The following is a 144,179-nucleotide window of genomic DNA, read 5'->3' on the forward strand; positions in this document are numbered from 1 at the left end:
GTGTTTTAGATTCACTTTGTCTAAATCTGACTGCAGTGCTGTAAAGCAGACACTGTATACTGAGCAAGGTAATTAGTACAGGGGTGATACAGGAGGAAGATCAATCCTCTGAGGTTGTTTTACTCTGAAAATATTCAGGCCATGTTTTAGTTGTCTCCCCTTTCTTCAACACTTTCCATTTGGATCTGATCCAGCACACCACAGGAGAGCAGCGGACACAAATGATTGTGAAGAAGCAATGGACATTTAATGACAGGTCTCAGATAGTGGTGCAATAGACAAAGTTGAGCAAAGACTGTTCTTTTTAAGGAAAACCAGATTTTTTCATGTTTCATCTGAGATGTTGTCTTTGTTTCATAGAAGTTTTATTGAATCTGTGATGTCTTTTTGTATCGCTGCCTGGTTCGGTAACATGACTGTGACGAATAAGAATCGGCTGGGACTTGTGATAAAAACTGCTTGCAAAATTTCAGGGTGCTGGCAAGACAAAAATGTGCTTAGGAAGGCTCATTCTATTGTTAAACCATCCACCTCACAGTGAGTTTGATTTGTTGCCCTCTGGCAGCCACTGGCAGTACCTGTGAGGAAGACAAAAGACTCCAGGTTTCCTTTATCCCCACTGCAACCCATCTCCTTGATGGCAAATAACTGTCTTGTGGCTTATTATTATTATTATTATTATTATTATTATTCGTAGTAGTAGTGGTAGTAGTACTTATTACTCAACAAATATCCCTACAAGTCAGCCTTCTGAATACATTAAATGTCTATGTTACTTTGAAATATCTCTTACTTATTTTCCTTCCTTCCTTTGATTATAGAAGTGTGGCTGTATGAGATCAGTGATCATGTCTTCTGTAGCCCAGGTGTTAAAGAGGCAAGGCATAGAAAGGCTGTTTCTTGTTAGTAGTTATAAGTATATATGTTTAGTTTAGTCATTAGTATTATGGAACATGTTATTGTCTTATTCTATAGTGTGGACTGAACTCAATCTGCAGGACTGGGAAAAATTAAAGACAGTTTCCCTTTCAACACTCTGCTGCAGAAGACTCAGATAACAGAGATTTAATATGTTGGTAGAAATTCTTCATTTTTAGAGGAATAAAATAAAAGTAAAGAAAAAACAAAGTCACCTGTTGTACTTAAAAATATTTAATAAAATGTATTTCCTTAATATAAAGTTATTCATTTTCTTTAGAAAAATGAAAAAAAGCAACATTTTCACTTTCTGTTTTTGTTTGAGCTCCAACTCCAACAGACACTGATTAATGAAGTACGAGAACATAATATTTTTTTTCATCTAACTGTGACAAGATTAAAGATTAAAGAAGATTAAATTGAAAACAGTCTAAAGAACACATTTATCAACTGAAAATAGTAAGCGTCTAAATGTCACATTTACACAAGCACAAGAATGAACACTTCTTCTATATTAAAGAAAGGCCTAAAATAATATTGGACCTTGTAAAATAAAAACACAAGAAAGAATTACACTTACATTAAATCCATCATTGCCTCTGCATATCTTTAGCTGTAGCAGGTGAGATCAGGTACACTCACTGGTCTTAGTGTGATGCAGATTTAGTAAAAGTCAAAGTAATCTAACCAGATGCTAAAACAACACTGCAGATCAAGAAGATTTCAATAAAGCAAACTTCATCTCTCACTGACCTTACAATGAGGCACATCAGTGAAAATGAAACATGAAGGTTGCAGCTGTTTTCCTTTCTGTGAAAAAGAAACTCTCTCATTCCATATAAATTCGAGAGAAATTAGTGAGAAGTGACACATGATCATCTCTGTATTTGTAATTAAATGCAGCATCTTTAAAACTCAGTTGTGTATCATTGGTATTTACATTGAAGCTCTCTTCCTGTCTGGTTTATGGATCTGGTTGGAAAGCTGAAACCTTAGCCAGCCATTAATATCATGTTTCTTTTATTTCTGAAGTTTCACTTAAGTGTCAGACTGAAATGTGATACTGATGTTCTCAATTGGAAAGTAATTGATAAAACAACATTTACCCTGTTAAACTCCATAAAAACATGTTTGTTTGTTTGTTTGTTTGTTTGTTTTTTTTAAAAATTATTTGTTCCTCATATTCATTAATTATTAAATTTAAGATTTGAAGAAAAAAACTGCGCAGCTGTTTTATCAGAGCTGAGAGACCGAGGTAAATATTTTCTTAATTATCATCAGTGAGTTTCAGAATCCATTTTAAAAGGTTGTGGTTTGTTCTTCCAGTTGCTTGACGGTCTCCCCTTTGAATTTATTAAATACCAGACGAATCAAACAAGAGCTGCAAAAATGATCATCTCCAAAAATGGTTTGATATGACATCTGCTACACTTAAATTAACGAACCCTAATCTCAGTCGATTAAAGGTTGAAAATGGTCACTGGCTGTAAACACTGTGCAGGACATCAGTTTCACGCCTTTGGCATTACATAAAACTGCATCAACCATTTCAAAATAATGTAAATAAAAATTAAAAAGTAGACATGTGCCCACCTGATGGTCTTTAAAACTAAAATCTCTCTCACATCATCTAAAACTATTTGCAGTACTTATTATTTTTTTGTACCACAGTCGAAGACAAGCCTCTGTGAGTCAGGCTTATCTCTTCTCCTTAGATTTATTCTGTTGCACACCCAAAGTTCAAAGGTCCAGGATGAAGCTGGGAGGCATATCAAAATATTTAGGGTATGATTGTAAAACCAAAATTTTTCTTTGATAAAGTCAAGCATCTGAAAATGATGAGAACAGAATTAAAAAAATATACAAACAAATTAATGTCTCAGTGTCCTTGCTCCTCAGTGCACACATGAGTTATTAATGGCACTAAGTCACTGATTTGAAGGTCTTATTCAGAAGTTTTGTTTTTAACTTATGAAGGTTTGTGCTTTACTGAGCAGAGAGCCAACACTCAGGAGGGTTCAGGGCTGAAGCAGAGCTGCTGGGGTCTGCTTGGGTGGTGTCAGAGTTTACCTTTGCCATGGGCTGAAGTTCAGTGATAGTGTTAATGAGATGAAAAGAGATTGTTTGAAAACATATATTCATTACGAATGGAAAATAAATTGTGCAGTTTAGAATAAACTGCAATAGTCACATGTGTGTTTCATTGTCTCTACGTCGCTGCTCCAAGGAATCGAGTCCAGAAAAAAAATATTATAATCACCAGGAATAACATAAACAAAATGAACTGCAAAGTGAAGGGAAAAAGTCATTTACGTCTTCTGCACATCTTCTTACACAGCATGAAGCATCCTGCTGCTGCTGCAAACACAATAGCTTTAATCACCCATCGTAAAATAGCCTTAATGATGGCTCCTGAAAATCCTGAAACACAAAGAAACAGCGTCAGTTTAAATGTCTTTTGGCCCAAACCTCATCACAACTCTGAACTGGATCATGTTTCCCCAAAATGATTATATAATGAATTAATTTATAATGCTTTTATATAATGCTTTTATATAATTTGCTTTATGGCTTCATTGGAAGAGGTTTAATGTCACGCAACTAAACTTAGAATGGAGATGGAAGAGAAATTAAAATGAATTTTGAAAGATATCAGTGATTACTTACATAACTGAAATCAAGCATGTTTTCTGTTGCATACTGTGGAGTAAAGGTCATATAATATTGGCTTCTGCCTATGTATTTAAACAGGTATGGAGGTTCAGACTCAAGCTGCCTCTCCTTTACTTATCTTTAAGATGGCACACAGACCAAATCCAGCACTTTTATCTTCTGTTTTTTTCCTGCTTGTCACTTTTGCTCCTTAATAACCTGGCATTAAACAGCTGCATTTAACCTGAAAGCTAACATGTTAGCTAACATTAAATGGCACCATGTTGATGTTGAAATCCGACAATTAGGAAAGTATGGGAGTGAGTGTAACAAGAGGTGCTTATATTTTAGAAATGTTTACTAGATAATATGTTTGTAAAAAAAAAATTAACAATTTATCCTTTTGCTATAACATCAGGATGTGGATTGATCAAATGTTCAGCACTACAGCTGCTCATATTTAGATAGTAATCAGTTTCATTGTATTTTTTAACTCTGTAAAAGTAAATTAAACACCTTAAACACATTAAACTCATAATTTTGGTTTATTGAATGGGTGGTTACTTCCACTTGGCTTTGAATAGCTTATTTTCCCTTGATGAATTAAATCATCATTTAAAAACAACATTTGTTTTTACTCTGGCTTTTACTTATTTTACTCAATTTTTACTTTTTTACTTTTACTCAATCCTAAATACTTTTTCACAGCACTGTATTTTTGCAAACACGTTCAGGAGTCCAGACCAAAATTACCTTACCTTTATGAGTCCTCAAAGGTCTGAGACTTATTGTCGTCTCTTCAGCATCACTGACTTCACATGTGTAGAATCCCTCCTGATCTGCAGATATGTCCTGTAGTGTGAGGCTGCCTGACTCTGAAAGCTTCTTCACATGTTGCTTCCATTTCTCTGAGACTGTGTAGTTGGTGACAGTCCCATTCAGGATGACCTCCTTGTTGTTGAATCTCCAAATGAGATTTGAGAGTTGAATGTTTGATGGTCTGCATGGGATTGTGTTCTCATGCTCAAGAACATCTTGAGAAGCTGAAATATTACAAAAGCACACAAAAAACTATATTATAGAGGAACAAATACATAACAGCTCCATTTAAACTAATTTATGACAGCATACTATCAAATGATGCTGATTTTGCTGTATAGATGAATTACCAACTAATTATGGGTCCCACTGCAAAAGAGATTTTAATCAAAAGGTATTGGTTATTATCAGAGTAATAAACTTAATGGTATAATATGAGTTGTAGGACTGTTGTCCTGATCCAGTAGATTTGGCTGAAGGGATGTAGGATCAGGCTATAGCAGGGGTGGGCAACTCCAGGCCTTGAGGGCCGGTGTCCTGCAGGTTTTAGATGTGTCCTTGATCCAACACAGCTGATTCAAATGGCTAAATGACCTCCTCAACATGCCTTATAGTTCTCCAGAGGCCTGGTAATGAACTAATCCTTTGATTCAGGTGTGTTGACCCAGGGTGAGATCTAAAACTTGCAGGACACCGGCCCTCGAGGCCTGGAATTGCCTTTCAACAACTTCATCCATGTTATTGCTGGTCACCCAATTTTCTCTCTAATTGATAAACTGATTAATTATTACAATTTCAACTATTTTCATTGACTAAAATGCATGTCATTTTCATCTGCATCTTGTTGGATGATCTTATATCTCTTTAACTGAAAATCTGAATCTGTAAAATAATCAATAGCTATTGCTGATGTAGAATGGAAATTCTATATGTACTGAATTAAAACTTACATTTCTGGTTAAAGCATTAGTTACTTTCATCACTGCTTACACATTTTAAGAAGAGTTACACTCTTCCTGTTTCTGCGAGTGCTGACGGCGCAGCTGAAATTCAGATCATGATCACTGCCTGAAAGGATCAGAGAGCTGCTGATGTTGTAAAGCTGCTGTTCAGTCTGGTTGACTGTGGTGGTGTTCTTGAAAGTCAGACTGGATGGAGGGCCGGTGGACCAGGTGAGTTCAGGCTTTGGATAGATCCCCTCTGACCTGCAGGTGATCCCGTTTTCTACCCGCTCAAAGTCGACTTTATGGACTGGAGCTTCAAGAAAATAAAATAAATGTTTTTTTTGCTCACTTTTTGGAGGGATTTGGACTATAGCAGTTTAAAAGGGAGAGACAGGTATTTGTTAGTTGTCCAAAAATAATTAGAATTTAATTTTTTGAGCTATAATGATGGGCAACCTACTTTGAATCAACTATTGGAAGCAGAACGTGTTTGTATATTGAGACTAGTTAATGGATACAAATTCTAATACATATTGCATTTCATGTATCACCAGAAACAAAATTCGCACAAAGCTTCTTGGCATAAATGTATACATATTGCTGACAAATATTTGGCATAAAGATAAAATAGACAAATATGTATAACAACTCAAAACTGAATTACTGAATAAATGTATCGTTTTTGACTGATACCATCTATCTTTAGGTTGATAAATGACTCCTTGTTTCCATTGATGGTGCTGGTGTAGCACTTGTATCTGCCCTCATCCTGAACCTTCACTCCTGTCAGCAGGACTGAAGCGTTTCCTCTGGAGATCTGGTCCTTGAAGGTTGATGCTCTGCCTCTGAAGCGCTGGGCTGAGTTTTCTGGCTGGTCTTGGTTGTGGAAGAATGAGTGAACAGGAAGATTTCCTGCTGACACCTGATGCCAGTGGATGACTACATCAGCACCCTCATAGCTGCATGGCAATGTGCAGTTCTCCATATAAACACAGGACACTTCAGTATCTGAAACAACCAGAAGATAGACATCAAAAAAGTTCAGCTTACTAGAAGTCACTTTTTGTCTATCTATGAAATACCAAATCCACCTCAAAGCACAATATAGATACTTCTGATGAATGCATATGTAAAAGCATTACTTTTTAATTTTTAAACCTGAGAAATGACCAAATACTATGGTAAATGTACACAAATAATTTTATTCACGATACACTACATTAGTAATAAAATAATAATAATTATTATTATTAAGCCCTAAAAATTATGTTAGATAAAACATTGTACTCTGCATATTCAAACTTTGGACCATGTAAATTGGAAAAAATGGAGCAGAAAATAAAAAAACTAATGATTTGAAATTGGGGTGACCCAAGTCTGATCTTTGATTAGTAGTAAATTGTTTTATGTGTAATGCAGTTTGGGTCCAGGTCACCCCTGTAATTTAAATTTTAAATCTCATTAGGTTTTTCCTAAATAAAAAAAATAAATAATAAAAGCCTTGAAAGGGAAAAATATGCACATATTTAACTAATGGTTATCTGGATAGTCCATGTTTTTGTACATCTTGTCATATTTGCTCAAGCAAACATGACAGTTGAACAGAACATTATCCTGTAATTGAAATATATATCATTCAGAAATAGTCGCCAGCAGTAACTCATTTGGATGATAAGAGAGGCCAGTGAAAATTTCAGGCTTTTCTCAACATAAATAAACGCAGACAACCAAGGATAGAGGAACGTTTTACAACCAGATTTTTTCACGGACATGGTATATGAACACAACATGGCTATGTGGTTGCTTCATAAGGAATACAATCTTTTTGTGTGTTTTGTGCTGTTCCGATCCAGTCTATGCGCAGGACAAGGGGACATCTGGACCACAGGTGTGAGTGACTTAAAGCTGTTTTCACCAAAAACACTTGAGTCAAGTAAAGCATATTTACACTGTGTCAGGAAACCTTTGAAACCTTTAAGCCGCTTCACATTCTGATCGCTGCAACGCTACACTCATGATGACCACAGAGTCTGAACGATGTTTGTCCACACTCAAGCAAATCAAGACATTTCTCAGAGATACCATGACACAGGACATCGAATGCACTAAGAACACTGTCAATTCAGCCACATTGGAGGATTTTCATGCATAAAAAGGTCATGCCACAGTATCTCAATGGGATTCAAGTCAGCACTTCGACTAGGCCACTCCAAAGTTTGTTTTTGTTTTTCTTAAAGCATCCAGAGTAGGACTTGCTGGTGTATTCTGGATGTTCTGTTGCAGAACTGAGTGCACTCCAGCTCATGAACAGATGGACAGATGTTGTCCTTCAGGATGTTTTGCTAGACAGCAGACTTATAAATAGCAAAACAGCCCCAGACCATCACACTACCACTCCAGATTTTACTGCTGATATGATGTTACGCCACATGTAAAGAGACAGACACCTTCCAAAATCTTCAACTTTTGTCCTGTCAGTCCACAACACATTTTCCCAAAAGTCTTGGGGATAATAAACATATTTTTTGACAATTATGAGAAGAGCCTTTGTGTTCTGTTTGGTCAGCTTTGGTTTTCTCCCATGGATATTATTTTGAAAAGTCTCTATTTTAATGTCAAATCAAAAACTCTGACCTTAGCTAATTTTGGTAGGACAGTCACAGATAGGAAGCTTCACCATTTGCAGATTTTTGCCATTTGTAAATAATGGCTCTCCCTGTCATGTAATGGAGCCCCAAAGCCTTAGATATGATTTTCTCACCCTTTCCAGACTGATGGATGTCAGTGACTTTGCTTCTCAGCTGTTTCTTTCATAGCATGATGTGTTGTTTTTTGAGATTGTGCAGCCTGCTTCCCTTTGTCAGACAGGTTCTATGTAAGTGATTTCTTGATTCAGCAGATCTGCCAGTAATCAGGCCTCAGTGTGTTTAGTGAAACCAAACTCAGCTTTCCAAAAAATGTGGTTAATCACACTTAATTAATAATTTAAGTTTCAAATTTTCAGTTCAAAATAATTCATATTCATTTCGTACTAAGCTTCTGTGCTGCCATAAAAAAGACATAAAAAAAGATTTTTAGAGAGAGTTAGCCTAACACAGCAGAGGATGCTACAGAAAGGGTTGGTGAAACAGGAAATAAGAAAAAAAAGTAACTTATTTGTAGTGCTAATAACAGCAAATCTAAATTACATCTGGTACAATAGTATCTATGGCCTTATTGTTACTACTTTAATTTACACGATTATGATTAATGACGAACAAACATACCTAATGCATACATATGTCCATGTGTTAAAGGATCAAGACTGAGACACAATAACATATTTTAAATACACATAAACATGAAAATGAAAAAAAGACATCTTTGAGATAAGAAGACAAAACACCGTGAAGTATGTTGTCAGATAGTGACAGCTGGCTGTCCCACAGGCTCTACGCCCAGCTGTTTGCTGACTCGTCAACAGGAAAATATTCTAAAGTTTTAGTTTGGCGGTATGCAAGAATCCATCCTAACAGGTTCTCTCACCGTCCTGTAAAGGTCTTTAAAGTTTAGGAACAGATTCGGTTCACAATAACCATGTAAACCACAATTCATTAGGATATGTTACAGTCTCAGCTTGACTCCTGTTACCGTACAGAAAGTTGTAAATACTTCAGTTTTCTTTTAATTATACACTTATCTTTGTGTATGTTTAATTAAATTAAAACTCACTATTGTGCAGTCAAACAATGTTTAACCCATATTCCTACTTCACTGAATAATGATCACATTTTAAAAAAAAAGAGGTTTCTCGATGTACCTGTAATCTCTGGGATTTATACCTGAGCTTTCTGCCTTGGAAGCTTCTAAGTTTGACTCAGTCTCTCTCTTCATTAACTCTGATGCTTGGTTTGTAAACATCATAACTGATTTGTATTTAAAATATAATAAGATAAAATGAGCAGTGAATTTTCTACTCACCTCCTCTTACAAAAGTCCACTGAAAAGTCAGGACCACCAAAAACACGACACACTTGATCCCGGCCATTCTCCTGCTGTGTTTCATGGTACGCTATCTGAGTGTTAAAAATGTGAGTAAATACGTCTACATGACATCACATGACATCTGACCCAGCTGGTTTGCTGCAGCTTGGCATATTCACAGTGATTAAAATCACACCCATCATCTGAATGTTTTCAATGCTTTTTGTGACACACCGAGGAGCAAGTTAATCAAAAACTGCTCACAGTATTCATGTACTTAACCTCATGTACTTAACTGCCCAACCAGAAAAAAAAATGTTTGGATGAATAAGAATCAGTGACACTGTCTGAGGTACACAGGCGTAACTTTGTGCTGAACATTGGGGGTCAAGATCTCTGTGTAAATAAATAAATAAATCTGAGTAAAGTCCCAAATGGCTAAACATGCAACCATTTTGCTGGTAATAACTGAAATGAGCGAAGAAAATCAACAACCTATTTCTGCAAGATAATTCATAACTTTATCGAGGAGGAGTGTGTGTGTGTGTGTGTGTGTGTGTGTGTGTGTGTGTGTGTGTGTGTGTGTGTGTGTGTGTGTGTGTGTGTGTGTGGTTGTGTCTAATTATTAGGGGGGGTCATAACCCCCCTAACCCCCTTGGAAATTGCGCGAAATTATCCGGTCATGGTTTACTGAGAGTCTAAATATTTTCTCTGACTGTAGAACTGTGGATGTGATGTTAGCCTCGGACTTGTCCAAGGATCACTTTCCCTGGGGGGAAGAGGACCTGGGTATGTCACATAACCACTATAAGTATACTGGAATTATCTCTTAACAACTAAAGATGGATGAATACATAAAAGTTTAAGTAAGACTGTCACCTTCTGATATTTCATATTGTCAGGGTGTGCGTGGAGGAGAGGACGACATGACCCAAACGCTGGACTCACGGTGCAGGATAATGGTGTCTGTTATGCCGAGCAGATGAGTTGAACATAAGATGACTGGCTGACTGAACACACGGGATAAACAGCATCAGTGACACAACAATGACCAGGATGAAACTGAGGAGTTAAATACACCGGCTGAATAATGACTGATTGGAGACAGGTGAGTGAACAGCTGAACATAATTGATCTGATGATACATGGAAGTAACATGAACAGAACAACAGGAAATGAGAACGAGTGACAAAATAAACTGAACCTGAACAAACTGAAAACACTGGGTCACTGACCCAGGAACCCTGACACATATTACATACATTTCTTTTGTTGGGCCCAAAACTGGACTTCATTAGTAAATAAGTGATGTCACAGTGGCTACATCTACTGTTAGTCAACAGTTGTTATCCAGAATTCATGGAATCAGATGGAGTTGGATGCTAGTCGGGTGAGCATTTTTGCATAGCAGTTATTGTCAAACAGGAGATTTTAGATAATTTCAGCATGCATTAGCAGAATACTGCTGGACAGACATGGCATGTCACAGACCCTGCCTCTAAACTCTGTCAACCCCTTTCTTTTCATTTTCGAGCACAAAGCTACTTTCATGCCTAGTAGTGTATTTTATGAACCAAATTGCACTGTTTTAGCCATAATTGGACCCTAAACCCTGGCAAGATGTATTTATTTATGCAAAGGAAAAGACAAAAAATCAAGAACCACATACTGAAAATAAATTGGAGCAAATAGGAATGAGGCTCTATGCTTCATCGTGTGATAAAATAGCAACTCAACTCATATACAGGCAAGAGTTACTGTTCTCTCATGTTTACTTCAGTTTTGTCTGATATCAGGCTACTTTTGTCTTTTTTTATACTTTTATTAGACAATCCTAAAACCATGCTAAAAAACACCCAACAAAAACAAACAACCTGAATCTCTCCTTGGGGTAACTCAGTCCATCTTCCACAGACTAAATTCCAGCATGTTTTACAATGCTGCTTCTACCTCTTGGTTTCCCCACTTCAAAATGTTATTAAAGGCAAAGGGCGATACAAAACAAAACCAAAAAGGGATGAACTAAAGCTAGGGCACAAGGAGACACAGGAAAACCACAAGGAAACACACACAACACTTTGAGATGATGCGACACGGAACAGATGGAGACTGACACAAATACACAGAAGGTAATGAGAGACATGGGAGCACAAGGGGAACACAGCTGAGGACAAGATGACAAGACAGGGAGGACACGAAAGTGAATATACTGACACAAGACGTACCTTCAACGTAACACAGGAAGTATGACAGACACACACAAGCACAGGCCACCCGTGGGACCAGGGCAGGCAGAGAGACACAGACATGACTCGAGCTTTATAACATAGAAAACGTGGACATAAAACATGACAGATTAACAGACGAAGACTTAACATGGCGAACAGGAAACTTAACACGGGGGGGATGGCACAAAGGAGTCATAGGGAAAAAAGAACTGTAACTAGGCAACCTAGGAGCTAACAAAGACTAAATGAACCAAAACATAAACAATGAATATCAAAATACAATGAAACACAAAAACACTGGATCACACAACCCAGAACCATGACATTTAGTCTGTTACTGTTACTGTCTCGGAGATACTGTAACCCATGTCATTTCCTCAGGGATTAATAAAGTAATCTGATTATGATACGACTGAGGAGTCAAGCGCAGGTCACAGTGAAAAGTTCAGAAAATTTAATGAACAGAACTAGATTTTTTTAGAAAAGGTGACATAAATCTGATTCAAATTTTAAAATGCCACGTGGCTAGGGAAAATAAATTATAAGTATTTAATTGCAGTTTTTCTTATTTGTGTTATAGTTTTGTGTCAGAACATTGTGTCAGAATGACAAATGGAGTAATACTGTGATCCTTCCAAGACCAGACAAACTTGTGTTTGAAACATGGAACGCCATCCTCAACACATAAACATGAAGAAATATGCATTTGGAGTCATATGCAGCAGCTATTCTCCACCATGAACTATGTTAAAAACAAACACCGCTCACACCTCACAGACGACAGCATGCAATCCAGCGCAGATGAAAGTGACTTCGTACAGCCCCGATTTGCAGACACTGTGCACAGAGGTTCAGGAGCAGAAGTCCCATTAACCAGGTAAAATACACATTTATGCAGCTATTTTGGAAATATTTATTTTTCATTGTTTAGTGACATAGTGCTTTTTTTCCAATGTAATTTTTAAATTCAGGTCAAGGCTCTGCTACAGGCTCCGAAAGCCCAAAGGCGATATAAGGATGACTGCTCACCACAGTTTTTGTTTGCTACATGGATAATTTAAGTTCAGCTTTTTATTTGTATTTCTTTTTTGTTATTATTTTTTAAGAGTTCAAAATGTGTTCATTAAATAAATACAATTTCATTTTCTCTGTAGCACTTCATGGATTTCATAAGCAACACACTATAGTTGTTTATACAAAGTGTAAAGGTAAAAAAACAACAACAATATATACAGTCGGCCCTGACCCCTGATTTAGCAGCACAAATACATCAATACATTTTACTCTATATTTATTTCCTTGCAACTATAGTTAAAAAAAAAAATAATTAAAACTAAACTAAACTCAAGTTTTTCTTTCCACATTTTCAGCATGTTTCCTTCTTTTTCATCATTCAGTTTGTCAAAGACTCCAAGCAGGAAACAGCAGGGATGGATATTAAAATAAGTAGGTTATATTATAAAATAAACATTCAGTCTGCTCTGAGGAGGAGAGAGAAAAACATGCTGTACTTCAAGAGCCGGAGTCTGCTAGTAAAAAATCTTTGTTTGCAGTGTAGAAAATGTGAAGCATGCTTTCAGTGTTCTTGTTCCTCAGCGACAGTGTTCCCAGTAACAACTCCAAATCACAGATGTGAAGGTTTTCTTCTGTAGTTGTTCATCTGTTAAACTTCCTGCTTTGCTGAGCTGACAGCCAAAATGATTTTAGCTTCCAACTTAATGCTGGTCTGTGTTTACTTCCCTGAGATCACAAAGGAATTGTAACTGTTCCGTTCTTATTCGCTGGGAGACAAAATGTGTTTGCTCTGGAATTCATTGAAATCTTCTGGCCATCATTTATTCCTTTATATCCAGAACAGAGGATAGGGAAGTTTTTTGTTTCCACCTATCTTAACTGTAATTGTTACTTGACAGAGGCAGTTGTTCAAAGGAAGCTGCTTGTTTGGTGTCAGATGTATTGGTTGACCTAACAAAATGGAAATGAAAACATATATTCATTATTGAAAAAACATCACCCGTACAGAGAAAAATAAGTCATCACATCAATCAACATTTTCTTAATTTGATATTCTGTTTAATTCTGCTTTCATTGAGCTCAATGTTTTCATATTCTGAATGTTGTTCAACTTTATTCTGACGGTGAAACTTCTGTTGTTAATTAAAGAGATGATGAAGGCTTTTTGTAAAAAAAAAAAAAAAGGTTTTAATTTTATGATGGCAATTCTGTCCTTTAATATGTTATTTTATATACTGTCATTTGTACAGTGTTGTAATTCATTACGATGCATTGCATGTACTTACTCTTGGTTAGTATGGAGAGCTGAGGAAACATCTGTATTTAGAAAAACAACAATATTAGTACAAACACACAAAATAAAATTTACAAATAAAGGCAGAACTCAGTTTTACCCTATTTTTTACTCCAGCACAGGACTGCTGCTAATGCTGCTAATGCTGCTATAACAAAAAGTCCTCCAATGATCCCTCCTCTGGTGGCTCTCAGCTGGTTTGAATTCGGACTCTGAGAATTGTTATTTGCTGGATCTTTAAAAAAGAAAAAGAAAACCCTCTTCAGTTTCAAGACAGAGACAGTAAGGTAACAACTGTTTGCTTTTCCTGTCACATGCCAGCATGTCCTGAGCAACACAGGACAGGAGGCAAATGTGTGTGCTACCACTGGCTCTAGTATGTTCTTATTTTTAGTTGTTTTTAGTACTTTTTAGTAACTCTAGTTTTGTTCATATAACTTTGTCAGTTTACAGCCCAATATATGTTCCTATCTGAAGCTATGGGCACCACCTGTGTGTAGAGACTTAAGGTCTATGATTGTGAATAAAATCAGTGGAAATTAGTTTCCTCTGAAGTGGGTCCAGTCTCTGGCTTAGAAGCAGGTTGTAGAACTTGGTCATTTGGGAAGGCTCACAGTAGAACTACTACTCCTCTTTACTAAAAAAATGCCTGCTAATATGTTTCAGGCAAATAATGTAGGCCCTGCTGCAGACCCGGGGCATACTGGAGAGATCACATCTGTGGTCTGTTTATTGTGTGTTTTTTCAATTATTATAAATTGGGGTGAAATGACCCAGACTAGTATCATCATATAAATTCGAGACAAATAATTTTACTTGGAGTTAATTAAAACTAATACCAGAATCAAAAGATGGTGAATGGACTTGGACTGCCTGTTGGACAAAAACTGCAAGCGGTGTTAAAGAAAGGGTTTACACTAAATGCAAATTAACCGTCACTTTGTAAAGATATTAATACTAATCATTTTTTCCTTAGACAACATTATTAACAACTTATAATAATTTGAAAAAAATTAAGTTTTCATCTCACTGTAAAACATTCTTATGGTCTCCATGGACCTCAGCTGTACTTTATGTATGTGAAGTATGTTTATCAGATGTGTAAGGTGAAAAGCTGTCTTCTCTGGTCACTGACAGGATGTCCTCTTATATCTTAATTTGCTTCAGACATGAAAGAAAACTGCCTCCTCACACACCTCTTCAAAATCCTCAGACAAACTTCAGATTCAAACCCAGAACCCTCCCACATAAAGTGGAAGTACTACCCACCCCACGACCATAATGCCTTAGTGGGAACAATAAATACTGACTAAAGTTCCTACAAAAAGACCTCAGCAAACAAATATTTACATTTAGATGTATATGAATGGACTAAGCATATTTTAAACATGTAATGAGTGTACAATAATACTAAACTCTCTTCCTCTGGAGTAGATGAGCTCAACCCACTGTCCTGGACTGTATAGATAACATTTACTTGACCACATTGTTGCAGCTTCACCCCTCTGTCTGAAAAATGACTCAAAATTGGACTTTGGAACTAATAAAACTAAAACTGATTAATTATTAAATTGTTTAATATAATTTTTATTTGAATCCAACATGCATCATATTTTGTTAGATCATACTTATTAAATGATATAAAAAATACTATTTGAAGCTGTCATAAAATACTGTTGTAAATGTTTATTGTTAGTATTAATAACTTTGCATCCTTACCTGGTTTAAATAAAGTTGCACTCTTTTTCTTTCTGCCAGTGCTGATGGTGCAGCTGTAGTCCAGATCAGTCTCACTGTCTGAAACGATCAAAGAGCTGCTGATGTTGTAAAGAAGCTGTTCAGTCGGCTGGACTGTGATGTCTTTGGAAGTTATGTTGGATGGAGGACTGGTGGACCAGGTGAGTTCAGGTTTAGGGTAGATGCCCTCTGAGCTGCAGGTGATGATGTTTCCTACCCGCTGAATGTTGACTTTTTGGATCGGAGCTGCAAAAGCAGAAAACAAACATGTTTTATGTTCACGTATTTTACTTTAGAAGTTTTTTGTGCAGGGGAGTGAAACTGATGTTTAAATTGAAATATGATCAATGTTAACAAGAACAAGGATTTCATTTTTTGTATCTGTGTAAGTTCTATGAGGTGTTTTGAATCAGCTTTTTGTGAGCAGCAGATCTTTTCATGCTGTGGAAGCTTTTTTCATTATATGGATCCATGTTCGACAACAGAAAGATTTATTATCATGGTTGCTTTTCCCACACATGTTTGAAGCTACCAGGATAAAAAAGGACAAGCTCTAATAAATATTAAATTTTATGATGCTCGAATGTAAATATGAATATAAATATTTTACTAACTTTTCAGTCTGAATGTTTAAGATTGCACTGTTTAGTGTTATTGGTGATTTGCAGTTTTCATACATATATATCATCTACAGATGGAGTACCACTCAGCCCTGAATAAATAACATCACATCCTCATATTCTGATCACAATCTGAAATAACAACTGTACAAGTACATACAGCATGGTATTCATAGTTTCAAATTCAAATTTCTGTGCATAAAAGTGTAAATAGTCTGGCACAAATTAGCAATAGACATAAACTATAGACAATAGTATGAAATTTTCTAATTAACAAATACCAAAAAACAAAACCAAACAACAGAGAACACAAATTTCTTGAATAATTGCAGTGTGTATGTATTTACAATGTATCTTTAGGTTATACATGATTGTTGGTTTCCTCTGTTAGTTCAACACTGAATTTGTCTCTTACCATCTATCTTTAGGTTGATAAATGACTCCTTGTTTCCATCGATGGTGCTGGTGTAGCACTTGTATTTGCCTTCATCCTGAACCTCCACCTTCGTCAGCTGCAGTGAGGCGTTTCCTGTGGAGATCCGGTCGTTGAACAGTGATGTCCTGCCTCTGAAGCGCTGGTTCTGACGTTCCAGCTGATCTTTGTTGTGGTAGAATGAGTGGACATTAATGTCTCCTGTTGATACCTGAATCCAGTGGATGACTACATCACTGCCACCATAGCTGCACGGTAACATGCAGCTTTCCATGAAAATGCAGGATACCTCAGTATCTGCAACAACAGACAGAGACACATCATCAACGTTTAACACTTCTGGAAGGTAAGAACTAAAAAATGCGCCCTCCTCCACCTTGGAAGTCTGACCACCAACTTAAAAGTTGCAGAATTAAAATCTTTTCTCTCCCTTAAAGCCTCTTAACATTTTTCTGCACCAGGAAACTCTAACCCAATCACGTAGCACCAGTGTGCCATCTTTGATTAAATCATTTTTTTCAAATGTCATCTTTTTTGTGTTGTGCAGAAAACAAGAAAAGTATGTAAAAGTATGTAAATAATATATTCTTTTTTTGCTGGTGATAAAAAAATATGTTTAAATAGGGCCTGTCTTTAAAGTCCACATATCATTAATATCAAAGAAAAGCGGGTCCATTGATTTTTGAACTGTAACAGACTTCATGCTTGAACACTCCAGGAGGACTTTGAGAACAAGGTTAATGGAACAGAAAATAAAGAGAGCACAATTTAACTAAAATACAGCGGTAAAATGAGAAGCTAAAAATGTTGTTTTCAAGTCAATAAGCTGGAGAAATTACACCTCAAACATAAATTTGTCATATATGATTGTTTTATTTCTCATAACATTATGAGAAATAAAATCATTTAAATAAAGTCATGTATGGAAACACAATACAAAAAAAAATCTGTGGAATGAAAAAAAACAACACCGATAGCTGGCTCTATTTCCTGCTCTGGATTACTTACAGGTTACTCACAGATTCTCTGACAGTCCTTTAAAATTCTAAGAGCTAAGAACAGGTTTATTTTATAAACGTAACGTCATTAACTCCTGTGTTTTTTGTAACTAAATATAAATATCAGATGTTTTAAATTAAATGTAAATAAATGTTGCAAATAGAGTTACAGTAAAAGCTGTCTGTATTTAAATTATTCTTTAATTAAAATAATACCTGACGACCTGCCAGTGAGAACATGAGCCATGCAGTCAACACATACCAGTGCTTTGCTTTAATTATAAACTTCACACAGGTACACTGAGGGTTTGTTAAATTTATATTTTATCTTTGTGTGTGTTTGATTAAATTCTCACTGCTGACTGTGAGAACAAACACACTATTGTCAAACATTGTGTAAACCATATCCCTACTTCACTGAATACTGATGATTAAAAAGAAACAAAAAGAGATTTCCCTTACGCACCTACATTGACCCATACACACTTACATTCCTCCTGTATTTGGCTTTCCCAACCACATAACCTTAATTTTTATTTATACTGGAATACGTAATATGTGTAGAGAAGATCTCACTCACCTCCTGTTACATGAGTCCACTGGAAAGTCAGGACCACCAAAAACACAAGACCTTTGATCCCAGCCATGATCCTGCTCCGTTTCATGCTACAATACCTGAGTGCTAGAACGGTGAAGAGCGAAGGTAAAATCTGACCCAGCTGGTTTGGTTGCTTACGGCATTCACTGTGAAAAAATTCACACCCTTCATACCATAAATGTCTAAAATATTTTTCTTGTGACAAACTGAGCCAGTCCACAACAACTCACAGTATTCATGTAAGAAACTGTTCAAAGAGAAAAGCTGTAAAAAAAATAAAAAAAATAAATAAATAAAATGTTTGAGTAAATAAGAATAAAAAAGAACCAAAAAAATGGCATTTTCATTCATATTGTAGAATTGTGGATGTGATGTTAGCCTTGGACTTGGCCTGGGTTCTCTTACTCAGGCAGTGGTGGTCCTAGCCTGTTTGGTGCCCTGGGTGAACACACCCTCTGGTGGATATTGACATATTCTTGTCAGTTTTCTTGATATTTGTTTATAATCACCTCTGTTAATCCTTGATATTTATAATTGAGTGATCAATATATATTAGTGCTATTTCTTAAATGTGTAAACATAATGTATTGTTTGGAGTTTTGTGAAAAGATTTTGTTTATTATTCAAAAATGCTTTGCTTGTAACTGTGTAAACTCTGAATGACGATTCACCCTGATAAAACATGAAACCTTGCCTATGCTTATCAAATGCCTGTGAAGACAAGTTCCTGTGCAAAAAGCAACAGAAAATGCCACTTAAGCAGACGTTTAGTATAGTACGGACAGAATGTTTAGTAAGATATGCATTTGTCAGTTAAGCAATATATTCTGAGAACAGGCGGAGACTGCCTCCGTCTGCTGTGTAACCTACATGCCTATATAACCTGCAATAAAGAAGAGTACTGGGTGTCTCTCCCGAGAGTTCACCCATGTACATATGATTTTTTATATTGTCTCACTGTGTCTCTGTTTTACTTTGGCAGCTTTCTATTTGGGAAATTTTCCCCTGACATTTCTTGGTCCTTCGAGGCCGGATGAGACAGCCTATTTAAAGCAGCTCTCACAGAAAGCACCTCACCAGGTCCCGTTGGTACGAGAAGCCCACGTTGCAACGTTTTACAAGCGGTCCGCACCGTCGGGGGCTGATCAGGTGCATCTGAAGAAACCAGCGCCAAGGTAGGACAGACTACTTTGAGATAATAAAGGTTTGCGCAAAAAAACGAAAACGAAAAATAAGCTCGCCTAAGAAAGGCTGGAAGCACTACGCTCGCTTTAAGGAAGCTGGTAGCGTGAACGCGCGTTAAAACTGTCTGTCTTTTATTGTTTTTTTGGTGGAATAAGTTGATTTCTACAGCACAATAAGGAGGCTGAACTATTCCACTGATTTGTTTACTGTCGGTTGCTGAAGTACTGGTGAATCGAGAAGAAGGTCGTGTTTTATCACATAAAGTTGACACCGCTTTTGAGAATAGCTCAAAAGTAGAAGGGCGTGTCAGCCACCTCTCTCTGTTCTCGTGCCAGCGAAAGCGCCGCAGGTGTGTGTGTGTATTACTAAGCACTCAAAAACACATTGCGTCTAGAAATCGATTCTAGTTTGACACGACTCTCAGTAGACTAGTCCTGTGTGGGCCAAAAAGTCGGATAAACGAAACTGAAAGTCCTGTGTGGGCTCGTTTCATGAGACTCGCCTGTAAGACGGAATTGGCAGTCCTGTGTGGGCTCATTCCGCAGTTTGAATAAAAACGTCCTGTGTGGACCGGGCCCTGTGTGGACCCGCACGTAAACGCTCGCCTGTGTAAGACGGAATAACTTGTCCTGTGTGGGCCCATTCCGCAGCAAAGAAGAGGTTGGTAGCTAGTGGTTTCATTTCACCTTGGGAGTCAGGGATCTCACTCTAAGAGTGAATGGTAAATAAGGAGCGTGTCAACTAAAATAGGATTATAAGTACCGCGTGTGAAGTTTATGTGTTGGTAGTATTAATAACTAAAAAATAAACAAAGAACTATCGAATAAAACAAATCAAAATTAAATATGGGAAATAAATCTACAAAACCCGAATTGACTGCAGATGAACAATGGTTAGAGAAAAAATGCCCTGGTGCAGGAAAGATAAGCGCAAATAGGTGGAGAAATCCCAAAAAAAACAAACTGCACCGCCTGGGAGGGGAACTGTAGCCCTGGCCAAATACAGCAATTAAGTAAATGCCTACACGCAGAGATAGAAAAGACTAGTGGTAAAAAGAAAAACCTGCGCATATTCGAATACGTAAGTTTCTTTGTACCATGGCAGGAGGAAAGTGAGAAGCGTGAAGAGAAAAGAAACAAAAAGCAAAATAAACAAAGCGAAAAGCCACCTACTGAAACCACCAATCCTCCTCCTTGTCAACCACCTCCCTCAGCCCCAAGTCCCCCTGATACTGAGCAACCATACCCCCCAAATCCTTATCCCCCTGTTTCAAAAAATCCCTTTGTGAAACCACAAGACCCTTATGTCTCAGCGAGACAACAACTGGACCTAATGACCCGCGAAGACCCACCGCCATGGCCTCCAGGCCCGTTAGGGCAATTTCCGCTAATTCAGGCGCCAAACCCAGATTACGAAAAAATAGGAGAAACAAAGCAAAAGGAAAACGAGTCTGCCTCTGACTTCCTAGACAGACTACGACCAGTCTTTAGACAAAACTCAGGTCTAGAATATGATGAGGGCGTGAACACCCCTTTTGAACAACAACTAAAAAACGCGTTTCTAAAAGGCCTCCTCCCAAAGGTCCGCGCCCACGTAGATAAACATTGGGTCACTCAAAATACCGGAAGTCTAGCTGATGCTTTACAGCATGCAGAGCATGCAGTAAAGGTACAGAAAAACAAAACAGCACTGCCAGACTATGAGAAACCATTTCATTTGCATGTGGATGGCAGTTCAGGCTATATGAAAGCAGTATCGACCCCAGCAGAGTGGATGACAAAACTACTGGAAAACAAAGAAATAGTTTTGAGCAACCAACTGCCGCGTGATTCTCTCCCAGTCTCTTCCAGGTCCTGCTCACAACACCCACAGCATGCAGGATTGCTGAACGACCCTCGTGGATTCATCAAAGCCACACAAAGAAGGTTGAGCCAATCCAAGACCCACCAACATCTCCTTAAAGTGAGTGATAAGTTTAGACTCTGGTCCTCCCCAACCTCTAGTGTTCGCTCGGTGGGGGGTAGGGTGATCAGTGGCAACACTCGTGATCCCACTCCTCTGGCTGAGGTCTACTCATTAGAGGCTACGGGTGTGTCTGGTGGTCGAGAAGAGGAGAACACTCACAGGAATGGAGATGCTAGACAAAGAACCCAAGATTCCACTGAGGGAGAAAGGAGAGATGGACATAGACGACGTCAATATTGGACAACAGGATGCCAGCTAACAACAGTCACAACCCTGTGCTTCATGTTTGTGTTCTCAGTGTTCCTGACAATAGCCATCGTATACATGAACATGACCTGCACCGATAATCCCTGTGATCCCCACTGCCAGCAGATTTATCGTCAGTACCCAAATGTGACATGCTCAGAACAAAGCGCTGTCCCCAAACAAGATCATCGCACCACGGAAAAAGTGGAACTGACCCGGAAAAAGCGCAGTTTCTGTAGAGAATACTGCTACCGAGTGGCAGGGGCCAGGAAATATGACAACCCATGTAACCAAACTGCAACCCTGAAGAAGACCGAAGATCTATACCTATGCTACCACAAAACCAGTTTTTCCTCTACAGTATGGATCCCACTAAACTCATTCCACATTGGAGGCTATCAAGGTGACAAGTGGAACGAATATGACTGGTACCTGTCAAGCACGGACTGGGACCAAGGCTAGGACACAGTCTTCACCTACACTGGCAACGACTGGACCGTAAGAGCCCTGATCAACAGGCTGATAGCAACTGCCATTACACCAGACCCTGTCTGCCAAAGAGAAACTATGACGTTATTAGAACACACTGACACTGACACAGACACTGATGATAAAGCTGATTCAAATGAAGAGATTGATGCCCTGCGCATAACTGTGATGCAACACCGAGTCGCACTGGACATGATTCTGGCTGAGAAAGGAGGACTCTGTATACTCTTTAACAACACATGCTGTACGTACATTCCAGATAATGTTCACTCTTCCAACATGACCAACGCCTTACGCACGCTGAAACAACTCAGGGACGCTCAGCAACAGGACTATGTCACGAACACTGAAGATTGGCTTACCTGGCTATTGAGTGGTTCCTGGAAATCTCTTTTAATGAAAGGACTGGTTTTTGTAGGAGTTCTTCTACTCCTACTCTGTTGTTTTACTTCTTGTATTTTGCCATGTGCACAATCAATGATTAATAAAGTTGTTGCAGTTCATGTGCAGGCATACCTGACACTGCCCATGGACGAAGATGATGATAATCCCCCTGACACTGAAATGCTGTGATACACCAATGTATGACGTGCTGATTAAAAATGCGCTGCAAGAAATCATGCACAGATAATAAACCAATGGTGTTTTAACTAGTGTGAAAGTTAAACAACAGGAGGGAAATGTGAAAAGATTTTGTTTATTATTCAAAAATGCTTTGCTTGTAACTGTGTAAACTCTGAATGACGACTCACCCTGATAAAACATGAAACCTTGCCTATGCTTATCAAATGCCTGTGAAGACAAGTTCCTGTGCAAAAAGCAACAGAAAATGCCACTTAAGCAGACGTTTAGTATAGTACGGACAGAATGTTTAGTAAGATATGCATTTGTCAGTTAAGCAATATATTCTGAGAACAGGCGGAGACTGCCTCCGTCTGCTGTGTAACCTACATGCCTATATAACCTGCAATAAAGAAGAGTACTGGGTGTCTCTCCCGAGAGTTCACCCATGTACATATGATTTTTTATATTGTCTCACTGTGTCTCTGTTTTACTTTGGCAGCTTTCTATTTGGGAAATTTTCCCCTGACAAGTTTAGTCTGTTACTGTTACTATTTTTAGAATTTCTTCTTGGAGCAACTGTAACCCACATAATTTCCTTAGGGGTTAATAAAGTATTCTGATACTGACTCTGAGTGTTTCAGGATACATGAGCTGCCATTATCCAATGACACATCTTGTCACGATCCTGGGTCTTTGACCCAGCGTTTTGAGTTTTAGTTTATTTTGATGTTTATGGTTTAAGTTCATTTGCTTGTTAGTTCCCCTTGTGTTTTCAACCCCTGTTGAGTCTCTCTTGCCCCTCATGTGTTTCATGTCTGTGTGTCTTATGTTGTCAAGTTCAAGCTGTCATGTCTGCTTCTCATTATGTTTCCTGTTTTATTTTGAAGAGGTCCTGTGTTCCTATGTTCATTATGTTTAGTTTTAATCTTCCTCTGTGATGTCATTGGCTGTGTCCGAATTCAGGGGAAGGATGCTTAAAATGCCATATTTGGAGGCAATGACGTCACAGTGACGCGACGAGGACTGTCCGAATTCAAAGAGCACTCAAAATGTGGCGACAAATGCGTCCTACTTTGCCCTGAATTCTAAGGATGGTCTGATGTATCCTTCATGTCCTACTATATCCCAGGATTCATTGCGGGTCATAGAGGAGATTTGTTTCTGATAACGATGGTGGTCGAAGCAGGAGAGGAAAACACTTTCATATGTAAGTATATGAAAATCTGGTTGTACAAAAGTTAAATTGTTATATCGGTCGTTTTGTTAAGCTTTGGGCATCTGCATAGACATGTTTCTTTTCTTTAAAATAACCGTAAACCAGCTTGTATCGGGGGTCCCGTGATTTTTCATGTATTGCCGCTTACATACAGCTAATTTTGATTTTTTTGAATTGGTGATATGTTGTGGGGAACAAAGACCAAACGGCTTAATTTATTAAAACGAGGAGAAAACGATCACCTCTTCACTGGGGTGAAGAATTGGGCCGCTACGGCGTGGATGTACAAGAATAAATCAATGTACACATCATATTCATATGAGTACGGTCCTATTAGCCCTCATGCTCTACAGCAGCGGTCCCCAACCTTTTTGAGCCGCAGACCGGTTTATGTCAGACACGGAGCCTTTAAGGTATCGCGGATAAATACAACCACATAAAATGATCCGACCAAGACAAAAACTGTGGTATTTTGTAAATATAATAATAAACGTGAATGTACTGTGTAACTGTGTAACTTTATTAGAAGCGTCCTCCTGAAAATGCGCCAATATTGACAGTAACATCCTCCTCTCTGCCGCTTAATGCTCTCTGGTCGCTATGGTAACGTGTAAATATTTCTTTCAAAACAAGACACACAACTACAACAAGGGAAAGACTCAGGGAAACCGAGTTAACGATAAAACCCCTGAAAACCATAAATTTCACACCGGAGCCTTAACTCTGTGGCCCTGTACCAAACGACTCACGGACCGCTGCTGTACAGAACCTGTGATGTCCAGACGGTGTTCCTCTGGTGTTCTGCTGTGAAAACCTTTGGGCTTAGGGATTAACATAGTTGCCATGGTTTCCTTTCTCCTCTTATTTGTTGTGTGTGATCAGGACAATTCTGGAGAGGATGGACCTGCAGGGGAAAGTCACCCCCTTGCAGGCCAGAAGACATGAGATAACTTTAAAAAATACAAAGTACGTATGTGTGTTAACAAGAAGATAATTCTCAAGAACACAAGTTAATAAATGTGCAATTACTAAGAGTTGTTGTGGTGTTTTTATTTGCCTGCTGTCATTTTTGATTTCCTCTGCCTTTAGGATTGCAAGTATCCAGGCTCAGGAGAGGGGGTCAGTGGGAAGCCCACTGCTGCTACTTGGCCCTGGTTTGCCCTCATGGATGAGGTGATAGGACAGATGCCTTCCATTACGCCTCCTGTCCTAATGTCCTCTCTCCCCGAGGACACTCCAGGGCCAAGCGCAGCAGTGGGTGACCAAAACGACAGCGATGACGAAGCGGCTCAGCCACCTACGACAGGGAGAAAGAGGAAAAGAGACAGGGATGATGAGCTGCTAGACCTCATCAGAGAGGACATGAGGCAGCAAAGAGAGGCTGAGGAGAGGAGAGCAGGGAGAGGACGGACAGACTGTTTTCACTTCTAGAAAGATTAGTTCCCAAATGAGTTATGTATTGAGAAATTAATTTATTTGAATATATTTGTTAGATTGTTATATGTGTTGCATTAGTTTAAAGGTTTTATGTTATTAATAAATTGATTCAAACAAACAGTAATTGTCACTGAACTCAATTTGATTTACAGGCATTTGTAACACGTATGAACATAACGCTAACTTTGAACAATATTACTTGGATATTTATTTGATAGCAATAAAGTAAATAACAATAACAATTAAACAAGAATATTTCAAATACACAGTATGTAAAGATGGAAAAACAATATTTACAGTTGTTCACACAGGATTAACCTGAGTGACCTGTTCCTGGACCGTTTCTTGAACAACTGTAATAGATTACAGGAAGTCTCTGGCAGTGTTGCTGAATCTGCCCGAGCAAGATCAGACGTGGATGGTGCTGCAACTGAGACCTGCGGTTTGTCTTTTCTGGTGGGCGAGTGGAGAATCACACAGGGTGGTCTGCAAAGAGAGCTTTAGGATGCTTCCTCCCACTGTCCACTGCATCCTCCATCCACAGGGTTTGCAGGGCTCACTCGTGGCTGCCACACCACTAAGATGTTTACAGAAATATGCAAGCAGGAGATGGTGGATGCTATATTATTAGTATAATACTTGTAACTCTGTGGCAGACAACAGTTTGATAAAGTGCTATGTAAAAAAACAAACAAACAAAAGATTAGATTCTATACGTTTCAAAGATATTTAGTTTATATATTTTATATGATACAGTACATGTGTGAGAATGACCGATGTTGTGGCAAAAAATGATCGTCTGCCAAAAACTGATTTCCGTTTTTTGCCCTAAACTGATTGCTCGTATTTAACCTGCTATGAATAACTTGTTGGTCTATAATACGTGAAACATGTCAAATGTGTCCCTCATTAATGATATCAAGTCACTCTGAGCCACCAGCAACATTCCTGTAACAGGTAGAAGCTGCAATCAGTTTTTGGCAGTGACTTTTATATATCCTTTATTTATCCAGTTAAAAAAAATAATGTTATTGACAATAGAAATTTATTTTTTAAGAGTAATCTGGCCAAGAGGACAGCAGACAGCGCAACAAATATATCAATTGTACCTACATTATAACCAGAGTTATAAAGATACTTGAACAACAGGTAATTATTGTATATATAAAACCCCTTAGTAAACCATGTTCACCGAAGTCTATTTACCAACATACATGAAGGTATTTCACATATTACACTCGGAAACATTGGAAATCAGTTTTGGCAGGCGAACACTTTTTTGGCACAACGCCGGCGATATTTCAATTATCCGTGTAATTAGCTAAGTAATTCCTAAATGCGTGTAAATTAAAGGAAATGATTTTACCTGGATATGATTGTCTCTGATGAGCCTAAGGTACAAAACGTGCGGGCGGCGACGATGAAGTTTTTCTAGCTCCTTGAGAAATAAAATTGTCCAAACAACAGAGCGACATTTCTGGGTCCATTTTAAAGTTTTCGCGCTGTGGCGCTAGCGTCCGGAAAAACACGCAAGTAAGGGCGGAGTTGCAGGCTAGGAGGCTGTCCACAGCCCATCTGTTATGTTGGATACTCATTGTTTGTTCAATAAAGTTTCTATGGAGAAAAAAAGGGGGCTGTCCAAGCCTTCTCACTTCCTGACTACCCGTCCGTCTAAGGACACTGCCTTGTGACGTAGGTAGGTAGTGTCCTTATGAGCATCCTTCCCCTGAATTCGGACACAGCCGTTATGTTCATGTGTGTCAGCTCTTTCCCCATGTGTTCCCACTTCCCTCGTTATCCTCCTGTGTGTATTTGGTCTGTGGATTTCACACAACCCAGTACTCAGATCGTGAATACATAATGGGCTTGGATTTACAACATTATGAATGAAATGTGCTCTATTTGGAAGCAGCATGTCTCCCTCCCCTTTCGACAGGTTGTGTGTGAGACTTTAAATCATAAAACTGTAAATTATAAATTTTCAATTGTTATTGATCCCTTTACCCCGAGTCCTAAAGTGTATATTTATTTTCTTAAATATGGGCAACTGCCCATGTTGCCCCTATCAAAAACCACTACTCTACTCGGGTATTGAAAAGGTAAGTCATAGAAATGCCTTTTTCAGTTTAATGTGGAGCATATTATGACTCGGTATAATTTCTAACCTGCAGGATAAAATTCAGTTTTTAGATTCACCTTTTCTAAATCTGACTGCAGTGCTTTAAAGCAGACACTGTATCCTGAGCAAGGTCAATTGTACAGGTGTGATACAGGAGGAAGAGAATTCCCTCTGAAGTTGTTTTACTCTTTCATAGAAAATATTCAGGCCATGTTTTATTTATAATCTCATTTACTGTAAGATTATTTTCTCAATATATGAAAAAGCGTCACTTCAGCACCTCCTGCTGGAGAAAAAAGTTAAAAGCGATTCATTGTTAGACATTATTCATTTTTATAAAAAATGAACTAAAACTAAAGAAAATATAACCAGTAAGCAAAAAAGGAGATATAATTGATATAATTCTTTTTCATGCTTTTCTGTTTTGAAACATCACAATAAACCACTTGCATAACCAACAATTTACATTATTGTTAAAACTCTTTGAAGAGCAGATCAAAAGAGCTGCATATTGAGTTTATAATTACAAGATGTACAGAGAGACCAGACAATCTAATATGTGTTCACATGAATCACATTACAATGTGACATCCTGCTGTCCAGATGTTTCAGGTTTCTGTACTTGGTTTGTATTTTGCCCAACCCATCCTTTTTTATTCCTTTGCATTAAAATGCTTAGCTGGATAAGTGTTAAACTTATATTAAATAAATATTTTATCTACATCTTGTTTTTAAAAAAGAAAGAAAATAAACAAATAAAAAAAAAAAACTATCAACCAATCTCTTCCTGTTTTGGGGCTCACTCAATTACAAACCCACAGAATCTTCCAACATCTCCACCATCACGGAAAAAAACAAAGAAGAAGAAGAACGTCAAGAACAAGATTGTAGACCTGCACAATAGGATGAGCTACACGCAGATACATGAAATACATTTCAAGTGTAATTTCTATTTCCTTGCACCATAGTTACAAAAAAGAAAAACATAAATAACTACGAGTTTGTTACTAAACTCAAGTTTTTCATTTGCTTTTTGCACAGAAAAATCGAGCTGCCCCTTTTTCCTTCTTCTTTATTGTTCAAGCTTCACAATCCAGGAAACAGCAGGGATGGATATTGAATATGTAGGTTAAATTTTAAAATAAACAGTAAGTTGGTTTTGCAAGTCTGCATGAGGACATGAGAGGGGGAGAGAGAAAATCATGCTGTATGTCATGAGCCGGAGTCTGCTAGTGAAAAAATCTCTTTTTGTGGTGTAGAAAATGGGAAGAACCGAGCCTCACAGTTTGTGTTGTTGGCAGTATGTGTCAGTAACAGCTCAGAATCACTGATTTGTAATTATTCATCTATGGAAGTTCCTGCTTCGTTGTTTGTTGTATGAGAGACAAAATTATTTTAGTTTCCAACTGGTCTGTTTTTGCCTTCCTGAGGTCACAAAGAAACAGGAACCAATCTGTCCTTAGGAGCTGGAAGATAAAATGTTTGCTCTGGAATTCATTAAAAGCTTCTGAAAGCCGTTTATTTCTTTATGTCCAGGGCAGATGTTAGGGAGGTTTTTTGTTTCCACTTGTCTTAATTGGAATTGCTGCCTGACACACTCCCTTCGTTGGGAATTGGCTGGTTGGTGTCAGATGTTGACCTTAAAAACGGCATCAAAAACACATTATATATTAAAAACATATATTTAGCACAGAAAAATATCCTGCTGCAGACCAAAATAAGCCATAACATCAGTCAGCATTTTCTTATTTTGACTTCCTGTTCTACCTTTACAGAACTTTCCGAATCTTGGATCTTCTCAAACTTCAGTCTGGGACAGAAGTTAAATGAGCCTTTTTGTAAAAACTAAAAAAATAAATGTTGTAATTGTATAGTCACAATAGTGCCGTATTATGTCTAACATTAGTTCACATAGTGCATTAAATGCATTTTCTGCACTTTGGTCTGGTCTGACTCCATCAAATTCAAATTTAAAAAAAATAATGCCACAATTCAATTTTACCTTCTGTATTTGCAGTACAGTATCAGGCATGCTAATGCACAGCAAAGAACCGCCACTATGATGACTCCCACGTGGGTTGAATGCTTCAGATTAGGGTCCTTTGGTGCTTTTTGATGTTTAAAAAAACTCTTTAGTTTTATGTCGCTTTAATTTTACATTAAATAGATTTAATTAATTTGCAAACAGGTTTTGACATTTAAACTTATGGTACCTCACCTCCGTTTGTCATCATCATCATAACGCTCTCAGATACTTTCGACTCCTCAGCATCTCTGAGTTCACATGTGTATATCCCCTCATGATTTGCAGTAAGGTTCTGTAATGTGAGGCTGCCTGACTCTGAGACATGCTTCACATGCTGCTCCCACCCTGCATAGACTGTGTAGGAGATGTCAGCTCCACTTCTGGTCACAACGGTCTGACTGTGGTTGAATCTCCAAATGAGGTATGAGAAGGAAGTGTCAGAGGGAGGGCAGGGGATGGTTGTTTGTTTGTCAGTGTTTGACCAAACAAGAATAACTGGAATAATAAAACAGAAACATTGATTAATAAATAAGTAAACACTTTAGATAACTTTGTTATAAGTGTGTTTGTTCCCACACTTATGTTCATAAGTGTGTTTGTTCAAAGTGGGAGAATGACAGATTGGTGATGTGGCGCTTTTCCATTATTCCCTAATCAATGCGATTTGATGCAACTCAAATCAGCTTGGCTCAGCTTTGGTTGTTTTCCTTTACAATTGAGTACCACATCAGTGTGGTTGGGGTCATTATAGCAAGGTGACCTGAAGGTCCTCTGATGTTATTTGTTTGCGACACACAGAAAACAACATCGGAGGCATCAAAGCCCCGGTATACCAGCTTTTGTCAGACTCAGGCTGATGAGAGCCAGAGAAGGCAGCGTGCGGCAGTGTTGGTTTTTGTACAAATTGTTGTGGGGTATCAAAAACAGCATGATTGATTCTTGTGAAGGAGTAGGTCTCGTGACTCATTGAGTGAAACCATTGCTTGGCCAGTCGGTGGCATGCACCTGATGGAAAAACCCTAGAAAATGAGTCAAGTTGAGTCAATCTAAGTAGCTAGTGGTAAAGGGCTAGTAGCTACTTAGATTGACAGACTAAAATTACACATAAATGAGTTTCCTCTGCAGGTAGTCTGGACTCAGCCTTAGAGAGGGAGTGTTGAGCTTGCTAATGTGGGAGGGGCTCAGTTTAGAGCTACTACTTCTTTTCACTGAAAGGATCCAGATAAGGTGATGCAGGCACCTGAATAAGATGCCTGTTGGACCCCTTCAAAGTCAGGTTTTTCAGCCATGTAATGTATTTTAGGCCTGGGGACGGAACAAGTACACACCAAAGAGATTACATCTCCAGGTTGTGTTTATTATGTCTTTATTTCTATAATAACATATTGGATAATATCTACAAAAATATTCTGATTGGTGTAATCTATAAATACAACATCAGTAGTTTTTACTTGAAATTAGAAAACATTAAGTGATGACCAGAACCAAAGTGCTGTTAGATAGACTGAAGTAATAATGTGAACTGAACATTGGATAAAACCTGGTTAACAATATGCAAATGAATTATGACCTTACAAAAATAATAATATTAATATAACGAAGAAGACTTTTTTTTTCTTTTAGAAGAAGATGGTTTGCTTTTTGTAACATTTACCATCATGATCGTTTCTCACATACATTGTTCTTGTGGTCTCCAGGGAGGTGTTAAATATGTTTGAACATTAGGATTGGTTCAAATGTGAAAGGTGAAAAGTTATCTTCTCGCGACGTTAAAAAAACATCCCTTTACATATGAATTTGTTGAAAAGTGAAAGAAGACTACCTCTTCAAACATACATACTGTCACGGTCCTGGGTCGGTTCGACCCAGCATTTTGAGTTCCTTAGGTTTTGGTTTATCTTTGCATTATGGATTAGTTCTTATTCTTTGGTGATACTGTTTTGATTATAATTATATCCTGATTCTTTAGCCGTCCGATGATGATGATGATGATGATGATGATGATGATGATGATTATTATTATTTCTGGTTTAGGTTTTGTTATCTTGTCCTCATGTTTAGTTTAGGTTGCCTGTGCTTTGTCTCCTCTGTCCGTATGTCCCTCTGTCTGTCCATGATGTCTTTATGCTTGCTTATAAGTCTGCGTCTGTGTCTCTGTCTATCGTGTGTTTCCTATTTGATTTTGTAGGTCCGTGTCCTATGTCAGTGCGTTCAGCTTTGTGCTCTCCCTGTCTCGTCAGTGTAACCAGCGTTAGCCGTGTCTCCCAGCTGTTTCCTCTTCGTTCCGTTCACCTCTTGTATTTAGTGTCTGTGGCCAGAGGCCCGTGTGCCTGCTGGTCCTGTTCTGTCACTGCCAGAGGCCCATGCGCCTGGGCCTGCTGGTTCTGTTCTGTCCCTGCCAGAGGCCCGTGCGCCTGCTGGTTCTGTTCTGTCCCTGCCAGAGGCCCGTGCGCCTGGGCCTGCTGGTTCTGTTCTGTCCCTGCCAGAGGCCCGTGTGCCTGCTGGTCCTGCTCTGTGTTTGCCAGAGGCCGGTGTGCCTGCTGGTTCTGTTCCGTCCCTGCCAGAGGCCAGTGTGCCTGCTGGTCCTGATCCGTTCCTGCCAGAGGCCCGTGCGCCTACTGGTTCAGCTCTGTGTTTTCCAGAGGCCCACGCGCCTGCTGGTTCAGCCCTGTGTGTACCAGGGGCCCCGGTGCCCACTGGTTCTGAGACTGTTTTCGCTGGGGGGCCCGAGGAGCCCGTCCAGCCCTCTGCCTCGTCAGCTGGAGGGCCCGAGGAGCCCGTCCAGCCCTCTGCCTCGTCAGCTGGAGGGCCCGAGGAGCCCGTCCAGTTTCCTGCCTCGTCAGCTGGAGGGCCCGGGGAGCCCGTCCAGCTTCCTGCCTCGTCAGCTGGAGGGCCCGGGGAGCCCGTCCAGCCCCAAGACTCGTCAGCTGGAGGTTCAGGAGAACCTAGCCAGCTTCCTGCCTTGTCAGCCGGAGGGCCTGAGGAGCCCGTCCAGCCTTCTGCCTCATCAGCCGGAGGGCCCGAGGAGCCCGTCCAGCCTAATGCTACATCAGCTGGAGGTTCAGGAGAACCTAGCCAGCTTCCTGCCTCATCATCCTCGCCAGCTGCAGCCTCATCCACGGCGTCGCCTGCAGCGTCATCATCCTCGCCAGCTGCAGCCTCGTCCACGGCGTCGCCTGCAGCAGCCTCCTCATCTGCTTCAGCGCCGCCTGCAGCAGCAGCAGCTTCTTCCGCGTCGCCGGCAGCAGCCTCCTCATCAGCTGCATCAGTGTCGCCGGCAGCAGCAGCTGTTTCACCCACGCCGTCGCCTGCAGCGCCACCATCTCCGGCTTCCATGCCGTCGCCTGCAGCGCCATTCTCACCTGGTCCAGCCTCATCGTTTGCTTTGCCTTCGCCTGGTCCAGCTTCAGCTTCACCCACGCCGTCGCCTGGTCCAGCTCCGGCTCCATCCACGCCTGGTCCAGCCTCCTCATCTGCTTCAGCGTCGCCTGCAGCAGCCTCCCATTCGGCTTCAGCTTCGTCTGGTCCAGCCTCTGCCTCGGCCTCGTCTGGTGCTGCAGGGATCACGCCACCTTCAGGTCCCAAACTGCCGCCTCGACATCATCGGTCATTTGTCAGGCTGCTTGTTGGGCATCATCACCACCGTGGCCGGCCTCCGGACTTCCGTAGCTGCCCCCGCCTTCCGCGTGGCCGGCCTCCGGACTTGCTCTGCCGCCGCCGCCGCCATGCGCGCGGTCGGCCCCCAGAACTATTTCTACGCCGCCGCCGTTGCCGTCCGCACGGTCGGCCCCCAGAACTGTTTGCCTGCCGTTGCCGTCCGCACGGCCGCCCCCCGGAACTGTTTGTCCATCGCCGCCGTTGCTGTTCACGCAGCCGGCCTCCGGATCTGCCCCGCTGCCGCTGCCTTTCGCACGGTCAGCCTCCGGAACTGAACTGTTTTGGCCTCCTGCACTGTCGGCCTCCGGATCAGCACCCTGAACTGTTTCTGTATCTGTTTTCCTTGACCATCGGGGTTTTTGGTTTGTTTTTGGACTCTGTCCCTCCGTCCTGGACCCCCGCCGCCCGCCCTGTTTTTGGTCAGGTTTTGTGTTTCTGTTGGGCTGTCTGGGGCCAGCCCTTGAGGGGGGGGGGGGGGGTACTGTCACGGTCCTGGGTCGGTTCGACCCAGCATTTTGAGTTCCTTAGGTTTTGGTTTATCTTTGCATTATGGATTAGTTCTTATTCTTTGGTGATACTGTTTTGATTATAATTATATCCTGATTCTTTAGCCGTCCGATGATGATGATGATGATGATGATGATGATTATTATTATTATTTCTAGTTTAGGTTTTGTTATCTTGTCCTCATGTTTAGTTTAGGTTGCCTGTGCTTTGTCTCCTCTGTCCGTATGTCCCTCTGTCTGTCCATGATGTCTTTATGCTTGCTTATAAGTCTGCGTCTGTGTCTCTGTCTGTTGTGTGCTTCCTGTTTGATTTTGTAGGTCCGTGTCCTATGTCAGTGCGTTCAGCTTTGTGCTCTCCCTGTCTCGTCAGTGTAACCAGCGTTAGCCGTGTCTCCCAGCTGTTTCCTCTTCGTTCCGTTCGCCTCTTGTTTTTAGTGTCTGTGTCTTCCCCTACTCGGTGTCGCGTCGTTAACGTCTGTTCACCCTCGCTTCCTCTGTGTGTTCTGTTCGCCAGCCTGTCAACCTGCCTAGTTATTCTGTTTCCCCAGTTTAGTTAGTGTTTTTCTGTTCTGCTTCTTACCAGCAATAAAGCTGTGTATTTTGAGTTACTTCTGCCTCCGTGAGTCCTGCATTTTGGGTCCTCTCTTCCTGCCTGCCTACACACAGACATGACACATAACCTATGGAGTAACTGCCAGAACTCTCCTGCTGAGAAGTGGAGGTACCAACCACTGCACAAGCATAATACCTCAGTTAGTAGGAACTATTAGTACTAACTGGGTTCAGACAAGAAGGCCCACAATGCAACACAAAACAAGACATAACAAGAAAAAGAAACTTCACACATAGATGTACATGAACAGGATAAGCATATTTGCATGTTGCATTAAACCACACAGATATGCTTTTAAACACGACCTCCATTCTTTTCACTGTAATCAACCAAATTTAGATATGAAAGAAAACGTTTTAAAACCTAAGGTCCAGTTTGCCCAGAATAAAACAAAGACAACACCATCACTGGTTCATCACAAGGTTTGAGAGGTTGGATTTGGTGGGTTTCCTACCCTAAAGACCTCGATCCAGATTCCCGGTGCTGGATTATAAAATTTACTTGACCATGTTGTTGCAGCTTTAACTCACACTCCTCTGGGAAAATAACTCTAAATGGAACTTTTATGACAGGTTAAACTGATGAACTGATTTTTATTTCTAATGTCATTTTAATACGTTTTAGGTTAATTTAACATGCATCACAGTTTATTAGATGATACGTCTTTAATACAAAAAGAAACTAAAAAAAAATAAAAGAATTAAAGATCCTGTACATTCTTACCTGCTTTAAATAAAGTTGCTCTCTTTCTGTTTCTGGGAGTGCTGATTGTGCAGCTGTGGTCCTGATCGGTCTCACTGTCTGAAACAATTAAAGAACTGCTGATGTTGTAAAGAAGCTGTTCAGTCAGCTGGACTGTGATGTTCTTGGATGAAGGGCTGGGGGACCAGGTGAGTTCAGGCTCAGGGTAGATCCCCTCTGAGCTGCAGGTGATGATGTTTCCTACCTGCTGAATGTTGACTTTACGGACAGGAGCTGCAAAAGAAAGAAAGGGAGCAGGTGTTTTGTTCACATATTTTAGGTCTACTTCATTAATTTTAAAACAAATTTGGTGACATATGTTTATACAAAAATATGATCAAGTGTTACAACAACAAAGATTTAATTGTGTTAACCTATTAAAGTTCTGTGAAGTATTTTGAATCAACCTTTAAGTAGAAAATCTCTGTGTACAAAATTATAACTGACTCACATTTTCAGTAAATAAAAATAGAAAAAAAAACGATATCAGAGGAGACAAATTTCTTGAATGAATACATTTTATGTGACTCTTACCATCTATCTTTAGGTTAATAAATGATTCTTGGTTTCCTCTGTCAGTGCTGGTGTAGCACTTGTATTTGCCTTCATCCTGAACCTCCACCTTTGTCAGCTGCAGTGAGGCGTTTCCTGTGGAGATCCGGTCATTGAACAGTGATGTCCTGCCTCTGAAGTGCTGGTTCTGATGTTCCAGCTGATCTTTGTTGTGGTAGAATGAGTGGACAGTAATGTCTCTTGCTGATACCTGTTGCCAGTGGATGACTACATCACTGCCACCATAGCTGCACGGCAACATGCATCTCTCCATGAAAATGCAGGACACCTCAGTATCTGCAACAACAGGTAGAGACACATGATCAAAGTCATGAATCAGAGGTTTTGTGTTTGTGTATTTGAGTTGTTTCTATTTGGGTTTTCCTTCATTACAGAGTTAGAAGTTTGGATTGCTTTAGTTTAATGTGGATGAATTTTGATGTTTTGTTATTGAACTGAGGTTGTTATTTTAAGTATTTATAGAGTTTTGGGTTCCAGTTTATATATTTTACTTTTTTAATTCCAGTTTTGCATCATTGGTTTTTAGTGTTTCAATGTCCGATCCTCTGTCAAGTTTTTTCTGTGACTTTCTGGGTTCACCTATTATTATCATTATTATCATTATTATTATTATTATTATTATTATTACTTTGTGTTTATTTTTTATTGTACTGGATCAAGAGAAGAAAAAGGGAAATAATGAAACACAGGTACTCGACTGGAATGTAGGGGGGGATTGAAGTAAGTTTTAGGATGATGTAATGACGTTTATTTTGGTTTTTTGATAACTTAGATATGGTAGCACTGAGGCAGAAATTGTTATTTTTAAAGAAAGGATTAAAATGAACTGAATTTAGTTTAGAAGATAAAATGCTGTGTTCATAAGAAGTGGTACACCAAACTTAAAGGGAAACTGTGGGAATAAAGGATATGCTTTGGGGAAAAATAGTGAAGATTTTATGAGCAGAAAATGTGCGATTTCTTTTTGACTTTTACAATAAGTTGTTATAATGTAGGCTGTAGAAACAGATATTAAATAGATTTATTTCTAGGGTAGAGGAGAGAGCTTTTATGAGGATGTTAAAAGTGTCACTGACCCAAATGAATAGCATTGAAGATTATATACATAGAAATGATTTTATACACATTGCATTTTGTGCCTTTAAAGGAGTTGTGGCTCAAAAAGTCGTCTCTTGAGGGTTACAAACTTTTGGTTAGCGTTATGATTAGCCAATCTACTGTGAGGATGATATGAGTTATTGAAGGATTGCACACGCTTACAGACATATGGAGTTCATCAAGACACATGACAGTATCCATTCCAGGCCAAAGGCCTTTAAAAATGCATTTGGCATTTAACTGAATAGGAGTTTTGCTTGTAACTAAACTGTGTGACATGTAAAATATTGAGATAACACATGCAGCCCCACATGAGTCTTATTATATAAAATGCAGTTACAGAATAACGAACGCTTGTTGAAGTGACCAAGATTTTTCTTTTTTGCTTTAAACCAGGTCCAAAGGGGGGAAAGCTTATATATTTTGCTTAAGTCTAATAAAGTATAATTAGAATGTACCCTTACATTAAGAGCAGCAAAATGAAATAAAATGTTATATCAAGAACCGAAATAACCCAGGAACTGTGAGTTTTAAAATGAAGTTAGTGTCAACACACAGAAGTTGTTTCTAGGCAGCTTTTAGCTATGATGAAATTTGTTCAGGAGTAATTGATTATATGTTTACACTTAGTTGATTAAAATGGTTGTTTTCCTTTGATCTATTAACAGAATAAGTGTTTATGATGATTTTCTTGTTAGAGGTGACTTTAGGTCAGAGCTACGTGCAGCTGAGGCAGTACAGGACATGGAATAGAGTGAACAACAGGAAACATGTGTGAAACCAGCTCTTTAAGACTGTTAAAATGCTGTAGATTGAGATGAGTGAAGTTTAAGACTGTATATGAACAAAAGTTAGGAGTTCAAAACATAATTAGGTTCATGCTTTTGAATAAAGAGAACAATTGAGGAACAGAGTAAGTTAGCGAGCAGTAGGAGGAAAAGGTGTTTTGTTTCCTTTGCAGGAGGCCTAATGGACCACGAGAGAGGGACCGAGGAAAAACCTAACCTCACCCATGGAGTGTTCTTAGGGGGAATGATAGGTTTGTAGCTTGAACCTATTCGCTGGAACGTTGAAGGCAATGTTATTACACAGCAAGCAAGACACGAAGTAGGCAACATTCTTTATGTTTCACGTGCACGGGAGAGAACTGGACAGGCGCCGTTCCTTCGCTTGACCCCAGTTGCTCTCGTCCGTTCCCCCGTAACACTGCTCTTTTATTGTGGTTACATGAATATGCATAGGTTCATTAACATATGACGTATACCTTGTGTGTGTGTGTGTGTGTGTGTGCGTGCGCGTGTGTGTGTGGGGTTGAGATATGACCCCATGAAGACTCCCCAAAGCTGGTGCCAGGAGTCTAACGGTACATCTAAACAAAAGGCTCTTAGACTCAAACAGATATACGTGTGTTTGCTATACCATATATCAGCAAGAGAAGATACGACCTCTCCTATGCTCCCAGGATGTGGGTTTGAATACCAGAACACCCTGGAATGCACACAAAGCTTGCAGACTATTAAGGATCAAACCTCCTATCACTCTACACCTCTAAGCATATATGGTTAAATATTTCTAAGCATAAATGACAATCACAATACAAATCTAACATTTCCCCCCTTTTGACAATTATGCTAGAAAAGTCCCCAGTTATGATCACCCCATGTCTGACAGTGTCAACGCAAACATTTTATACTCAGCATATGTAAACGTACACAGTTTGACAAATATATTAGCAGTTATCCAATTTCTCATTAATCTCATTCAATGGTAACCTGCATACTACAAGCAAACAAATGAATTGTTAATGGTCAAAAGAGAAATTAACATTTTCAAGAACACTCCAGCTTGGTGGTGCTCCTCCGCAAGACATGTAAATCACACGTCTCTCTGCAGAGTGGTTCAAGTTCTGCAGGGCGTCATAAATGTGTCTTCCAGTTGTTTCCATCACTGTCCATAGGACCAGAGTCCAAATGTATGTAGAATAGACATTCAAACATACCAGTTGAGTTTATTGTTTGTTAACATGGGTCTCAGCTATCGTGAAAGCTGCAGACCTCTTCAGCACTCTAGTTTTATGGCCTCTCTGCCAAACCCCCATCACCTCACTTCAGGCCTCCGTCCTGTGGGGGATATTTATGACTCCTCCATTGTCCATCCTCTGCAGGAAAAACCCTCTGTGGAAAGGGTGCTGGATCCAGTTATCTTACTGCTGTTATGATCCCAGCAGTCTTCAAAGTGTCATCGTATGCACAGTATAGTGACACAGCATTAGGTGATGTTCATAGGAAACTGCTGTCATCACCACCATAGCTTCTGGTTCCTGTGCTTCTCACAGAATCATGATATCATCCTTGAACTCCCCCTGCGCTGTCGATGGAGCTTGGCACGCTCCCCTCATCCTTCAGGTGCCCGTCTGTCGTCCACAATCTCCTCTGTTGGCCTCTGGAAAGCCCCCTTGGCACAGCTCTCATTCCAACGCAGCTTCGTGGTCCTTGCTGTGGTTGTGGAATCTGATCTCCCAATGGGCCTCAAACAGCTCGACCTTTGACCTCAACCCCTGCCCGGACTGTCAGCTATGCCTGGAATGGGTTGCTTCTCACTGGGCCTCAGAAGATTTCTCAGGAGATTCCTTTCAGCAATACTCTGACTGCTGCGCCTGTATTTCCTTGCTAGGAGGAAAAACTCCTATTTCGAAAGCATGTAAAGCATCATCAAACCACATTCTTTAGTTCAGTGAGCTTCATCTATGGACCATCAAAGTCTCATCTGAACATGGATGCACCACTTTGCATAGGTTTAATACCCGCTGACTAACTGTTAATCACACAAAAATCATAAAAACATAGTTTAGAAAACATAAAAAAGATAATAAAAAAGATAATTTCATGTAATTCTGGACCCCTCCTCTTGACGCATGGACACTCCCATGAGTCAACTCATCAAAACCAGATTTCTGTCTTAAAGAAAAAGGTTAGCTAGATCATGTCCCAGGCAACATCAGGGCGTCTCCCCCTCTGGAGCAGCTCTGTAACCCTGCAATAAAAGATGTTAGTGTGTTTTGCACAGTAAGTGTGCTCAACGTCTGGCTCCGCCTGGAGCCATCATACACACCATCATGGCCTGGAAAACAAGATCTGGAAGTGAAATCAAACTCCACACTTATAAACAATTGTATCATAAGTAGCAATAAAGCACTCCGCATCAGCAGGACAAGTATCATGTGCAGGTTTTCTCAAATCAGTAAACTACAATTATCGCCATAATTTGCCTCAGACATGGATCATCCCATGTACTCAGTTAACATTAATGTAATCGGTGACTTCCCTGAAGCAAAGTCACTCCATGTATTTAACACTAGGAGCTCAGTAGTGGCCAGCTAATGAGCCCCATATTCCACAAACACTGCATCTCTTAGTTGCTTTCTCATGTTACTTGTCCGTCTCTGCTGAATCCTCTACATGCACTCTTAGAAAAACAAACATTAGCAACACACATGGACAATCCTGGAGGTCAGGCACAAATTGACAGGGTCCAGAGATGCTATAAAACGACCATAAAGACCATAGCTGTGGACAGAAGTGGCACTAGTTTCAACACAGGGAATGTTTCACATGTTATTCATATCATCAAAGTAACCTTCACATTTCCCCAACAACACAGTGTAACAGCATCACCAACTCATAACCTGTAAACACAGTTTTCTTCACACATGAACCCAGAAATCCTGTAGTAGAAAACATCAACCAGCTATCCTGGTATAAATCACATGATCAAATCACATGAAGAACTGTAATGCTGTAGAAAAGTTAGCGCTGCGCAGGTGTATACACACTTTCTCACAGTCACCTCTGTGAACAACACAAGGTAGTGAATAACACCCCTGACAGATGCACAGACACAGAAAGTGGCATTTAAAAGGTTAAATCATCATGCAACTTCGAATGTTGCTGTCATCTTTCCGCTCCTGTAAAAAGAAACACACATAGATTCATCTGCACCTTTGTCAGGTGGGGGTTAACTTCGCACAGTGATGTCAGTCAGTCTGTCAGCTTCTGTCCGCTTTTACCAGTCAGTCAGTTTTATTTTCTCTCACTCATTCATTCATGCATTCATTCATTCTTTCTTTGCTGATAGTGGAAATTATTGTCGCATTTTCATTTCCACTTCTCAGCAAAATGACGTCATTTCAAAAAGAAAAGAAGAACTTTATATTGGATTATCTCGCTTAATCCTTTTTTGGGTAGGGACCTATTTTCTAATTGTCCCAGATAAGTGACTTTCTCCAGAGCCCATTGTAATCTTTTGGAGAAACTCACTTGCAACAATTTTCTCGACGACGTGTCGTATAGCGCTTCAGTTCTAATCGTGCAGATCTGCTCAAACAGAGATTATCAATAAAACTTTCAGTGCACTGTGAAAGTATCAAAATAAAAAGGCCTCGTTAAGTCATGACACACGCTCCTCATCTCAGGAGGGTAAATCATACCATTAGCATGGTTTATCAAACCATCATACTAATTGGCAGGCTCAACTTCACAACAAAAGAAGAATCATCAGCTAGATTAATTCAAAACCAACCATCAGCCGCACAACACACAACATAAGCCTCATGTCTTAATAGCTATGAATTTTAATCCCCAGGACTGTACGTTTTACTCATTTAGGTCACAAATTTTATTTAGTTTTCCTTTTTCCCCGTCATCATAAAACATGTGACATGTTGTCATGCATTTCGCAAAAGAAGTTTGTTCTTATGTATTCAGAGTTTGGTATTTGGGTGCAGGATTCACTTGCACATCACAACAGGAAACTCAGTGTCTTAGAGTCTCCACTCTTACAAACTCCAACACATCCCATTCACTCGTGCTAGAATTCAATCACCTTTCATTAACCTAAGAACCATCAACTAATTTGCATATCAGTTATTAACCCACTAAGTTGACAGGACAACAGAAATGCATGTTCAAAATATTATCACAAAAATGGAATTTCCCTCATACAGTAAAATATTTTGTGCTGCATCAATCAGGCAGAAAGCATCCCCCAATTTACTATATTACCAACTAAATTTATTGTCTGATCACTGGTTGGTCAACCCAGAATCTTTTTTTCCCACAAAAATTAAACTGTTGTCCTGCAACATAGTTAGTTAACTGTCAGCATTGGATAAATTCAGCATTTGATAACAAGTGTCTGTTAAATTGACACTATTTTAACACTGATGAGAGATAACAAGCTGATTTTCATTGCATGTGTGTTTGTTCTTAGGCAGGTTTAATCAATGTGCCTGTGGAGTTGCATCTCCAGCAGGGCATGTTCTCAAAGCTGCCTTTCCTACACACTTCTCTGCTATTAATTGATCATCATTTTCAACTAATGTACTATGAGTCCACTGATCTTTGCATCACACTAAGTGACTTGGACAAGATGATAAACAGACTCACATGCTTAAGATGGTGTCTAATCTTCATGAGCTCTCTTGTTTGTGTTAGTAGGGTTAATGCATGTTCTGCTTGTGTGTGTGATTTTGTATATGTTTCTTTTTGTAGTGGCTCAGACTCCTTCACAATTTTCCACTTAAGCAGTCAGTTTTCTTTTCCCCAGGTTTGCTAACCCAAATTTTGATTTCCCACATTAAACAACAGCTTTCCTTTGTGTCCTTACTCCCTCTCACTCTGTTGTCCTCTCCCACTTCAACAGTCCAACAGCCGGCAGTTCTTCTTCAGCTTTGTCCTGTGTCCCACTGTTTCTTCTTGCCATTTTACTCCGAAAGTGGCAAATGTCAAACTCCAACAGTCTCCTCATAGGTTCTTTTCAAAAGTTTTCTTCACAGGCACAGTGAAGTTGCAGCTTGCTGGAAACACAGTGTCACTCATCCAATCAGGATGATGGTTTGCTCTTCTTCTCCACTGCTGTTTGTCCACACTGCTGCTGCTTGCTGGGTCTCTTTGCTCAGGACTTTGCTGCTGTCTCTTTATCTGCCATGTTATTGCTCTTTGGAACTGCATTCCTTGTCTTCAGGGAGGAGTGAGAGCTCGCTTGTGAGGATGAGGGACACATGATGCTGTAAATAGCCCAAAACTTGGCCCGAATGTTTCCAATGATGTTAAACTATAATTTCCTTCCGACCGCTGCATATGGGAAATTGATCCGGGTCTGCTCCTCACCTGCAAGTGACACACTGAGACATTTTGATCATTATTCTCATTACTTAACCGACACACAGAACTCTCTCTCTGTTTTTTGTGAACTCTCCTTTCTTAAAAGCAGAAAGTGAGATTGTAGTTGTTCTTGGCTGATAAACACAAAACCTTTTTCCTATGATTATTTTCCATCTACAATGTAGATTTTGTCTCTGTTTTACTCTTTTTTTTTCCTTTACACTAGCTGGTGACCTGCAGAATCACCGCTCTCACAATTTGTGACAATTACTTTTACACAGCGCACACACACACAGCGACGTCAGGCACATTCACACTCACTCTTTTCATCTGCATAAATAAATCATATGGCTGATGATATGTGCCATGGTGATCCATAAGTATGATCACAAGTTTATTTAATTATTTTTCAACCCAACAAAGCAAATAAACAAAAACATGATGCTGATGCTATGAACACTCTACACACATGAGTCAAGATGCAGGAAAACTGCTGCGCATCTGAAAGAACTCACGGAAACACTGCACACTCCAGTTATCATAATTATCATAGTTTTGTTTCCCTCTCTTTGAGTTCTCAGCCAGCTCCCAATCTGATAATGTGTAGCTTGCTCATCAGCTCAGAAGAGACAGCAATGCAACCTCACACAGTGGTTGTGTGCTTTGCCCACAGTGGCAAAGACTTACATTTTCATATTTAACTCAGCTTCTCCATCATGTAGTTTTCAGCTGTTTCACACAGGGTTCAACATATTAGTTGTATTCACAGGTGTGCTCTCTATCTCAACAATGGCTCATAATAAGACGACAGTCTTTCAAACAGGTCAAGTGCCTCTATGCACGTCATTAGTTTAAAATATTTGCCTATTTTACTTCATCTCATATGTCATTGTACTGAATTTGAGCAACCTTAAGCTTAATGCAGGTTACTGTTAACAACTGGTTAAATTAATGGTCTGGAGCACAGGCTGTTGTTGATCAGGGCAATCTAAAGAATCATCTAAACATTTCATGTCAGCAAGGGGTGGGGGAAAGCCATTCACCACAGCATAGCTTGACTGCTGCTGATGTGGGCTGGCCTTCTCCACACGCTCTTCAAGGCTCCTGTGTTTTCTGAAAACTTAATCTCTTCCATTTATAAGCCTGCGATTAACCGCACGGCTCAGGTCCGCGTGAAACCCGCGCGACCGTGCTCGCGTGAACCCGCGCAGCTAAGGAGCCGTCACTTTTTTCTTTTCTTTTCTTTTTTTTTTTTTTTTAAATACTGTGCGCTCCCAGGAGTGAAGTCCAGCATAAAAGTCTGTCACGCTCGGACACACTCTTGGTTGCTTAGGAACCAATGATAACAACAACAACCGTGTCCCAGACCACGCCTGCTCCGCAGTCATTAACACAAACACACTCAACACAACAACAACAACAACACAAAATAGGCCTATAACTTTCCCCAGCCTGCGTGAACCCGCACGGCCGTTGAGCTCCTGGACTCGCGTGTACCCGCGCAGTCACTGAGCTGCACCTGCCTGCGTGAAACCGCACGGCATAGGCCCGCGTGAAACCGCACGGCCGTACAATTAAGGAGCCGTCGCTCTCTTTTTTATAAGCCTGCATGAAACCGCACGGCTAAGGTCCGCGTGCAAGCCGCGCGACCGTGCTCGCGTGAACCCGCGCAGCTACAGTAATCTCTTAGTCGTTCTCTTTGAACTTACTTGGTGTTGCTTAGCGTGTAATATCAGCCTCGGATCCCGCCGATCGTCACTCATCGAAGAGAGAAAACAGACAGCTAATCCACCGGCCCGGTGACAAATTCTCACGTTTCACTGACGTCAGGGTTCTCTCCTCGGTGAATGCCGACTCCAGGGATCCGGCTCGAAGGACCAATTAATGATAGGTTTGTAGCTTGAACCTATTCGCTGGAACGTTGAAGGCAATGTTATTACACAGCAAGCAAGACACGAAGTAGGCAACATTCTTTATGTTTCACGTGCACGGGAGAGAACTGGACAGGCGCCGTTCCTTCGCTTGACCCCAGTTGCTCTCGTCCGTTCCCCCGTAACACTGCTCTTTTATTGTGGTTACATGAATATGCATAGGTTCATTAACATATGACGTATACCTTGTGTGTGTGTGTGTGTGTGTGTGTGTGCGTGCGCGTGTGTGTGTGGGGTTGAGATATGACCCCATGAAGACTCCCCAAAGCTGGTGCCAGGAGTCTAACGGTACATCTAAACAAAAGGCTCTTAGACTCAAACAGATATACGTGTGTTTGCTATACCATATATCAGCAAGAGAAGATACGACCTCTCCTATGCTCCCAGGATGTGGGTTTGAATACCAGAACACCCTGGAATGCACACAAAGCTTGCAGACTATTAAGGATCAAACCTCCTATCACTCTACACCTCTAAGCATATATGGTTAAATATTTCTAAGCATAAATGACAATCACAATACAAATCTAACAGGGAAGCTGGCATTTTATTACTGGATCACCTAGATGTCATGAGGTGGTTGTCTGATTTGCTGAGCCAGAGGACGGCTAGAGAGGGTCAGAGGAATGACATAGATGAAGTGTGGTGACCCTCTTCAAGGGTCACCAAGAGAGGGAGTGTGGGGAATTGAGGTGTTATTTTTCTGCCATTTTTGTTATTTCATTTTACTGTTTCTAGTTTCATTGTTTTGTTGCTGCTATTGCATCATAATCATATAACAAGCATTTGCATTGACGCATTTATTAATAGTGATATTGCATTTAGATGTTTAAACACATTGGCACCCAATTAAGTTTTTATTACAGGTGCAGTTATAACTACTTTAAACTGTTGAGTTGAATCTATAATCTTAAATGTTTATATGCAGACTGCAGGGTGAAAGAGTAACTCTGTGCCAAAATAAGACAGGAAGTTACATGTTTTTTGAAGTTACATGCTTTGCAGGAAGTGAAACCAAAACCAGAGTCTGACTGAAAGTTATTCTGAGGAGCTAGTCGGCAGGTGAAATGGGGTGCGATTGTGGTTAGCACATAGACATACACGTAACCACACACACACACACACACACTTAGTTAGAGGGATCCTTTGTAGGTGAAAGTTTAAGCATGCTTTGCTAGGGTTGCAGTTTTATGTTGGTGTACGTGACTGTTTGATGAAGAAGCAGGTGCACGAGGCGAGAGCTGAGCGGGCTTGCGGGAAACCACCGGGGAGAAGATGGAAGCCAGTGTTCTTTTAATTGTGTCACAAGTTGTCAAATAGAACATTTGTGGTTTCGAAGCTGATGTACTGACGCAATGAGGGGGCGTCACAAAATATACTCTGATGCATATAAAATTGTATTTTGAAGTCTGGGAGATGAGACCTGAGACTGTCGGCGTACAGTGTTCAGCTCCCACGCTGCGTGTTTCATTAAAATCATCGTCCGACTTTACCTTTTGGACCAGTGTGGTTACTTGCATTCCGCCTGTATTTACTTCCCTATATTTTTGAACCTTAACAGTCTGCACCACAAACTGTTAAACTATCAGGAAGCTCTTTCTAAACTTGTTCATCAGGAGCTGTGCGATTCAGATTTAAAAGAAGTTTCCTGAACTTTGACCTGAATCTCAAAATTACAGAAATACATTTGTTGACATATAAATTTATGTTAATGTAATTATTAATTATAATATATTATAATATAATTATCTAGAGTACAAATGAAAATGTATAAATAATAATTTTTAACTAATGAAGAAAAAATGTTTTCAAAACAGGCCCTACCTATAAAATCATATATCATTCATATCAAAGATGAGAGGGTGGATGAATTTTTCAGTTATTACAAAAGAACTCTAACAGACTTCATTCAAGCTTAAACACCTGAAGACCCGAAGTACAAGGTTATGAAAATAGGACACTGCTACCATGAGAGCAGAATTTAACAAAACTACATCTGATAAATGAGAATATATAAATATACACAATAATAATTAATGATGACCACATACCTCAAACAAATTTGTCACATCTGCATGTTTTCAAATCTTTAACGTTATGAGAAATAAAATCATGTATAACGAGAGTAATTGTTATACCTTGTAGTTACATACACTTTGATTTGCTATAATTTATCCCACCAAATGAAGCAGTTATTTTGAGATTCATCCTGACGTGATTTTCTTAAACTTTACAGATAAAGTTAGAGTGGCTATATTTAAATTTGTTTTATTTAAAAAAAGTGTCAGTAAGAACAATTTTGCTTCTGTGCATCCAAACAATGTTTAAACCTTATTCACATTTCACGATCAATAGTATATGACATCTTTGCCTCCACTCCCACACACTGAATGTGTTCAGTTTCATTCCGCCTCCAACCCAGCACCTACAGCAGGGTGCAAAATGCTACCAAGCAGGGCATATACGTGGACTGCTATGACCAAGTGGCCATCAGAGTGTCCAGGAACATCTGTGCAACATATGCCATGGAGGTACAAATGTTACAGCAACCCTGGGGTGGTTAAGGAAGACTGAGCTAAGATCAGCAGGACTAACAGATACAGATGGACAAAATGGTGGCGGCTAACCAACCAGACATAGTAGCAGTGGACAAGCAGAGTAAGACGGCCGTACTGATAGATTTAGAGATACTGAGTGATGGCAGCATCAGGAAGAATGAACATTCTGGCCATTTTGATCATTTTCTAGCTTCATATTATTCATATTATTCTTAGAGTATTCATGTCAAATTTTGTGCTGTGCCTCAGTTTATCGTCAAAGAAAGATAAAAAAAAACAGATTTTTAGAAAGAGCTTCCCTAAGATGTAAACACCATATCCATATACCAGAGGATGCTGCAGAAAGAGTAAAACAGGAAATGAGAAAAAGTAACTTCTTCTTTGTAGTGCTATTACGAAAGGAATTGCAAAATACTATCAATAACAAACATGTCTGATACATAGACTAGTAATATGCATGTTTTAAAGACTTCCAGATTGAGACAAAATAACATAACACAAGACATAAAAATGTTTTTAAAAAAGTCAGGTACAGAAACATGAAAATGAAAAAAGGCATTTGAGGTAATAAGAGACAACACAGCAGCAAACTGAAGTATGTTGTCAGAGATTTCAAACCTCAGAGAGTGACAGCTGTTTGCTGACTCGTCAACGAGAAAATATTCAAAGGTTTCATTTTGGCGAAATGCAGGAATCCATCCTAACAGGTTCTCTTACAATCCTTTAAAGGGCTCTAAAGTTTAAGAACAGATTTACTTCACAATAACCATGTAAACCACAATTCATTAGGATATGTTACAGTCACAGTTTGACTCCTGTTACCGTACAGAAAGTTGTAAATACTTCAGTTTTCCTTTAATTATAAACTCATCTTTGTGTATGTTTAATTAAATCAAACTCACTATTGTGCAGTCAAACATTGTGTGAACCATATTCCTACTTCACTGAATAATGATTACATTTTAAAAAAAGAGGTTTCTCGATGTACCTGTAATCTCTGAGATTTATACCTGAGCTTTTAAGTATGACTCAGTCTCTCTCTTCAGTACCTCCTATATTTGGTTTGTAAACATCATAACTGTGATTTGTATTTCAAATAGATTAAGATAATATGTGCAGTAAAGCTTTTACTCACCTGCTTTTACAAAAGTCCACTGAAATGTCAGGACCACCAAAAACACGACACACTTGATCCCAGCCATTCCTGCTGTGTTTCATGGTACGCTATCTGAGTGTTTAAAAGGTAAGTAAATACGTCTACATGACGTCACATGACATCTGACCCAGCTGGTTTGTGACTTATGCTAGGTTAGTGTACTTAATGCGATAAAATCACACCCTTCATCTGAATGTCTGAAATACTTTTTTGTGACACACTGAGGAACAAGTTAATCATAAACTGCTCACAGTATTCATGTAATTTACTTCTTAACACAGAGTTCAACTGTCCAACCAAAAAATGTTTGAATGAATAAGAATAAAAAGAACAAAAAAATATTTCTATAATATTTCACTGACACTGTCTGAGGTGTCTGGCGGGACTACATGGGGCAGAAAAATGTTTCTGTTGTGGTTTACTCTCAATATTTTCTCTGACTGGATAATTGTGGATGGTAGCTTTGGTCTGGCCTTGGACTTAGCCTGGGTTCTTCTGCCCTGGTGCTGAAGAGGTAAGCTATAGAAATGCCTTTTTCATTTTAATGTGGAGCATGTTACTGACTCAGTATAATGTCTATGAAAAAATTCTGCTTTATATTCCTGTTGAAAGATTTTATTATGTTTATGTTTAGAAGTACATTTTGTTTAAGGTTTTCTAGATGTGTTTGCTCTTTTTACTAGAGAAGTTACGTTGTGCAAGCTTTGTGTGCATTCCAGAGCTCTTTGACTTTCACACCCACATCCTGGGAGCATGAGAGAGGCCGTACCTTCTCTTACTGATTTATGGTATAGGAGGACACCTACTCTGTATCTGTTTTAGTCTAAGAGCCTTTTGTTTAGATGTACCGTTAGACTCCTGGCACCAGCTTTGGGGAGTCTTCACGGGGTCATATCTCAACCCCGCGCACACACACGCACACACACACGGTATACGTCATATGTTAATGAACCTATGCATATTCATGTAACCACAATAAAAGAGCAGTGTTACGGGAGAGTGGTCGAGAGCAACTGAGGTCAAGCGAAGGAACGGCGCCTGTCCAGTTCTCTCCCGTGCACGTTAATTTGTAAAACCTGTCTGAGTGTCATTATTCCATTCTGAGTTGCATTACAGGAAACCTCCTGGCATTTTTTGGTCCTCCGAGCCGGATTAACATAACACTTTTGTGTGATCCTACGGGAAAACCTCATCGAGTCCTGACGTCGTGAGAAGCCCGCGCTGAAGTCTGTCGACAGCTCCTGTCTAGGTACAGGATAAAAGACCAGAGACGTGAATTCGGGTTCTGGCCAGCGTTTTTAGAAGTGGTCCACGACGGTGGGGGTCGATGAGGCGGACCTGAGAAACCGGCAGTGAATCAGCAACCAGGTGAATATTGACACTCTGAGACACGTTGCGTAAAACCGTGTAAGCTCGCCCAGAGAGGCTGGTAGCATTTTAAAATAAAGATAGAGCTCGTCTGGGACTGGTAGCTCCCCCGTAGTGGGTAAAAAAACAATTAAAATAAAGATAGAGCTCGTCTGGGACTGGTAGCTCCCCCGTAGTGGGTAAAGTTAGCGCGCACATAAAGGTATTTATTGTTTTGTTTTTGTGATGATGGAATAAGTTGATTTTACAGCACAATAAGGAGGCTGAACTATTCCATTAATTTGTTTACTGTTGGTCACCCAAGTACTGGTGAAGAGAGAAAAAGGTCGTGTTTTATCACATAAAGATGACACCGCTTTCAAGAATAGCTTGAAAGTAGAAGGCCGTGTCAACTACCTCTCTCGATTCTCGTACCAGAGAAGGTGCTGCAGTTGTGTAGTTGTAAAGGATTAAAATGGGTAACGAAGCTTCAAAACTCACTGCTGACGAGCAGTGGTTAGAGAAAAAATGTCCAGGCGCCGGACAAATTAGTGCATGTAGATGGAGAAATCAAGAGAAAAGAACTAAATGTCCCACATGGGAGGAAAAATGTAGCCCCTCCGCATTGACTAAATTAAAAGAAATCCTCCAAGCAGAAATAAATACTGAAAAGAATCCAAAAAAAAAGAAAACAAAACGTAATTGTCTCCCATTGTGAGAGCGGTGATTCTGCAGGTCACCAGCTAGTGTGGGGACAAAGAAGAAAAAAAAAAAAGAGTAAGAAGGAGAAAAATCTACACTGTAGATGAGAAATATACATAGGGAAAAAGGTTTTGAGTTTATCAGCCAAGAACAACTACAATCTCATTTTCTACCTTTAAGAAAGGAGAGTTCACAAAAAATAGAGAGAGAGTTCTGTGTGTCGGTTAAGCAATGAGAACAATGATCAAAATGTCTCAGTGTGTCACTTGCAGGTGAGGAGCAGACCCGGATCAATTTCCCATATGCAGCAGTCGGAAGGAAATTATAGTTTAACATCATTGGGAACATTCGGGCCAAGTTTTTGGCTAACTTATTTACAGTGCCATGTGTCCCTCATCCTCACAAGCGAGCTCTCACTCCTCCCTGAAGACAAAGAATGCAGTTCCAAGAGCAATAACATGGCAGATGAAGAGACAATAGCAAGTCCTGAGCAAAGAGTCCCAGCAAGCAGCAGCAGTGTGGACAAACAGCATCAGAGAAGAAGAGTAAACCATCATCCTGACTGACTGGATGAAATGGCACTGTGTTTCCAACAAGCTGCAAAGTCACTGTGCCTGTGAAGAAAACTTTTGAAAAGAACCTATGAGGAGACTGTTGGAGTTTGACATTTGCCACCTTTGAAGAAAATGGCAAGAAGAGACAGTGGGACACAGGACAAAGCTGAAGAAGAACTGCCGGCTGTTGGACTGTTGAAGTGGGAGAGGACAACAGAGTGAGAGTAAGTAAGGACACAAAGGAAAGCTGTTGTTTAATGTGGGAAATCAAAATTTGGGTTAGCAAACCTGGGGAAAAGAAAACTGACTGCTTAGGTGGAAAATTGTGAAGGAATCTGAAACACTGCAAAAAGAAACATATACAAAATCACACACACAAGCAGAACATGCATTAACCCTACTAACACAAACACAAGAGAGCTCATGAAGATTAGACAACATCTTAAGCATGTGAGTCTGTTTATCATTTTGTCCAAGTCACTTAGAGTGATGTAAAGATCAGTGGACTCATAGCACATTAGTTTAAAAAAAAAAAAAGATCAAATAATAGCAGAGAAGTGTGTAGGAAAGGCAGCTTTAAGAACATGCCCTGCTGGAGATGCAGCTCCACAGACATTGATTAAAAACCTGCCTAATAACACAAACAGACATGCAATGAAAATCAGCTTGTTATCTCTCATCAGTGTTAAAATAGTGTCAATTTAACAGACACTTGTTATCAAATGCTGACAGTTAACTCTCTAGGTTGCAGGACAACAGTTTAATTTTTGTGGGAAAAAAGATTCTGGTTTGACCAACCAGTGATCAGAAAATAAATTTAGTTGGTAATATAGTAAATTGGGGGATGCTTTCTGCCTGATTGATGCAGCACAAAATATTTTACTGTATGAGGGAAAATTCTATTTTTGTGATAATATTTTGAACATGCATTTCTGTTGTCCTGTCATCTTAGTGGGTTAATAGCTGATATGCAAATTAGTTGATGGTTTTTAGATTAATGAAAGGTGATTGAATTCTAGCACGAGTGAATGGGATGTGTTGGAGTTTGTTAGAGTGGAGACTCTAGAACACTGAGTTTCCTGTTGTGATGTGTGAGTGAATCCTGCACCCAGATACACAACTCTGAATATATAAAAACAAACGTCTTTTGTGAAGTGCATGACATGTCACATGTTTTATGATGACGGGAAAAAGAAAAACTAAATAAAATCTGTGGTCTAAATGAGTAAAAAGTACAGTCCTGGGGATTAAATTCATAGCTAATGAGACATGAGGCTTATGTTGTGTGTTGTGCAGCTGATGGTTGGTTTGGAGTTAATCTAGCTGATGATTTTTCTCTTGTTGTGAAGTTGAGCCTGCCAATTAGTATGATGGTATGATAAACCATGCTAATGGTATGATTTACCCTCCTGAGATGAGGAGTGTGTGTCATGACTTAACGAGGCCTTTTTATTTTGATACTTTCACAGTGCACTGAAAGTTTTGTTTGATGATCTCTGTTTGAAGCAGATCTGCACGATTAGAACAGAAGCGCTATACGACACGTCGTCGAGAAAATTGTTGCAAGTGAGTTTCTCCACATTAAAATGGGCTCTGGAGAAAGTCACTTATCTGGGACAATTAGAGAATAGGTCCCTACCCAAAAAAGGATTAAGCGAGATAATCCAATATAAAGTTCTTCTTTTCTTTTTGAAATGACGTCATTTTGCTGAGAAGTGGAAATAAAAATGCGACGTTAATTTCCACTATCAGCAAAGAAAGAATGAATGAATGAATGCATGAATGAATGAGTGAGAGAAAATAAAACTGACTGACTGGTAAAAGCGGACAGACTGACTGACATCACTGTGCGAAGTTAACCCCCACCTGACAAAGGTGCAGATGAATCTATGTGTGTTTCTTTTTACAGGAGCAGAAAGAGGACAGCAACATTCGAGGTTGCGTGATGATTTAACCTTTTAAATGCCACTTTCTGTGTCTGTGAATCTACCAGGGGTGTTGTTCACGGAGGTAACTGTGAGAAAGTGTGTATACACCTGCGCAGCGCTAACATTTCTACAGCATTACAGTTCTTCATGTGATTTGATCATGTGATTTATACCAGGATAGCTGGTTGAAGTTTTCTACGACAGGATTTCTGGGATCATGTGTGAAGAAAACTGTACATACAGGTTATGAGTTGGTGATGCTGTTACACTGTGTTGTTGGGGAAATGTGAAGGTTACTTTGACGATGTGAATAACATGTAAAACATTCCCTGTGTTGAAACTAGTGCCACTTCTGTCCACAGCTATGGTCTTTATGGTCGTTTTATATCACCTCTGGACCCTGTCAATTTGTACCTGACCACAAGGATTGTCCATGTGTGTTGCTAATGTTTGTTTGTCTAAGAGTGCTTTATTACTCTAACGATACAATTGTTTATAAGTGTGAAGTTTGATTTTACTCCCAGATCTTGTTTTCCAGGCCATGATGGTGTGTATGCAGGCTCCTGGTGGAGCCGGGGTTTTAAGCAAACTTAATATGCAAAACACACTAACATCTTTTATTGCAGGGTTATAGGTCCGGGGTGGTGCTGCTCCAGAGGGGGAGATGCCCTGATGTTGCCTGGGACATGATCTAGCTAATCTTTTTCTTTCAGACAGGAATCTAGGTTGGATGAGTTGACTCATGGGAGTGTCCATGCGTCAAGAGGAGGGGTCCAGAATTACATGAATTACATGAAACTATCTTTTCTATGTTTTCTAAACTATGTTTTTATGATTTTTGTGTGCTTAACAGTTCACCTACGGGTATTAAACCTATGCAAAGTGGTGCATCCGTGTTCGGATGAGGCTTTGATGGTCCATAAATGAAGCTCACTGAACTAAAGAATGTGGTTTGATGATGATTGACATGCTCCCCAAATAGAAGTTTTTCCTCCTAGCAAGGAAATGCAGGTGCAGCAGTTAAAGTATTGCTGAAAGGAATCTCCTGAGAAATCTTCAGAGGCCCAGTGAGAAGCAAGAACCATTCCAAGCAGAGCTGACAGCCCAGGCAGTGGTTGAGGTCAAAGGTCGAGCTGTTTGGGGCCCATCATGAGATCAGATTCCACAGCCACAGCAAGGACCATGAAGCTGCGTTGGAATGAGAGCTGTGCCAAGGGGGCTTTCCAGAGGCCAACAGAGGAGATTGTGGACAACAGACGGGCACCTAAAGGATGAGGGGAGCGTGCCAAGCTCCAACGACAGCGCAGAGGGAGTCCAAGGATGACATCATGATACTGTGAAAAGCACAGGAACCAGAAGCTATGGTGGTGATGACAGCAGTTTCCTATGAACATCATCTAATGCTGTGTCACTGTCCTATGCACATGATGGCACACTGACGACTGCTGGGATCATAACAGCAGTAAGATAACTGGATCCAGCACCCTTTGCACAGAGGGTTTTCCTGCAGAGGATGGACAATGGAGGAGTCACATGTATCCCCCACAGGACAAGGAGGCCTGAAGTGAGGTGATGGGGGTTGGTAGAGGCCATAAAACTCAAGTGTTGACAAGGCCTGCAGCTTTGAAAATAGTTGAGACCCATGTTGACAAACAACAAACTCAACTGGTATGTTTGAATGTCTATTCTACATACATTTGGACTCTGGTCCTATGGACAGTGATGGAAACAACTAGAAGAGACATTTATGACGCCCTGCAGAACTTAAACCACTCTGTAGAGAGACGTGTGATTTACATGTCTTGCAGAGGAGCACCACCAAGCTGGAGTGATCTTGAAAATGTTAATTTCTCTTTTGATCATTAACAATTCATTTGTTTGCTTGCAGGATGCAGTTTACCATTGAATGAGATCAATGAGAAATTGGGTAACTGCTAATACATTTGTGAAACTGTGTACGTTTACAGATATCTACTTATATGCTTAGGGTTTTATAATTAGTTGCAGATAGATAGAAGTTTGATCTTTAGTAGTCTGTGGAGACTCTGGCATTCACACACATACTTACAGTCATCGAACATGACTGATGCTCTGAACACACTTAGACAACTCAGAGATGCACAACAACAAGACTATGTTACAAACACAGAAGACTGGCTCGCGTGGTTGTTAAGCGGCTCTTGGAAGTCCCTGCTGTTTAAAGGACTTGTTTTAGTTGGTGTTCTACTATTGTTATTGTGTCTTTCTACTTCATGCGTCATACCTTGTTTGAAGAACATGGTGTCAAAAATGGTAACTGCTTCAATTAATGCTTACATCACCCTACCACAGAATGAAGAAGATGATAATGAGATAGACATTTGGATATAACATATTCACAAAACCCACTAATTAATGATGTCCTGGCTAAAAATGTTTTACAAGTGGCCATAGACTGATACAGTGTTAGTGAGTTGCTATATATATATATATATATATATATATATATATATATAGGAGAAAAGATCAAACAACAGGAGGGAATGTTGAAAGATTTTATTATGTTTATGTTTAGAAGTACATTTTGTTTAAGGTTTTCTAGATGTGTTTGCTCTTTTTACTAGAGAAGTTACGTTGTGCAAGCTTTGTGTGCATTCCAGAGCTCTTTGACTTTCACACCCACATCCTGGGAGCATGAGAGAGGCCGTACCTTCTCTTACTGATTTATGGTATAGGAGGACACCTACTCTGTATCTGTTTTAGTCTAAGAGCCTTTTGTTTAGATGTACCGTTAGACTCCTGGCACCAGCTTTGGGGAGTCTTCACGGGGTCATATCTCAACCCCGCGCACACACACGCACACACACACGGTATACGTCATATGTTAATGAACCTATGCATATTCATGTAACCACAATAAAAGAGCAGTGTTACGGGAGAGTGGTCGAGAGCAACTGAGGTCAAGCGAAGGAACGGCGCCTGTCCAGTTCTCTCCCGTGCACGTTAATTTGTAAAACCTGTCTGAGTGTCATTATTCCATTCTGAGTTGCATTACAGGAAACCTCCTGGCAATTCCGTTTGTCTAAATCGGACTGCAGTACTTTAAAGCAGACACTGAGAAACTGAGCAAGGTCATTTGTACAGGTGTGACACAGGAGGAAGAGAATTTCCTTTGATAGAAAATATTTGGGCCATGTTTAAGATGTCATATTGTACTGTAAGAGTTTCTTTAAGTATATGATTTTCACATTACATTATTTCAACCATTATTTTGTGGCATCCTCAGTAATGTCAGAGATCTATAGAAGCGTAGAGATGGCACCCAGACAAAAGAAAAAAAAGAGCTATATCACGTTATAATTCATGTTCTTAAAATATAAATATTATATTGTATGAACTTGGTAATTATGTATATTGTAATAACGTGATTTTATGTTATTCAAACGTGAAAAGCATATTGTTAGAGTAATAAACTTCACATTATAACGTCATATAGCTGTATTTTTCTTTTGCCTGGGTGGCAGCTCTTTGCTTGTGTAGAGATCACCTTCTCAGTTTGTGAAAAAGTTTCACTTCAGCATTCCCTGCTGGAGAAAAAACAGGTAACAATGATTTATTGTTAGACATTATTCATTTTTCATTAAAAAAGGAACTAAAACTTAAGAAAATACAAATTGTAAATAAACAAGAAGGATAATCCATTTAAATGTTTTTCATACTTTTCTATTTTGAAGCATCACAGGAAATGTGATGCTTCAAAATCACTGTAAAGGGTCACAGATGACTGATAACATCTTCAAGATTTTGTATAAGCATCATTTCATTTTAAGATTATATCCCTTAAAATAACTTGAGTAAAAAAAAAAAAGATCAAAAAGAGCTGCATATTGGGTGTACAGAGAGAGCAGACAATCTAATGTTATTTCACATAAATCCCATTACAATAAAACAATTTCCTGTCCAGATGTTTCAAGTTTCTTTTCAATATTTTTTATGTTTTTTGCTCATGCAGTTTTTAATTTAATTTTTTTTTGGGAAGAAGACATTTCCTAAAGTACCATCCTCGGTCATTGTTGCTTTGTTCTTTTTTATTTTTGCAGTTTTTCCGCTGGTAAAGAAAAGCAAAAATATTAGTGTCACTTCTGAAAATATTTCATTACATTAATATCCTTCCTGTCAAGGTAATCATTTCTCTCTTTTAAAAAGAAAAAGCAAAAACAAATGACCTTCTCTAGACTCGAGCCCTAGCTCGTACAGACACTGACTTGTGGGGTATCCAAACAGCATTCTTATGGGATAAGTGAAAACACTATTTTCATCCAACTATCAGTTTTGATTGATTGTATTGCCCAACAGTAGTAACAGTAGATTAATCTAAACTGAATAAAATAAGAGTCTAAATGTCACTCAAACATAAGCACTAAGGAGAACACTTATTTTGATGTTAAAAATGTCTAAAATAATAAACTCTGTCAACTAAAAAACACACAAAAAGTCAAGAACTACATTAACAGTCTATCCAGCAACTTTGCACATCTGTTGCTGCAGCAGTCTCTAATTTATATACTAGTTTCATGTTAATAAAGAGAACCAAAATCAATTTAAAAAAAAAATTAAAAAACAAAAACACATTGGTTCTTCCAGCAGCTTGATGGTCTCCCCTCTGAGTTTAGTAAAAACCAGACAAGTCCAACAACAGCTGCAAAACTAACAGTTCCCAAAGGTAGTTTGGTTTAATATTTGCTGCAGTTAAATTAGTTAACCCTTGCCTCAGTCGATCAAGGATCAAAAATGGTTAAAGACAAGAACAGAATTAAAAAAGGAAATTAATGTCTCAGTGTCCTTGGCCTCAGTGCACATATGAGTTATTAATGGCTCCAAGTCACTGATATGAAGGTCGTCTTCAGCAGGTCTACTCAGCAAGGAGTAGGTCTGTTACTCTGTGTTGTGGGGTTGGGTGTTGATACTAGAGTGCAAAATTACTGATAGAAGATGGACAAGAAAAAGTCAAAGCCATCAGGTCCTCAGTTTAGAAAAAAAGAGAAAAGACATCCTGGACAGGGAGGAACGCTGGTTTGAGCGCGGAGTCAAGGAGGCCATTTACATGAAGAGGGAAAGACCATCTCTGAATCAAGGAGAGGGCCTAAGGGTACATCTGTCACCATCTTTCAATGCTGTGATTGCAGCCATTCCCCAACTCTCTGTGAATGGTACTCATGGCCATGGACCAGTGGTCTTTGATCAGTGGTTGTTGATCAATGATCATGAAAATTTGTTTACTACCATAGCCACTTGGCTATGGTAGTAAACAATACACACACACTAAACACTGATGTGGCTTATTGAATCTTTTTGAACTGTGTTCAGCATAATATTAATTAGCCATTAATTGGAAGAGGTGTATTGTTGATTTGTTTGTTATTCTCAATGTATGATGAATTATGATGGCTGTTTGTTATGCATTTGCATACCCCCCCTCTCTCTCTCTCTCTCTCTCTCTCTCTCTATCTATATATATATAGTGACAGTAAGGACCCAAGATATGCAGGCAAAAGGCTGTGATGCGAGTGAGTGTTTATTTACAAAATGCAAGACTATTAACAAAGTAAGGATGGCCAGAACGTAAACTAAGAAAACAAACTGAACTGGGTGAGTGAATTAACTAAGCCTGAAAACAAATAGCAGGGAGAACCATGTGATGAAGAGAAGAGAGACACACAATAACACCAACTAATGCAGACGGACCAACGAGCACAGGCAAACACACAGTATATATACACACAGAAGGACACAGCTGAACCTAATTAGACTGTGAAGACGCAAACAAGAAAACATGAACCTAAGGAACCAAAAACACTAGACATAAGGAAGGCACAGTGAACCAAAACCCTAGGAACTAGAACATAAGATAATAATACAAATACTAATACAAAAGACAAAATGCTGGGTCAAATGACCCAGGACCATGTCATTTATTTTGTATTTTTTGTATTTTATTATTTATTTTTTGTATTCTTCTTCTGCTATCTGTACCTGAGCTGAGGTAACGCACAAATTTCCCTGCCGTGGGATCAATAAAGTTTTATCTTACCTTTGTTATTATTTAGCAATTAATTGGAAGAGCTGTACTGTTGATTTGTCTGCTATTCTCAGTGTATGATGGATTATAATGGCTGTTTGTTATGCATTTGCATACTCTCTCTCTCACTATATAAAATATTTATCTGGCTAAATTCAGTATGGTTCCGACAACAGTTTTCACAATATCATATATTAATGCACAATCCTTAATATCTTTGGTGTGTGTGTGTGTGTGTGTGTGTGTGTGTGTGTGTGTGTGTGTGTGTGTGTGTGTGTGTTTATTCATGAAGGTCGTCTTCAGCAGGTTTTTCACTTATGAAAGTTTGTGCTTTACTGAGCAGAGAGCCGACACTTAGAGAGAGCAGAGGGTTCACTGCGGGGCTGAAGCATCACTGCTGGGAGCAGTCATGGGCTGAAGTTCAGTGTTACTATTAACAAAATGAAAAGAGAGAGTCTGAAAAAATGTATTCATTACCAATGCAAAACAACTTCTATAGTCCAAAATAAATACCACATCCATCTGAATTTGTTTAATCAAATTTTCTGTTTTTCATGTCATGGATGGTGTTGAACGCTGCTTCAGTCTGACACACTATTAAATCATTTTTGACTAAACAGCAGTTTAATTAGACTCATTATAGACATCTGGGGTCTGTTTCAGAAAGCGGGTTTAGAAAACTCAGAGTTAAAAATGATACTCAGGGTTGAGTAACCCCGAACTGTCCAACTCGGAATATTCGGTTTCAGAAAGGCTGATAACAATTAGTTCAATCAACGCGGAGTTGCTTTAACCCCAAGTTAAGTGCGCGCACGAGGATACATAAAGCCCTGATTAGTGGAGCACAGATTAAGCAAGTCACCATGGAGACGGAGGGAAAGAAGGCGCGGTCAATGTATTTTACAGCGCTTGAGGCAGAAATTCTGATGACAGTCACCTTTGCAGTGCTACTCATTCATTTAATAAACTCTTTACCATAATGAATTATTTTGTAGTGAAGTTATTTTCCTACTGATTTTGCCTTCCCTCAGTCTTGGTTGTCTTTGAGAGCATAATGACAATGAAGTGTAAGGTGATTGGTATATGTTTGTTAATTGCCATTTGGTCCCTTGTAAGTTATAAGTGACCTGTATAAACCTCATATTCTATCAGATGGTGATGGTGTACTGCATCTGGTGCAGCCTCCTGTTGAGCCAGACCAACATGCAGTTGTGAGTACTCTTAATACTCCACAGATTATATGAGTTTACAGTAAAACAGCAATGTTGTTAATTTCTTTACTACAGGAAAATAATGAAGAAACATTGACAGCTGTTACAGAGGAGGAAGCAACAGAGACACTTTATGAGGTTTACATCTTACAATGGAAAATATAACAATTGAATAAAATGTGGTACTATAATAAAACCATGGATTTTCTATGTCTCTAACAGAGTGATGATGGAAATGCAGAGGAAGAGGGTTGTTAAGGGAAAATTTCCCAGATAGAAGGCTGCCAAAGTAAAACAGAGACACAGTGAGACAATATAATCGATCACGTGTACACGGGTGAGCGTCGAGAGACAGTCACACAGTACACTTCTTTATTGCAGGTTATATAGGCATGTAGGTTACCCAACAGGCGGAGGCAGTCTCCGCCTGTTCTCAGAATATAGATTGCAAATGCATATCTTGCTAAAGAATAGATTGCTTAACAGACAAATGCATATCTTGCTAAAATGTTCTGTTCATACTATACTAAACATCTGCTTAAGTAGAACTTTCCGTTCCTCTTTACACAGGACCTTGTCTTCACAGGCATATGATAAGCATAGGCAAGGCTTCATGTTTATCAGGGTGAATCGTCATTCAGAGTTTACACAATCACAAGCAAAGCATATTTGAATAATAAACAAAATCTTTTCACAAGGGTCCAGCCACTTCTCCAACAAACCTTTCCTCAGTAAGATGTGCAGCACTGATTTACAACCAACCTAAGTAGGCATGTACTATGAATGCCAATGCAAAGTATTTTCAACTCACCATGTCCAAATTTTGTGCTCAGTGTACATTCACGAAAAATTCGTGAGTCATGAACAGAGCCTGGCCACTTGGCTTCCACATTTGTGATAATGTTGGCAGCATCACATATGATCTTCACAGTGCAGAGGACACAAATTAGCATCCATTACTATAATGAAATAATTTGTTAGTTTGAAATGCTACAGGGAACTATGTACCTGTACATTAATGCTGTGGAAAGACTTCCTGTTCACATAGTGTCCTTCATTAACTGAAGGAGCAATGATTGGAATGTGAGTGCCATCTATACAGCCAACCACGTCTGGGAACCCTGAAAATAAATGTAAAATCTAAGTAGTAGTTCAAGTATCACCACATCATGAATTAAGTTTTGTTCATCCTGATACCTGCAATTTTGTGGAATCCCTCTTTGATAAATCTTGTGGGTCTATGACCGGGGAACACCAAAAACGAGTACAGGGGACGTTTCAGTGCAACTATAAGATTCCTGACTGCCCGACAGACGGTAGCCTTGGAAACGTGCTCAGCGTCACCAATATTATACAGAAAGCTCCCGTTTGCAAAAAAAACGAAGTGCAATACAAATAATATGTACAGAACTGAGAGAATGTCCGCGATGTGTCACATGAGCAATATAAGGCCTGAGGATGTTATTCAAATAAATTATAGATTGTGCTGAAAAACAGTAACGTTCACACAGAAAATCATCAGGAAATGATAAAATGTCCAAACGCGCTCTAATCACTCTCTCCCGGCGGAGAGCTCTGCGGAGAATTTGGGCTTCAACATCTACTGGCTCTTCAAGGAAGGGGCACGCCATGTCTGACACTTCCTACAGTCAGGTTTCCGACAAAGAGGCGGAGACAGTCAGGGTTAGTTGAAGTAAACCTGCTAGGGGGCAGGTTAGCTTCACGGAGTGTGTCGTCATAGTAACTCACTCAGAGTTAATCTAAACTCGCTTTGTGAAACCGAAAACCCAGAGTTTTCGTTAACTCAGGGTATACTTACTCAGAGTTTGCACTAAACCGGCTTTCTGAAACAGGGCCCTGGTTGTGTCTTCATGACCATAACGTTGCTTTCAAACAAGTTTGTTTTTATAGAGTAGCTCAGACAAGATTTACTCACGTGTGTGTTTCGTTGTCTCTGCGTCGTCGTTCTTGTTGCTCTGAGGAATCGAGTCCAGAAAAAAAATCATAATCAGCAGAAATAACAAAAACAAAATGAACTGCAAAGTGAAGGGAAAAGTCATTTACCTCTTTTGTGCTTGTACAGCATGAAGCCAACTGCTGCTACTACTCCTGTAATCACAATGGCTGCAATCACCCCTCCTACAATAGCTCCTGAATTTCATGAAACACAAAGAAACAGAGTCAGTTTAAATTATTTTTGGCCCAAACGTCATCATGACCCTGAATTGGATCATTTTTCTTCAAAATGATTATATATTTTTTAATTTATAAAGCTATTATTTAATTTACTTTGGCTTTAGGCTTTGGCTTGGAGGCCTGAAGTCAAACACATAATTAAACTTAGAATGGAGATGGAAGACCAATTAAAATGAATTTTAAAAGATGTGGTTATTTAAGTATAAAATCAAGCATGTTATCTGTTGCATACTTTGCCTACATATTTAAACAGGTACTTATGTTCAGACTCAAGCTGCCTCTCCTTTACTTATCTTTAAAAGGGTGCACAGACCAAATCCAGCACTTTTATCTTTTATCTTCTATTCTTTGTCACTTTTGTTTCTTAATAACCTGGCATTAAACAGCTGCACTTAACCTAAAAGCTAACAAGTTAGCTAATGTTAAATGGCACCATGTTGATGGTGAAATCCGACAATTAGGAAAGTATGGGACTGAGTGTAACAAGAGGTGCTTATATTTTAGAAATATATAATTTCTACTAGAAAAAAACTTAAAGATGTATTCATTTGCTCTCAAATCACGATGTGGTTTAATTAAATTTTCAGCACTAAAACAGCTTGAATATTAAGACAACGATCAGTTTCATTTTCTTTTTTGACTCAGTAAAAGTAGATTAAACACCTTAAACACAATAAACTGATAAATTTGGTTTAGGAAGCTTTTTTTTCTCTTAATAAATTGAATCATCATTTAAAAACAGCATTTGTTTTTCCTGTTTTTTACTTAATCTTACTCAATCTTGTATTAAAATTTCTTTTAAGATCTGAATAAAAGTCATCAAGTGACCATTTTACAAAAAAACAAGAAAAACATTTTTACAGCACTGAATTTTTGCAAAGTTTTATGGGTCCAGACTAAAGCTAACTTACCATTATGAATCTCCACAGATCTGAGACTTATTGTCATCTCTTCAGCATCAGTGACTTCACATGTGTAGAATCCCTCCTGATCTGCAGGTATATTCTGTAGTGTGAGGCTGCCTGACTCTGAAAGCTTCTTCACATGTTGCTTCCATTTCTCTGAGACTGTGTAGTTGGTGACAGTCCCATTCAGGATGACCTCCTTGAAGTTAAATCTCCAAATGAGATTTGAGAGTTGAATGTTTGATGGTCTGCATGGGATTGTGTTCTCATGCTCAAGAACATCTTGAGAAACTGAAATATTATTACAAAACCACAAAAAATAAAAATTATAGAGGAACAAATACACAACAGCTGTATTTAAACTAATTTATGACAGCATACTATCAAATGATGCTGATTTTGCTGTATAGATGAAGTATCAACTAAATATGGGTCCCATTACAAAAGAGATTTTAATCAAAATGTATTGGTTATTATCAGAGTAATAAATTTAATGGTATAATATGAGTTGTAGGACTGTTGTCCTGATCCAGTAGATTTGGCTGAAGGGATGTAAACAGGTGCAGGATCAGGCTGTAGCATATCTCAGCTCCTCAAGCACCGCATATTTAGCCTTTCAAATAAAAGTAACTTTCAACACCTTCATCCATGTTATTGCTGGTCACCCTATTTTCTGTCTAATTGATAAACTGATTATGTACTATTGAGAGGAGAAATATTTTACTGCTATTATTTGCTGCTATCTCTATAATCATCATTATCATTTCAGTATTAATAGTGATGTTGCTTTCCCAGATGCATTCAGATGTTCAAATATATTGGTATTATATCAGTCTTTATTACAAGTCCAGCAAGAACTACTTTAAACTGTTGAGTTGAATCTATAATTTTAAAGGCTTTTGAATGTTCTTATATTCTTATACTGAAGTCTTCAGTGGGTGAGAAGCTGACTGCAGGCTGACAGGAAGTTATAGGCTTTTGAAGTTGCATGCTCTTGCAGAAGTGAAACTGAAACCAGAGTTTAACTGCAAAGTTAAAGAGAAGTTAAGATCATTACACACAGGATGGCTTGAGCCTGGTTGCTTGAGTTGAGTGTGACATTTAGCCCCAAATGTCACTCATAGTTTAGCTGTATGAGCTCAGGCCTTTTTGTCTGGCTATGACAGAGGTGTGAGGTGAAGCTGGGGTGCAGGAGAGGTCATGACACGTACACAGTACACAGCGCGCACGCGCCCCCGCACGTGCACACACACACACAGATAGACTCATTTAGGTAAGAGTTTATAACTGCAAAGTCGAGGCGTACGTGGTAGTCTGTTACAGGAAGTGCACCTGATGAGGGGAGATAAGGAGGCGAGCGACAACGAAGACGAGCTGAGGGGAAGCACCGACCCGAAGACAATGTTCCTTTTAAAACTATGTTAAAAGTCATTGTGGTTTTGGAGTGACGTATGCTTTGTTGTCCTACCCTATAAGACCGTTGTCTAATGATTGTAAGTTCAGTTCGACGCTGAAATCTGCATAGCGGTCGGGCTCACACATGTGTTCATTAAAATGCCGTCTAAGTACACCAGGCTGGATCTGTGTTATTTTTAGATCCCTCTCTCAATATTTTGAACCTTAACATTTGGGGGCATCGTTCCGGTGAGAGAGAGGGAGTTTTAGTGTAGATGGAGAGATCCAGGGTCCGTGGTGATTGGATGGGCAGATACGAGTCAGTGGTCTGAAGTGAGAGACAAGCCGGCTTAAACAAAGGTAAGGCACATACCTGTTGAATTTCCAAAATGTGCTAGAATTGGATATGACAAAATTGAAGTCTACTCACTGAAAATTACTGGTGAATGTCTGTTTTGAGTTTGCTGAAATTTTTATGAGGTTTACCGGTTGAAGTAATGATAATGAAGTATAAGTGACAGTACTGAGTAATGAGAATGAAAGAATGAAAAGAGAATTAAAGCAGTTGGAGCTGCTAACGTAGAAAGTAGGGAAATTGGTCATTTTTGTGGGTTCAAGTCCCATTGGTTATGCAACCTTTAAGAAGTTTCTCGGAGGTGACGCTCCCTGCTGGATAGAGAAATTTATCCTTCACCTAGCGATGACTAGGGATAGTTTCGGGCAACATTCGAGGAGGACTTGGGAACCTCCAAAACTGTTGAGGGTTGTCCTTAATCTTAATCCTGTTTTGGGTTTAGATTGTTGTTTCAAATTACTCTAAATTCTTCTAGAACGACAGCGGCGTCTGTTAAGAAGCGCATAGCCCGGACGTTGCGATCCCTCCTCGATGTGGACGCGCATCGTTGACCTATCGACGAATAGGGTTAGCTCGGTTTGGCTTGACCGTGGGGTACAGGGCATCCTGAGAAAAGCCAGTGGTTGGACCACTTGACCGTTTGAAACGGTACTTGCGCTTTTTTGGCCAGCAGAAGTTGGACTTCGGGCATGTAACTTTAACTTAAAACTTCGGGGAAGCCTGGGATGTGAAATGCCCAAGAATAGAGCTTCAGGCAGAGTTTGGGTTGGTTCACGCTTTTAAATTAATTTAGGACTAGAAATCTGGACGGAACGGTTGGAGCTGGTCCGGTGAATTGGTCGCAAAAAAGTCAGGGACTTTATCGGTTGGACCGTTATTCTTAAATTTGTCGAAATTCGGTAGGTGTTTAAGAGGCCTAAGAAATCTGTGCAGTTGTAATTATAAAGACGTCTCTCTGTAATATAAGATATGAGATCTATGTATGAGATCAGTCTCTGTGTAAGCAATGCACAGCCGGATGTGCACTGATGGTGTGTGTAAATGCAAATGAGGAGCGGTGACGCGCAGAGAGGGTGGTTTCAGTTTCGAGAGTATTGAGCTTCATAACTATTGTTTGAAAATATTGCTAAATGCCTGTATATAAGAGGTTGGTTTTGCTTATTACGAGAGTATAAATAGAGTGTGAATTCATTAGTGTGGATGTATAGTAATGACTGAATTTTGATAGATGTATATATCTTGAGCCATAAATGCTGGTGTGTTTTGTCTTCAGTTATGTGTGTGGTGAGAAGCCGTGAGGATGATGAGAGGTTTCAGTTTCTTTTTTCTTTTGACTTGCTCTTTCTGATCATGGAAGGCATGTCCAAAATACTCGTATGAAAGCGTATTTCGTGTGATTTTAACTGTGTGAATGCTGTCAGTATTTGATTTGAGTGACTCTGCATGATTTGTCTGAGTGAGTGGAAAATGGAAGTTTGAGAGAAAAGGCAGTGTGTGTGAGACGACTCATGGCGTCTGAAAGAGGTTAGAACATTTAAAAGTGTGTATGAAATAATGGTATGAAATACATTTCTTTTGTGATGAAAAGTAGGATGTTCTAAAGTTTGAAAGTGCTTTTAATTCAAGAAATGCATGAGTGATGGTATGAGAGGTTGAGTGTCTTTTTCTCTCAGTTCAAAAACACTTAAGTATATACACTTGGTTAATTGTTTGGATGGTTGAAAGAGCTCTATTTAAATGTGTGTGAGTGAAAATGAAGGTGTATTGTTTTTAGATCAAGATTTAGTAGAATTACTGATGGTTTGTAGACTGTGAAAGTTAAACGGAGACAGAGTTTGCCTGTTGCCTGCAGAAAGTCTCTGCAGAAGTCTGCACAGACAGGAAATAGTGAACAGGAACTTTGCATGCCCATATATGGGAACTGAGTGTGTAAAGAAAGAACACAGAGAGACAGATGAGTTACCTCTAGACACATAAAGCAAATGAAGCCTTTAAGAAAAGAAATGAATATAATACTAATTGTATGCTTTAGTGTGCCAATACAGGTGGATTTCTCTCAACATTGATCCTTGAGTGCAGCAGCAGAACAATAGATTAACCGAATTGGGAGAATAAGCCAGCCTTTGGCTCGAAATTGTGCAGCTTGACCTCTCACTTTGTCCTTGACCCTGAGAAGAAGTTCAAAGGACAAGTCAATCTCCTGATGAAGACCGACAGAACATCGTGGACTCGAATACAGCAGGCAAACGACAGTGCCACTGATCTATTAACACTGATGACGACTGACGACCAGCAGCAGCATGTAAGAGTAATGCAACATGTACTGTGAAAATACAGGCTGGGCAGTTGAACAGTGGGATAAAGAATTGTGGAAGAGCACTGGACATTGAGTGTCATATTTGCCATGCTTGGAGTAATTTTGGAAGAGAAGACTGGAGAAGAAAAAAGAGAAGAAACAGACTGTGTTTGCTGGAGCTTTGAAGCCCGAACAGGACATTGTGCAGAGAGGGACCAGTGAGAGATGAAGCTGGACGAGTTTGACTGCGAGAATATAGGATATAATTGGATTGAAAATTGAAGCCTGAACTCATGAATTGTTTAGGGATGTCCACCACACCATAACAAAGAGGTAAACATTAGAAAAGGTAAGAATAATGAAAGAAAATAATTGTCATTACCTTGATGAGTAGAGAACACACATACAAATTGTTACATGTGAAATTATTTTTGAAATGAATCAGAAGTGAGATAGTTTGAATTTAAAGCTCAGTGAAAAGAGGCATAAGTTAAATATGAATATATAGGATGCAATGAAGAAACAGCTTACACGTAGTGTACATTAACATAAATACATAGAAATGCAACGAAGAACTCAATGAATTAATTCAATGAAGAAGCAGCTTACACTGTATTAACATGACCGCCTAACGCAAGGAAGAACACGCTGACATACATGACATAATTGATATTTCTGACCAGAGAGAGAGAGGTGGGTCGTTTGACCACTCGTGATAATAATGAAAATGTCTTAGTTGGTTATTTTTAGGAGCAAAGCAGACCCGGACTAACTCTCCAGATCCAGCAGTTGGAAGAAAATTGTAGGTTAACACCAATGGATAAGTTAAGGCAAGTTTCTGGTTGAATTGTTCACAGAATGATGTGTCCATGAACCTGAAAAGTAAGCCCTAACACCTGGCTGAAGACCAGGAGGGCGGTTATTCTAGGTGGGAAATTAAAGTTGGGGTTACTAATTCGGGAAAGAGAAAACTGACTGCTTAACTGGAGAATTGGGAAGGAGTTTGAAAGACTGCGAAGCCATAGATGCAAAATACCACACACAAACAGAAAATGCATTAACCTTACACAAACAAGCTCATGAGGATTAATGAACAGATATTGAATGAACCTGGCTAAGAACACAAGCATATGCAATGAAGATCAGCTTGCTGCTTGTATGAGTGAGAGAATGGTGTGAATGTTTAATATAATAGATGGAAAAAACAAAAGAAAAGTGATTAAAGCAGTTTTAAAAGAGTGACTTAGGAGTGCCTTTGCACTGATTGATAAAAGTAAGTGATTAGTATAGAAAGAAAATGAAAATAATTAAATAATGTGATAAGGTTTAAACATGTATTTCTCTTGTCAAGTTGGCTGTTGAGCTGTCAGCCACTATGCAAATTAGCTGGGGTAAGGAGTGACAAAGACACTTCCTGTGTGTCTGTGTCTCGGAGGCTTTCAGTTCAAGAGAGAGCGGTGGCTGTTGAAGATTATTTGGCGAAATATATAAGGGTAAAGTATCAGGATATTTGATTACGGTGGTCAGGTCTGTTCAGAGGGGCAGATTTGGACAGGAAATTTATAATTTAAGGATGATACGTTGTTGAAATTGGTTTTTATCTTGTGCTGAATGAAAACATGGCAGAGTGATGAAGGGAGACATTGTGCAAACGGTCTTTGATCTTGTGACGAGGTTTTCGGTGTGTTGAACGGGTGAAATTTAAGATTGTTTAAGATTTTTTGGGGCTGTTGTTTTTCATTTTAATAGAGGGAGTTTTGATAAACATGGACATGTCTAAAAGGGCCCATAGTTTTAGTAAGTGCACTCAGAAAAAAACCTGGCAGGTGACTTTGTTTTGTACTTTGATGAGCTAATAATCAGCTCTCTTTTTTCTTTTTTCATTTTTGTTTTAAGCAGGCCTGGAAGAGAGTGAACTGACGGCGCTGACAAAATTACCAAGTACGAAAATCAGGTGGGCTTTATCGATTATAAATGGGCTGAGAAGGAGACCTGATTGGCGGGGAGTCTCTGTTTAATTTTAGGATTGCCGCGAATCAATCCAGTCAAAAGTATAGAGAACTATTTTCCTAAAAAGGAATACGAAATAAAACAAATGATTGAGCTCATTTTGCTGATGTGGAGCATCTGATGACGTGCGCAGAAGGCTGCAGTATCAGCAAAAACATCATGTGTGGATGCAAGTGAGTGAATGCGAGTGATTGGACCAAGGGGGGAAATAAATGAAAGGACAAGTGGGAGACTTAAATCTGGGGATGCTGATTTTGGGATATTGATGTTTGCTTGGAGAAGATTTCTTTTTACTGGGGTTAGGTTATGGGATCACATTATATTGTTGGGAGAATGCTGAATGCTAAAAGGGAAACAGGGTTGGATGAAACTCAAGTTACCATTAACTGAGGTAACACATGATTAATAACTGTTCTGGTTATGTTTATTTTTTGTTATGACATAGACGGGATCAAAAAGGGACAGTTGAGTATGAAATGTAAACTACAGGTTTTGTTTCCAGGAAATTCCAAGGATCCAGACTTCGATGGAGCAGCGAGTTTGAGAAGATTTGACATGATGATTAAATTGATTTTATTCCTTAAACACAGGTTTTCAGGGCTGGAGCAAAATACCGGAGAGGAAGATGGCTGAAGTGTTTGGAGAAATGATATGACTAACCTTTTTTCCCTCTTAATTTCCTAAGCTTGGGTGAAGCATTTTGAGTTTTTTGCCACATGAGATGTGTCAAAAAAAGAGAGGGATTTAAGATTTAATTTGTCTAATTTGAAATGGGTCTTACTAGGATTTTATAACTATTGGGGTTGTTTGATAATCTAGATATAGTAAAACTGAGGATTTGTTAAAAGAGAGGATTAAAATGAACTGAATTCGGTTTAGAAGATAAAATGCTGGTGTTAATCAGAAGTTGTATACCAAACTTAAAGGGAAACTGTGGGAATAACGGATATGCTTTGGGGAGATTAGTGAAGACTTTGAGTAGAAAATGTGTGATTTCTTTTGATTTTTAGGATAAGCTGTTATATTGTAGGCTTTAGAAACAGATAGTAAATAGATTTATTCCTAGGGTAGAGGAGAGCTTTTGATGAGGATGTTAGAAGTGTTACTGACCCAAATGAATAGTATTGAAGATTACATACACAGGAATTATTTCACACACATTGCATTTTGTGCTCATTAAAGAAATGTTGCTCAAGTCAATAACTGAAGGTCAGAAGCTTTGTTTGGCGTTATGTCCAAGCAATTTATTGTGCAAGATGACCTGAGCATTGAAGGCTGCGCACGCTTACAGACATATAGAGTTCATCAACACACAGGACAGTATTGATTTGAGGCCAAGGGCCTGAAATTCCTTTAGCTTTTAACTGAATTTGAGTTGACCCAATAACAAATGACAGAATGAGGAACTGAATAGGAGTTTTGCTTGTAACTAAACTGGGTGACATGTAAAATATTGAGATAACACATGCAGCTCTAAATTAGTCCTCTTATATAAAATGCAGTTACAGAATAACAAATGCTTGTTGAAGTGACTAAGTTTTTGCTTAAAACAGAAGCAAAGGGAGAAAGCTTATATATTTTTGGTTAAGTCCCACATAATAATAAAGTATAAATTAGAGTGTTAAAGTATAAATTAGAATGTACCATTACAATAAGAGCAGCAAAATGAAATAAAATGATATATTAAAACAGGGTAAACACAGGAAATGTGAGTTCTAAAATACAGTTAGAGTTCAGCTTTTAGCTATGATGTAATTTATTTAGGAGCTATTGATAATGTGCTTACACTTAGTGAGTAAAGTGGTTGTGTTTTTTATCCTTTAGTAGAATAAGCAGGTATAATGATTTTCTTGATACATTTTCTTGTAATAGGTGACTTTAGATGAGAGGAACTTGCAGCAGCGACAGTTTTGTGCATAGGATGTTGGTGATCAGATAAGGAACCAACAGGAAGCCTGCAGAGACGTGCAAGCAGTGCTTTAAGAGTTTTACAAATGCTGACGGTTGAATGAGGTATAAAAATAAAAGTCAAAAACCAAATACAAAATTAGGTTCATGTTTTGAGTAATATTAGCTTGAATCAGGTTTGAATGAAGAGAACAAGAGAGGGTCAGAGTGGGAGAAGTGATCCTAAAGTTTATGACGTCAGGGGTGGACAGGGAAGCAGCTGAATGGGCCAAGGAGTGACCCAACATAATGTATTGCGACCTCTGGTGTGCCAGAGGTCGAGAGTGGGAATATTGAGAGGAGAAATATTTTACTGCTATTATTTGCTGCTATCTCTATAATCATCATTATCATTTCAGTATTAATAGTGATGTTGCTTTCCCAGATGCATTCAGATGTTCAAATATATTGGTATTATATCAGTCTTTATTACAAGTCCAGCAAGAACTACTTTAAACTGTTGAGTTGAATCTATAATTTTAAAGGCTTTTGAATGTTCTTATATTCTTATACTGAAGTCTTCAGTGGGTGAGAAGCTGACTGCAGGCTGACAGGAAGTTATAGGCTTTTGAAGTTGCATGCTCTTGCAGAAGTGAAACTGAAACCAGAGTTTAACTGCAAAGTTAAAGAGAAGTTAAGATCATTACACACAGGATGGCTTGAGCCTGGTTGCTTGAGTTGAGTGTGACATTTAGCCCCAAATGTCACTCATAGTTTAGCTGTATGAGCTCAGGCCTTATGTCTGGCTATGACAGAGGTGTGAGGTGAAGCTGGGGTGCAGGAGAGGTCATGACACGTACACAGTACACAGCACGCACGCGCCCCCGCACGTGCACACACACACACAGATAGACTCATTTAGGTAAGAGTTTATAACTGCAAAGTCGAGGCGTACGTGGTAGTCTGTTACAGGAAGTGCACCTGATGAGGGGAGATAAGGAGGCGAGCGACAACGAAGACGAGCTGAGGGGAAGCACCGACCCGAAGACAATGTTCCTTTTAAAACTATGTTAAAAGTCATTGTGGTTTTGGAGTGACGTATGCTTTGTTGTCCTACCCTATAAGACCGTTGTCTAATGATTGTAAGTTCAGTTCGACGCTGAAATCTGCACAGCGGTCGGGCTCACACATGTGTTCATTAAAATGCCGTCTAATCACACCCGGCTGGATCTGTGTTATTTTTAGATCCCTCTCTCAATATTTTGAACCTTAACAGTACTAAGATGCATGTCATTTTCATCTGCATCTTATTGGATGATCTTATTTCTCTTTAACTGAAAATCTGAATCTGTAAAATAACCAATTACTAATGCTGATGTAGAATGGAAATTCTATATGTACTGAATTAAAACTTAAATTTCCACTTAGTTACCTTCATCACTCCTTACATTTGTTTGTAACAGTTAGTTCCATCCTGTTTCTGCGAGTGCTGATGGTGCAGCTGTACTCCACATCCCCATCACTGCTTGAAGGGACCAGAGAGCTGCTGATGTTGTAAAGCTGCTGTTCAGTCTGCTGGACTGTGGTGGTGTTCTTGAATGTAAGATTGGATGGAGGGCTGGTGGCCCAGGTGAGTTCAGGCTTTGGATAGATCCCCTCTGACCTGCAGGTGATCCTTTTTACTGCCAGCTCAATGGTAAGTTTATGGATTGGAGCTTCAAGAGAAGAAAATAAATTGTTTTTTTGGGTTTTTTGCTCACTTTGTGGAGGGATTTGGACTATAGCAGTTTAAAAGGGAGAGACAGGTATTTGTTAGTTGTCCTAAAAATAACAAGAATTTAATTTAAGCTGTAATTATGTGAAAGCTATTTTGAATCAAGAATTGGAAGGAGAACATCTTTCCATTTTGAGACTAGTAAGTAGATACAAACTAATAAATATTGCATTTCATGTTTTTTTTAATGTAAACCTCTTTATTGTTCTCAGTCTGAGCATTTCACATACTCAACAACTATTCAGAGTTTCTGTAGCGTGGGAATACGGTTTACACTTCCTGGTCAGGAAGTTTATCTACCACTAACCTTGAGTAAATACTTTACACCTGTGCCTTCTAATCATTAAAGACACCTGCATATGTAACAGTATATTCACTGGAAAACAAAATTGGCAGAAAGTCACTTTGTGTAAATGTATACATATTGCTTACAAATATTTGGCATAAATATAAAATAGACAAATAAGTATAATAACTTTAAACTGAATTACTGAATAAATGTATTGTTTTTGTCTCATACCATCTATCTTTAGGTTGATAAATGACTCCTTGTTTCCATTGGTGGTGCTGGTGTAGCATCTATATCTGCCCTCATCCTGAACCTTCACTCCTGTCAGCAGGACTGAGGCGTTTCCTCTGGAGATCTGGTCCTTGAAGGTTGATGCTCTGCCTCTGAAGTGCTGGGCTGAGTTTTCTGGCTGGTCTTGGTTTTTGAAGAATGAGTGAACGGAAAGATTTCCTGCTGACACCTGAAACCAGTGGATGACTACATCAGCACCCTCATAGCTGCATGGCAATGTGCAGTTCTTCATATAAACACAGGACACTTCAGTATCTGAAACAACCAGAAGATAGACATCAAAAAAGTTCAGCTTACTAGAAGTTACTTTTTGTCTAGCTATGAAATACCAAATCCACCTCGAAGACAAATAAATGCTTCTGATGAACGTGTATATAAAAGCATTACTTTCTCATTTTTAAGCTTGAGAAATTACCAAATACTTTTTAAAAATGAGCATAATTATTATGTTTATTGATGAGACACTACATGAGTTATAAAATATGAACAGCTCAAACATTCATTTGTCATAAATGTACATGATCCCCTTAAATTATGAGAAATATTGAAATCACTCGGAAGACCAAAGTTACAGATCAGTTATTATACACTGCATATTCAAACTTTGGACGAAAACATTTTACTCAGGTGAGGCAACAAACATTTGATGATTTGAGATTGGAGTGACCGAACACTAATGTTTGATAATTTGTCAAATGTTGTGTGTGTTGCTTGTGTCCAGGTCACCCTGAGATTTTAAATCTTAATGCCTCTTTCCTGGTTAAATAATGATGTGCTGGTATATGTGGTACGTCTTGTCCTTTCTCATATTTGTGACTAACAATTCATTGTTTGCAAGTATTCTGTGTGCTTTATTTTACATTGTTGTGTAATTCAAATATATACCATTCAGAAAAAGTCACTAGTCACTCATTTGGATGATACGCGAGACCAGTCAAAATTTCAGGCTTTTCTAAACATCAACAGAACGCAGACAACCAAGGATAGAGGAAAGATTTACAACTGGATATTTTCAAGGACATGGTGAAGGAACAACAGATGGCTATGTGGTTGTTTCATAAGTAATACAACATAATACAAATACAATACAAATGTTGGCAGCCCTACGACAAGCACAAAAACTTAAGAAATAATGATATAGACTTATAATTTGCACCAATGTGTTTTCTAAATTCTTTCACACACAAACACGCGAAAAGTGAGCGCGAGGGCGCTCGGTGCACTTGCTTACTGCTGCTGCTGTGCTGAAGTCTCACACACAACCTGTCAAAAGGGGAGGGGGCGGGCTGCTTCCTGATAGTGTATATTTCATTTATAATATTGATACTGGAGTACAAAATTAGTGATGGAAGATGAACAAGAAAAGGTCAACGCCATCAGTTTAGAAAAAAACAGAAAAGAAGAGGAGAAACGGGCAAAAGATACAGGTAAGCAGATGTGTCTTTGGATAATGGCAGGTATTATGTATCCTGAAACAAGATAACATTCATTAGTAGGGATTGGGAAAACTTCTGTTTATCTTTGTTAGCCATTTGGCTATGATAGTGAACATTAGACAGACAGTAAACACTGATGTAAATTATTGAATCTTTTGGACTGTGTTCAGCACAATATTACTGGAAGAGCTGTATTGCTGATTTGTCTGCTGTTCTCAGTGTATCATGAATTGTAATGGCTGTTTGTTATCTATTTTCAGTAGCGGTTTTTGATACGGGCGACACGGGCGGTTGCCCGGGGCGGCATAGTGGTGGGGGGCGGCATCACGGGCATCGGCAAAAAAAAACCCAAAAAAAAAAACATTGCTCGTACTCATGCTGCCCCGACATCAGCCAGCGCATTTTGGGAATGTCGTAGGCACCGATCGGTTTTCTATCGCCCATTTGCTGGGAGTAAGGGCGCCCTCCGTTTGCGAGATGCGCCTGCTGCTTGCGGCACAGGGAGGAGAGGGCGGGGCGGAGGGGGATTCTCTGGCTGGCTGGAGCAGCATCTAATAACCAACTCGCAAAATAAAAACAAACCAACAAACACGAAAACACCAGACATCATGATACAGACTTATAATTTGCACCGATGTTTTTTTGAAATTCTATACACGAAAAGTGAGCGCGAGAGCCCTCGGTGCGCCTGCTCGCTGCTGAAATCAAAGTAAACTTTATTGTCATCTCCGCTACATACAGTCCAGCATATAGAGAGACGAGACGAAGAGGCTCCAGTTACAACAGTGCAAGTAAACAAACAATAAATATAAGAAGAGTAAGAAAATAAATATACACTTTAGGACAAGGGGTAAAGGGATCAATAACAATTTAAAATTTAAAATTTACAGTTTGATGATTTAAAGTCTCACACACAACCCGGGAGACATGCTGCTTCCAAATAGAGCACATTTCATTCATAATGTTGTAAATCCAAGCCCATTATGTATTCACGATTTGAATCCTGGGTTGTGCGAAATCCCAGAAATAAACCCTAGGGGGGGCGCCAGAGGGGAGTGTTCGCCCAGGGCACCAAACAGGCTAGGACCGCCACTGTCTATTTGCATACTCTCTCTCGCTATATAAAATATTTATCTGGTGAAATTCAGCATGTTTCCGACAACAGTTTTCACAATATCATACATTAATGTACAATCCTTTCAATCCTTAATATGTTTTATGTGTTTGTGTCTGTACGTAAGTGTGTGGGGGGGGGGGCGTGTCAGAGGGCGGCAGAGTGTTTCATTAAGGGTACCAAACAGGCTAGGACCGCCCCCTGGATGGGGATGACTGTAAACACAGTCTGTTATCAAGGATAGAGGGGTTTTTTTGTTGTTATCAGCTCCAGTCTTGAGACCACGCCTGGCGCCGATATGGTAGCGGCATGAAATGATGGTGGTTTTCCTTTTAGTGCGAACAATTGCATGTCAATTTTGCAGTAGATCTAAATGTCCGTCATTGGTCTCTCAATTTCCCGTTGGAGAGCCGCGAGCTTCTCCGAGATGTTGTCAAATTTGCGCTCAAAGAGCAAAGTCTGAGTACTCCCGAGCCGTGAGCTTCTCCAAGATCTTATCCGTTCTGCGTGCGCACATTTTAAGAAGTCACGACTCGCACCGTCATTTCAATCATAACGGGCAGCCGTGTGGGGTTTTGACCAGCCGATTCCGCTTTCTTTAATCTTCGATAAGCCAGGGCCAAACCAGCTACGATCTGCAAGAACCGCGTTATCATGGTTCTGAAAAGGTAGAGGTCTTCGATCGACACCCCCGCCAGGCACACGACCCTCCAGTTCGTCCAGTCCCTCCCGCACCCAGGCTTCCCGTTGAGAAAAGGGTGTCAGTTGCATTTAGGGACCAGTTGATCAAATCCATATTCCCATTTTAGGTTTTACAGAACAGACCGCGAGACTCTTCCAGGGTAGAAGTAGAAAGCAGATGAGACAAAGACATGAGAAGCCAAGCAGGAAAGATAAGGGAGAGGAAGAGGGAGAAAAGTGCGACCGCCTTCGTCAAGAGCCAAACCAGATAAAAATTAATTTGTTAAATTTATATTATATTGTATAGTATCTGATAGTGGGAACAAACTCACTATCGTGCAGTCAAACATCGTTTAACCCATATTCCTACTTCACTGAATAATGATCGTTTTAAAAAAAGAAAAAGAGGTTTCCTTCTTGTAAGTTTAACTCGGTCTCTCTTTTCATTATCGCTTATATTTGGTTTACAAACCATGTAACTGTGATTTGTATTTCAAATAGATTAAGTTAATATGTGCAGTGAAGCTTTTACTCACCTGCTTTTACAAAAGTCCACTGAAAAGTCAGGACCACCAAAAACACAACACACTTGATCCCGGCCATTATCCTGCTGTGTTTCATGGTACGCTATCTGAGCGTTTAAAATGTGAGTAAATAGGTCTACATGACGTCACATGACATCTGACCCAGCTGGTTTGCTGCTTACAGCATATTAACTGTGACTAAAATCACACCCTTCATCTGAATGTCTTCAATACTTTTTTTTGTGAAAAGCGACAAGTTATCAAAAACTGCTCACAGTATTCATGTAATTAACTTCTTAACACAGAGTTCAACCACACAAAAAACGTTTGGATGAAGGAGAATAAAAAGAACCCAAAAATACTTATAATAATTCATTATATATTATAATACTATAATATTTCACTGACGCTGTCTGAGGTGTCTGGCGGGACTACATGGTACAGAAAAATGTTTCTGTTGTGGTTTACTCTCAATATTTTCTCTGACTGGATAATTGTGGATGGTAGCTTTGGTCTGGCCTTGGACTTAACCTGGGTTCTTCTGCCCTGGTGCTGAAGAGGTAAGCTATAGAAATGCCTTTTTCATTTTAATGTGGAGCATGTTACTGACTCAGTATAATGTCTAGGATACAATTCTGCTTTAGATTCCGTTTGTCTAAATCGGACTGCAGTACTTTAAAGCAGACACTGAGAAACTGAGCAAGGTCATTTGTACAGGTGTGACACAGGAGGAAGAGAATTTCCTTTGATAGAAAATATTTGGGCCATGTTTAAGATGTCATATTGTACTGTAAGAGTTTCTTCAAGTAAATGATTTTCACATTATATTATTTCGACCATCTTCACAGAGTAACGTAAGAGATCATTCTGTCATTTTGTGAAAAAGTTTCACCTCAGCATCCCTTGTTGGAGAAAAACCAGGTAACAACGATTTATTGTTAGACATTATTCATTTTTCATTAAAAAATTAACTAAAACTAAAGAAAATACAAATTGTAGGTAAACAAGAAGGATAATGGATTTAATATTTTTATACTTTTCTATTTTGAAACATCACAAGAAATTTGATGCCAATTTTTAGACTCACAGATGACTGAAAACATTGTCAAGATTTTGTATGAACATCATTTCATTTTAAAATTATATCCCTTAAAATAACTTGAGTTAAAAAAAATTAAGATCAAAAAGAGCTGTGTATTGGGTGTACAGAGAGAGCCGACAATCTAATATGATTTCACATAAATCACACTCAATAAAACAATCTCCTGTCCAGATGTTTCAAGTTTCTTTTCTTTCTCTTTTAATGTTTTTTACTCATAAGGTTTTTACTTTTTTTTTTTAACTGAAGAAGACATTTCCTAAAGTACCATCCTCGGTCATTGTTGCTTGTTCTGTCACGGTCTGCCACGCAGACCGCGGGGATGAGGGAAGTAGGACCCAAAACGCAGGACTCTGCGATGCCACAGTGCACTTTATTTACAGTGAATAGACAGGAAAGTCCAACAATTTACTCAGAGATGCAATTTGCCAATGGTGCTCGTCCCTTGCTCCCAGTGCGTCCCGTGCTGTAGCTCCCCTAGTGTGTGTGCTCCCCAACTCGCTTCTTCGCTCGACTTTCCTGGAGGAAGAAGGACAATCCACAATTAGCCACACACGCTAGCCAAATACCAAGCTCACACGTCTAGCACAGACTATACCAGTCAGGAGTAATAATCCCACGTATACCGTCGCCGCGAGTCCTGGTTAAATACCTCCGTCTAGCCCCAGGAGATGATTAACAACCGCCGATCAGGTAATCACCTGCAGGTGGGCCGAATGACGACAGTCATCAGGTGACACCTTTCCCACGGCGCATACTTCCGTAAACAGCCCCGAGGACAGGGGGGAGAGAGAGAAGCAGACACACGCGCACACACACTCTACATACAAATGTGGACAGAACAGTAGACGACACAGCCCCCACATAATAATACTAATAATAACAATCCCCACTGCTCACGGACCCCCGTGTCCTCTAGAGCCGGGTCCGTGACATGTTCTTTTTTATTTTTGCAGTTTTTGCAGGTAAAGACAAACTCAAAGATTATGTCACTCTTGAAAATACTTAATTACATTAATATCCTTCCTATCAAGGGAATCATTTCTCTCTTTAAAAAAATCTTTAAAAAAAAAAAGCAAAAACACATGATCTTCTCTTTGCTTTGAGCCCTCGCTTGTACAAACACAGATTTGTGGATTAACCAAACAAGATTCTTATGGGACAAGTGAAAACACTGTTTTCATCCAACTATCATTTTTCATTGATTGTATTGCTCAACAGTATTAAGAGTAGATTAATTTAAACTGAATACAGTAAGAGTCTAAATGTCACATAAACACAAGCACAAGAATGAGCACTTATTTTGATGTGAAAATGTCTAAAATAATGAACTGTGTCAATTAAAAAAAACACAAAAAAGTCAAGAATTACATTAACAGTCTATCCAGCAACTTTGCACATCTGTTGCTGCAGCAGTCTCTAATTTTTATACTAGTTTCATGTTAATGAAGAGAACCAAAATCAATCCAAAAAAAAGAGACAAAAACACACTGGTTCTTCCAGCAGCTTATCTGGTTTATTAAAAACCAGACGAGTCAAACAAAAGCTGCAAAAATAATCGACTGCAAAGCAAGTCTGATATAATATTTGCTGCAGTTAAATTTGCTAACAATCACCTCAGCTGATCAAGGATTGAAAATGAGTACATGCAGGCACGTGAAAGGGGGGAGGGGTTGAGCACCTGCGCCTTTCCTGTTGGGTGCCCAAAGTCCCTTTGCCTTTTGTTGTAGTGACGTTTTTAAAATAAAAAAAAAAATAATAATGTGTGTGTGCGTGCGGAGTCCTGTCTGTGCCCCTCAACAATAATATTTAACTATTAATCACAGTTGTGCTAAATAAAATGATCTGGCTTGGCTTGCCAGTCACATGACTACCACTAACCAATGATCGCCCTTGATGGCAGAGCGCGCTGGTTACGAACCAGGAACGTGCTCGGCACGCGCATTTTCTTGCCACCTGAGCGGTGCGGAGCTGTAGGAGAAACACAAATTAACTCAGCGACACAGACTGACAAAATCAGTAAGTAGTTGTAGTCTATAGCACGCAGGAGTATTAGCTTATTATGCACACGTTGGTAAGTTGTCTTAAATAAATAATAATAGTAATAAATAATAGGGGAAGGATTGTGGATCAGCACCATGATGGAAACTTGTGGCCATAGTATATACAGTATTCTGAAGAAGCTCTAAAATGTCATTGTATGTGCGTGATTGTGTTTTATGTGTATAGATTTTTAAAAATTATTACTCATGATATAACACTGTCCCGACATGCCTGGTAAGGACATGAGGAGGAAACAGTAGGAGCTGTGTGAGGCTACTAAAGGCAGTGGATCCCTCAGCAGCTGGATTACAAAGAGCACAGGTAACATACATGTACCAGTTGTTTCAGAGGTATTCAAGTATAAAAATAATAACAAACATAACTGGAATGTTTTGGTTCTATAACATTTTTCTTTTATAACTTTATTATGGATTACGTGCAAGAGTTGTTAAGTGTAGATAATGAAATAACAGATTAATGCAATAGCAAATTGTGCCTTGTTCTCAGATGGACAGCAAATGGAGAGTGTTGACAGGATGGAAGGAGGAAGAGAGGCAAAGAGTGAGTCACAAACAGAGCCTTGTTTATTTCTCAGTTTTGTTGCCTTATGATTCCAAGTGCTGTCTCAGATCAACACATCCCTGCCCTCCAGCACTATCAGCAGCAGGAGCAGCAGGAGCAGCAGCAACCCCTCAACAGCAACATTGCACCCCATCAGGTAAAACATAGGCTAGGTTTGCTCTGCACTGTCGCCACCTGACGACAATGATATAGTATGATGCGATTGCATATTAGATTCTTGATGAATGTGTGCTGTTGTTATTCAGCCGGGTTCTATATGCCCCTTTTTAACTTTGAGCACCCGCCCCTTTAAACATCTCTGCACAGCCCTGGGTACGTGCACGTTTCAGTTTTTAATGGCTCCAAGTCACTGATTTGAAGGTCGTCTTCAGCAGGTTTTTCACTTATGAAAGTTTGTGCTTTACTGATATTGAGAATAGAAATATTTTGCTGCTATTATTTGCTGCTATTTTTATAATCATCATTACCATTTCATGATTGAGGGTGATGTTGCTTTCACAGATGCATTCAGATGTTCAAATATATGGGTATTATATCAGTCTTTATTACAAGTCCAGTTATAACCACTTCGAATTGTTGAGTTGAATCTATAATTTTAAATGCTTTTCTAATGCTTCGATAATCTTAAAGGTTTCTGTGTAGACTGCAGGGACAGGAAGTTACATGTGTTTGAAGTTGCAGGCTTCTGCAGAAGTGAAACTGAAAACCAGAGAGAGTAGATGCACACTCTGTGCACGCACAGACAGACGAGACATACACACACACACTTAGTTAGAGAGATCACTGATAGGGGAAAGTTCAAATTGTTTTGCTTAGGGTTGCTTTTAGACTATATTAGGAGGAGCAAACATATTGGCAGATCTGAGAAGAAAAACCTGTGTTATGAAAATGATTTTAATCTTTTATACATGATTGCATTTGAGCTTATTAAAGAGCTGTGGCTCCTGGTCAAGTGAAGGTCAGAAACTCTTGGCGGGCGTTAATGATCAGCCAATACAAGGTGAGAAGAACAGGAGCTCTGAAAGGAATTGCAATACACCTGCTTACATGACATATGCCTGGAGTTATATCCTTATATCCTTATATCCTTTAGAGCTAAGAGTTAAGTTTGTATCATTCAGCACTTATATCCTTTTAAGTAAGTTTTAAGGTTCATTTATGTTATCATCATTTGAGTGTGACATTTAGGCCAAGAGTCACTCATAGTTCAGCTGTGTATAAGCTCAGGCCTTATGTCTGGCTATGACAGAGGTGTGAGGTGAAGCTGGGGTGCAGGAGAGGTCATGACACGTACACAGTACACAGCACGCACGCGCCCCCGCACGTGCACACACACACAGATAGACTCATTTAGGTAAGAGTTTATAACTGCAAAGTCGGGGCGTACGTGGTAGTCTGTTACAGGAAGTCCACCTGATGTTCGGGGAGATAAGAATGTGCTCATGGTGCGACAGCGAGGATGGAGACAGGAAGCATCTGCCGTCGAGGCGAAGATGATGTTCTATGTTAAAAGTCATTGTGGTTTTGGAGTGACGTATGCTTTGTTTGAGTCTGCCTGGTAACAGGAAGAATGCCAACCCTATAAAACCTTTGTCTAATTGTTGTAAGTTCAGTTCAATTGCTGACTTTGCCCAGCTTGAACTCCGCGCGTGTAATCAATAAATCTTCGCTTTGATCACATCCTCTGGACCAGAGTTGTTATTTGCTTGTGAGCCCTCCGTACTCCTTATCTCCAATTTTTGAACCTTAACACTGAACAGAGAGCCAGAACTCAGCAGAGTTCAGAGGGATCGACGTCTTCACTGCAGTCACAGAACTACACACCGGACTGAAGCAGTGTGTTTACCGGGGCGTGCTTGGATGGTTTCAGAGCTTCCATTTCCCATTAGCTGAAGTTTAGCACTGTCAACAATATAAAAAAAGATTATAATGAATACAGTTTTTCAAACAAAGAGAAATCTTCTACAGTCCAAAATAAACACCACATCAATCTGAATTTGCCTCATCTTACATAATTTCCTTAGAAATTAATAAAGTATTCTGATTTTGATCTGATTTACTGTTTTTCATGTCATGGATGTTATTGGACGATGCTTCAGTCTGACACACTATTAAATCATTTTTGACTAAACAGCAGTTACAGTAGACTGATTACAGACATCTGGTTGTATCTTTATAATCATGATACTGTTTTCAAACAAGTCCATTTTTTTTGGTGTAGTTCATACAAGATTTACTCACGTATCCTTTTTGCTGTCTCTACGTCGTTGTTCTCGATGCTCTGGGGCAGTGATTATGAAAGTGTGTAGCGCAGCCCACAGGTGGGGCGCAGAGTTCTGGCAGGTAGGGGGCATTTTACCTGGCAGAAAAGTCATGCGGAACAAATGTTTAACATTGGATTCACTTTTACGGCGGAAAAAAATAATTCGCGGCAGTTACGTTAATAATATGCACATCTGCTGAAAAGCTGCAGCCGCGTGTACAAGTGAACAGTGGCAATAAAGAAGTGTCCTGAAAAGTGCGAACATGTGTTCGGGTCCGTCGTGCGTCGTTTACAATGGTGCAGAAACCCAGGATCGACCCGATGTTTGCACTTTTCAGTACACTTCGTTATTGCAGATGTCGACTTACCCACGCAGCTGCAGCCTTTCGGCTACAGCCTACACACATCAACAACAACAACAACAGGACCTAGTTCTGTTTAAAACCGGCGAGGTGTGATTGCGGATGGCGCTCAGGTACATCCGCCTCCCCCACAGCCACGCCGCCGACCACGCCCCGCCACTGCTCTGCGGTCAAAAACAAGCTCACTGCAACCACTAAGAGTGAACAGTATTAAACTCTCACTAAATTATTTATTTTTCATCTCTCTTCACAAGTTTCTGGATTTCTTTTTTCATATACTGAACTTTATTTTTTCCATGTCTGGCAATGTTCGCTTGTTTAATAATTGTTTTAAAATAAAGTTGTTTGTTTAAAACAAAGATTACTGAAGGATTCATTGTGAATGGATTTATTATCTAAATAAAGTTGCAGCTTGGCTTTTCTGTCCATCCGTTTTGTTTTGATGGGGTGTGAAAATATTTCTTCCTGCTATGTGGGGAATGATGTAAAAAGTTTGAGAACCACTGCTCTAAGGAATCGGGTCCAGAAAACATCATAATCAGTTGAAATAACTTGAACAAAATGAATTGCAAAGTGACGAAAAAAAGTCATTTACCTCTTCCTCGTCCACACATCTTAACGACCACTGCTGCTAGTAGTTTAAACATAATGGCCACAAACAAAGTTGCTACAATAGCGGCAAAAAATTCTAAAACTGAAAGAAACAGAAAGAGTCATTTAGCTCCAATCTCCCAGGATGGATTTTTTAAAAAATACAGTCCCATAAAAAAAAAAACAAATCAAATAAAAAAAATATAAGTTTCTTTGTCTGTACGTTGTGGTTCTTGTTTCTTTGAGGAATCGAGTCCAGAAAACATCATAATCAATAGAATTTCAAAATAAATTTCAGGAAGTAAAGTGCAATTGTTTACCTTTTTTGTATGTATAAATTATGAAGGCTACTGCTGCTGCTATAATGACACTGACTACAATGACTCTTCTTAAACTAGATCCTGAAGTACCTGAAACAGAAAGAAACAGAGTCAGTTTAAATTTCTTTTGGTTTTAACTTCTTCATGACTCTGAATTAGAGAAGTGGAAAAAAATGAATTTAATTGATGAATTGATGGAAAAAATAAAGGTCCACGTAAAGTGAGACACACAGGGCCAGAGGTTTTATTCAAAATTATTATATAATTTACTTTGTAGTTTCAGAAGAGATTTGAAGTCAGAGAGAAAGGCATGGGAGGGAGAACCGTTTTCCTGACTGCAACAAGAGGGTCTTATATTTTAGAAATATGTACCGGGGGATACAATTTTAATGTTCTGAAGGCTGGTCCGTGATTGAAATGGGCATGTACCGTACTCTTTTGGCCATTACATCAGGATGTATTCTAATTCAGTACAACAGGGCAACTAGATTGTGAACAGAATTTCATTGTGTGTGTGTATATGTGTATATATATATATATATACACATACATATATACATATATATCACAGTGTATTGTATGTATTAAAATTCATTTTAAAATCTTAATCATTTAAGTGTGAGAAAACAAGAAATAGTTTTTCACAGCACTGAATTTTTGCAAACAGTTTCATGCTGTTTCATGCTAACTTACCTTTATGAATCATCACAGATCTGAGACTTATTGTCGTTTCTTCAGCATCACTGACTTCACATGTGTATGTTCCCTCCTGATCTGCAGAAATGTCCTGCAGTGTGAGGCTGCCTGACTCTGAAAGCTTCTTCACATGCTGCTTCCATTTCTCTGAGACTGTGTAGTTGGTGACAGTCCCATTCAGGACGATCTCCTTGAAGTTAAATCTCCAAATGAGATTTGAGATTTGAATGTTTGATGGTCTGCATGGGATTGCGTTCTCAATATCAGTCACATCTTGAGAAGCTGAAATATTATTACAAAAACACACAAAATTTATATTTATTAAAGCACATTATGAAATTTTCCAATCTAAAAATTATGCAGATTTACTGTACATATGAATTATCATTTATCATTTTTCAATGATCTTCAACTCAAAAACTGAATCTGTTTAATAACAAATTTCCACTGAAAGCATTAGTTACATTCATCACTGCTTACACATTTTAAGGAAAGCTACACTCTTCCTGTTTCTGCGAGTGCTGACGGTGCAGATGAAATTCAGATCATGATCACTGCCTGAAAGGATCAGAGAGCTGCTGATGTTGTAAAGCTGCTGTTCAGTCTGCTGGACTGTGGTGGTGTTCTTGAAAGTCAGACTGGATGGAGGGCTGGTGGACCAGGTGAGTTCAGGCTTTGGATAGATCCCCTCTGACCTGCAGGTGATCCCGTTTTCTACCTGGTGAACGTCGACTTTATGGACTGGAGCTTCAAGAAAGGAAAAGAAAATTGTAATCTTTTGCTAATCGCTGGAGGGATTTGGACTATAGCAGATTAAAAGGGAGGGACAGGTATTTGTACAGAATTAAGTAATATAGTGAAATAATATAGTGAATGAACTATTGAAAGCAGAACATCTTTCCATGTTGAGACTAGCAACTGGCTACAAACTCTAATAAATGTTGCATTTCATGTTTTTTGAATATAAATCTCTTTACTGTTCTCAGTTTGAACATTTCACTCAATAACTATTCAGAGTTTCTGTAGTGTGTAAATAAGGTTTACATTTCCTGTTCAGGTATGTGATCTACATATATACAACTACTGTTGACCACTAACCCTGAGTAAATAACTTTACACTCTTGCTTTCTAATCATAACACAGAGTTGCAAATGTAAAACTTTATTCAGTGGAAAACTGAATAGACAAATACGTATAACAACTTTAAACTGAATTACTGAATAAATTTATCGTTTTTGTCTCATACCATCTATCTTTAGCTTGATAAATGACTCCTTGTTTCCATTGATGGTGCTGGTGTAGCATCTATATCTGCCCTCATCCTGAACCTTCACTCCTGTCAGCAGGACTGAGGCGTTTCCTCTGGAGATCTGGTCCTTGAAGGTTGATGCTCTGCCTCTGAAGCGCTGGGCCGAGTTTTCTGGCTGGTCTTGGTTGTGGAAGAATGAGTGAACGGGAAGATTTCCTGCTGACACCTGATGCCAGTGGATGACTACATCAGCACCCTCATAGCTGCATGCCAATGTGCAGTTCTCCATATAAACACAGGACACTTCAGTATCTGAAACAACCAGAAGATAGACATCAAAAAAGTTCAGCTTACTAGAAGTTACTTTTACTATGTCACTAAAGTCACTTTTTTTTCAGCTTCTTTGGTCGACCATGACGAGGTTTGTCCTGAGGGGAACCCGTCCTGTTAAACCTCTGTACAGTCTTGGCTGCTGTGCCGCAGCTCAGTTTCAGGCTGTTGGCAACATGCTTTTGGCCTAGGCCTCTTTATGTAGAGAATCAATTCTTTTTTTCAGATCCTCAGTGAACTCTTTGCTATGATGTGTCAGGTTAAACTTCCAGTGGCCAGTCTGAGAAAGTGTGAGAGCAATTACACCAAATTCAACACCCCTGTCCCCGATTTGCACCTGAGACCTTGTAAACTAACGTGTCACATGACACCAGGGAGGGAAAATGGCTAATTGGGAATAATTTGGTCACTTAGGGGTGTACTCACTTTTGTTACCAGCGGTTTAGACATTAATGGCTGTATGTTGAGTTATTTTGAGTTCACAGGAAATTTGCACTGTTATACAAGCTGTACACTGACTACTATACATTGTATTAAAGTGTCATATCTTCATTGTTATCCCATGAAAAGATAGAATAAAATATTTACAAAAATGTGAAGGGTGTGCTCACTTTTGAGAGATAGTGTATGTTAATTTGCCCAGTTTCTTTCTTATTGTTGAATCAAAAACTCTGACATGAACTGAGATTACTGACGCCTCCTGTTTTTTAATGGGTTCTGTTGTGACCTCCTGGATCTTTGTCTAATATCAAGATTTGCTTGATGAAACATGTAAGTGTGATACGCAAAATACTAGCAAATCAGGAAGGTGGCAAACACTTTTTCACTACTGCATATGCTCTGGTAGAGGACCCAATCTTAAATGATAAAGACTACCCACAGGGCAACTGGGGTGTTCATAAATACATAGTGTAAAGTGGAAATGAGTTTTTCTGTGGAGGATGTCGAATGAAAACAGTTAAGGTAATCAGCCTCAGGACTGATTTCATTTTGATTATTTTCTAGCTCATAATTCATATCATTCTTATTTCTTCTTATTTATATCATACTAAGCTTCAGTGCTGCCCCTCAGTTCGTCTTAAAGCAAAGATTTTTTTTTAAAAGAAGATTTTTTGAAAGAGTTGCAGAGGTGCAGACACCACAACACCAGAGGATGCTACAGAAAGAGTTTAGTGAAACAGGAAATAAGAAGACGGTAACGTATTTGCAGTGCAATTAACAGCAAATTTAAGTTATATCTGGTACAATAGTATCTAATGGTGTTATTGTTACTATTGTTAGATTAATGTAAAGCTAAAGGAATCACAAAGTACTTTTTAATTTTACATGATTTGATTAATGACAAACAAACATACCTGATACATACATCATACATGCATGTTTTAAAGGCTCCAGATTGAGACATAATAACATATTTTAAATAAAGTCATGCAAAGAAACATGAAAATGAAAAAAAAGACATCTCTGGGAAGACACAACACAACACTGTATGTTGTCAGAGATTTCAAATCTCAGACAGTGACAGCTTGTCTGACAGACTCGACTCACAGCTGTTTGCTGACTCGTCAACAAGAAAATATTCCAAGGTTTTATTTTTATGATATGCAGGAATCCATCCTAACAGGTTCTCTTACAATCCTTTAAAGGTCACTAAAGTTTAAGAACAGATTTACTTTCACAATAACCATGCCAACCATATTCATTAGGATATCTTACAGTCACAGTTTAACTCTATTATCTTACAGACAGTTATACATACTAGTTTTCTTTTAATTATAAACTTCACACAATTAAAGTGACTTTTTTTATTTGTATTTTGCTTCTGTGTATGTTTAATTAAATCTCACTAACGTACAGTCAAATATTGTGTAAACCATATTCCTAGTTAAATAATGATGATTAAAAAAAGAAGAAAATGAAAAGCAGGTTTCTCTACACACCAATAATTTCTGAGACTTAGATCTGAGAGTTTTGCCCTGAGAGCTTTGAAGTTTGACTCAGAGTCACTGAGTTGTTTGATTTTCTAAACCACATATCCATGATTTTTACTAGAATATACTGGAATAAGGTGGCATGTGTAGAGAACATCTCACTCACCTCCTCTTGCATGAGTCCACTGGAAAATCAGGACCACCAAAAACACGACACATTTGATCCCAGCCATTATCCTGCTCCGTTTCATGCTACGTTAGTGTTCAAAAAGTAAACACCGATGGTGTAATCTGACCCTGCTTGTTTGGTTGCTAACAGCAGGTTAGCATATTCACTGTGATGTCACACCCTTCATCTCTACTTTTTTGTGACACACTAAGGGAGAGTTAATGAACAACAAGAACCAAAAAAAAGAAATATTTCTATAATATTTCACAGATACTGTCTAAGGCTTGGTGAGTGTTTGGCAGAACGTCATGGTGCAGAAAACAGATATTTTCATTCATATTGTAGAATTGTGGATGTGATGTTAGCCTTAGCCTTGGCCTGGGTTCTCTTGACCAGGTGCTGAAGAGGTAAGTCATAGAAATGCCTTTTTCAGTTTAATGTGGAGCATGTTACTCACTCGGTATAATGTCTAACCTGTAGGATAAAATCCTGTTTTAGATTCCTCTTGTCTAAATCTGACTGCAGTGCTTTATAGCAGACACTGTATACTGAGCAAGGTCATTTCTGCAGGTGTGATATGGAGGAAGAGAATTGCCTCTGAGGTAGTTTTACTCTTTCATTGAAAATAGTCAGGCCATGTTTTAGTTGTCATTTTGTACTGTAAGATTTACATTATTTCAAAACACCTTCACAGACTAATATCAGAGATCATTTTATCAGATTGTAAAAAGATGTTTCACTTTCTCCCTGGTGGTGAACAAAAGGTAACAGGGATTTATTGCTAGACATTCTTTATTTTTTATTTTTAAAAAATGAACTAAAACTAAAGAAAATATAACCAATAAATGACCAAGCAGATATAATCTAATTAGCATCACAGAAATGCCAACATTACACTAAGAATCACTCATGTCTGAAAATCAGTTTGAGATTTTGCATAACGATGATTTAATTTTAAAATTTACATCTCTTTAAGTTACTCGAGTTAAAAATCTTTCAAGAGCAGATCAAAAGAGCTGCATAATGAGTTTATAATTACAAGATGTACATAGAGACTAAGCAATCTAATATTTTTTCAATTCTTTGCATTAACATGCTCAACTAGAGTCCTTTGCGGGTTAAACGCCCCACAAAGATTAGTGTTATACTTTAAAAATTATTAAATAAATATTTTTTCAAAATATTTAACAAAAATATAAAAAAAACTGTAATGACATTTATCTACATCATATCAAATAAATATTGTCTTGTTTAAAAAAATGAAAATAAATAAATAAAACAACAACAAGCACATTTTCTCTTCCTGATTTTGAGCCCAGTCACTTATAAATACTCCTCATCCTAACTCCTTATATGTATAAAGCACACCTGTCCACAGAATCCGCAGAATTTTCCAACATCTCCACCATCATGGGAAAAAACAAAGAGCTGTCAAAGGACATCAAGGACAAGATTGTAGACCTGCACAAGCCTGGAATGAGCTGAAAGACCAGCAGAAAGAAGCTTAGTGAGAAGGTGGCAACTGTTGATGTTTTTATTCAGAAAAGGAAGAAATACAAAATAACCATCAGTCGCTCTCAGTCTGGAGCTCCAGGTAAGATCTTGACTCATAGGGTGAGGATCTTGTTTATGATCTGAAGGCAGCTGGGACCACAGTCACCAAGAACACTACTGGTACCACACTGCACCGTGACTGACTGAAGTGCTGTGCTCATAAGAAACCAACATTTCTCCCGTGGAGAACATCAGAATATTTCAGCTCCACATTTCAGTGCATCAAATGAAAACTCTAATGTGTCATTTGCAAGTTTTCAAAGCCTCGGCATTATGAGAAATGATAAAAGCATTTAAATGATGACATGTAAAGGAAAACTATACAGCCTGAGTTGAGACAGCACAGGAATCATTTTAAATGTGTTTTCTTGTCTTTTGTTTGTTTCTTTGTTTTGGGTTTACAGTGAACTCTATCAGCTGGTTGTAGAACAAGTACTGCTGCCCGGTGTTTGCCACCTGGTTTTCTAAGAAAGCGTGCTTACATGTAGCTGTCATTATGCAAGTGTGTAGGAATGTTTCTGCCTCCGTGTCCACGCACTCTGAACTGAGAGGTTTCACCAATAAGCACCATGAACTCTTCTCTGCTTATTTCACCTCCACTGGTCGTTGAATACCTTCCATTGTTCATCCTGTAATAAGAAATACAGTCACACAGGCCAGAATCAGACCTGTGTCCTATGAACATGCAGACATGGCATCTGTCAGTCTTTCACTCTTTTCACTAAGATTAAATGTTTTAGCTGCTTATGTGTTGGCAACATGTCAGGTTAGATTTTCTTTCCTGATTAGGGATGTCACCAGAAACTTAGGAATTTGCATTAGTAGAACTACACAGTTGGCACACTTCTTACATGAGCATAAGCGTGTCATGTTTGCTATTGCAAACATTTAGCCTATGGAAAAAAAACCGATTCACATCTGTCTCAAACAAAAGAGTAAGGTGTATTTCAGGTTAACATATGAAGGATTATACTTTGGATGTTTTTAATTAAATGAGGCTTACTATGAATTCTTTGAATAGATGTGGATGTCAGCCTGTTAGCTACTAAACTGCAGTAGTTCCTCCCTCAACTACATTTTGGAGTAATTCTGTCTTTGTGTGTTACTGTGTTCGTCTTTTAGAGAATAAATGTGCAGATGTTGCTTCTTGCAGGGACTGCAGAAACAATCTTCAGCTGCTAAATATACACTGAAAAAAATTATTGTTCTTAATATTTTAGTGAAGATGTTTCTTTAATTTTTATTTATCACACATTATAGACACCTAACATTCACTTCAGAGATGGCAGCATTTGAAAAGACAAACAAATAAACCTACGAGTTACTGATGCTCCTCGGGTCTTTCCCTCACCACCTGTTATTTTTGGCTGCCTTTTGCAGACACAGCAGGTGAGATTCTGCCTTAGTGGCAATGTAACAAATGTAATATAACTGAGGCCAGTGTATTGATTCCTCTGTTACCATTAAAGATTCAATATTTGACTCCTCTTCATCACAGAGTGCAGCATTACTTCATGAAAGTTATTGTAAAAATCCATTAAATGTAATATAAATCCACCTTAAGAAGTTCTGTTTGGTTCTTCCAGCAGCTTGATGGTCTCCCCTCTGAGTTTATTAAATACTAGATGAATCAAACAGCTGCAAACATGATCATCTTCAAGTTTGATATGACGTCTGCTGCACTTAAATTAAACTAACCCTCGTCTCAGTAGATTAAGGACTGAAAATGGTTGCTGGCTGTAAACACTGTGCAGGACATCAGTTTCGTACTTTTAAAATTATAAATTATAAATTATGTTTTAACTGCATAAAACATGAAAATACAAATGTAAATAAAAACAACAAGAAAAATAAAGCAGCCATGTGCCCACCTGATGGTCTCAAACTAAACTATCACTAACATCGTGTAAATGCTTATTAGTATTTTTTCGTTTCACAGTAGAAGACATATTTATTAGCTACCAGTTTATACAGGGGGGCAGCAACCTTTAACACTCGAAGAGCCATATGGACCTGGTTTCTACAACAGAGAAAGCCGCAAGTTTTTTGACAAATAAAATGAAGATAACACTGTATATATTGTTTTTTAGTTTTATACTATGTATAAAAAATAGGCTAAAGTCTTGCTTGAGCAAAAACACATTTTAAACATTTAGAACGTTGTAAAAAAACAAACAAACAAAACAAAACATAAAAAGCCGCTAGGTTGAAGGTCTATTTCAAATCAAATAAAGAGCTGAACTTAAAGTATACATGCAGAAAACTAAAATTGTGGCATGCTGTTGTTACAAGAGAAAATTATACATTTGTTGTTCCTCACGTGTTATCGGACGGGATTATTTCAACAAACTTAGGATGTATTGTATTTGTAGGCAAGTTCCTCATTAACTTTACTATATAAAGAGGTAACACCAACATTTCAGGGCCAATAAGTTATTATAAGAAGTGTTTATGCACTAAAAAAACAAACAAAATAAGGGCTAGTGTTTGTCTGAGATTTGGACATCCCAGAGTGCGCTCCTAATGCAGGGGGAACAAATTCTGTTGGGGATACCTACCTTGGCACCGGCATTTGTAACGCATATTTTGAGCTACAAAAACAAAAACAACAACAACAACAAATGTCTACAGCACACTTAAATTATTACTTATTTCCCAAAGCCATAGGGAGCTGCAATGTAAAGGTGAAAGGTCTGCACATGGCTCCAGAGCCACGGGTTGCTGACCCCTGAGTTAATAGCTAAGCTGAACTTATCAACAGTTTTCACAGACAAATCAAAGCCGCCTCTGTGAGCCAGGCTCATTTCTTCTCCTTAGATTTGTTCTGTTGCACACCCGAAGCTCAAGGGTCCAAGCTGAAGCAGGGAGGCATATCAAAATATTTAGGTTATGATTGTAAAATAAAAACTTTTCTTTGATAAAATCAAGCATTAGGATATGACGAAAACAAAATGAAAAAAACAAAGAAGGAAATTAATGTCTCAGTGTTCTTGCTCCTCAGTGCACGTATGAGTTACTATGGCTCCAAGAAACTCATTTGAAGGTTGTCTTTAGCGGGTTTTTCACTTATGAATGTTTGTGCTTTACTAAACAGAGAGTCAACACATTAAGAGAGTTCAGTGCTGAAGCAGAGCTGCTGGGGTCTGCTAGGGTGGTGTCAGGTGTTTCACCATTCATGGTAGACCTTCCCTTTGCCATCGGCACAAGTTCAGTGTTACTGTTAACAAGATAAAAAAAGATAGCTTGAAAACATATCATCATTATGAATGGAAAACAATGTGTGCAGTTCAAAAATAAACAAATAAACACCACATCCATCTGAATGTGCTTCATCTGATTCTCTGTTTTTTATATCATGGATGTTGTTGAACGCTGCTTCAGTCTGACACACTAATAAAATATTTTTGACAAAACAGCAGTTTAATTAAACTCATTATAGACATCTGGTTTGATCTTCAAGACCATAACACTGTTTTCAAACAAGTTTTCATAGTGTAGTTTATAAAACATTTGCTCACATATGCAGAATCACTGTCTGTACTTTGTGGTTCTTGCTGCTCTGAGGGATTGGGGCCTGAAAAAAAATCATACTCAGTAGAAAAAACATAAATTGAACTGCAAAGTGAAGGGAGAAAGTCATTTACCTTTTTTGCGTTTATACAGCATGAAGCCTACTGCTGCTACTACTCCTGTAATCACAATGGCTGCAATCACCCCTCCTAAAATAGCTCCTGAATTACCTGAACCTGAAAGAATCAGAAAAAGTCATTTGGCTCCAACCTCTCTATTAAAAATAGAGTCCAGCATCACATGTGACACAGTTGATGGACCTGAAACCAGTAAGTGCAGCAACATCACTATGCTGACTGCTTCCAGATACATGCTCCCAAGTATGATCCTGGACAAAAAGTAAGGCATACTGCAAAAAATATTCATTCAAATCATTGTCTCGCAAGCTCGCTCCTCATTCTATTGGACTTTTTGAAGTCAAGACTGTCATCAGCCCCTCTGCAATGAAGCTCAAGCTACCACGATCAGTGCGCATCCATCCCATTTCGTGTCTTGAAGGTCAAACTTGTCCCCTCGAGTCCTTGTCCCCGAGGAAAGCTCCTGGCTTCACAGTCTGCTCTGTAAGCAGGAAGTGATCATTGAGGGGAGGGTTTTCATGATTCGAGTGTTCAGTGTTTTTCCATCTTGGGTCTGTTTCTCTTGTGTTCGCCCTTTGGGGCAGAGCCCTGGTTCCACACCTGCATCTCAAAACAAAACAAAACAAAACAAAACAGAGAAATTTCTTGAATAAATATATATTTGTGTTTTTTACCCTTTATCTTTAGGTTAATAAATGATTCTTGGTTTCCTCTGTCAGTGCTGGTGTAGCACTTGTATCTGCCTTCATCCTGAACCTCCACCTTTGTCAGCTGCAGTGAGGCGTTTCCTGTGGAGATCTGGTTGTTGAACAGTGATGTCCTGCCTCTGAAGCGCTCACTCTGGAGTTTGAGCTGGTCTTGGTTATTGTAGAATGAGTGGACATTAAGGTCTCCTGCTGATACCTGAGTCCAGTGGATGATTATATCACTGCCACTATAGCTGCACAGTAACATGCAGCTTTCCATGAAAATGCAGGACACCTCAGTATCTGCAACAACAGGTAGAGACACATCATCAACGTTCAGCCCTCTGATGTTGCAGAATTAAAAACTTTTCTCTCTCTTAATAAAGCTTTTTAACATTTTTCTGCTCCAGTTCAGGAAAATGTAACCCAAATATGCAGCACCGGTGTGGCGACTTTGATTAAATGATTTCCTGATATTCATCAAATCTCATCTTTTTCTGTGCTGTGAAGAGAACTTAAAAACATTAATGACACAATTTTCAAAGCAGGCATGACAACTGTTTTTGATAAATATATACTGATAAATATATCAGCTGCCTTATTTGACCCTAAGCACCTGCTCATCAAGTTATTTATGTTTGTGAGAACATGCCACTGTAAAAGATTGGATTAGGCTGAAAACATAAACATTTCCAGTTTTCTAGTATTGAATGAGTATTGAAGTATAAGTAAAGTGAAACACATACTGTTTCACATTGTCATGAATCTGCAGTTTTGTGTTAGTATATTTGAGTTCCTGTTTGGGTTTCCTTTTATTTTTTAAGTGTAAAGCTGAGATTCTTTGTAGGGTGAATTTTAATCCCTGCTGCAGGTCTTATTATTCTTGTAATGTTAAATCACAGTCTTATTGCATTATGTGAGTTCTAGTTACTTTTGATTATCTATATAGAGTTTAGATGTTTTAAAACTCCAGTCCTAGTTTTGCACCCTTGTTCTTTATTCAACATAATTTAGAAAAACATAAATTTGTCATATGTGCATGTTTTCCAGCCTTTAACATTATAATAAATTAAATCATTTAGATTAATTCACCAATAGAAATAGAAAAAAAAATTGATGAGATGAGAAAAATAACATCGGCGACATAATAAAATGTATTTTGTTGCTGTTGTGTTCATAGGTTTAGGTTACTGACAGCTGGCTGTACTACAAACTATTTCCTGCTCTTTACACTCTGGATTACTTAAAGAATATGTCATGGGCCTGGGTCCCAGAGATCACGTGTTATTTTTGAGTTTAATGAATATTAAGAGTTTTATTCGTCTTTCTTAATCCTTTATGGTTGTTCGTGGTGTGATCTGCTCCTGGTCCCTCGTTTCACCGTGTGTGTTGTTGTGTCAGTTTTGGAAACGTTTGGAGGGAGCAGCACACTGTTAAACACGTGCACCGAGGAGGACTAAACATTACCACACATCACGGAGAGGAATCACGGCATGGGGAATTGGGAGAGCACAAACTGGATTGTTGGCACTGTTTTTCAGTTTTTTCTGTAAAAAAACAAAAAACACACTTTCTCCATTGGAAAAGTCCAGCATTTGGGTTCTCCTTCAGCCAATATGTTTCACTGACCTGTCAGTGAGCACAAACTCACTGCCTACATCCAAACACAGTTTAAACCATCTTCCCATTGTACTGAACCAATCTCATAGTTTGTATACTACGAGTATAATTTGTGAAATTCCCGCCTCCACTCCCACGCACTGAATGTTTTCAGTGTTATTCCGTTTCCAATAATTACATTTCCTGGAAGTTTGGGCGTTTCTTTTTTTCGATGAGAGATAGGAAGTAAGAAACGTGCAGTAAACATGTTTTCCTTAAATGACATTATATATATATATATATATATATATATATATATATATATATATATGTATATATATATATGTATATATATATATATATGTATATATATGTATATATATATATATATATATATATAGGCCTGCTACTATCTATTTGTTGTTAATTAATAAACATATGTTACAGTCACAGTTTGAAGGGACATTTAACCTGACTTGAAATTGTTTTTGTACCATGTTATTTATATTACACTTTTCCTATGATTATAAACTTCACACAGTTACACTGAGGGTTTGTTAAATGTATATTTTATCTTTGTGTATGTTGTTTAATGAAATCCTCACAGCTGACAGTTTGAACAAACTCACTATTGTGCAGTCAAACATTGTTTAAACCATATTCCTGCTTCACTGAATAATGATGATAAAAAATAAAGAGAAAGGTTTCTACCTTTCTGAGATTTACATCTGAGAGTTTTGCCCTGGGAGCTTTTAAGTTTGACTGTATTTGTATTTGGCTTTCTAAACAACATAACATTATTTGCATTTATACTAGAATAAAGTAATAGGTATTGAAAACATCTCACTCACCTCCTCTTGCATGAGTCCACTGGAAAATCAGGACGATCAAAAGCATGACACATTTGATCCCAGCCATTATCCTGCTCATTTTCATGCTACACTACCTGAGCGTTCAAACAGAGTGAACAGCGATGGTGAAATCTGACCCAGCTGGTTTTGTTGCTTACGCCAGCTTAGCGTGTTCACTGTGAAAAACATCACACCCTTCATCTAAATACATTTTTGTGACACACTAAGGAAAAGTTAATCAACAACTGCTCAAAGTGTTCATGTAATTAAACTGTTCAAAGAGGTCAGCTGTCCAAAAAATGTTTAAGAATAAAAGGAACCACAAAAAAAGAAATATTTCTATAATATTTCACACTGTCGAAGGCTTTGTGAGTGTTTGGCAGAACTTCTTGGTACGGAAAACAGACATTTTCATTCATATTGTAGAACTGTGGAGGTGATGTTAGCCTTGGCCTGGGTTCTCTTGACCAGGTGCTGAAGAGGTAAAGCTATAGAAATTCTCTTTTCAGTATAATGGGGAGCATGTTACTGACTCGGTATAATGTCTAACCTGTAGGATAAAATCCTGTTTTAGATTCCTCTTGTCTGACTGCAGTGCTTTAAAGCAGACACTGTATACTAAGCAAGGTCATTTCTGCAGGTGTGATACAGGAGGAAGAGAATCCCCTCTGAGGTTGTTTTACTCTTTCATGGAAAATATTCAGGCCATGATTTAGTTTTCATTTACTGTAAGATTATTTTTATGTAAAAAGTGTCACTTCAGCACCCCCTGCTGGAGTAAAAAAATGTAACAGCGATTTATTGTTAGACATTATTAATTTTTTATAAATGAACTAAAGCTAAAGAAAATAAACCAGTAAGTATTGAAGAAGAAGAATAAATTTAAATGCTTTTCATACTTTTCTATTTTGAAGAATCACAGAAATCTGATGTCAACTGAAATGCTGTGCTCAAACAAAACCAACATTTCTCACGTGGAGAACATCAGTGGATTTACCCTGTTCAGCTCCATAAATACATGGTTTTAATTTGAACAACTGAACTTTAAATTTCAGCTATAATAAATTAGCTGAAGAAAAACAACAACAATTATTATTATTATTATTATTGTTATTGGAATTGGCAGCACGGTGGTTAGCACTGTTGCCGCACAGCAAGAAGGTCCTGAGTTCAATTCCAACATCAGGCCGGGTGTGGAGTGTGGAGTTTGCATGTTTGCGTGGGTTCCCTCCGGGTGCTCCGGCTTCCTCCCACCGTCCAAAGACATGCAGCTTGTGGGGATAGGTTAATTGGATAATCCAAAATTGCCACTAGGTGTGAATGGTTATCTGTCCCTATGTGTTAGACTGGCGACCTGTTCAGGGTGTACCCCGCCTCTCACCCTATGACAGCTGGGATAGGCTCCAGCGCCCCCCGCGACCCTGAAAAGGATAAGCGGAAGCGAATGGATGGATGGATAGTTATTGTGTCTAACTGTATTAAATACCTCTAAATAGCATTCAGTCCAAAAAGCTATCAAAGAAGGGAGGATGGTAATTAATTACAACAGAACTGTATCACATTTAATTTAACTTATTTTTGGCTCATAAACTGCTAATTAGTTCTAAGACCATAATTACTTTCTACATAGCCTGATTTATTAATCTCCCACACTCCGGCTCCTCCTGGAGCGTGGGAGGTTAATATATCAGGAAATAATGAAATGAAAGCATTATGAGAAACGATGTAAAGAAAGACATGTAAAGAAAAACTGTACAGCTGGTTTTACAACAAGAACTGCTGCCTGATGTTTGGCACCTAGTTTTCTAAGAAACATGTAGCTCTCACTACGCAAGTATGTAGGAATGTTTCCGCCTTCGTGCCCACACCGACTGAACCGAGAGGTTTCCTGGTTTGTTAGTTTTCCTACATGTAAACCACATAACTGTGAAGAGATCATCATCATCAGAATGGCGAATCCAGCCATGAAAAGCATCCACATGCACCATCTATAGCTTGGAGAAAGGGTATACGTGTGTGTGGATTTTGGTCATACACTTTCCATCTCCATGCAGAAGAAAAATCCTCAATAGGATTGAGGAATGGAGAATATGGAGGGAGATAAAGAACTAAAACGCGTGGGTGAGCCAGTTACGAACAAGTGCAGCCATACCTGAGCTGCTCTGGGCCATCTGTCTGACCTGGTGGAATGAGTGTGTTGTGTAGGATTTCCAGGAATGTGATCAGATGGGCAGTGTTGTAGGGGCCAAGGGTAGCATGGTGATTCAATGACACTAAGGTTGGTAAAGTTAGTGGTTGCACACCTTGTGATGTTTCCACCACGCTGGCCAGGGACTTCAACAATGGCACGCTGACAACAGAGTTGTGTTCACATTTTGCTGCCACTGTTCATAGTTTTTGCAATACAAGTGTTAAATGTGTTTATTGACTCAGAATGTGTTTAAGGTTTTGAAAAAAAAGAGTGTATGAGTTTTGCAAATTGTGCCTAAGACCCTGAACAGTGTTTAAGGTTTGGCCAAAAGAAGATTTTATTCGACAAATAAGTTTAGGTCACTGAGAATTTGGTTCAGAGGAGGAATTTAGTGTTTTAGGAAGTCAGTAATGCCTCACTCACCTCTTCTTATCCACTAAGAAGTAACAAAGCTCGTCTAACTTAACCTGCCTTCACATAGATGTTTGAAAAACTTTGGTCGGACTAGCTAAGTTAAAGATCTATGGTTATCTCTTACAGGTTTACAGTTTGAAAATCTTAGCTAATCTTCATCACAGCTGTGTTAGTATAAGAAGGTTCTAATATAATCAGTGGTGTTCAAAAAAGTAAAAGCCACCGATAGGAACCCTGTAACCTGCATGAGGTCCTACATTTCTCTAAATTGTTTTTAATTGTTCTAAACTGCTGTAGTTCCTCTCTTGGTCCAATAAACTACATATTGGAGTAAGTCTGTCTTTGTGTGTGTTACTGTGTTCGTCTTTTAGAGAACAAATGTGCAGATACTGCTTCCTGCAGGAACTGCAGAAACCATCTTCAGCTACTAAACATCGACTGAAAAAAATTGTCCTTAATATATTTTAGTCAAGTTGTTTATTTAGTTAAGTTTCTTATGCATTATACACACACATACACACACAAAACATTCATTTTTGAGATGGCAGCATTTGAAAAGACACAAAGAAACCTACGAGTTACTAGTTGCTGCTCCTGTTGTGGAAGTTTCCATTTAATAAAGCTTGCAGACAAACGGTGGGTGGTAGCTAACATCCTTTAATCAAAAAAAGAACAAGAACCCAAGCTTGGTGAGAGAAGCCATTGCTGGGGTAGACGATCAGCAGTGTCTCTCCTGTCCTGGTGACAGTGTATTTTTACTACAATACAGTACAAATCCACCTTAAGATGTTCTGCGTGGTTCTTCCAGCAGCTCGACGGTCTCCCCTCTGTGTTTATTCAAACAACAGCTGCAAACTTGATCTTCTCCGAAGTGCATTTGATATGACATTTGCTGCACTTAAATTAAACGGTTCCTCATCTCAGCCCATTAAGGACTGAAAATAGTTAGTAGCTGTAAACACTGTGCAGGAGGTCAGTTTCATACATTTATATTTATGCTAAACTGCATAAAACAAATCAATCATATGTAAACACAAATAACAAGAAAAAAAAAGGTGGTCTCAAACTAAAGTATCTCTCACATCATCTAAAACTGTCTGCAGTGCTTAATATTATTTTTTCGTTCCACAGTAGAAGAACATGTTTAATAGCTACCAGCTAGTAGCTAAACTCAAGTTTATCAGCAGTTTTTCACAGACAATTAAAAGCTGCCTCTCTGACTGAGACTTCTCTTCTTCTTCGCAAGATTCTTCTTTGTGTGGCACAACCAAAAATCAAAGGTCCAGAAGGAGGCATATCAAAATATTTAGGTTATGATTGTAAAACCAAACCTTTACTTTGATAAAGTCAAGAATCAGGATACGACGAAAACAGAATTAAAAAAAAACAACAACAAAAAAAGTGTCCTTGCTCCTCAGTGCATGTATGAGTAACTAAGTAACTCATTTGAATGTCGTTTTCAGCAGGTTTTTCACTTATGAAAGTTTGTGCTTTACTGAGCAGAGATCCAAAACTCAGGAGGGTTCAGTGCAGGGCTGAAGCAGGGTGCTGCTGGGGTCTGCTTGGGGGATGTCAGATGTTTTACCATTCATGGCAGAGCTTCTATTCTTGTTACTGTTAACAAGATGAAAAGAGACCATTTGAAAACATGTATTTATTATGAATAATAAAAAAAACGTTTGCAGTCCAAAATAAACACCACATCAATCTGAATTTGCTTCATCTGATTTTCTGTTTTCAAGTCATGGATGTTGTTGAACGCTGCTTCAGTCTGACTCACTACAAAAATCCTTTTGACTAGACAGCAGTTTAATTAGATTCATTATAGACATCTGATTGTGTCTTCATGACCATAACACTGTTTTCAAACAAGTCATTTTTATAGAGTAGTTCAGACAAGATTTACTCACATGTGTGTTTCATTGTCTCCACGTTGTTGCTCTGAGGAATCGAGTCCAGAAAAAAAAAATCATGATCAACAGAAATAACATAAACAAACTAAACAGCAAAGTGAAGGGAGAAAGTCATTTACCTCTTTTGCGCTTGTACAGCATGAAGCCTACTGCTGCTACTACTCCTGTAATCACAATGGCTGCAATCACCCCTCCTACAATAGCTCCTGAATTACCTGAAACAGAAGAAACAGAATCACTGAAAATGTCTTTTGGCTCAAACCTCATCATGGCTCTGAATGGGATAAACTATAAGCACAGAGATTTTTCCTGATAAAACTAAATAAATTACACAAAAATTCAAGATGTAGTCAAAATTATACAATTAATCAATTTCTCCTTTTTTTCATTCCAATTACAAACAATGTGAATTTATTATTCATCTATTTTGTGAATCATGGTTTGCAGAGTTAAAATTGATTTCAGCACCTAGTGTGGAACATTATCTGATGTCATTTTAGGATTAAGGTGAATTTAACATCCAGTACATCATATTACAACATTATTGTCTTCACTGCTTACCTGGTTTAGGCAAAGAGGTGGAGGGCAAAGTTACACTCCTCGTGCTACGGCGAGTGCTGATGGTGCAGCTGAAGGTCAGATCAGTTTCACTGTCTGAAGGTGTCACAGAGCTATTGATGTTGTAGAGGTGTTGCTCAGTCTTCTGCATTGCTGTGTTGCACTTGCTGTTCACATTGGATGGAGGACTGGTGGACCAGGTGAGCTCAGGCTCAGGGTAGATGCCCTCTGAGCAACAGGTGAGTGTGTTTCCTTCCCGCTGAATGTCGACTTCATGGACTGGAGCTGCAGAAAAAAGAAAAGGAAGATGGAGTTTATGTTCACATATCTTTATGGGTTCTTATTATAGAATTTATAAAGCAACTACAGTGAAAAAGCTGAAAAGGACACATATAGTCAAGTGTTACCAGTGCTCGATTTTTCTACACTAAATGATGTATTTTAACTGAACTTTCTATGAGCAGGACATCTTTGTCATTATATCGAGTGTTTCATCAAATGATTTATTCTAGTGCTTTTCTTTATTCTCATAAAATCTCTGCACTGCATCAGTAGCTGCATTTACTGTGGAGGTCATTTACTTGCAGATAGATCTAGTTTTTACCAACTTGAATATATAACTGCATGACCTTAAACTTTATTCACAGTCACTACATACATGCATGGTACATGATACTGTTGTTTTTTTAAATTTATATTTTAACTAGAGCTATTTCTGCAAAAATATCTGAATATAAGTAGAAACATTTATACATACACTTGGAGAAAATGATAAAGATTTTTAAAAACTCAGGTTATACCAACTAAAAACATTAATTTTTTTGAATGCATGCATTGTGTGTCTCATACCATCCATTTTTAAATTGATGAATGATTCTTTGACCCCATTATCAGTGCTGGTGTAGCACTTGTATCGCCCTTCATCCTGAACCTTCACCCCTGTCAGCTGCAGTGAGGCGTTTCCTGAGGAGATCTGGTCGCTGAACAGTGACGTCCTGCCTCTGAAGTGCTGGTTCTGCAGTCCAAGCTGGTCACTGCCATCATAGAATGAATGAACAAAACGATTTCCTGCTGATAGCTGGAACCAGTGGATGATGACTGCAGTGCCTCCCTCAGAGCTGCATGGCAGCATGCAGGTCTCCATGAAAACGCAGGACACATCGGTATCTGCAACAACAGCAAGAGACACATGATCAAAAAAGTAAGATCTGCAAATCAAAACATTTTTAGATGCTTTAGAGTGAAAATTGGGCTGTTAAGTAATGTTTTATTGAGAGTGGGATAAACAAATGCATGTATAGAATTAAATGTCAAATCTAGTGGTCGCCCAGAAATAATATAATCCTTCCTGACAGGACTACAGCGTTTTGTCACTGACCCTGAAAACAATCTTAGTATGCCACGTCGACTGTTTTCAATTCCTCATTTGATCATTTCTGAATTATACAAGCCATTGATTGAAGACTCCTTTCTCCTCTCAGCTTGTCTTTTTTTTCCATTAGCTCAGATTTACAGAGGGAGGGACAAAGATACAAAGATGGAGCCAAAGAGAAATGTGCAGTGAATGTGCATCACAGGTGAAGACGATCATGGATGAACCAAACCCAAAGCAAGGAGCAAAAGACAACTATCAAAGTAAAACAGGAAATAGGAAAAGAACACACTTAAAGGAGACTCTGATGGATGAATGAGACAAAACATGGACAACAACATTCAAGGAAAACTCAGAAGGACATTAGAAGGACTTCAGACAAAACAGAGCAACACCAGAGACAAATAAAAATCAAGACAGAAACTGAAAACAGGAAAGTATCTAAAACTAAAAATCATCAGGAGCCCAATAAATTTAAAGATGAAAATACAGTAAATTACAAAGCAAGAATTGTAAACTGCAGACTGAAGACTTTCCCTGTACCACAGGCTAATGTCTCTGCTCTTTCCAGCTGAAAAACAGGAACTTGGTTTCAGTTAAACAGGTTCTCCAACAATCTTCTAGAGTTCTTAAGAACAGATTTAATTTACAGCAGTGATGCCAAAGTCAGCTCATCATTTTAAATGTGTATGTAGTTTGGTTTGTCTGTATAACCATTTTAGTTATTTTACCAAGTGACCTTTGACCTGATTTAGTAAAAATATGAGACGTGTGATAATGTTTTTAGAGTGAGGCATGTAAAGGCAGGGATGTTTTTGTTTGTTTCCTTGTTGGCAGAAGGGTTCATGTTGAGCCGACACATGGAAACATTGCTTTGTTGTGTTGTCCAAAACCGATCTTAGAAAGATTGTGTCCCTGTGACTCCAGAGGAAAACATCTGTCATGACTGAGTGAGGAACAGGGATCAAGACCAGCAACCTTAAAATGGGGATCCCAAAGATCGAGCACCATAAATTCTGTCATTTCACAGTTCCCATAGGGAATAATTCACAATCATTATCACTGGTTCAAATTCATTGTTTAAATATAGGAAGTATGAGAACATGTGTTCATTTCTAAATGAACTTACTGATGTCTCTATTTGAAAAAAATAAAACTTAGACTTTATTTTTTAATCACCATTTTCTACTGAAAACCCATCGATAACTAATTTAATTTCTTTTTGTAACAATAACAGCAGAAATGTAAAGGACGCCCATTTTGAGCCAGAACTCTGAACTTCGATCTAATTAAGGAACTGTTATTAAAAGATGTTTCTGTAAGAGAGTGTAGTCCTCCCTCGACAGACCCAACACCACAGTTCGGATAATGTTTTTCGACTTCTCTAGCGCCTTTAACACAATCCAGCTGAGAGAGAAGTTGGAGGACATGCAGGTGAATGCTCCACTGGTCCACTGGATCAGCGACTACCTGACAGGCAGACCACAGTTTGTGAGGCTGCAGAGTTGTGTGTCAGAGAGTCTGAACAGGAACATAGCAGCACCCAGGGAACTATTCTGTCCCCTTTCCTCTTCACCATCTATACATTCGACTTCAAGTACATCACATAAACTTGTCACCTGAACAAACTCATCAGGAAGGTCGAGTTTCTTCTTGGCATAAAGCTGGCCACCCTGGAGGAGGTGATCGGTGACAGAATGCTGGCAATCACGGACAATGACTCGCATCCCCTCCATAACACACCGGGCAATCTGAAGAGCAGTTTCAGCAACAGGTTCCTTTAACCTCGCTGTCTGAGGTAACGTTACAGGAGGTCGTTCCTTTCTGCTGCTATCAAACTCTTTAAATCATTCACGTGGGTCAGATCCACACATGTGGACCAGAATAATCCCACCTCAATGCACCCTGTCACTTTTGTACACCACGACACACTACTTGTCCTTTTATATTAATATGTATATTTATACCTATATTCATCTATTTATATTTATTTATCATTACTCTATGAGTGTGTGTTGTTTATTGTATATTTGCTGCTATGACAACTGATTTTCCCTCTGGGATTAATAAAGTTTCTCTGATTCTGAAGTGTGACAGCCAACCCTGATCTACCGTTTATTCTCCATTTTCCTGTCACCAGCAGGTTTTAGATGTAGATACAAGCTGATTGTTTAAACAACATTCCCATTTCACTGAGAGTGATAATGATAATGATAACGTTTTCAGGAAAATAAATCACAAACATTATTTGTCATGATCCTGCTCTGTCACCCAACGTTTTGAGTTAATCATTGGCTGTTGTGTTGGCAATTATATTTTCTGCTTAGTTTGTTCCTATTCTTGTCATTTAGATTGCCGAGATTTAGTCTTATTTCATATTTGTTTCTATGATATTATTCTCGGGATGTGCTCTCAGTTGCCTCCTGCCTTGCAGACTGCTGCCTCAGCACAAATAAAGGTTCATTTTCTATTTCTAAGTTCTGTCTTGGAGACATTTGTTGGTGTCTGGTTATGACACTTCTGCCTCTCCTCACACATTGAGCCATTTTGGAGTATCTCTCGTTGCACTTCCTGGTATTTGTTTTCTCAGATTAAAACCAGGTAACGTCTGTTTACACTGGAGTAAGCTAGTGAGTGTAGTGAATGTTTAACTCACCTCCTCCGGTTAAAGTCCACTTAAAAGTCAGGAGCACCAGAAACACTGCACACTTGATCCCAGCCATGATCCTGTTGTTTTATCCGTTTGCAGCTGCATTAATGTTGAAGGAGCGAGTAAAAAGAAAACTCACCCAGCCCGTCTGTCTGTCGGGTAGTGCACATTAACGCACTGAGAATGAGGAAAACGCTAATCAAACTTCGCCTGAATGTTCAAGGTCAGCACCTTATAATAATTAATATTAACAGTTTGTAACTTCACCTGCACTAACGTGCAGAAGAGGCATCTGCTGATCAACGACAAACCGAGTTTCCGAGTGACGAACAAGAAGAAAACATTTAGAGACGAGTCCCTCTCTGTCGAGTACTGCGCAGAGATTACTTTCCTTTTTATTGGGGGTTGTACTTTGTATCGGGTGACGCTTGAAGCCTCACAACCGCACTATCACGTGACTGATTCAGGAAATGATTGCAGTAATCCGGAGTGGACCCACCCTCATTCTGCGGACTTACTATGAGTTTGTTTGCACTCTGGTCAAGCTTTTTTTGGAAGCAGCAAGAAATTTCACCCGTATGGAAACATTTTCAGCTGATGTCACCTAATAAAATATACACATAGTTATAAATTAGTATTAATAGTATTTATATAATTAATGTTAAAAAAAACGTGACAAGACTTTTATCCCTTGTTCTAGTTTCTTTCTTCTAATTTCCGGTGTATTTAAAGGTGAAGTGTTGTTTTGGCTCAACAGTAACACCTGATCTGACATTACAGAGCCCTGCGTGAAAACCAGAGCAGCTCAGGTAACGTTGTGTGGTATGTTTGTATTAAACAACATTAATTTATATTTTAAATGTGAGTAATTGATGAAATTTGTAACTGATATGGCATTATGTGTTTATTTGTTTGTTTGTTTTGTAGTCATCAGTGGCGAATAGTGCAGTGGATGAGGCCTTGGTTATTGAGGATCCCCAACTCATCACTATTGTGGAGGACAAAGTGTTCAGGAAGCTTGTTAAAGCTCTGAGCCCTGCTGATGTTCTCCCCACAGGATAGATGTGCATGTGAGCATTTTACCTCATTTCCTCATATTTGCCATTCCAAGACTGGCAAATTATTTCCTTTAGGCTTTGAAAGCTGTAGTGAAGGACAGATAAGCTATAATGATTCAAACCCAAAGCCACTGTGTCAAAGACATCTGTAGTTAGTTTAACAGCAAATATATGAACCTCTATCAGCACCACTGCAAGGATTATATGCTTTTTGTCATTGCAATATTCTAACTGATGCCATTTTGTTTAAGTTGCTGCAGCAGTGACACTTGAATAAATCACTTTTTGTTCACTGATTTTATAGGAGACACTGACACATGTGTTGGAGCAAACAGGTCAGCCGGCTTAAAGATGATTAAAGAGATGAATACACATATTTGAACAGCACATACCATATGCTCCAACATGTTTATGATCTCAGGGAACCTGCAGGAGCACACTGACATTGTCCCATAAGAACATCTCATCTGAACAGTAAAAAAATTATTTTAGAAAGTCTAAAAAGTGCTGTCCCCATTTAATGATGCCACAGTTGAGCCACTAAATGTCATTCCCCTTCATCATTGCTGCGCCATGCACGAGAGGAGGAAGGAAATGGCCACTGTCCATACTCCAGAGAGTCTGAGGAGACGGTTAAAGGAGAAGCTGTACATTTTACAGTAAATGAGCATCATATCACTGGCAGCACTGCTCGATCCCTGGTTTAAAAACACAGTCTACATTAACTCTGGTAAAGCAGCAGATGATGAGGAGATGCTCACTTCTAAATCTGCTGTTGTTATACAAAACAGCACTGCTTCCTCCTCATCATCATCACAGCTGCACATATTAGAAGCTTCTCAGTCTGTGATTCAAGAAGAAATGGACACATTCTAATTATGTTATTGCCTTTAGTCACTTATAGCCTGTTTATGTTAGGTAGCAAACTGTGCTGCTGGTTGGACACCACAGTCCTGCAGACGAGGACCAACCAGCACTGTAGACTCTCTGTGGGCTCCTCCTGTTTGTCTTTTTACATTTTTATTCCTTTTATTATTCAAACTAAGATCAGATTGGTTATTATTCTGGGTGCTGTGGTGAGCGATGGGTTGGTGAATGAGAGAAGAAGAGTGTCAAACTGCTGCATCTGTAACAAAACACATCCCAACAACAAACGGCACTCAAAACAAACAAACAAACAAAAAAACAGGACAAGGTAAACAAACTTTTGCTGTTGTGTGTCAGAGAGAGAGACATGTGCGAACTTGTAAAAAACCTGCTGGATAACTTAACTTCCTGAACTGAAGAAGCCTCTTGGATAAGATGTAAAACGTAAACAAGTCCAGTCATGCTCGTAAAGAGCTCCTGAGACAAATCAATGCTTTTCTCAGCACTCCAGTGTTTTCTAAAGCAGGTGAAATCATCTGAAAAAGAAGAAACCGCCTGAAGCCCAGCACTGTGGAAAAGTTTTTTTTTTTTTAATGAAATAAAAGTCACAGAAACTCATTGCATCCTTTTTTCCTAATCTTCCCTTTTGATCCTGCTATTGCAGCATAAACACACACACCATATTTAAAAGGTCAGAATTATTTAGAAGTTCACAAAAATCATTAAGTCATAAATTCACACCAAAACCATGGTGTCACTGTAATCACTCTGCCTGTTTTACATTTATTGTCCACTTGATGGCACCTTAGAGCAAATGAAGCATCAGTGCATGAACGCAACAGGTGAATGGGAAGCTTCAGTGCTTCTCGAGGCTTTATCTCAGCACCACTAAAAAACTAATAAAATTAAAAATACTAATAATTCTTCATTTTGTAATATTTAACCAATACTGTCTGAGGATTGGTGAGTGAGTGGCAGAACTCCTTGGATCAGGTGAGGGCGATTTTGGAAAAGAGAGTTAAATGTGAAGCACATTTATTCCTGGTCTTCTATGTCCCAGCACACTGCTGCGTATGAGGAAAACAAATTAGCAGACTTGCTGCGGGTGTATTACTCACTCACCTGACACTGCTCCCTGTAAGCTCCGCCCCCTCTCACCCTCAGCAGATAAGCCGCAATCCACATATTTTACTCAGAGTCTAGGTAGTTTCTTAGACTAGATAGACTCTAGTGGCTGTGGTCCTTTCAGAAAAGACTGACTTAGGTTCCCTTGATCACTGCTGAAAAGCTCAGTTACCAGAACGGCCTCCTGTCTGTGTCTGAGTGCAGAGCAGGTCCTCTCTTGCTCTCTTGCTTCATAGAAAAATAATCATGATTTGCCACAAGTTGTTGCAGCTCTTCGCAAGCAGCTATGAGGAAATCACAAACTTTGCCTCTTTAGGATTGCAGCATCGATTACTGTGCATGTTGTAATGTTGATAAGCGGTGGTTTTATCTCCCCAGTGGACTTCCCGCTCTGCCTGTTTAAATAGCTTAGATAGTAAATTATTATACCCGTTATGTTGTCAGCCATCACAGCTGTTGTAACTTAATATTTAAATGAGTAAGTAATAAATCTTATTATGGGTTGGGTTAACGACATTGGTTTGGGTTTTGAATTCAATGCACGTCTTCAGCTCATTTGTCAATCAGTTCTCTGCTAGTTGGTATTTATATTAATGTCAGCTCTTCTCACAGCGGGTGGTGACTCCACCGTGTCTCCACCATCCAAATCTCCCAGTTTATTTCCCTACAGTGTTTTTGTGGATATTGTTTTTTGTTTGTTTGTTTGTTTTGGCATTTTGGACTTTTTTCAGCCACAATAAAGGTTTACTTTTTGTTCATTGGACTTCTTTCTTCTGTCATTTAGGTCAGTACCTGCACATTATGGGAATAATGGTTGTTTGTTGAAGTTTGATGGGACACACATTCTTATATCTCAAATTTTTACTTAAATTGAACTTTGATCATTTCATAACCTCCAAAACAAAATTATATTTACACTTGACTTAAATAAAGGAAATTTGTAATTGAGACTAAAAAATATTTTTAGTAAAGTCGAACATATTTTACTTTTTTGTTTTGCTAAATACAACCAAATTTGCTATTCAACATCAGGTTATGTGTAGGTGTCACTGTGAGCATGAGAGCCATCACCAGTCTGTAAACAGGGTGGGCACTTATAATAAACTCAGTATTGATGGCTGCATTTACTGCAAGTGCTGTAGTCTCGTATGAGCTCAGTAAGAGTACGAACAACCAAATGGCACTAATACTTCTAAATGCAAACATTAAATTTTATAAAGTCACTACATGAAGGTGTAGACATCCAAAAGGTGCATTAACAATAAACACCATGTGACAGTCCCTAAAAACGTTAGCAGTAAGAAAAGCAAAAATATGTTTTAAACAAATAATAAAACAGTAAAGCGCATTAAATCATAGTCAGGTCTTAAACATTTAATATTTTTGAATGTTTTTACAAAACACTGAAGACATGTGCTGCTTACAACATCCAGAAACACAAACTGTGTTTTTTTAATAAAACAAAAACAAACAACTAAAACTATTGTACAAGTAAACATTTTAATTTATGTGTTATGAAATATAATGAGTGACTTCTTCTTTCTGCTTGATTATTTTGTATCATTTTATCGAGTAGATGAGGTAGAGGAGGAACCATACGCTGTAATCTCAAACTCAAAATATCAAAGAACTTCACATCGATGTGCAAAGTGAGCATTAGTGTCACTGATGGAGAACAGAAAAGACAACAGAGTGTATCAGCATCATTTAATGATGCTGACTCAGGTACATTTAACAGATACATTTAAAAATCATTTAATGAATGGAGAGGTCACGTTGTCTGAGGCCGTGTTTCTGCAGGATTCACATTTCTGTAGGTTCTGCCGCTGGCTTTAGTAATAAATCATCTTCCTCATTGTTGTGCCTGCAAAATGAAATTATAAAGAATTCTGTCCTGAAATACATTAAGTGTAGAGAGAGGGTGAGAGAGAGATTTACCCAGGTGCGATCAGTGTTTTCAGTTCCTCTGAAGTTTTTTCTGTCAGGACCAAATCGAGTCGACTTGATATTTCTGCAGCATCAGGAACCTGCTGAGCCTGATGGGACTGAAGAAGAGTTTGTCATCCAAGAGTTTATAGTAGCTCTATAGAAAGTAGTACAGCTATTAAATCATGTACTAAAAAGGTTTTTGTATAAGTATATCATTTTTAAAGGGTTGCATACAATCGTGTGAACATTTTCCTTTTCACATGACCTTAAACATTTTAAAATACATAGACTTCAACTGTGTTGTTACTCTTTTGCCTCTGAACTTGCACATGTTGGGCTAAAGCATAGAAATACATTATTTTATGGTTTTGTTTCATTTTTAGAAGAAAAAACGATCAACGTTGGACATTTAAAAAAAACAGAATATGGTTTAGAATTTAGAATACCACATACACTTCAAACATACAGAAACACAGTTGAAAAGGTAAAAAAAAAAAAGCAAAAGAAATGAAAGTTTTTATTATTATTATTTTAAAGAATTACTTTCTAAGAAAAGTTTGATTAGATTAAGGGGCTCATTGCAACATCTGTTCCTACCTGTAACTCCACTGATCCTGTTTCCACTGCAGGCAGCACACTCACTGGCACTGAGCAGCTCTGGTGCATCTAAAATGTTGCATTATTAATTCAACACATCAACACAACAGATCCCCAAATTCCAGAAGTAGATGCCCTTCCTGATATCTGTTTGTTTGTCTTTACCTTACTGTTAAATTTACTGCAGCATATCGGTATCAGGCCTAATATTACTGCAATCATGATGACGCCTGCCACCATGGCTTTAGCGATGCCTGTAGCAAACACGCACAGACACAAACACGCACAGACACAAACATGCACAGACACAAACACGCACAGACACAAACACGCACAGACACAAATGAAAAGTGTTGATTTTACTTATTTAATAATCAATTTCAATAACTATAAATAACTATTATATGTATTTCGCTAATAACAAATTCTGAAGATTTTTGCAGAACATTTTTTTGTTTGGTTGGTAAGAGTCTGACTGACTGACCACAAACCTTAAAACACACTTACCTTCTTTCAGGTTGCGGTTTGACAAAATGGCTGTTTGGTTGTTGCTGCGAGTGCTGACAGTGCAGCTGTAGGTCATATCAGTAAAATCCTGTTTGGTGTCAGGGAATATGACAGAACTCTTAATGTTATAAAGTTCTCCGTTCGGTCCACTCTGCTGGACTATGGTTGTGCTCCTGAAGACGGTTTGACGGCTGGTGGACCAGGTGAGCACAGGTTCGGGGTAGATCCCCTCAGAGCTGCAGATGATCCTGTTTTCTGCCTTCTCAATGTTGACCTCACGGACTGGAGCTGTCATAAAAAATATACTTTATGAATTACTGTTCATAAGTGATTTTTATAAGCTAAATGATGTATTTTCATCTTTTTCATCCTATGATCTTTTTGTTCATTAAAGCAACTGTTTCACCAAAGAATGATTTATTCTAGTGCTTTCCTTTTTTCTTGTAAAGTTTTGGACTGCACTTCTGTGCATGTCTTTTACCTGCAGATACATCTAGATTTTACCAACTTGAATAAATAACTCTACAACCTTAAATTCTATTCACACTCAGTGTCTACATGCACCCAATACATGGTATTATTATTTTTTTTAATTATATGTAAACTAGAGCTACTTCTGCAAAACATCTGAAAACAAGTAGAAACCTTTTTGACATATTGAAAAAAAGGATAAAGACTCAAAAACTATGGTTATACCAACTGAAACTATTAATTTCTTGAGTAAATGCATTGTGTGTCTCATACCATCCATTTTTAAAGTGATAAATGATTCTTTGATTCCTCTCCTGGTGATGGCCTGGCACTTGTATCTCCCTTCATCCTGAACCTTCACCCTTGTCAGCAGGAGTGAGGCATTTCCTGAGGAGACCTGGTCGGGGAACAGTGACGTCCTGCCTCTGAAGCGCTGGTTCTGCACTGCAAGCTGGTCATGGCCATCATAGAACAAATGAACAAAAAGGTTTCCTGCTGATAGCTGGAACCAGTGGATGATGGCATCACTGCCTCTCTCAGAGCTGCACGGCAGCATGCAGGTCTCCATGAAAATGCAGGACACATTAGTATCTGCAACAACAGGTAGAGACACATGATCAAGAAAGTAGGATTTTCAACTCAAATCATTTTTAGATGCTTCTGGGTGCAAATTGGGGCTGTTAAGTAAGTAAGTGTGTATGTGAAATTTTAAAAATGCATGTATAGAATGAAAAGTCAAATCTAGCAGTCCCCCAGAAATAATGTAATCCTTCCGCCACCACCAAACAACTCTGAGCAGACAGGAATACAACGACATGGAAATCAGCCTATGCCAAGTCGAAAGATGTCAATTCCTGATTTGATCATTTCTTAATTATACAACTCACGGGGGGGCTCTTTAAACAAACTGAAATTTATATTGCTACGGTTACTTAACATGATCAAACTTTGCCCTTCACTGTTTCTGCATGAATCATTCAGGAAGATCTTGACAGCAATTAACTTAAAAACAGTTCGTTTTTAACCACATAGGACCTCCTGGCGTCCACATACGTGGACATCACATTTTGGGTTGCCTAGACCAAAATACTAAATTTTACTCTACAGAGGCCTGATATCTACTTACGAGGACATTATGTGGGACATTATGGACATTATGTCCTCATATGTGGATCTCAATTTTCTCAGAAACAAAAATCAGGTAAAAGAAAAAATCACGTAATTCTTTGTATTACATTCATCAGGTCCCAATCAGCCCAAATAGCAAAGAGAAATTAAAAATGCATGCCATGAAAGAGTTTAGGACTTAGGAGGCTGATGCTATTTAATTTTTTCCACCAGTAAAAACCGGGTATCTGAATTAAATGTCCAACACTGTGGAAATACAAAACCAAGCTGGTTGCTTGAATATAAACACAATGCTGTTGGTGTCTGATATAGCTGAAAGATGTGTCATTCTGGTAGCAACATTACATACTTTACATTTTCCCACACAGAAAACAAAAGTATGTGACAGCTGGAATGCATGCCGGCATCCATATTTCTCATGTGATGCCATCGTTAAACTTTACACTAACACAGTGAATGAACAGGAACTCATTCTTTGTAGCAAACCACCATTCAAAACATATTATCTTTAGTGTTTAAAATTTAGTTACATGTGTCTAAAATGATGCACAAGAAATCCAGGATTTTCCCATTTTAAGGATGATGAATAGATAATGATTCTTTCTGCTGCTCCCTTTGCTTCTGTCCCTCCACTACATGTTCACAGACCATCTCAGACTTGACTCTTTATTGTGGTCTCAACCTAAGCACCTGATGTACCCTTTTCTTATCTTGTTGATCCGGGTCACTGTACAAATATCTCTGAAATTTCTGCCATCAAAGTTTATGGAATGGAACATAACAGAAGACTGGATTTCTAGACAAAATACTGGATAAGCAAAAAAAGAAAAAACTCCATCAGACATACCATCTATTTAAACTTTCCGAGAAGCACAAACAACATATTTATACATTTCTTATTGTAATTCTAAATGCTCATATTTTTGGTATGTTTGTTTTTTCTTTGAATAAAAACCATCATGACCCTAAACACACCTGTAATAATGAAGGTCACGACAGGTTCACTCACCTCCGTTTGTAAGAGTCCACAGAAAAGCCAGAACAACACACTTGATCCCGATTATCCTGCTCAGTTCCATATTCCTGCTGCTGAATCAGACTTCATAACAGAAGAAAAAAGAAGTCTCTCTTTGAACATGTAGTTTTGGCGTTTGAGATTTCTGCCTCCACGCCCTCAGAATGAACTGTTTCTCTTTAGCCCGCCATATTGTTTCCTGGTATGTATAGTTCCATTCATAATAACTACCATGATAATGGTTAGTTATAATGGTTAGAATAAGGTATTATGCATATGCACGCACAAGATAACACCTCACTCACCTCCTTTTATCCACCGACAGTTCAGGACGGTCAAAAGCACGACGGACTTGATCCCAGTCATTAGCTCGTTCAGTTCTAGTTGCCTCCCTGTTACTTCATCAGTGTTTGAAAAAAGAACCAACATGTTACTGGCTCATAACAAAACTCATCGAGCTTGTTTGTTTGCTTGTGACGCTCTCAAGTGTCTTCAAACTATGACTCAGGGAAGTGTTTGAAATACCTAGGTGTGGTAAGAAGAAAAGAATGACTTGTCAATCATCAACTTTTCACAAGAAGAGTCATTCGCTGAAATGCTACCAAACCTTTTACTGTCTTTCTTTATTTTAGCTGCTCTCAGGATCCAGGATTCAAGTGCAACTGTCCTCCCCTCACACATGTGCACACGCTAAACACTTAAAACATTGTTTTCATTTATACAAAAAAGGTAGGACTCCCGAGTGTCTCGGATTACTGATGCAGCATAGGTTACTTTGTAGGTCAACCTTTTCAGTGCATTCAAATCATGAGGGCAGATCACATTATGGTAATCAATAAATATCATTTTCATAAAACAGCATGAGCAACAGTGCAAGAGAGTCATGTCATGCTTTTTGTAGTTATTCAGTAAATCGATTCATAACTGCACACCAAAATCACGTATAATATTCAATCACCAGCCACTTTGTTAGGTACACCTATTCAACTGCTCATGAATGCAAATACTGTATCTTATCAGCCAGTCATATGGCAGCAAATCAATGCATTTAGGCACATAGACATGGCCATCACAAGCTGCTAAAGTTCAAACTGAGAATCAGAATTGGGAGGAAAGAGGTGATTTAAGTGACTGAATGTGCAGAAAAATAACATTCACTTATTGCTAAAATACAAAATTCATATATTTATTCTTTCATTTTATTACTCAAGTTTAAGAGTGCTTGAGGTTTGTATGTGTGCTAAACTGCTGGGTGTTGTAGCAAACTTTCAACCAGAAGATGTCACTAAAAATATACAACATCTATTAAAAGATACAGTTTAAAGTTTAGCTGCTCAGGATCAAACTCCATCAAGGAGTTTTTCAGGTCCTCGCAGAAGAACCTTTAAAATTCACTGATGTAAAGGCAGAAGGACAGTGAGTAGTTATATCATCTGCCATCAACCCTGCAGTGTTGGGGAGCCCGGCTAGTTGGGAGTCGGGTTTTTGTTTTAAAACGTGAAAAAAAGGATAAAAAAAAAACTTTTTAAAAATTTCTGCTGCTTTAGTTAAACTTAACTGTGACAAAGACATTATTTTATTTTATTTAATACACATTACAAATAATCAACATCTCTTGTTTTTCTTGTGCTGACTACTATTTTCTGTAAGAAAGACTCGGTCACATGATCCTTTTTAAACAGTGAGATGATGCTGCAGATTCGGTTAATTTCGGTTAATTGAATTACTTGGGCAGCACGGTGGCACGCTGGTTAGCACTGTTGCTGCACAGCAAGAAGGTCCTGAGTTCAATTCCAACATCAGGCCGGGGTCTTTCTGTGTGGAGTTTGCATGTTCTCCCCGTGTTTGCGTGGGTTCCCTCCGGGTACTCTGGCTTCCACCCACCGTCCAAAGACATGCAGCTTGTGGGGATAGGTTAATTGGACAATCCAAATTGTCACTAGGTGTGAATGCGGGAGTGAATGTGAGTGCGAATGGTTGTCTGTCCCTGTGTGTTGGCCCTGCGACAGACTGGCGACCTGTCCAGGGTGTACCCCGCCTCTCGCCCTATGACAGCTGGGATAGGCTCCAGCGCCCCCTGCGACCCTGAAAAGGATAAGCGGAAGCGAATGGATGGATGAATTACTGAGGTGAAGTAAATCTCTGCAGTTTTTTCCAGTGATACTGACAGACCAAACAGTTCATGACAAACTAAATTACACATATCTCTAAATCTATCTTCTTCATACTATTTTTTCATGAGCACTGTTTGTTCGTAACACAAGACTCCACAGAAAAATCAGAAAAATGCATTTGATCTCAGTCATTATGCTGCTGCTGCACCAGAGTTAAAAAAGGATCAAGTTAAATCTACTAATGTTTTTGATTTTTTTTCTTTTACTTTTTAAAAATAATTTCTTTTGTCAGACGTCATAACTCCCCAAATCTTCCCCCTTAATTATATTATTTTTTGTAAAATTTGTACTACTAAATAAAACAAAAGAAAAACTAAATAAATCAAAGACTGCAATCTAGACAGCTAATTAAATGTAGCTTATATAATTATATAATTTAATTCCTCAAATGTTACCACAGACAAGTTGTAATCTTGTTATTTCATCATTTTAACAGTCAGTAAATATGGATGAAATGAGGCCAAAACCTGACTACAGGCTAGCTTGTGGTCACTGGACAGTTGTAAACATATCCCTGTAGCTCAGTGGTTCCTCTCCAGTATCACAGTTTGTCTCATCTGCAGATGACATAAACTAATTCATGAAAACACAACATACTGATATTTACTGAAGTTTTTCACTAGAAAATGACAGAAAACAACAAAGCGTCTTCGTTTAAAGGAACATGTTTAAAAGAAATTATTTAGAACAGTCGAAGAATCTGAGAACTCGTTTCTGAGTGAATGAGACAGAAATCAGTTGGTGTTTCACTAACAGGGGGAGCTTCTTCATACTAAACAGGACACAGAGACACTGATGCATTAGGATTGAAACCAAATCCAGGATAAATAGGTTCAGTGAATGTGGTGTTAAAGGTGTGGAGGTGAATCAGAGTGTCAGAGGAGACTCTGTAGAAGGACAGAACACCAGCAGGACAGTCCACGTACACGGCTACTCTGTTAGAGGCAGAAGAGGTGGAGGAGGAGTAGGAGGAAGACATGCTTCTGTTATTGTGCCACACAGAGCGAGGGCGACCATCGCTGTAGCATTCCAGTCTCCAGGACTGATCGTTCCTTCCAAACACGCAGTCTTTACTGTCGCCTTTCCTTTCAATTCCTCTGTAACTCACTGATATATCAATCCCTCCACTCCACTCGACCTCCCAGTAACAGCGACCAGTCAGACCATCTGTACACAGCAGCTGATACCAGTAATCAAATCTGTCTGGATGATCAGGATATGACTGAACCTCCTTCACCTGTGTCACCTTCCTGTTGTTGTCGGACAGTTTGAGGTATTTGTTTATTGTGTTTGTGTCGATTGTGAGTTGACAGGAATCTGGTGGAGACAACAAACACAACAATGTTGTAGTTTTGATGACATCAGAGATGTGACTGAGTGATGCAACAGTTTGAAAATAGTTAAATCTGTGCTGCTTTGATTTTATGAATGTTAAAAACTTACACTTCCTCAGACTGTTAGGATGCCTGGGTCGTTGACCCAGGGTTTTTGGGTTTATTATATTATTCATAATTTCTAGTTTTTGGTTTCTTTGAGTTCTGTTTTATGGTTTGTCTCTGTCTTCTTTAGTTGCTCTGTCTCCCCTGTCAGCTGTATCCCCTTGTCTAGTTCGCATCTCTGTGTATCCTTTGTTGCTATATCCCCGTGTCCAGTCAGTGTCTGTGTCTGCCCTGGTCCCATGTCTCTGTTCCCTCTGTAGTGCCTGTAGGTGAGTCTGTGTCTTTAGTTCAGCCTGTGTATGTTTTCTGTTTTACTTTGAAAGTCCATGTCTCATGTTAGTGTATCTGGTTTTGCTCTTCCTGTCTCGTTAGTCCTGATTTGCCCCAGCTGTGTTTCCCTCCTGTTGCCCATTCCCTGATTGCTCCCTCTGTGTATTTAAGCCCTGTGTTTTCCTGTGCTCTCTGTTGCGTCGTCCCTCATGCTGTGTGTATCTCCCTGTGGCTCCCTGTGTGTGTTTTGTTAGTTTCTTCTCAGTTTAGGTTTTGTAGATATTCTTTGTTCAGCAATAAAGCTGTTTTGAGTTCATGACTGTCTCCGGAGTCTGCACCTTGGGTCCTATTCCTGTCTGCACACAGCCGTAACATGACAGAACGACGCGACCAGAAAATGGACCCCGCAGACTCTTTTTCCTCAGAGGACAACGCTGAGATGGAGCGAATGGTGAGCCTGCTTGACCGCATTGCCCAGTCACAGGATTTACGGACTATGGCAGTCGGGTTAAGTGCAGTGGATGCCATCATTCGGCATAACCCTCAGCTTTGTCAGTTTGCCAAAGATACTAAGTTGGATCGCACCATTACTGCCTGGAGAGAGCAAGTCAAGGCTGGTGAGCTTGCCCTCTCTCTCACTAACTCTTCCTCTTCGCTGCCCCACTCCCCACCTGCCTCAACACTGCCACGGACTTCCTCTCCCTCGCCACACCATCCGGGACCTCGTTCACCTGCCTTTTTCCTGGCAGCTATGTGGTCGGAGGATGAGGAGGTGTCTCCATGTCTCCACCAGTTCCTGTTCCCTCATCCCGGAGGAAACGGCGCCCTCGCCACCGCCACTCCACCTGCAGCCTGTTCCCGCTGGAGGGTCCGAGGGGCCCGTCCAGCCTCCTGTTCCCGCTGGAGGGTCCGAGGGGCCCGTCCAGCCTCCTGTTCCCGCTGGAGGGTCCGAGGGGCCCGTCCAGCCTTCGTCTGCCTCGCCTGGAGGGTCCAAGGGGCCCGTCCAGCCTTCTGTTCCCGCTGGGGGTTCTGGAGAACCGCACCAGCCTTCTGCCTCCGCTGGAGGGTCCGAGGGGCCCGTCCAGCCGCAGCCACCTGTCTCCGCTGGAGGGTCCGAGGGGCCCGTCCAGCCGCAGCCACCTGTCTCCGCTGGAAGGTCCGAGGGCCCGTCCAGCCGCAGCCACCTGTCTCCGCTGGAGGGTCCGAGGGCCCGTCCAGCCTTCTGTCTCCGCTGGAGGGTCCGAGGGGCCCGTCCAGCCTTCTGTCTCCGCTGGAGGGTCCGAGGGGCCCGTCCAGCCACCTGTCTCCGCTGGAGGGTCCGAGGGCCCGTCCAGCCACCTGTCTCCGCTGGAGGGTCCGAGGGGCCCGTCCAGCCACCTGTCTCCGCTGGAGGGTCCGAGGGCCCGTCCAGCCACCTGTCTCCGCTGGAGGGTCCGAGGGGCCCGTCCAGCCACCTGTCTCCGCTGGAGGGTCCGAGGGCCCGTCCAGCCACCTGTCTCCGCTGGAGGGTCCGAGGGGCCCGTCCAGCCACCTGTCTCCGCTGGAGGGTCCGAGGGGCCCGTCCAGCCTCCTGCCTCGTCAGCTGGAGGGCCCGAGGAGCCCGTCCAGCCTCCTGCCTCGTCAGCTGGGGATCTTGGAGGACCCACCCAACCCATCCTCATCTCTACTGACGGTTCCGGGGAGACCGTTCAGCCACCACCTACGCCGTCGCCTGCAGTGCCACCGCCTGCGGCTCCCACGCCGTCGCCTGCAGTGCCACCGCCTGTTTCGTCGCCTGCAGCTTCATCCTCGCCTGGTCCAGCCCCAGCTTCAGCGCCTGCAGTGCCTACGCCGTCGCCTGGTCCAGCCCCAGCTTCAGCGTCGCCTGCAGTGCCACCACCTGCGGCTCCCACGCCGTCGCCCGCAGCGCCACCATCTGTTTCGTCGCCTCTGGCTTCTGCTTCGCCGTCGTCTGGTCCAGCTCTGGCTTCTGCTTCGCCGTCGCCTGGTCCAGCTCTGGCTTCTGCTTCGCCGTCGCCTGGTCCAGCTCTGGCTTCTGCTTCGCCGTCGCCTGGTCCAGCTCTGGCTTCTGCTTCGCCGTCGCCTGGTCCAGCTCTGGCTTCTGCCTCGCCGTCGCCTGATCCGGCTTCGGCTTCAGCTCCGCCTGTCCGTCCTGTCCGTCCTGTCCGGCCTGTCCGGCCTGTCCGTCCTGCACGTCCTGTCCGGCCGCTTTCCTGGCCAATGACTGGATGTCCTCGCCGTCGTGGACGGCCTCCTGACCTGCTCCGTCGCCGCCGGTGCCTCCCGCCCGGCCGGCCTCCTGAACTTTTTCTGGACTCTTGGGCCATCGTCCTCCGGGCCGGCCCCCTGAACCGCCCGGATTTGCACTGTTATGCCGTCAACCTCCGGGCCGGCCCCCTGAACCTTTTCGAGACTGTTGCCTGGGCCTCTGCGCCTTTCATGGGCCCTTTTGTTTGTTTTCTTTTGGACTGTTCCTGGGCCTCAGTGCTGTTGTTTTGTTCTGTTTTGGACTTTGTTCCCTGTGTTTTGGTTTCTGGTTCCTTGTGTTTCGTTTGTTTCGTGCCCTCCGTCCTGTTTCCCCCACCGCCCACCCTGGTTGGGTTGTTTTTGTTTTTGGGGTTCTGGTTTGGGCTGTCTGGAAGCCAGCCCTTAAGGGGGGGGTACTGTTAGGATGCCTGGGTCGTTGACCCAGGGTTTTTGGGTTTATTATATTATTCATAATTTCTAGTTTTTGGTTTCTTTGAGTTCTGTTTTATGGTTTGTCTCTGTCTTCTTTAGTTGCTCTGTCTCCCCTGTCAGCTGTATCCCCTTGTCTAGTTCGCATCTCTGTGTATCCTTTGTTGCTATATCCCCGTGTCCAGTCAGTGTCTGTGTCTGCCCTGGTCCCATGTCTCTGTTCCCTCTGTAGTGCCTGTAGGTGAGTCTGTGTCTTTAGTTCAGCCTGTGTATGTTTTCTGTTTTACTTTGAAAGTCCATGTCTCATGTTAGTGTATCTGGTTTTGCTCTTCCTGTCTCGTTAGTCCTGATTTGCCCCAGCTGTGTTTCCCTCCTGTTGCCCATTCCCTGATTGCTCCCTCTGTGTATTTAAGCCCTGTGTTTTCCTGTGCTCTCTGTTGCGTCGTCCCTCATGCTGTGTGTATCTCCCTGTGGCTCCCTGTGTGTGTGTTTTGTTAGTTTCTTCTCAGTTTAGGTTTTGTAGATATTCTTTGTTCAGCAATAAAGCTGTTTTGAGTTCATGACTGTCTCCGGAGTCTGCACCTTGGGTTCTATTCCTGTCTGCACACAGCCGTAACATGACACAGACCGTCTGGTCTCAACCATCGAACTCCAGCCGGCTCCACCCTGAGAGGAGGAGAGAGGTAAGACCACCGTCTTTCAGCATGCACACACAGTGCAACTTTTTCACAAAGACACTTTAATAGATTTTCAGTTCTTTGAGGTGGCAGTTGGATTGATTTTCATATCAGTAAATCCATAACGTCAAACCTTGGTTCAACAATTTTGCTGAGCACTGTATTGATAATATGATAATAAGCAAAGCGAATCAAGATCCTTTTGCTACCCTCATTCATTACTTTTATTGAGGTGCTGCTTAAGTCAGCACTGAATAACTCATATGTCCTTTACTAGCATACTCATATGTTTATTGCAGATACTGCACTCAGTTATTTTATTTTATTATGTACTCAGTTATTTTATTCTGTCCTCTTCTTGTTTGCTTTAAAATGACAGAGAACATTAATCACTCTGTGACCTTTTATTGGTATTTACTGATTTTTTGCAGGCCTTTGGAGGCCTAAAGTGCTTCAATTAGCAGAGTGCAAGCAAAGCGTTAGAGTCATGGACCCCACTCTTTATGCCGATATTCTCTCGTTTAAAACCAATGGAACCTTGCCCAGTGGGTTTTCCACCACACAAAAGTCTAATTTTCGTCGAAAGGCAAAGAATTTTGAGGTTCAAGGTGAGTTTGTCGAATGTTTTATGTAATTTTCAACCTTCCACTGTTTGCCAAATTTCAGTTTAATTAACAGCTGCGCACAACAGCGAACAAAAGTAGGGCATCCTAGTTACGTCTCTTGAGGAATACATAATATTTCTCCTAAAACATGTATAGTGTGTGTGTTCTAATTCCCAAGTGACCAACATCATCGCTATCACCACCATTACTAGGTGTGACGGTGTTGTAACTAGTACTGGCTAGCGTTAGAAGTTCGTAGTGTTTACAACTTAATTCTGTTTGAAAAATTAAAATGGGGATTTTGTTTATGACACCAACAACATATTATTGTTGTCTTGTAATTTTTCTAAAATGAAAAACATAATTTGACAAAAGGGGAAAATTTAGCAAAAAAAAGGAATTTATATCGTGAGGTCACGTGTTCTGTTCGCGTGTTGTTGTTGTTGTTTTAATTTTGCTGTGCTAATACTATCCGTGTCAATAATACATCTGTCGCTGCCCCTTAATGAGGTTTTTATTTCAAGAAAAATGCCCTGCTTTTGATTTTTAAATGCGTGCATTAACTCATAACTGTAATTCATAATGAACTATGGTGTGTTGTTCAGGAAATATTTATAATTAACCATTAACTCTTTGGTGTGGTACATTGATATTGTGGAAATAATTCTATTTACACATACACCATATGTTTTTGACCATGTTACAGTAATTTAATAATTCCACATTTATGACTATATTATAGCAGATTAAAACTACTCATGGATTTCTTTTATTTCTTACAGATGGCGAGTTGTACTACATAAGGTACAAAGGCACAAATCAATGCATTAAGGCAAAAGTGCTGTGTGGGCCCAACAAAGCCAATGAAGTTTTTCTAGACTTTCATGCCAGCAGTGGCGGTTTGCACTGTGGCCAGAAAAAAAACAAGAGAGGCAATCTCAAAAAGATTTTATTGGCCTGGAATGTCAGAGGACATTAATTTATGGGTCTGTATACAAGTTGATTATACATGCACATTGTTTATCTCGCAAAATGTCCTTTATTGTCTTAAATTTCAAGTTAACCAATGTACTAGTTAGCTGTCGATTTAGTATATGTTTTGTATCAGAAAACAATTAAAAGTCTTTTTATTGAGAGTTAGATGATTTAAATTATTATACTGATTATATTACAATAATATTATTTTATTTATTTTGCCCTCCTTTCAGGTGACTCAGTGTGTGGCATGCCAGGCCAGCAGTGTCATCATTAAAAAGGAGGTGGAGTACACACCGATACAGGTAAACATTTTAGGTGTATTTTTTCCTGTAAATGGTTTGTAACATAATACATAAGATATAAAACATTGATTAAAATTAAAATTACTATATTGAAAATAATGAATTGCTAATGATTTCTATTTTTAATAGGTCAACCAGCCATTTGAGCTTATTGGAATGGATTTAATTGGTCCACTAAAAATCACTTCTAATAACAACCAGTACATATGTGTACTTATTGACTACGTCACAAAATGGCCCCAGGCATATCCGTTGAAGTCAAAAAGCGCTGAAGAGGTCTCAAAATGTATTCTTAAGTTTTTTTACCAGTTTGAAGCACCGAAGCGCATTTTAACGGACCAGGGGAAGGAGTTTGTGAATGAAGTAAGAAACACCTAAAATCCATTACTCAGAATTAAATTAACTGTCTAACAAAGTGTCATCTTGTTTTACTAGTGTAATGTGGTTATTTCTTTCTGAATTCAGATCAACCGAAATGTTTGCAAAATCTTAAACATTCAAAGGAGTCTCTGTGCCCCATACCACTCACAGACAAATGGGTTGGTAGAAAGGATGAATGGGACCATACAGAGGTATAATGTTATTTACGCATTTCATATGTTTATATTTTTAATTTGGTTGTCCTTCATATCCCAATAACTGCTTTGTTATTTAATTTTGTAGAGCACTTTCCAAGTTGGTAAATGAAAAGCCAGAGGAATGGGACAAACATTTGGATCCTGTCATGTTTGGCCTGAGAACCAAGTGCCATATGACCACTAAGTACTCACCGTTTTTTTTAATGTTTGGTAGAGAGGCGAGGTACCCTACGCAAATCCCAGATGAATACAGAGTAAGTTATTTTAAAAAACATTGTTGGATTAAATACATAAGACTTTAAGTGTCTTTTCTTGATTTTTTTTTTTTCTACATCTTACAGGTGGACAGCAGTGTGGAGGACATTTTGTCTGTTGAAGAGGCAACAGAAGAAATTCTTAAGCTGGATGAAGTCCTTCAGACTGCAGTTTCCAATACCAAAAAAACAGTCAAAATATCAAAACAAAAATAAAGGCAGACCTAGTCCGAGTTTTACAGTCGGCATGAAAGTGTGGAGGATGAACACGAGGAGCCAGCAGAGGAAAGGGGGCAAGTTAGATCGCAATTACCTCGGCCCCTACACAATTGCTGCAATATCAGGGAAAAGTGTGGATCTTTTGGACAGCAAAGGTGTGACAATACCAAAAATTAACATTGATCATTTAATGGTGTTCACAGAGGAACAGCCAAGAATTCCACATAAGTTGTCTAATGCTTCTTCTTCTGAGCCATCCACCACTACCACATCCACAGTCGGGCCCCCAACCACCACGTCAGCCTCTGCACCATCCACCACCACGTCAGCCTCTGCACCATCCACCACCACGTCAGCCTCTGCACCATCCACCACCACGCCCGCCTCTGCACCATCCACCACCACGCCCGCCTCTGCACCATCCACCACCACGCCCGCCTCTGCACCATCCACCACCACGCCCGCCTCTGCACCATCCACCACCACGCCCGCCTCTGCACCATCCACCACCACGCCCGCCTCTGCACCATCCACCACCACGCCCGCCTCTGCACCATCCACCACCACGCCCGCCTCTGCACCATCCACCACCACGCCCGCCTCTGCACCATCCACCACCACGCCCGCCTCTGCACCATCCACCACCACGCCCGCCTCTGCACCATCCACCACCACGCCCGCCTGTGATACATCCACCACCACGCCCGCCTGTGATACATCCACCACCACGCCCGCCTGTGATACATCCACCACCACGCCCGCCTGTGATACATCCACCACCACGCCCGCCTGTGATACATCCACCACCACGCCCGCCTGTGATACATCCACCACCACGCCCGCCTGTGATACATCCACCACCACGCCCGCCTGTGATACATCCACCACCACGCCCGCCTGTGATACATCCACCACCACGCCCGCCTGTGATTGTGGTATGATGCATGCCTCCACTGCCTCTGTAAAATCTACACTAGACCCCTCGATCATCAAGAGTATGTTTATTCATTTTAAGAAGTGCTAACATTATTGGCTTTTTTGGAAAAGCATTTACTGACTACGTAGTCTTTAACTGTTGATGCAGAATGTTTACGAGTTGTGGGCTCATGTATTCAAAAGTTCTATCTTTTAGTTGTAAAACAAGATTGATGAACAGTAACATACAGCTGAATAGCCCTGAGGATGTGTTCCTTAAAGCTGGAACACTAATGTGCAGTTAGGTAATACTGTCACTGTCACTTTTGCATTAGTCTAAATCACAAAGCATTCGGAAATATTCATAAAAAATTTAACTTAATGTGCAAACTGACATGTAATAATCTAAGGAAGACTAAAACTGATCTAATATTATCTTCTTATCAGGTCTAAAAATAGTCAGCTGAATTATTTTACAACAATGTAGAGTTGTTGTTGTTGTTGTTTTCTTTTTTTTGGGGGGTGGTGGGGGGTATTATTTTGTTCTAAGGTCCATCCAAATACAACATTATTTTTTGTCAACATTTAACAGATGTGACAGATGCGTGGGAGGGAAATAAGACGTATGTCCTCCTGTCAAAAATTGGACCATACAAGATATTCTTTGATGACATTTACAATACAGCTCCCCAAAGGGAACTAGAAAGTGAGGTAAAGTGACATTTCTTTCTTTTTGTTTTTATGCTTACTTTTTCCAACAATAATTGATTGTAGCATAACTAACTTTATTTAAGATATTTAAAAATTTAAATCAATTATTGTGAATCTCTTGTTGTAATTCCAGGTTATTAATGCTTATCTGACTGTCTCGGTAAACAAATTCAACCAAGACAGTGCTGAAAAAGCGTTTGTGGTTGACACCTATGAAATGACACGTGTATGGAAGTGGAATAAGCCAAAAATTAAGGTATTAAACAATATTCTGTCATTAAGTTGTCCTTAAAAGCTTTGCAATATGTATTATCAGTGAGGTGGGTCCATTTAACTTGTGTTTTTAATTTGTTACAGATTGACCCAGTCTTCTACAAGTATATTTTGGGAGTTGTCAATGAAGGTCATCACTGGATGCTGGTGGTAATAATTTTTTCATACTTCATGGTCATTTGCGTATAGACTACTGGGTGACCAATTAAAGGAACAATATAAATGCATTTTAAAACATTCTCCCAATTGGAGAATCATTTGCAATTAAGACAAGACACAATGTAGAAGAGCATATGATATTGTATGTCTTTTTAAAAATCATTTCTCACCCATCTTGATCTTATGTTCAAGCATAAATTAAGTAGTGCATTCAGAGTGCCTTGCGAGACACAAGTACATCGTCAATTTTATTTATTTGTAACTCTGGTGCTTCAACATTTAGGTGATCAAACCTGGAGAAAAGAGAAGCTTGTTTCTCGATCCACTTGGTGAAAGCAAAAGGAGAGTGAAACAATGCCAGGACATTTCAAGGTAAATTTGTCTCTGCATATATGTTAACACAATGTAAATCCAGTAGATGAAAAACATTGAAAACTCAGAAAGTGACATAAGTTACCTTAAAATTGTAGTAGTTGCAATGATCTTTAAAATAATCTGGCTAATGCATCCTCATCTCACATTTCGTAGCTGCTGGATGGTGCCAAATATACACAAGCTGACACATTCTGATTATGTTTAAGTCTTTGATGTAGAAGTTATACGCTCAAAGACAATCATTTTTAAAAAATATATTTTAAAAAGTATAAATTCCAAGCATATTACTTTATTGTATTCAACAGTCTTGTTGAAATATCACAAATCTCTCAATTAGAAAACTAAACTTTTTCTTTTTCGGAGCACTGCACCTTCTGTGTATACAGTATTTTAAAATGACTTATGTAATTACATTTGTAAAAATTGTCAAAAACACAGTTTGTTGGGATACTGGGTCCAAATGACCAAATGTTTTGAGTTGTCTTGTGTCCCTGTGATTTTGTATTATGGCTAATGTTCAAAGCTCACTTTGTAACCCTGAGTTTATTCTATAGAGAAAAGTGTCATATTTTGGTGTTGTTGGATTATGTTTGGTTCCCAGATTATTTAGTAATTTCCTCCTCTGTAGCTGTCCTCTGTGTATCCCGCTGTATAACTGTTTATGTAGTTAGGTAAGTTCTTGTGCCTTGTTTACCCAACTGTATCACAGTTTCCACCTTCTGGTCAACAATAAGTGGTGTTTTGTTTTTCTAATTCGGCCAAGATGTCCGCTGGATGTCCTTCCCCTGGCTTGTACCAGTACACCACACGCACCTTACATTTCTAGGTTTAAAATGTAAAACATTTATACAGAACAACTTATTAATCCTTCCTACATATGTCTTTCAGGTTTTTCATGAGACACAAAGGGCTTAATGCATCAAGATGGGCATGTGACACACTGCCTCATCCTATTCAACAGGATGCAACTTCATGTGGTGCCTACGTTTTGAAGGTATGTGTAAGAGCATGACTGAAATAAACATAATGAATAAAAGGCATGCAGAATCTGCAGCAATAAAAACCAGCTCTTGGACCACAAATTATGATAAATTATATGATCAAATATACATATTTTTCACAATTACTTACATTAATTTCCATATGTTAATGGCAATGAGGTTAACTTCATAACTACTTACATGGTATAAGAGTAAACGTTTATAACATTTCAGCTTCCAATATTTTATGTTCAGAGTATGTAACTGTCCATGGACTTCAAATTTCATTTTGAACTTCCTAAATTCCTGGTGCAAGATGCTCTATTGCCATCCCTGGTTGTAAATAGTCAGTTATGTTGTGTTTATGTAGTCCCCCTACCAGTTATAGAGTTTAACTGCTGTTGGGATGAATGATCTGCGAAAGCGCTCCTTCCTGCAGTGAGGGTGTTTCAGGAAGGAGCTGTGATAGTTGTCTCAATTGGTTCATATTTATCATAGTTTCATACCAGTTTTCATAATTATTTTCCCACTTTAGTTGTTAATCCTGTTCCATCTTTGCTGGTATTTTGTTCATGTTTGCCTACCTTAATAAAATCACTTGCTTTTGGTTCTAGTCTCTGCTCTGTCTCCTCCAGTGTCTCCATTTGTGTCCTCTTTCTTGTTCAACACAAGCACTTACTATGATTTTCTAAAAATAAATATGATTCAAATTTGAATAGCAAATGTTACTTCAAATAATGACTGCATTGTTATATATTTTATTCACAGTTTGCAGAGTGCATCTTAAAAGATGTTCCAGTAGAGTTTGATAACTCTGCTTCAAGTATTGCAAGTCTGAGACAACAGATTGCAATATGTCTTCTTGAGAATACAGGTATCATTACAAATATAACTTAAATAGTAAAATACAAGCTGTTGTATTGAACATGTTTTTAACATTGTTCTTTTATTGTTGTAATCTTATTATGTAGTCATGCAAACAGAGTTCATTATTATTATTAAAATTAAAGTAATTGCTTCTTGTTGTTGAAGATGACCTGACTGACCTATGCCACTATTGTGGGAACCATGATGGTGACACCGAATGGGTAAATGCTTATGTTTTACATGTCCATAGCCCATTAATAATAAAAAATCATAAAAAATCACGAAACAAAAATATAATTTAAATAATGTCACAGACCATGTGAATACATCATCTGAGTTGTTGTAGCTGTAATGAATGGTGGACTGCTTTATGATCTGAGTATTTTGCAAAATTGTTATTTAAATACTTATTTGTATAACACTAACTTGCGTTTCCTTGTTTTGTCTAATTCAGATTGGCTGTGACATTTGCCCACGGTGGTACCACAGGAGCTGTGCAAAGAAGCCCCGCAAGAGCACAGAAAGCAAATTTGTCTGCGAAGCATGCTGGTCAGACAGTTAGTTTCTCTGGCAATTTTTCTAAGGCTTTGAAATGTGTGTTTTGTATCGTTGTCTCCAATAATATTAATTAGTTGTTTATTTATTTATTTATTTATTTATTTATTCATTCATTCATTTATGTTTGTGTTGCTGTGTGTGCTTCAGTATTGTTAACAACATTAAAATTCAGCTTTGATTTGAATTCGTTTGTAGGATTATTCAATTATTTCCTGTTTCCTAACATGTAAACATTATAGTTACTGTGGCCAAAGAATTAATATATATGTTGTTTCATGGTTTACTGGTGTTCAGCTTCCGCTATACCCCCTGTTTCTGCTATATTTGTTAGTTTATTTCTATTGGTGGTTTCCTCTTTAATTGGATGTTATTGTTAATGTTTTTTGGTTTTCATTTCAATTAATAAGTGCAGTATTGGAATGACATTTTTTTTGTCTTTGGTTTTCTCTTTCATATTACTTATTGTTCATACTTTGTTTATGCAGATCTCCCAGCTGTTTCCATTTGGCCATTACCCTTTTTTGGTGTTATATTTGAAATTTGACATTTTATGCGCTGTTCAATAAAGGCTTTATTTAAATTTTCAGCAAAATTTGTCACATATGATCGTTTTGGATTATATCCAACAGGTTTGAAGCAGAAATATTGTTTCAGTGAGAAGTTATGGTCCACAATCACTTTTTGGCAGGTCGAAAATGGCACATTATGGGTATTATTGTTCCTTTAAAGGTTATTCTGCATTTCTTAGAGACTGATTGGGATATAATATGTCACATAGGACCCTTCTGAATGATATCAGTCAAGTTTGAAGCAGAAATATTGTTTCAGTGACAAGTTATGGTCCACAATCACTTTTTGGCAGGTCGAAAATGGCATATTATGGGTATTACTGATCCTTTAAAAGTTATCCAGCAGTCCTTAGAGACTGTTTGAGTTATAATGTGTCACATATGACCCTTTTGGATGATAACCAACAGGTTTGAAGCAGAAATATTGTTTCAGTGACAAGTTATGGTCCACAATCACTTTTTGGAAGGTTGAAAATGACATATTATGGGTATTAATGTTATTTTAAAAGTTTTTCAGCAGTTCTAATGGACTGTTTGAGATATAATATGTCACATATGATCCTTTTGGATGATATCCAACAGGTTTGAAGCAGAAATATTGTTTCAGTGACAAGTTATAGACCACAATCACTTTTTGGCAGGTTGGAAATTGCATATTATCACTGTTAATGTTCCTTTAAAGGTTATCCGGCAGTCCTTAGAGACTGTTTGAGTTATAATGTGTCACATATGACCCTTTTGGATGATACCCAACAAGTCTGATGCAGAAATATTGTTTCAGTGACAAGTTATAGGCCACAATCACTTTTTGGCAGGTTGAAAATGACACATTATGGGTAATAATGTTATTTTAAAAGTTATTCAGCATTTCTTAGAGACTGATTGGGATATAATATGTCACATAGGACCCTTCTGAATGATATCACTCAAGTTTGAAGCAGAAATATTGTTTCAGTGACAAGTTATGGTCCACAATCACTTTTTGGCAGGTCGAAAATGGCATATTATGGGTATTACTGATCCTTTAAAAGTTATCCAGCAGTCCTTAGAGACTGTTTGAGTTATAATGTGTCACATATGACCCTTTTGGATGATAACCAACAGGTTTGAAGCAGAAATATTGTTTCAGTGACAAGTTATGGTCCACAATCACTTTTTGGAAGGTTGAAAATGACATATTATCGGTATTAATGTTATTTTAAAAGTTTTTCAGCAGTTCTAATGGACTGTTTGAGATATAATATGTCACATATGATCCTTTTGGATGATATCCAACAGGTTTGAAGCAGAAATATTGTTTCAGTGACAAGTTATAGACCACAATCACTTTTTGGCAGGTTGGAAATTGCATATTATCACTGTTAATGTTCCTTTAAAGGTTATCCGGCAGTCCTTAGAGACTGTTTGAGTTATAATGTGTCACATATGACCCTTTTGGATGATACCCAACAAGTCTGATGCAGAAATATTGTTTCAGTGACAAGTTATAGGCCACAATCACTTTTTGGCAGGTTGAAAATGACATATTATGGGTAATAATGTTATTTTAAAAGTTATTCAGCATTTCTTAGAGACTGATTGGGATATAATATGTCACATAGGACCCTTCTGAATGATATCAGTCAAGTTTGAAGCAGAAATATTGTTTCAGTGACAAGTTATGGTCCACAATCACTTTTTGGCAGGTCGAAAATGGCATATTATCAATGTTAATGTTCCTTTAAAGGTTATCCAGCAGTCCTAAGGGGCTGTTTGACATATAATATGTCACAGAGGACCCTTCTGAATGACATTCACCAAGTTTGAAGCAGAAATAGTATTTCAGTGATAAGTTATAGACCACAATCACTTTTTGGCAGGTCGAAAATGGCATATTATGGTTGTTATTGTTCTTGTACAAGTTATTCAGCAGTTCTAAGGGACTGATGGAGATATAATATGTCACAGATGATCCTTCTGAATGATATCAGTCAAGACTGAAGCAGAAATATTGTTTCAGTGACAAGATATAGGCCACAATCACTTTTTGGCAGGTTGAAAATGACATATTATGGGTATTAATGTTATTTTAAAAGTTTTTCAGCAGTTCTAATGGACTGTTTGAGATATAATATGTCACAGAGGACCCTTCTGAATGATATCAGTCAAGTTTGAAGCAGAAACATTGTTTCAGTGACATGTTATAGACCACAATCACTTTTTGGCAGGCTGAAAATGGCATATTATGGTTGTTAATGTTCCTTTAAAGGTTATCCAGCAGTCCTAAGGGGCTGTTTGACATATAATATGTCACAGAGGACCCTTCTGAATGACATTCACCAAGTTTGAAGCAGAAATAGTATTTCAGTGATAAGTTATAGACCACAATCACTTTTTGGCAGGCTGAAAATGGCATATTATGGTTGTTATTGTTCTTGTACAAGTTATTCAGCAGTTCTAAGGGACTGATGGAGATATAATATGTCACAGATGATCCTTCTGAATGATATCAGTCAAGACTGAAGCAGAAATATTGTTTCAGTGACAAGATATGGGCGGCAATCACTTTTTGGCAGGTTGAAAATTGCATATTGTCAGTTTCATTGTTCCCTTAATCGTTATTTAGCAGTTCTGAGGGACTGTTTGAGATGTAATATTTGACATATGACCCTTCTGAATGACATCCACCAAGTTTGAAGCAGAAATAGTATTTCAGTGACAAGTTATAGTCCACAATCACTTTTTGGCAGGTCGAAAATGGCATATTATGTGTATTAATGTTCCTTTAAAAGTTATTCAACAGTCCTTAGAGACTGTTTGAGATATAATGTTTCACATATAACCCTTTTGGATGATACCCAACAAGTTTGATGCAGAAATATTGTTTGAGTGACAAGATATAGGCCTCAATCACTTTTTGGCAGGTTGAAAATGACATATTATGGGTATTAATGTTATTTTAAAAGTTATTCAGCATTTCTTAGAGACTGTTTGGGATATAATATGTCACATAGGACCCTTCTGAATTATATCAGTCAAGTTTGAAGCAGAAACATTGTTTCAGTGACAAGATATAGTCCACAATCACTTTTTGGCAGGCTGAAAATAGCATATTATCAATGTTAATGTTCCCTTAAAGGTTTTCCAAAGGTTCTAAGGGACTGTTTGAGATATAATATGTCACAGAGAACCCTTCTGAATGACATCCACCAAGTTTGAAGCAGAAATAGTATTTCAGTGACACGTTATAGACCACAATCACTTTTTGGCAGGTTGGAAATTGCATATTATCAGTTTTATGTTCCTGTACAAGTTATTCAGCAGTTCTTGGAGAGTTGTTTGGGATATAATATATCACATGTAACCCTTCTGGAATATATCCAACAAGTTTGAAGCCGAAATATTGTTTCAGTGACAAGTTATGGGCCACAATCACTTTTCGGTAGCACTAAAATGCCATGTTCTGAGTCGTTATTCTGAATAAACAAGAAAAAGTCATGGTGATACTGGCACAATAGGTCTTTATTGTTTTAACTACTATTCGACAGTCTTATAACAAATATGAACAACGAGAGTAGAGATACTAAACCTTTAGGCATTAATTATTCCATCGTGATGCGTGTAGTCTGAAAAGCAACCTTCTGATAAGCGTCATAATTCGGTTACAAGAAACGTTAAAGTTCCATAAATGCAGACCTTTGCCTAATAAGAAAGGCATTAATGTCTTTGGGTTTTTTCCCCCACGTTATGTCAGTTGCACGGAAGTAGCTGGCAACGCACTTAATCCGGGCGCTGCAGCTTTAAGCAGCTGCGCGCGCTCCCGCGGACGGCAATCAGTTTCTGGCAGACGATCACTTTTGGGCACAACACCGGAAACTAAACACTGACGCACAGGTGAGCTGCTTCTTGAGAGGAGGCTGGACTCCACCTGAAACAGGTGACTTTAATGACTTTGTTTAAATCTTTAAACTGATCGGATTTGTTTCTAAATTTTGGGAAACAGTAGCTACGTTATTGCACATGATGTGACGCTAACCGGCTCCGAAGCAGGTTAAGACCGAGGTTAGAGATCATCAGGTATGAAATCACCGCCTACTGCTCCTCCAGAAAATAGCGTCACCTTTTCCGGTGTTGGTATCTGTCGGACGTCTGTGTGCGAACATCAGGAGCGTGTCACAGAAATGTCCATGTATTCACTTGGGGATTTTAATCCGCTGCTGAGTCTCTTGTGAGGAGACAGAGTTGGGACCATATCTAAAGAGACAGAGAAAAACATTTCAGGAAGTTGATTTACCTGGGTCAGCATATAGCTTTGGGGTGACCATATTTTGATTTTAAAAAAGAGGGCACTTGGCTCAGTCATGAAGAACTTGCTTAAAGAAACATATTTAACATATTTGAACGATGCCTTCTCTGTGCGGTTTATGAATTCTGAAATAAAATGTGTCATATACGCTTTTACAAGTCAACAAGTGCAAACCTATGGAGGCTACAGAAATAATGGCTCATCTGCATAAGAAAAATTACCAGTACTGGGCCGGTACGAAGGATTTTTTTTTTTTTGCAGTTCGTCTGAAAAGATGCACTTGCGCGTTGGGATCTGTTAAACATGATTGGGCGCGTTGCTGCGCGCTGTCTGTCCCTTCTGTGTGCGCAGAACAAGCGCTCACAAAGCAGCAGTTCGGGGATGACTTCACATACATGGGTCCTCTGTCGGAATATATGATCAATCTCGAAAACCCCCCAGACGCCCCGGACGGAACGTGAACAATGAACCTGTCCGGGAAAGGGGGACGGTGGGTCACCCTAATATAGCTGTGTGTCTGAGGTTATTTATATATATAATCAGTGGCGGTCCTAGCCTGTTTGGCGCCCTGGGCGAACACCCCCTCTGACGCCCCCCCACATACACACACACACACACACACACATGAAGAGAGAGAGAGTATGCATTGTATGCAAACGGCTACTAAACAGACATCATAATTCGTCATATAATGAGAACAGGACAAATCAACAATTGACACTGACTAATTAATATTATATTATTGTATATATTGTTTGGAGTTTAGTCTGTTACTGTTACTATTTTTACCATTTCTTCTTGGAGGAACTGTAACCCACATAATTTCCTTAGGGATTAATAAAGTATTCTGATTCTGAATGTTTTAGGATACATGACCTGCCATTATCCAATGACACACCTGCTTACCTGTATCTTTTGCTCGTTTCTCCTTGTAGGAGCCATAATTAAATGTATTGAATTTTAATGATCACTGGGTTTTCATTTGTTTGGTTGCTATGGTGATGTGTAACGGGAGTCACGTGGGTGGTAGCGGTGACATTAAGAGGGCGTTGTCAGTCTGTCATTCACTGGTTTGATTTTGACAGAGCAGGGCTGGGTAGCCGTAGTTTTTGTTGACCGCAGCACAACGAGTTTCCCCTTGTTGCTTTGAATCGCGAGCCGATCACATTGCTCTGTAAACTTTTCAAGCACTTTAATAAACAAGCAAGCAATTCCACCTCTCGCATTATTGCGTAAAGTTGACAGCGCGTCAGGCAAATAGGCAGGCTCAGTCCCCGGCCTCTAGCGACTGAGGAAGTCGCTACACTCCTCCTCTTCTTTTCTCTTTTTTTTTTTAAACTTTAAAAACGGGTTGTGTGTGAGACTTTAAATCAACAAAATATAAAATATACATTTTAAATTGTTATTGATCCCTTTACCCCGAGTCCTAAAGTGTATATTTATTTTTTTACTCTTAAATATTTATTGTTTGTTTACTTGCACTGCTGTAACTGGAGCCTCGTCGTCTCGTCTCTCTATATACTGGACTGTATATAGCGGGGATGACAATAAAGTTTACTTTGACTTCAGCAGCGAGCAGGCGCACTGAGGGCTCTCGCGCTCACTTTTCGCGTATAGAATTTTGAAAAAACATCGGTGCAAATTATAAGTCTGTATCATAATGTCTGGTGTTTTCGTGTTTGTTGGTTTGTTTTTATTTTGTTTTATTTTGCGAGTTGGTAATTTTTGCTGCTCCAGCCAGCCAGAGAATCCCCCGCCGCCCCGCCCTCTCCTCCCTGTGCCGCAAGCAGCAGGCGCACCTCGCAAACGGAGGGCGCCCTTACTCCCACAAATGGGCGGTAGAAAACCGATCGGTGCCTATGACATTCCCAGTATGCGCTGGCATGATGTCGGGGCAGCATGAGTACGAGCAATTTTTTTTTTTTTGCCGATGCCCGTGATGCCGCCCCCCACCACGATGCCGCCCCGGGCAACCGCCCGTGTCGCCCGTATCAAAAACCGCTACTGTATATAATTTTACTTTTTTTTTTTCTATTTATTTATATCACCGGTGCAAGTTTTTGAGCACACTTGTTGCCAACGCAGTTATCTGAGTGGTCGAATCTGTTTATGCAAAAGACTAAAATAAAATTTAAAAAATAAAATAAAATAAAGGGGACACAACACAATGTAACTCCAAGTCAATCAAACATCTGTGAAATCAAACTGCCCACTTAGCAACACTGATTGAAAATCAGTAGTACATCAGGAGATGTGGAGGAGGCCGTAGGAGGGCAACAATCCAGCAACAGGACCTACCTCCACCTTTGTGCAAGGTGGAACAGGAGGAACACTGTCAGAGCCTGCAAAATGACCGCCAGCAGGCCACAAATGTGCATGTGTCTGCTCAAACGGTCAGAAAGAGACTCCATGAGGGTGGCGTGAGGACCTGATGTCCACATGTGGGGGTTACACCCCAACGATGTGCAGGATGATTGGCATTTTCCAGAGAACACCAAGATTGGCAGCTTCAGCACTGGTGCCCTGTGCTCTTCTCAGATGAAAGCAGGTTCATACTGAGCACATGTCACAGAATCTGGAGGCGCTGTGGTGCCTGCAACATCCTCCAGCATGACCGGTTTGGCAGTGGGTCAGTAATGGTGTGGGGTGGCACTTCTTTGGGGGGGCCCACAGCCCTCCCAAAGAAATGCCAGAGGTAGCCTGACTGCCATTAGGTACACAGGAAAATGGAGAGAGTAATTTTTCCAGAGTTAACATCATTTTCATCTAAAAGAGTCATTATTGCACGTTTTGGAACCTAATCACTTCAATTGTCCGCTAGAGTTGGAGTCAAAAAACAGAGGAAATTCTATTGGAGTAATATAGAAAGACCACGCCCATTTTCGTTCCTTAAGTTTCGTTTCTGCCGCCATTTTCTTATCCCGCAGTGGAACAGAGGCGACTGTCAGCATAAGCCAGGTAAGTGAGCAAAGTGCTAAATAATGATTTAATATAGAATAAAATGTGGAGTTTTTGTTTATGTGAAGGGTAATGCAGTATTATATTACAGCTTCTGAGTTTGTGGGTCTTACATGCTACATAATTGCCAAGGTTGATGCTAACATTAGCTTCCAACAAAATTAATGTTGTTCCACCACTCACAGACAGCTATATTGAAATAAACTTAATTTAGCATTGCTGAATAGCTATTTTTAGGTAGTATAATTGACCAGGGAAGTGTGTTTTTAACAAATCCTGTGCACCAATGTTTTATCCAAAATGGTAGGTGAGCACATGTTTTTTACTCAGAATTGAATTGTGTGTATGGTTGCAGTCTGTAGCCCCTAGTGTATTAGATTAGCATTATACAAACTTCCTATTGCTGCAATGTAGAGTTTTCTATTACTTATGGGTTTTTTTTACATGCTTTTTCATCAGAACAGAGCATCGTGAGATTGTAAGACATACAAGGAATATATGTGTGTGTTTTGTTCAATTTTGTAATAAATGTGATTATTTAACAATATCCTTTTCATATCATGAAGGATGCAAGCTGTGCGTGTAAAGTATAGAGAACAACAAAAGTACATCTGTTTTGAGGGCCAACTGACCTACACATCGTTTTTGGAATGTGGTGAGTAAAAAAATCAAAGTTTCCAGTGTGTTTCATAGATTGTGAATCAGTCAAGCTTTCGGGATGGTGCTATAATAGCTGCTATACCAAATGTTTAGGCTTTTTTTCTGGTTCAGTTTATTTAATTTCACTTTTTTTTGCCTTGTTCTGGCATTAATTTCAAATGTATAATGCAATTTTATAATGTTCACAGTTGCCAAGAAGTTTAACATTCCAAACTTGGACTTCAAAGTTCTTGATGACTCAAAGACTGAAGTTGATGAGGATGTTTTTGATTTCCTTATGAAAAAACAAAACCTTGGTGTGCTAGAGATTTGTCAAGCACAAGGTCCAAATCCAGATGGTAAGTACCTTGGAATGTCATCATCATCATCGTCATTTTTAAACTTTTAATTGACAGGGTAGTGGGGAGAGAAACCACAGTCCAGTTTATTTCCTGGTTGCAAGTGGAGAGGGTGTGAGCAGTTACGTAAGCACAGTCAGTTGTCCTATCAAATTACTTGGTCCAAATATTAAGATTGGCCAAACTTTTTTCAGGAATAATGGAATAATGATGAGTTTCTATCCCTGATGGAATTTTTAACTGTTTAGTGGCCCATCAGCTTGGTAACAGCATTTTAACTTAAGCAAAGAAAAATCTAACATCTGCAGAAAGGTAAATGTCACTAGAATCACTCAATCACTGAGCCACTGTGTCATTCATGCTTTCAGTCCTGGCTAGTAGAACATGTTCTGTGTAAGGCAAGCTAATAAATTTACTGAATTGTTTTCAAATAATCCTATATTTTGGTGGGTACTACAATGTTTGTGATTGTGTAAATAACACTAACCATCATATAAACTTAAACAAGAAGGCAAGAAGACATGAAACACTAAACATATAAAGGCTAATTTACATCATGGAGCCCTGCTCTCAAAAACTGACATGGATTTAACTATTTCTGAAGTTGGATTTAAGAAATGACTGCTAAACATTTAAAAAGATTTTCTGTTTGTTATAGAATGTGATGTCATGTGGTTGGTTGTGACTAATAAACTTACATTAGTTTATGTTATCGATTCTGTCACTCATTGGCAAAAACACAGGAAAATCAAGGCACTACAACTAAAAATCTTCAACAGTGCTCATTCATAAAGTGCTTTACAAACCCGGCTACGAGGTGGATTTTCCCATTTGAGTGCAGCTAGCCAAAAAACGTAGTCAATTACTGCTAAAGAAACACACTCAAAGTGGACAGTGCATCCTTAGTCTCCTTACATGAAACTCATTGTTGCAACCAGGGGCAGCACAAAAGTGACCTCTATAATTTTTATGATTTGATAGATTCTTCAAGCACCTCCTTTACCAGTTCCAGTGGAGAAATTGAAGTGGACTCTGATGACACCATATTATTGCAACACAGTCCTACAACAAGACGGAGAGCTGACGACACTTCTCTTGCCCGAGTAAGCAATGTAGTTTGCTGTATACCCCTTCAGAAAGTTGACACAAATTTGAATATATTATATGTATTATTATCACTGTCATAAAAGCACAAGATTCTGCTGTCTTTCCTTCAGCACAGCTCTGCATATTGTAGACAACGGCAACATAAAAAGTTAGTGTGTTTGACAGACAGACAAATTTAAGGGTAACTATTTGTGCTTTTTAACAGAACTTTAGGTGGCTTTAAAGCACAGTGATCATGAATATCTAATGAACCTCAATTCTATACTAAAAAATACTTTTAAAAAAATCATGTATTTGTGACTATAGACCTTTGATTTGATCTAGAACAAACCTGAAACCTTTTTTAGTATCACAAGAAAAATATTTATGATATATTGATTATATATTATTATATTGCTCTATTTTACTGTTACTTAGATGGTTGAAGATGTTCTAAAGAACAAACCAGGAGGAGAGAGGATCATCAATGAGTATGCCCGGACAAAAAGCCTAACGGATAGCAGACGGCGTGACATGGTCAAGATATTAGTTGCACAAATGACAAGTGAACATGGGTATGCTGACATAGTTATTTCATAAGTATATATATATGATAAATTCATTTATCATTTATTCATTCATTTATTTTCTTAGAAGTGGTATTTAGACTTTCAACAGTGATTGTACTTTGTGTTTGTCTGTGTAGGACAAGTCCTTCAAGACGTGTCAAAGAGAACTATGCAAAGGGTATCATCACGTTGTTCCCATACCTGGCTGATCCTAGGAGCAGGTTGGGCTATGTAAGTACAAAATAGAATAAGTTCAAACAATTTACTCTTCACTCGTGAATGTAAGACATTTTTCAGGCATGAAATATATGTAGAATTTTCTTAACAGTTTGGCTCTGGATTGAGTAATGCTTAAGATGCTTTTTCTTTTCGCAGGACTTTCATCTGTGCTGGCTTTTCTTAACTCTTATTATTTAAATCCCTTTAGAGTTCAGCACTCCAATCCCGAGCAAGGGAGCTCAATTGCTGCAATTTTCAGATTGAAAGTGTAAATATATTTTAACATGTTAATTCAAATATTTCATTTAATTTTAGGAGCATTTTTACAATGCAGAAGATGGGAGTGGGTATCTGGCTTGGAGATTGAAGTTTATCCAAAAGGAAGCTTCTAATGGACAAAACAAGACTCCCAGAATGTCAAAAACGCAAATGGGTATGTGATATTGTTAGTAGTTATAATTCAAGTCTCACTCATCTGGAGACTAAACTGCATGCATGAAAATTCTAGCTGAGTTCTCAAGCCTTGTAGGACATGGTGTCACATTTTTGTCACATTCATATCCACTGTTAGGGGGCCCAACATCTGATAGAGACTGTTTCAGAGAAGACAACTGCCTAATGACAGACAGCTTGTGTTCTGAGGCTATTGCGTTGATGAAACATACAGCTGATGAAGGAATTGTTATGATGAAGATGAAGCAGACCTTCAACTATCGCCAAAAGATGATTCATGATCCAGTGAAGTCATCTGATATCTTTTTGGACTTCCCAAGATTCCTGGATATAGGAGGATTAGTATGTTTATCTTACCTTCAACTTCCCTCACTGTTACATTTATAAGTTGAGGTGCATGTAAGGAAAAAAGTGAGCATAAAGTTGTTTGATGTAAGGAGTTTCAAAAACTTAATTTCATCTCTTCTGCAGATTGAGCAAGATTTTACTTTGATGTTCGATGAAGCCACCTCTGCGAAGTTCCTGGAGAAGTGGCCCACTGTCTACAAGCAGAAAGTGCTCGAACAAAGCCGTGGTCTCACGCAGTCAGATGACCTTCAGTACCTTGCGCAAAATGCTGAATGCACAATAGAAGTGGAAAATGGTGAGATAAAATAGATGGATTATATTGTTATGTTTTAATTGGAGCATTTGAAAGTGCAACACCGTCACCTGCTGTCACTTTTTTTTTCAAAACTTTATAATGTAAGTGTTAACACAGTTGGAGATAACATGTTTTGGCAACTAATTTTTGTTTTCAATTTACTTATGTTTCCAGGATGGGACGGTGATATGTCATACATTTTGATCCTTGTACACCTGTTACCACCGTCACCTCATGGCCGCAAGAGACCAGGAAAGCTCTCAGCCAGACAAGCCTGTGAGCATCTTGTCAAGTTCATCAAGGTAAAGTTACAGTAAAGGAAACATAACTAGTTATATTTACATTGATAACAATATTTCTGACGAACTTAAAAGGTGTATGTTTAAATACAACTATGAATTTAGTCATTACCAAGAGATGTATACAGCTCAGTCAAGCAGCCTTTATGTCTTGCACAACCATATGTAGGCTGTATTTGCAACATCACACATTTCTGTTATCACTTGAGTAAAGTACACAAACAACAAGTCATTCCAAACTTTAAGTTCATTGTAAATAGAAATGCTACAATTTCAGCAAATTAACTGTCATGGTAATTAACATATTTATATAGATTATATCTGTATATATACTCATATAGATATACAGATTATACTCTTGACAAGCTAGCAGTTAAAATTGAACTAGTTTTGTCTGTTTTGTATCTGTCCTTAATTCTGTCAGCCTCTTGTTTTTTAACCGAAGTCTTATCTGTCTTTGTGTCACAGACGGGAACTAGCATCCAGGGGCATCTCGATGGCATCACGGAGAGCCTTCAACCATACCTTCTTGCAGTGGGCACTCAGAGGAGTGTAATTCACAAGTACTTCGTTGTGATAGACAAACATGCAGTACCTTGTAAGTCACCAGGCTCTCTTGCTTGTTTTGATGAGCTTTTCAAAGCTCACTTTGTCTTTGGTACGTCATATGACCACGATCTGGTCAATATGTACAACTTCCTGCAGACCGCCATTTACGAGATAGATGTTGATACAACCAAAGTGAATCCTAGGGCTGCAGAGTTGAGGGCTCGGATGCTGCGTTGAATATATTTTTATTCTACTAAGGGTGTTGAGCTGGAATGTTTTGTTTCATTTGCAAGAGGTCCCAGTCAAATGCTAATTCCTTGATAAAGAATTCAAAGTGATCCAACCACAACTTCTTTAAGAAAAAATTGAAAAGTTTCAAAAATGTAACTAAAACATTGGCAATAAAACATCAAAGTCATATTGCTTTCATTTGGCGGGTGTTTGACCCTATGCTTTCTTTAAATGCATTGGACTGGGGCTGTAAGATAGCAGAGACTCTTCAGCTCAACACCAAGATGTTAAATGTTAGATGGGCAAAACACCATGGAAATATTTACCGTTCAGATTTAGTTGTTTGTTTAAAACTCCATTGTGAAATGCCAGTTTTTCACAAGATCTGCCATGTTGTTGTGAAGGATGAGAGGTTATTGTTGATTACAATTTGCACTGCAAACAGTGTGTCTGAATGAGCATTTTAATGCTTTTCAAGTTTTGTGTACAAGAGACGGACCTCATGTAATTTGTGTTGAAGAGCTTTTCTGTTGTAAAGCATTTGATTTACAGGTGTCATACAGTGATAGTGATTCCAGTTTTTTTTTATTGTACCATACTGTTTCCTGTGAACAATAAAGGTGGCAGTTAAAATAAAAATAATTTCTGATTTATTTGTTGTACCTTGCAGTGAATGATAATACCTAGAGGGTGAAATAAAGTCACATATTTTTCTTCTTTTAATTCTATTTAGAGTAAAATTTAGTTGTATGTAAAATTTAAATTCTATTTGGAGTGAAAATGTAGTTCTATTCAAAATAAATTTAAATTCAATTCTGAATAAAATTCTGCTCTATTTAGAATAAAATACTATGTAGAGTAAAATTCTGTTCTATTCAGAGTAAAATTAGGGTGGAGTTGTTTTTATTTTATACTAAACTGAGTAAATTATCATCATGTGTATTAAAATATTTGCACTGAATAGAGTAGATTTAACTCTGAAAGTTTAACTCTACCGTAAGAGTAAACTTTACTCCATTTAGACTGGGACCAAATACTGTCTTTTTTAGAGTAAATTTTTTTTCAATTTGAGTAAAATTTACTCAGTGAATTTTACTGTGTACCGAGATGAGATCCTCAGACTCCTTGTGA

General features: G+C 39.1%; 6 protein-coding genes and 4 long non-coding RNA genes across 10 annotated transcripts in view; 5 read left to right on the forward strand and 5 right to left on the reverse strand.

Moving 5' to 3' along the window:
* The first annotated feature begins 24,817 nt into the window (after positions 1 to 24,817).
* Positions 24,818 to 25,156, forward strand: LOC112847899 (uncharacterized). Its single transcript, XR_003221732.1, has 2 exons — positions 24,818 to 24,849; positions 24,973 to 25,156. It is a non-coding gene; the product is annotated as an uncharacterized LOC112847899 (long non-coding RNA).
* Positions 25,157 to 27,793: 2,637 nt separating this feature from the next.
* Positions 27,794 to 48,505, reverse strand: LOC106097100 (V-set domain-containing T-cell activation inhibitor 1-like). Its single transcript, XM_013266704.3, has 6 exons — positions 48,439 to 48,505; positions 35,517 to 35,831; positions 34,965 to 35,216; positions 29,658 to 29,960; positions 29,442 to 29,547; positions 27,794 to 29,078 (listed from the first exon to the last, which is right to left on the reverse strand). Exons 1-6 carry the CDS (start codon positions 48,503 to 48,505, stop codon positions 29,012 to 29,014), a joined length of 1,110 nt encoding a protein of 369 aa, XP_013122158.1. The 3' UTR covers positions 27,794 to 29,011.
* A 10,578-nt stretch (positions 48,506 to 59,083) lies between these two features.
* LOC106097102 (V-set domain-containing T-cell activation inhibitor 1) lies at positions 59,084 to 77,589 on the reverse strand. Its single transcript, XM_013266713.3, has 7 exons — positions 77,425 to 77,589; positions 73,598 to 73,912; positions 72,752 to 73,018; positions 63,367 to 63,651; positions 62,324 to 62,410; positions 62,196 to 62,235; positions 59,084 to 59,478 (listed from the first exon to the last, which is right to left on the reverse strand). The coding sequence occupies exons 1-7, from the start codon at positions 77,507 to 77,509 to the stop codon at positions 59,421 to 59,423; spliced, it is 1,137 nt and encodes a 378-aa protein (XP_013122167.2). The 5' UTR covers positions 77,510 to 77,589; the 3' UTR covers positions 59,084 to 59,420.
* On the forward strand, positions 59,677 to 60,511 carry LOC106097103 (uncharacterized). Its single transcript, XR_001223432.3, has 3 exons — positions 59,677 to 60,259; positions 60,335 to 60,397; positions 60,482 to 60,511. It is a non-coding gene; the product is annotated as an uncharacterized LOC106097103 (long non-coding RNA).
* Positions 77,590 to 80,387: 2,798 nt separating the features above from the next.
* Positions 80,388 to 89,115, reverse strand: LOC102075557 (programmed cell death 1 ligand 1-like). The gene is made up of 5 exons (XM_025910601.1): positions 89,045 to 89,115; positions 86,615 to 86,929; positions 85,868 to 86,115; positions 85,366 to 85,558; positions 80,388 to 80,482 (listed from the first exon to the last, which is right to left on the reverse strand). The coding sequence occupies exons 1-5, from the start codon at positions 89,109 to 89,111 to the stop codon at positions 80,388 to 80,390; spliced, it is 918 nt and encodes a 305-aa protein (XP_025766386.1). The 5' UTR covers positions 89,112 to 89,115.
* A 3,388-nt stretch (positions 89,116 to 92,503) lies between these two features.
* Positions 92,504 to 97,487, reverse strand: LOC102082131 (V-set domain-containing T-cell activation inhibitor 1-like). Its single transcript, XM_005464347.3, has 5 exons — positions 97,385 to 97,487; positions 94,923 to 95,237; positions 94,246 to 94,347; positions 94,120 to 94,175; positions 92,504 to 93,818 (listed from the first exon to the last, which is right to left on the reverse strand). The coding sequence occupies exons 1-5, from the start codon at positions 97,467 to 97,469 to the stop codon at positions 93,816 to 93,818; spliced, it is 561 nt and encodes a 186-aa protein (XP_005464404.2). The 5' UTR covers positions 97,470 to 97,487; the 3' UTR covers positions 92,504 to 93,815.
* Positions 97,488 to 100,902: 3,415 nt separating this feature from the next.
* LOC100709385 (programmed cell death 1 ligand 1) lies at positions 100,903 to 106,868 on the reverse strand. The gene is made up of 6 exons (XM_005464348.4): positions 106,489 to 106,868; positions 103,310 to 103,627; positions 102,464 to 102,745; positions 102,022 to 102,117; positions 101,900 to 101,930; positions 100,903 to 101,603 (listed from the first exon to the last, which is right to left on the reverse strand). The coding sequence occupies exons 1-6, from the start codon at positions 106,553 to 106,555 to the stop codon at positions 101,504 to 101,506; spliced, it is 894 nt and encodes a 297-aa protein (XP_005464405.1). The 5' UTR covers positions 106,556 to 106,868; the 3' UTR covers positions 100,903 to 101,503.
* A 184-nt stretch (positions 106,869 to 107,052) lies between these two features.
* Positions 107,053 to 108,621, forward strand: LOC112847903 (uncharacterized). The gene is made up of 2 exons (XR_003221738.1): positions 107,053 to 107,304; positions 107,410 to 108,621. It is a non-coding gene; the product is annotated as an uncharacterized LOC112847903 (long non-coding RNA).
* A 25,986-nt stretch (positions 108,622 to 134,607) lies between these two features.
* Positions 134,608 to 144,179, forward strand: part of LOC112847912 (uncharacterized) — an 11,135-nt gene continuing 1,563 nt past the window's right edge. The window contains exon 1 of the long non-coding RNA XR_003221747.1: positions 134,608 to 134,674. This is a non-coding gene — a long non-coding RNA (uncharacterized LOC112847912). The remainder of the gene's footprint in view (positions 134,675 to 144,179) is intronic.
* LOC100708577 (uncharacterized) lies at positions 137,040 to 143,667 on the forward strand. The gene is made up of 11 exons (XM_005464345.4): positions 137,040 to 138,001; positions 138,568 to 138,656; positions 138,850 to 138,999; positions 139,981 to 140,102; positions 140,524 to 140,660; positions 140,792 to 140,885; positions 141,189 to 141,306; positions 141,445 to 141,668; positions 141,798 to 141,969; positions 142,144 to 142,271; positions 142,737 to 143,667. The coding sequence occupies exons 2-11, from the start codon at positions 138,569 to 138,571 to the stop codon at positions 143,052 to 143,054; spliced, it is 1,551 nt and encodes a 516-aa protein (XP_005464402.1). The 5' UTR covers positions 137,040 to 138,001; position 138,568; the 3' UTR covers positions 143,055 to 143,667.

The sequence above is a fragment of the Oreochromis niloticus genome, linkage group LG9, assembly GCF_001858045.2.
Source record: "Oreochromis niloticus isolate F11D_XX linkage group LG9, O_niloticus_UMD_NMBU, whole genome shotgun sequence".
NCBI lineage: Eukaryota > Metazoa > Chordata > Actinopteri > Cichliformes > Cichlidae > Oreochromis > Oreochromis niloticus.

Excerpts from the sequence above, each read along its gene's own strand:
- LOC102075557 (XM_025910601.1), bottom strand. The coding sequence starts at position 89,111 with ATGGCTGGGATCAAATGTGTCGTGTTTTTGGTGGTCCTGATTTTCCAG. Across the intron at positions 86,116-86,614 it reads TATCAAGCTAAAGATAGATG|CTCCAGTCCATAAAGTCGAC; the intron begins GTATGAGACAAA and ends CCTTTCTTGAAG. Across the intron at positions 85,559-85,867 it reads CTCGCAGAAACAGGAAGAGT|GAGATCGTCCTGAATGGGAC; the intron begins GTAGCTTTCCTT and ends TTTAACTTCAAG.
- LOC106097100 (XM_013266704.3), bottom strand. The coding sequence starts at position 48,505 with ATGGCTGGGATCAAGTGTGTCGTGTTTTTGGTGGTCCTGACATTTCAG. Across the intron at positions 35,832-48,438 it reads GTGGACTTTTGTAAAAGCAG|ATACTGAGGTGTCCTGCATT; the intron begins GTGAGTAAAAGC and ends CTGTTGTTGCAG. Across the intron at positions 35,217-35,516 it reads TATTAACCTAAAGATAGATG|CTCCTGTCCGTAAAGTCAAC; the intron begins GTAAGAGTCACA and ends TTTCTTTTGCAG.
- LOC106097102 (XM_013266713.3), bottom strand. The coding sequence starts at position 77,509 with ATGAAACACAGCAGGATAATGGCCGGGATCAAGTGTGTTGTGTTTTTG. Across the intron at positions 73,913-77,424 it reads GTGGACTTTTGTAAAAGCAG|ATACTGAAGTGTCCTGTGTT; the intron begins GTGAGTAAAAGC and ends TGGTTGTTTCAG. Across the intron at positions 73,019-73,597 it reads TATCAACCTAAAGATAGATG|CTCCAATCCATAAACTTACC; the intron begins GTATGAGACAAA and ends CTTCTCTTGAAG.
- LOC100708577 (XM_005464345.4), top strand. The coding sequence starts at position 138,569 with ATGCAAGCTGTGCGTGTAAAGTATAGAGAACAACAAAAGTACATCTGT. Across the intron at positions 138,657-138,849 it reads CACATCGTTTTTGGAATGTG|TTGCCAAGAAGTTTAACATT; the intron begins GTGAGTAAAAAA and ends TAATGTTCACAG. Across the intron at positions 140,103-140,523 it reads ACGACACTTCTCTTGCCCGA|ATGGTTGAAGATGTTCTAAA; the intron begins GTAAGCAATGTA and ends ACTGTTACTTAG.
- LOC100709385 (XM_005464348.4), bottom strand. The coding sequence starts at position 106,555 with ATGGCTGGGATCAAGTGTGCAGTGTTTCTGGTGCTCCTGACTTTTAAG. Across the intron at positions 103,628-106,488 it reads GTGGACTTTAACCGGAGGAG|ATACCGATGTGTCCTGCGTT; the intron begins GTGAGTTAAACA and ends CTGTTGTTGCAG. Across the intron at positions 101,604-101,899 it reads GGAGACAATGAAACACACAT|TAACAAGAATAGAAGCTCTG; the intron begins GTGAGTAAATCT and ends TCTTGTTAACAG.
- LOC102082131 (XM_005464347.3), bottom strand. The coding sequence starts at position 97,469 with ATGAAAATGAGCAGGATAATGGCTGGGATCAAATGTGTCATGCTTTTG. Across the intron at positions 94,348-94,922 it reads TATTAACCTAAAGATAAAGG|GTTCAGGTAATTCAGGAGCT; the intron begins GTAAAAAACACA and ends TGATTCTTTCAG. Across the intron at positions 94,176-94,245 it reads GCTGTATAAACGCAAAAAAG|GCCCCAATCCCTCAGAGCAG; the intron begins GTAAATGACTTT and ends ATTTTTTTTCAG.